General features: G+C 43.3%; 4 protein-coding genes and 1 non-coding gene across 7 annotated transcripts; 1 reads left to right on the top strand and 4 right to left on the bottom strand.

The window, feature by feature from the left end:
* Positions 1 to 11,174: 11,174 nt before the first annotated feature.
* Positions 11,175 to 13,125, bottom strand: GPR135 (G protein-coupled receptor 135). Its single transcript, XM_037139865.2, has one exon. It carries the CDS (start codon positions 12,862 to 12,864, stop codon positions 11,413 to 11,415), a length of 1,452 nt encoding a protein of 483 aa, XP_036995760.2. The 5' UTR covers positions 12,865 to 13,125; the 3' UTR covers positions 11,175 to 11,412.
* Positions 13,126 to 14,627: 1,502 nt separating this feature from the next.
* Positions 14,628 to 28,720, bottom strand: L3HYPDH (trans-L-3-hydroxyproline dehydratase). The gene is made up of 5 exons (XM_037139876.2): positions 28,102 to 28,720; positions 24,306 to 24,475; positions 21,095 to 21,217; positions 20,867 to 21,004; positions 14,628 to 18,423 (listed from the first exon to the last, which is right to left on the bottom strand). The coding sequence occupies exons 1-5, from the start codon at positions 28,616 to 28,618 to the stop codon at positions 18,298 to 18,300; spliced, it is 1,074 nt and encodes a 357-aa protein (XP_036995771.2). The 5' UTR covers positions 28,619 to 28,720; the 3' UTR covers positions 14,628 to 18,297.
* Positions 28,721 to 28,784: 64 nt separating this feature from the next.
* JKAMP (JNK1/MAPK8 associated membrane protein) lies at positions 28,785 to 44,113 on the top strand. 3 transcript variants are annotated; one of them, XM_037139890.2, is made up of 7 exons: positions 28,785 to 28,889; positions 30,864 to 30,955; positions 31,520 to 31,674; positions 35,409 to 35,615; positions 39,421 to 39,602; positions 41,570 to 41,646; positions 43,414 to 44,113. In XM_037139890.2, the coding sequence occupies exons 1-7, from the start codon at positions 28,886 to 28,888 to the stop codon at positions 43,630 to 43,632; spliced, it is 936 nt and encodes a 311-aa protein (XP_036995785.1). In that variant the 5' UTR covers positions 28,785 to 28,885; the 3' UTR covers positions 43,633 to 44,113. The 3 variants fall into 3 exon arrangements, with proteins under 3 accessions (XP_036995785.1, XP_036995790.1, XP_036995795.1); XM_037139895.2 differs by having other exon boundaries at positions 30,882 to 30,955; XM_037139900.2 differs by lacking the exon at positions 41,570 to 41,646 and having other exon boundaries at positions 43,414 to 43,503.
* Positions 44,114 to 45,017: 904 nt separating this feature from the next.
* Positions 45,018 to 99,371, bottom strand: CCDC175 (coiled-coil domain containing 175). Its single transcript, XM_053673357.1, has 20 exons — positions 99,215 to 99,371; positions 98,498 to 98,583; positions 95,968 to 96,079; positions 91,157 to 91,292; positions 88,026 to 88,254; positions 85,110 to 85,232; positions 82,441 to 82,550; positions 78,733 to 78,814; positions 74,826 to 74,962; positions 72,316 to 72,426; positions 69,565 to 69,636; positions 68,383 to 68,518; positions 67,691 to 67,822; positions 63,914 to 64,052; positions 60,415 to 60,494; positions 59,018 to 59,170; positions 55,134 to 55,236; positions 53,918 to 53,961; positions 52,561 to 52,711; positions 45,018 to 45,214 (listed from the first exon to the last, which is right to left on the bottom strand). Exons 1-20 carry the CDS (start codon positions 99,369 to 99,371, stop codon positions 45,135 to 45,137), a joined length of 2,373 nt encoding a protein of 790 aa, XP_053529332.1. The 3' UTR covers positions 45,018 to 45,134.
* LOC119045286 (U6 spliceosomal RNA) lies at positions 78,351 to 78,457 on the bottom strand. Its single transcript, XR_005081764.2, has one exon. It is a non-coding gene; the product is annotated as a U6 spliceosomal RNA (small nuclear RNA).
* Positions 99,372 to 144,179: the final 44,808 nt, after the last annotated feature.

A 144,179-nucleotide genomic window follows, 5' to 3' on the forward strand; every position in this document is an offset into this window, starting at 1 on the left:
GACTGACAGTTCAGTCCTTGGTTGGGGCACATATGAGAGGCATTTAATCAGTGTTTCTCATACATATTGATGTCTCTCTCTTTCTTTCTCTCTATAAAAAGAAAAAATCAATAAATATATCCTCAGGCAAGAATTTAAAAAATATATATATTAAAAATAAAGCTAAGATAAAGAAGCCCAGTGACAAAAAACCACATATTGTATCCATTTCTATGGAATGCCCATAATAGGCCGATCCGTGGAGACGGAAAGTTGACGAGGGCCTGCCAGGGTCCGGGAGGAGAAGGGAGTGGGGAGCGACTGCTGGTGGGCGTGGGGATTCTTTTCAGGGCGACAAAAAGTTCTGAAGTCACGTGTGGCGATGGCTGTACGAGTTGGAACATACAGAAACCCCCCTGAATTGTACAATTACAGGGTGAATCATGTGATATGTAAAAATATGTCAACAAAGCTGTCATAAAAAAGATGCTCAAAATCTTTAACTATTTTGCTTTATCATTTACTATCGCTCAGGCCTCTTTAGCATCAATGTGGTTGGGAAATGAACCTTTCAAGGTGTCTAATGTAGAATCTCCCATTTAGAGAAGTGAAATTTCAACAACATAACTTTTAATGAATTCTGAAACTTGTCATATTAGACAAATCAAACCAAACTATTGAAAGCATGAGGTTGAAAAATAATAAACCTTAGTTTTAAAAATGTGTTTTATAACTACAAAGCTTGGTTAAAATTTTTTTGATAAATTAAAAACAAAGAAAAGTGAAAACATATCATCACTGGTATTTATTTTATTAACTTCGAATATTATGAAAAGACCTGAAACAGTTTATTTGATTTGGCTGAACATGTATTAATTACTTAAACATAAAGCAGAGCCTTAAAATAGCAGGTCTAAAATGCCTGTTCAGTGACTTAGAACTAATTTCCAAATAGCAATCTATTGCTAAATCTTTACATTTGTTTTCCTGAAGTTTGCTAAATTAATTAACATAAACTCAAGCATAGCATATTTCTAGCACATTTTTTATGAAATGTGTCACAAACATACACTTTCCCCACATATGTTTAAAATTGTTAATAGGAGACTCTTCTTTCATGGTATTTTCCAGGAAAGAAATTCAGATACAGGAACTTCACTGTAGAGTGGTCCCAGGAATAAAAATTGTGAGGAGATAGGGAAGCAAGATTGGGCAAAAGAAGGTGAACTGTGACAAAACTGCAAGAAAGACCTCTGCAGATCCCTTAAGAACTTCTGAAGGTCCTTCACAGCTACCCCAAATTAAGGCAAAAGGACTGGATTTTTGTATCTCCGCCTTGACCAGAGATTGGGTATGGGCTGCCCCTGGGCAGTGGGCATAGTCTTGGGGGCGATGCAATTCCTTTCATCTGAGAGTAATTAAATAGTAGTTTAATTTTTAATGCACAAAGGGGGAAATTTCATCCCATGCTACCTACCTACCACTTTCCCCATAATTAGGGTGAATATTTATTCAGCCAAGGTGCATTAAAAAGAGAAAAAAATCATTTAAAGGTGTATAACCGGTGTCTGTATCCATACCCTACTGGTTGATAACTATTTTGTGTATGTCACATGCAGTTTGGTCATTTCAAGGTAAGTTGTAGAGGGGCTGTAAGTACAGTGAGGGAATATAGTCAATAATATTCTAATAACTATGTATGTTGTCAGGTGGGTACAAGATTTATCGGGATGATCACTTAGCAAGTTACATAATGTCTAATCACTGGGGTGTACATCTGAAACCAATATAATATTGCAGGTCAACTATAATTGAAAAATAAAAATTATTTAAATAAAGAAAAACAAAATAAATAAATAGGTAAATAAAATGTCTTTCTATAGGAATATGTGTATGTGAGCTCCAAAGTAAAAATGTGCAAAACTGAATTCTGTAAGTGTTTATATATTTAGAAATAAAGCTTCATGAACCTCTTCAGTGTTAAATTTAATAAAAAGAAGAAGAAAGCAAGTTGTAGATACACAAAGTTGACTAGCCTTTTTTGCACCAAATACAAAGAACCAATCTGGAATCCATTTAGCACTTCTTTGACAAGTTCACCTCTGCTATTGACTAAAATGCTTTGGTACACAAGAGTATTATTATTTTTTTTTATATAGACTGTCTGTTTATCCACTTCTTACTAAATTCAACATTCTGTATTTAATTTCAGATTATTTTTGTCCAGCACCTTTCTTAATTACTTATTTAAAACAAGACCCACCCTTGACTCTGACCTGAAGTTTTTCAGGTAGCCTGAGCATCCCCCAGGGAAACCAGGTTCGTCCAGGTGCTCAGGGGGCGTCGGTGAGTCTCAGTGACATTCTGACCACTTGGCCCAGGCTGCCGGAGACATGGCCACCAGGTCTTCTGTAGTCTGCTTGCAGGGCCGGCTTGGCACAGTCCTGACCTTTAGGGAAAAAGGCTGACTGGATGTTAAGAAACTAGTTGCCTGGCCACCCAGTGATCACTTAAAAAGTTATCATAGGAAGCTAGTTTCACTCTTACATTTCAAACATAATATTGATGCTCATAAATTCAACCAACTAGAATAATCAAGACCCATCTGGCAGCAGGGAGGCTGACGGGGACAAGCAGGCATGCTGAGGAACATAAATCACTCCTTTTGTGAGTGCCCAGATAAGACTGTACCTTCATTTCATTTCCTCCTGCCTCCTCCTTCCTCTCAGACTCCCAAACCACCTGCACCTCACTTCCCCACCCCCCACCCCTGCACTCTGCCCGTCCACTGCTGCCGCTGGTTCCGATCCCAGGACTTCCAATACCAGTGGTCCACAAGATGGTTGTGTGATCTTGAACAAGTTAGTTCTTTGAATCTTAGTCTCTTCATCTACAGAATGCACGTAGTATTATCTAACCCACAGATATAAAGTAAAGAAAATAATATTAGCAAAGCACCTAGTGGAGGTGCTCAGTAAATGCCAGCTATACCAAAAATCCTTCTGTGTAAAGGATAAAGTCTTAGAACACTAACACTCTCAGATTAAAAATCTAATTATATTTTCCACATAAAGAAATTTGCCTTGTTTCTCAGTTGCCCTGCTATATTTTATACTCACATCATAGAGTATAAAATAAATGATTTAAATATAAAGTTAATTGAACACTTATGACACTGTCCATATTTATTCTAAGTGATTTTTTTCAGAGAACTGAGGAGGCAAAAAAAGTTCTAACATCATACAGTGTTACATCATATGTCTAGTTTTAACATCCTATGTTGAAAAGGATCTTAATCATATAAATGAATAATTATGTATTTAGGGTACATTTCTTTTGTAATATTTATTTATTTTTCAAAGTTTACTTATCCATTTTTAGAGAGAGAAGAAGGGAGGGAGAAAGAGAGGGAAAGAAACATCAGTGTGTGGTTGCCCCTCATGCATCCTCTCGCCAGGGACCCAGCTCGCAACCCAGGCAGGTGCCCCAACCGGGAATCAAACAGGCAACCGTCTGATTCACACACCAGCACTCAATCCACTAAGCCACACCAGACAGGGCTCCTTTTTAATATTTAGATAAACTTATAGCTACGTAGAAATGTTAATACCCATATTTTAGATATTATATCATCCAATAAGAAGTATTCACTGCTTTAATTTTAAAGAGTGACATTAAAATAATGGCATGGCCATATATGTTATTGATTAAGAGCTACTTAACAGGTAATAATGTTTTGCCTTATACAAGAGGAAAGAATTTTAGCCAAGGGTTAATTTCTCTTATTTGACTTGAAAAGCTGAAGTTGAATCTATGTGACAACTTTTGGATCAAATGTAATAATTGAAGGATGATAAAATTTCTTCTTATCATAATTATCAACTTTCCATCTTCTCCTCCCCCCCTCAAAGAACCTCTCTCTTGTTCCGTGTACTTAATTTAAAGTATGGATTTAATGCATAACACATTTGCCTTAGCTTTGCAGAGCACTAAGATGATACAATGCTTTTTTATATGATAAGGAGAACCAATCTGTAATCAAGAATGTTAAAGTGTTTAAAGATTATGAAAGTTTAATACACCATGATGTACTGCTTTTAAAATGGTTGATACTTTTCCCTCTGAAAATTGTTATACTTGATAATGGAGCCTCCTTGTGGGGAATTAATAGTATTTCAGGCTTTCAAATCACAGATAAAATGCTATTTGAATTTCTTCCCCCTTCAAGTGTGAGACCAGTTCTTGCTAATCCAGAAAACCTGCACCCCTGACACCCAGAGGTGAGCGGGCACCAGTGACCACGGGGAGCGCTGGGCCCTGCCCGGCTCTCCTTCTCTTGGCACTGAAGGCAAAAAGGGTTAAGGAAATGTTTTCCAATTAAATTGAGCGTTAGTCTCCTTGGAGAGAGAACAAGTTGACTGACCATCGTTTATTTTTAAACTGGCCCAGGCAGAGAACATCTTAAACGAGACAGATACCTGTTTTGCCTTAATGTAGTGGAGATATTTCTCTGGTTTTGAGCAGACAGCATATTCCTTCTGAGAGGCCTTGTTCAGATGCGCCCAGCGCTTTGGGAGAGAGATACTAGCCCCCCAGTCAGCCAGCCCCACTCCAAGAGAGAACGTCTAACGACCGTTAGAATCGGTGGCCTGGGCTTTCTTAACCAGCATTATAGGGAGATGCCACTGACAGAGGAACAGGCAGGACGGAAGGAGCAGTGATGTGACGGGATTATCTTCTCCTCCACTCCCATGTGCAGAGATAAAGCAGGGTATTAATGCATACAATATCTGAATCCTTGGTATATTTTGTTATTCGTAATATAACAATACGATAAAAAGTAGAATATAAGACTGGCTTCCTAACTTTGTACAGGGTTTTTTAGAAACTACGAAGACACACAACTTAGAAGGGTTCCCGTGGTGGTGTCCTCTCAGGGCCCAGGCTGGTCGCTCAGGCCTCAGGCGGAGGCTCCGGGGCCGTTGCCGTAAATACGGAAACGATTTCTCTCCTTCCAAGGCCAAGTGGAGGGACTCTTTCAACATGGACCCCCAAGATGCTCTTTTATGGTTTATCTTTATCGTTCATTTTTAAAAAGTAACAGAGGCTTATTACAAAAATATAGTGGCTATTTCTATTTCTCCCACAAAAAAACTGTACTTGAAAAATAACTAAATTAAAATAAAAATATATAATGGGATAAATTATTCACAACTAAAGAGTACCTACAATTTTATAGTTTGGTAAAAATATTTTTGGTAGTAATAACAATATTTGTAGATATCTTTTCAGATTTATACCAATGCAAGTTTGTTTTCCAAAAAGATCACCCTAACTATAGTATTTTATAATGGACTTTTTACTTTAATAAAATACTACGTGTACATATATAAAACTTCACATCAGTGAGTGAAGATTTCATAATAAAAGCCAGCATGTATTGCCCATTTACTCTGCGCAGGCGTCGTGCTAGGGCCCCGTATGCATACGAACCCCTCATCTTCCTGCCTGGGGCTGTTTTTCAGACTTTGCCATTGGGAGGCTGAGCCCAGGTAAAGCGTGGAGTTCTTGCCAATCTGAGACCATGAAGATTGGCGCTGGAGGCAGCTGAAGGGACTGGATCGTGCAGACCAGAGAAAAGCAAATGACACTGGATTGGATGATGCTGGAGGGATAGTCCAACTGGAACGGAGAGATTTCCCCGAGCACCTCAGGCATTCGTTTGAGACAACATAAAGGCTTTCCCTTGAGAAGGACAATTATGCCCTAAAAAAAAGAACCGCATCCAATGACTAAGAGCAAAACTAAAGTGTGTATTTAGTGTATTCCCAGCATGCTGCACTCAAGGTTAAGCATCTACCCTATGAAGGGGGGCTGAGTGGAAAAAGAGAACCCCCAACCTCTTTGCTGTAATCACCTGGGATTTAGCCTTTGCCACTTGTACCTGGAAAGGTGAGAAGTTCCCATGACATGCTTCTCCCAAAATAGAGAGCAGTCCTGACTGGGAGCTGGGGAAAGAAGGAGCCCCATTCTCTTGGCTGCACTCACCTGAAGTGAAGTTCCTGCCACACTGAGCTGGGAGCGTGGAGAGGGAGAGAGAGAGAGAGTGGGTTTTAGATCAAATCCCACGATTTTAGCTCTTCTTACCAAGTCATAGCAGACTTCCTTGAATAAATATTTCTTCATCTGCTGTACGCTCTTAGGATAATTTCCAAAGACTTCAAATGGTTGCTTCTTAAATAATTTTAGCAGTTACTACATGTTTCACTGGGGAGCAGGTCCACAGAGCTCCTAACTGCCATTCCATAAATGGAACTCCCAATGTGTCCTGTACATATAACTTTGATTTGTTGACCTGACAATATTAAATGTTCCAAATAATCAAAAACATGAAGAAACGATTTTTAAAAACAGCCCGAGACAGCCTGTGTTGTCACAGGCCCGTGGCACTGAGATGGAATAATAATCTTTCTGCGTCCAAAGAAGAGCTCCAAAGCGGTCTGACATTGGAGTGGGTGCTTCTGGACTGCGTGGGGATGAGCACCCAGCAAACTGTGGATGTGACTGGAGACAGACTGATGGACGCCTCAGCGAGGCCCACACGGGTGGGTGAGCACTAAAGACCGATGCTCACCGGTGCCCTGGTGCTAAAGAAGCCCCTAGAACCTGGATGCTGCAAGCTTGAGTTTTGCTACCTGGCGGAAGAGAAAATTGGAGAGAAAAATACTTGCATAAGAATGATTTTCTTGCACCATGAAAATTGTGGACTGGGCTTCAGGTCACCAGTATAGGTGCAGTCAATTCTTCGGGCAAATTTAGCTGAATGGAGGGAGCTGAGGGAGAGAAAGGGGGGGCAATGAAATAGTAGAGACCTTTTTTTTTCTTATAACTGAGAGCTTAGAGCATGCTTAAATGCTCAGTGGAGGGATTTGGATCAGTGGGGAAGGCTAACAACACAAGGAAAGGAAATAATTGATGGTAAGAGATTTGGGGGACCAGCTTATTTATTATTGGAAAGACAGAGCTCAGAACTGGTATAAATCCAGTTTGTTACATTGGGTAGCTAAAATATGAGTGTATATGTATCTGATGCCTTTTATTTTTATTTTTCTTTCACTTTATTTACATTATTTTATTTTATTTTATTTTTTGGTGAAGTAGAAGTAATGGTCATCTTCCGAGAGCAAAGGGTCATTTAAAAGTTTGCATGAAGAAAGTCTGTAGAAACACACAGTGGGTACAAAGATTGCACTGACAGGCAAAGAGGTTCAGAAAGCGGAGCAGGGTGGAGGCCCTGGTAAGGCTGTGGATCATGTACAGAGGGTCTGACTGGTCTGACTTTATCATTTTTCTCCAGCTGTGCTCAGCTGCCCTGGAGCAGAAATAGAGAAGACAGACCATTGAGATCACCCAGGCTTGGGGTTATAAGTATAAGAACTTGTTAAGAATCTCTTTCTTAAAAATGTGTTTTTCTTTTATTGATTTCAGAGAGAGAGGAAGGGAGGGAGAATGAGAGGGAGAGAAACATCAGTGTGAGAGGGAAAAGTTGATTTGTTGCCTCTCACATATGCCCGAACTGGGAAGTGAACCTGCAACCCAGGCATGTGCTCCAACCTGGAATCAAACCTGTGATCTTTTGGTTTGTGGGATGATGCCCAGCTCACTGAGCCACACCAATTAGGGCAAGAAGCTCTCATTTATCTTATATAGCTGCTCTCTAAATTAAATAAATCCTTTAAGCTTTATACTACCTATTTTCCCATCCCTTTGATAATTTTTTTTAACTTATCTGGCTCTTTTCTAGATTTCCCATTTTCTTTTACAAATTCGAGGCAGACAAATCTTACATCTAGCACTTGCTGTGCGAACTTAGGCAAGTCTTGTGACTCCCCTGTGTCTCAATTTTCTCACTTGTAAAATAGGGGGAGTAATCACAGTAGGATTCCCCCCTCAGAAGGTGGTTTTGAGGATTAAATGAGCTAAGGTATATACTGTGCTGAGTATGACTTGTTGTCGTTATTGTAATTCAGATGAAATACTCAAGTTGGGAGCTGAATGAGATATGAAAGATCACATTCCGGCCTTTTTGTGTTATGCTACATTGAACAGATTCTGGTATTTCACACATTTTCTTTTTCCTTTTCCCACAAAGCCTCTAACATTGTATAGTCAGTCAGCATGAGGAAAGGCCCCAGTCTTAAATTCATTGGAAAGTCATTCTTTCTTCATCTTCTATTCAAGGCATTAATTTTTGTCTCTAAGTATCTAGAACTGGACCAGATGGGGAGCTGGCCTTTATCTACATGTCTTTTGCTTCCAAATCTATCACCTTTGACAACCTCTTCTAAAAATGCTGCACCTTTTCTTCCCTACAGGTAAACTGAAGAGTCCTCATAATGGCCAAGTTTTATAAAGTACAAAATCCTTAATTAAGCTGTAAGCCTTCTTAAGGCAGGTACTGCGATTTCTATCTTTTAATAGGCTTTGTACCCAGGAAGTTGCCCGTGTAATGTAGGATATAAAACCGGTAGATGATAATGATGATGATAGCACCACAGCTTCTCATCCTTAGTTTCCCTTACCATTGACCTCTGTGGGGACCACAGCAGGTGGAGACGGAGCGTAGCGCTCTGAGCCCAGAAAGACTGTGCCTCTATCCCTGACAAGTTGTGTCCCTGATGAGTTGTATCACCTCAAATTAAACAAACTCAACACTCTAGATTGTTCAGTAACTTATTAACAGCTTTCTCTTTTCCCCCTCTCATTCTTGTCAGCCATTGACATATGGACTCTTCCCCAGGCCATCCCTTTCCTAAAACATCCGACCCCTGCCTACCAAAAGTTAGGGTGGGAATTTCTTCTCTGTCTTAAAGTCCTTCATGCCACCACCTTCTAATCTGTCAGATGTGCCCTTCCTTCACCAGGCAAATTTATTCCATTTCATCATTTATTACACGTTTGGGAAATACCTTCCTTCAGCTCTTTGGCCCAAGCAATACCCTGCTTTGCAATGTGCTCACCTCCTTCCCCCAAGATCTGTCTATTTTTCTGCCCTTTATTCACAGTTACTGAATTCCTTTCATGTGATACCTTTCACAACTGGAAGATTTTTTCAATTCTCTCTAAATTGTAGAGATGACTTCCATTTTCTCCCAAGGCCAAAAAAATACACAACTTTTTTGCCTTTAACAAGCAGATAGTGTAGCTATCTGTTCAATGTCTGTTTGGCTGCACGAAGTCTGTGTATGGTTTATAACCAGTGCTGAAGGGGAGAGATGATCTCATCTACTTGGTTCTACACTGAGTGTAGCAAGGTAGCTACAGACAGCATAAATTTCTGATTGCGATAATGCCTCGGGAGGAAAATTAACACATCTTTAGTTCTGATGCAAATACATATTTCAGCTTTTGATTACAAAATAATGACATACACCCACCGATCACACAAAAACTTAAATACAATAAACATCTTTAAATACTTTACAAGAAAAAAGGTGGCCATTTCACATTAAAATCTTTACATGGTATCTAGTTGAAGGTACTTATTCTTAAAGGCTATGAAATACTGAAGAAATAAGGGCAGGGTGGAGCACAGGAAAGAATGAAGGAGAAAGTGCAAAATGCCTCATAAAATGCCGAATAAATGAGCGGCTTCTGATAAAATTTTATACATGCAAATCTTGAATTGTGCTTTAGAATTTTTTAAAAGCATCTTTGTTCTATAGCTTTCTGAAGATAGCTCTATATCTTAATTGAAGTCCCTCTCTGACTTGCCTAAGTTATTAAGACCCTTTTACATTATATAATTCCATATACCTAGTCTCCCTTTCTAATAAAGACTGCATTATTTTAGCAAAGTCACACATATAAAGTAAAGCTCCACTTTTTATTTTTTTAAGATTTTATTTATTCATTTTTAGAAAGAGAGGAAGGGAGGGAGAAAAAAGAGGGACAGAAACATTGATGGTCCGAGAGATAGATAGATCATTTGCCTCTCACATGCCCCCAACTGGGGACCTGGCCAGCAACACAGGCACATGCCCTGACTGGGAACTGAACCAGTGACCTTTTGGTTCACAGGCCTATATGCTCAAGCCACTGAGCCACACCAGCCAGTGTGGGGTCCATTTTTTGAAAAAATGTACCCAAACTTCCTAATGTAGGAGAGTATGATTCTCTTTCTTGGAAAGCTCTATGTTTATTCCAAGTGCCATTTCTCAAAATATTTTTAGAATCCCTCTTAGGAAACATCTTCAGTTAACCAAAAAACATGTAACAGTGAAATCTTGTTACTTTATAGAGATTTTATATATGGGGTCTGGCACACATAATACCCCTTTTTTATTACAAAATCTTTTATTACAAAATCATAAGCATGTAATTCTGTAACGTAACAGTACCACACTCAAGCACACCTTATGATGTTTTAGATGAAACGTTCAAATAAAAACTATAAATTATTACACCCATATTATTATCCTGCCACTACACTAAAGCAGGCGTCACTTCTGCTGGGCCCTGTGTGTTCACCCAACCTGTAACTTCAAGTTACATTTCTGGCTGCATCTAAAAATTATTTTACCTCAACAGGCAAAGATTTTCTACTATAAAAGATATTTTTTTAAGTGTGAAAGCATCCCGAGAGGGGCACCTCCCAATTTATTAGAAACAAAGTAGCAGGCCTTTACCTCCCGTACTCCATAAGGGCAAAGCCTCACAGCTGGACCAGGCAGCTGAGTCTGAGGGTAGGGTGAAGAATATTAGTTTTTAAGGATGATCTTAGAATGCTTTTTAAAAACAGCCACACTTCTTTATTTTCATGCTTCAGGTGATTAGATTTTATGACAATAAACCACCTCTTCAAAATCCTACAATGGTTTTATATGAAATAGGAATTTTTAATTTCCCACAAAGATTTTAGCGGGCACCAAAGTGTGTAGAGTTTCCTGCTCCCAATCTAAGCCCCCCAGGCATGTGTCAGAGAAGCATATTCTGGAAATCTGAAGTTTTGTTGAATGGCGGTGATTTAGGGGGGTGGTAAGCAGTTCTGAGCGTCTCTGTTCTTTCCCGAAACTCTACGTGTTGGAACAAATACTGATTGCATTCAACGATCGTGTTTGTTTCACAGTGTGTAACAAAGTCTGTACCTTGAGCTTTTCAGTAATTGTGAATTTTATTTTAGACACTTTTGGCACTTACAGTTCACAATGCTTGGTGTGGTTTAAGATTAATGTGCACTTTACATTCCCTTTGTCCCTTCTGAAGAAGGGGACTTCGCCTTGTATGTTGTTTGGGGGAAGAGGGGTAGGCCTCCTCCTCTGTACCTTCTTTAAGTGTTTGGCTTTATGAGATACACGCTTCCCCCCAGAATCCTGTATCGTTAAACAAAGCTGGTGAAAATTTGCCGTCACAAACTGTGTGTGCCAATCCTTTTTAGAGGCTGGTATCCCCGACTTCAGATTTAGGCTGTTTGGTCAATGCTGTCACAGGTTCTGGTGGCCCTTCCCGGCGGAAAAGTACGACTGGATTTTTGCGAGCCCACAAGGCCTCGTCCCCAGCCACCCTGCTGGTCAGACTGGAAGAAGTCATTCTGCTGCAGGCTCTCAGCCGGTTGTTATAGCCGTGTGGGTTTCGCAGGCGTTTACGCCTTCTGACCTGCAGGCCCGTGCCCTGGTTGGGCAGGGAAGCACCCGCATTCCTAGTCCGGTAACCCTCTCCCCGACTGCGCCCCAGGAACATCGATATGTTGGGGTTGCGAATGGCATAGATGACAGGGTTGATGGCTCCATTGGCCCAGGTCAGCCAGACAGCCACCACGTTGAGGAGCGAGGGGGCCCGCGCGGCCTGGGCCTGCCGGGCGGCAGCCAGCAGCACCAGGAAGCAGTAGGGTCCCCAGCAACATACGACGAAGACGATCATGATGAGTACAGTGGTGGCCGTGCGCACCTCGCTGAAGAAGCGAGGCACGCGTGCGTGGGTGGTCATGGGCCGCACGCGCACATCCGACAGGCGCACAGCCTTGCAAACGTGGTAGTGGCAGAAGCACATGAGCAGGAAAGGCAGCAGGTAGCAGGCGACCACCAGCCCTACGCTGTAAGCCGCGCCCAGCTGCGCTGGGTCCGGAGTCGTCCGGTAGAGGCAACTGTGGAAGCTCTGTGCTGCCAGGGACTCAAGGGGTGTGAGGAGCAGCTCCCAGGGCAAGGAGAAGCCCAGGGCCACCAGCCAGACGCCCGCCAGCAGTTGGAGCGCGCGGCGGCGACCGATCTTCTCCCGGGGCGACCGCACGATGGCGCAGTAGCGGTCCAAGGAGACGAGGGCCACGCTGAGCGTGGATACGATGCCGAAGCACGAGCTGAAGAAGCGGCTGGCGGTGCAGAAGCCGCGCCAGGGCCTTGCGGCGGCGGGGTCAGGCACCAAAACCCCGGGCGGCGTGAAGAGATCCAGGAAGGCGGCGGGCAGGCACAGCAGCGCCGTGAGCAGGTCCGACAGGGAAAGGGACAGGATGAAGGTGTTGGTGACGGTGCGGAGCTGCCGGTGCTTCACGATCGCCCCCATCACCGCGCAGTTGCCCAGGCTAGACAGCAGGAAGATGAGCAGGAGGACCAGCGCCTGGGCCGCCACCACCGCCGGCCTCCCCTCCGCCCCAGCCGGCCCGTGCCAGCCGAGGCCGCGGCCGGTCGAGGCGCCGGTGATGTCGCCCTCGGCCCCGCGGCTCTGGTTCCCCAGCGCCGCGGCCGCTGCGGTAGCGGTGGTGCCGAAGGAGAGCACGGCCGCGGTCTCCGCGGAGGAAGTCTCTCCAGGTGTGCCGGCGGCGGAGAGGGCGCCGGGGCGTGGGCTGCGGGACGAGGCCGCGCACACGGGCTGGCGACCCAGCGGCGGCTCCATGGGGCTCCGCAGCCACCGCAGGGCTGCTCATTCCGCACCAGGGGAGGCGGCAGCAAGCCAGTGGGTGGCTTGGCCTGGGAGACAGGCCGCTGCCGGTAGTCGGGATCTGCCGGAGGGCTGGCTGTCGCCCAGGACCCCGAGGAGCCTCAACGTGGGTTCCAGGCGTTGCTGCGGGAACCGCCTGTTTACGCAGGAGCGTGGGGCGGGACAGCGGCCAAGTACCTTCGGAAAAGCCAGCACACTTCACCTCTTCCCGAGGCTGCTCGGCCCCGAGTGTGGGCTTTAGAGAATGCCAGATCGGCCTCTGCAGGGACCACTGGCCAGATAAAGTGGGAGTGGCTCTCATATAAATGACCAAATTCAACAAGGGTTCATTCTCAGGCTCTCTCCTTGAATACTAATGTCGTTCAGGGTGGCCTTCGTGGGGGACACTTTGCTCCCCGTGGGTCTTTTCGGCATGTTCAGGTAGGGAAGCAAACAAGAAACTGAAGTGAAAAACTTTCCAAATCTGGAGACCCTAAACTGGAGGGGCAGAAAAATTTAAACCAGGCGTTCTCAAACTTGAGCATGTGCCGGAATCACCTAGAGTTCTTGCTGAAACATAAGTGACTGGGCCCGCAGATTATCAGATTCAGTGGGTCGGGGGTCCTGTCCTAGAATTTGTAGCTCTAACAGCTTCCCAGGTGGTTGGTGATGGTGTCCCTGGGCTGATGACCACACTTTGAGAACCACTGCTGTACTGTGCTTATTAAAAGGCAAATTCACTGGCTGACTCCCAGGATCACTGAAGACAGGCCCATGAATCTGAACCCTGCAGGTGACTACGACACAGGTGTTTTGAGGAGCTAGGTTATGGACCTTGGAGGCAGGATGTCACCTTGTTTTAAAGAGCCTGGATCTCAGGACCAAAACTGGCTCACACATGTGGCAGGGGAGAAGGGAGAACGATTGTTCCTTGCCCTGTGGCTTGGCCTCCATCAGTTCCCTGGAATGTGACCTGTTCTAAGGGGCACCAACTGGGCAGTCACAGAAGCAGCTCCAGGTAGGTATCTGGTTGGGAGACATAGGAACAGAGAAGGCCTGACTCCCCAGGGAAGCTTCTGGACATGTCGTATTTCTGGACATGTCTTCTAATGGGGAAAAGTGTGACCAACCCTCAGGTTCTCCAAGGCTGTGGTTTGCAACGCGTGGACCAGCTGCATCAGTATGATGTGGGAACTTGTTGGAAATGCAGATTCTCAGGCCCTACCCAAAATCGGAATCAAAATTCTGGAGTAGGGCCCAGCCACCTGACCTGCAAGTGATTCTGACACACAGTCAAGTTTGAGAAACACTGTGCTGAAGAATGATGAGTACATTTGCAGATCTTAAAGTCAATGGTGTGCTTTGGTTGCTTATTTCAGTGAGGAAAAGTATCTTACTAGAAATTTACAGCATAAATAGGAATTCATAGGTAAACCAAGATTGGGTTTCTCAGCCTCTGCATAGAATTAACCTTTTGAGACAAATAGTTCTTTCTTCTGGGGGCTACCCTAGGCATTACAGATGTTCAGCAGTATCCCTAGCCTCTCTCCTCAAGATGCCTGTAGTGACAACTACAAATGTCTCCAGATGTTGCCAAATGTCCCCAGGGATGAAGGGTGGGGGGAATCAACCCACCTGAGAATCAATGAACTACGACAAAAACATAATAGATTAATTTATTAAGCAAATCTCTGTGGTAAGTTTTCAGAAACAACAAATAAGGATTCCAGCTGAAAGAACTTTAGTCTTAGGTAAGCACAAATATATTACAATGTTGTGTTGTTAAAAAAATACAGAAATTTAATGTATGGAAGCAACTAACTCTTCCTAGGGTAGCTGTTGGAGACTTCACATGAGAAGTGACATTGGACTCTTCGAAAGAAAGGAAAGGAAAAAAAGAAAGAGGAAAGAAAAGGAAGGGAGAGAGAAAAAGAAAGAAAAAAGAAAGAAAGAAAAAGAAGGATGTTTGATCCATGTGCAATGTCTGAGGGTTAGGATCTAAGTACTTTACTCTTGGGTACTGGTGAGAAATTTCTGTATCTTAAGGTACATCAGGGTAGGGAGTGAAGAGGGAAATAAATAATAAAAACAGATTGGGACCCTCTTAGAAAGGCCTGGTGTGTAGTAGACAGGATGAAGTACAGAGATCAAACTTCACTGGGAGAAGACGGGGTTAATGGCACTAGCCACTGAAAGAGTTTCAGCAAGAGATGGCCATGATCAGGTATGGTTCCGAAAGACAAGAGTGACCTCACATTCTCCTGGTTTCCCTCCTTCCTTGTTTGCCTCAGTGTCCTCAGCCAGTTCATCCTCCCCCACCTACCTTTAAATTCTAGAGGCCTTCAAGGCCCAGTCCTGGGCAGCTCTGGACTTCCTCCTTCATCCCAATCACACCCACAGCTTTGAAATCTATATTTTCACAACTCTAAATTACGTCACCAGCTCCACACCATGTATCTTGCTACTTGGCATTGCCCCACAATGTGCAAAGCACCTCAAACACAACATGACCAAAATGGAATTCATGATCTTTCCTAAAAACCTTGGTCCTCAATATTTTGCATCTTCAAACATGGCACCACCTTCCACCTAGTTTACTAGCCAAAAACTTAGGGTTCTTTCTTGATGAATTATTCTCCCTCATTTTCAGCCCATATCCAATCACCAAGACCTGGGAATTTTACTTATTAAGTATCTTTGTATCCACTCATTTCCTCCATCACTTGATCCTCCTCTTGAATCTTAGCTCGAATCTTCTCTCTGGACTGCTACTGTTACTTCCTAACTGGGTCTCCCCATATCTAGCCTCTGCTCTACACTATAGACAGAGTGCTCTTTTGTTTTCAAATTTGTAAATTTTTATTTATTTGTTTGGTTTTTTTGTTTGTTTGTTTGTTTAAGAGAGACAGGAAGGGAGGGAGAGAGAGAGGGAGAGAAACATCGATGTCAGAGAGAAACACTGATTGGCAGCCTTTCGGCCTGACCTGGAACCAAAACCACAACCTAGACATGTGCCCTGACCAGGAATTGAACCAGTGACCATTCACTTTGCAGAACAATGTGCCACACCAGCCAGGGTGGCTCAATGCTCTTTTAAACAAAATTAATCTGACCATCCCACCCATTTATTTAAACACTAATGGCTTTCTCCTTTTGATTTAGGGTAAGAACCCCAATCCTTAATATTTACAAGGCGCTGCATGATTTCACAACTCCTTCCTCTCTAGTCTGATTTTGGGTCACTTTGCTCCTTTTTAGCTCACACTGGCCTTTTGCGAGTTCCCTAGGACACCTGCACCTGCTATCCCTTCTGCCAGGAAAGCTCCAGCACCACCACTTCCCCGGTCCCCGAGGATCTCCGTCTCCGAATGAATGTGAGTCTCTCAGGGGAAGCCTTCCTGGGCTCGGACGACATACCACTGTTTATAATTGTGCTTTTGTGACTATTGCTTGCCTCCTGTGGTAGACTGTAGGCTCTGTGAAGCCTAGAATTTTGTCTATTTGGTTTTTTTTATTAGATTTTTAGCACTTAGCACTCTGGAAAACTGCTAGAAACAGAAAAAAAAAAATTTAAGTGACTGTCAGAGAAGAATCTGGCATCTGGGAGGCCAGTTAAGAAAAGGCATTGTAATGGCCCACAGGAGAAATGAAACAGTCTGAACTCAGGCATTTACAGCAGAGAGAGGAGATTTTAAGGGTAGTGTATGGATGGAGGTATTTGGATATAAGCAACACAAATACGGCACTGTCTCCCTTAAGCAAGAGAGAAATTTGCTGGAAGGACAGGGGAAGTTCAGATTACAAAAGGACAGTCTGACAGCCAGCCCCAAGAACGAGAGCAGTCAGGGCAGCTCTGTGGGTAGACAGAGCAGAAACTAACTGAGGGTGATCTCTCTCGGGCTCTATCAGCATAAGTCTGTGTCTGCCATTGTGTGGACCTTCTGTCATTTCTCTCAAAATCCCAGGACCTGGGGAAGGAGCCTGCTTGGCGCGCCCCGTGTGTGCCTGGTGGTCCCAGCAAGGCTACATTCTGGGGGTAAACCGTTTCCCAGGGAAAGGAAAGTGTTGATAAAAGAAGGAGAAAGCTAGTGATAGTGTCATTTTTTTAGAGAGAAGTGATTTCTTTACCATAGAATGTTATAGCATTACTTTTGTGCAATTAACTTTGGTCAGGGAATTCCATCACAGACCTACTAACTGGGTCTAAACAGACTTGCTGGATGGCACAGCCAGTTAAGATGAATTAGTTACCATATTTTTCGGACCATAACATGCACCTAGGTTTTAGAGGAGGAAAATAGGAAAAGAATTTTGAAGCAAAAAAATGTGATAAAATATTTAATAACATGAATAACATAATATTTCACCAATGTAAATGTAAACAGAATTCAACAGCAGCACTAACAACCATTATTCCTCCCAAATTTGGGGCAGGGGAGTGTGTCTTATAGTCTGAAAAATACAGTCCTTCAATTTCTGTCTACTCAGAAAAAGAGATACTGCTCACCTTCAACAGAGTCTAATGAATACTGAGAACACCACATATTGAATAATTTTTAATACTTCATTTTACAATGACTGATAATGATCAAATTTCTTTTTAACAGGCTCACAGACAATTTACTAGCAAGAATACCAAGTGTTAACCATTCTTTCATGTTTTCGATCTAGCTGGCCTGTAGTCGACAAGTAAAAGGCTTGTCACACTATAGTGGCTCACTGGTTGACTTCTACTGAGGACCCGTATTTCAACAATGCCGTACACAGTCCCTCTCATAAGAGCCTTAAAGATATAGCAAAAGTCCAACTACAGGTTGGTCTTCTCACATCAGTTTATAGACCTCAGTTCCCTAGGTAAAGCAGGCCTTCACCGGACAGAGAGCGCCTGGCCACAGCCGTAACGGGCACCCAGAGAAGCTGGCCCGACCCCCTCCTTCCCAGGCTGTGTACGTCAAGGGTTGAGTACCTTATAATGATAATCCATTTCCCTCACAAACAACTTGGACAGAGGGCATTATTTCACTAAAAAATTGGAAGACTAAAATAAGTCACTGTTTTGAGAGCTACAACTGAAGCCATTATGCCAAGAGCATTTAGAAACAGTATTAGAATAATTACCATAGAGTACTTTTTCAAAACAAGAACTAAGGTTTTGGCTTTACCTGATATGTTAGTGACTAGAAAATTATTTTGACTTTTTGGCATTGTGTTGCTAGACATGAGATTTATACGTAAATAGAGGCAAAGATGAGGTACAATGACTTTGTACTTAGGCACCGTGTCCTAGTTTAGGAAGAGTGGAAGTTGGCTTACATGTACAATTTGGATATAGGTTTCCACATGATTAAGAAAAAAATTACTTAAAGAAAACAACTGCTTGAAAAAGAAAGCCCTTCAAAATCCCAGAAGTCACTTGAGAAGAAATCCATCCCGCAGTGGGTCACCGCCTTCTACTGTGAAACTCGCCACACCTGTGTAATGGGCTTGCCCGGACACTTCCACTATAACAGCATTGTAATCACCGCACTTTGCTTCCTGGGGAAAAAAAAGGATGAAAATAGTACAATATCAAAAGACTGCACTCACACCTGGCTCTAAGTCATACTGTGGATTTTTATCATTTTAAAGAAAACCCAAGGGTTCATCCAACAGGCAATGAATGGAGAGCGACCTGATCAGGTCTGGGTTTTCCCTAAGTTGGGCTGTAGGGTGGGAGACAAACTGGAGAGAAGAGAAAACGTGCAGAACCCTTTAAGAGGTAAGCTTAATTCAGTGATTGAATCTAGAGTCACAGGTAACTTTTAAGTGAAGATGGAGAAAAGCAAAACACGGAGATACTGTGGAGGTGGAACTGACAGGCCTGGGCCCCGATGTACGTGTGATGCGAGGAAGAGGAAATATGTTAAATGTGACTACAGCTTTTAGCTTGAAAGTGACGTCGACTCTACCATTAACCAAGATGGGGAATGAGGCAGGAGAGGCATGTTTAGGGAAGGGGGGAGCACTATTTAACAAGTTGAATGTGCAGTATCTCTGGGATAACTTTGAGACGCATTTACTGCACAGTTGGGAACACAAGTGTTAGACTCAGGGGAGAGGCCCAGGGTAGGCATGGCAGGGAGGAAGGTTTGGAGGTCATCATCAGTGGGCGACTGAGAGTTAAAGCTTCAGAAGTGGGTGAAATTGCCCAGGGGCATTAAATTACAGAGGAGATGAGAAAGGAGCTAAGGATAAAATGCTGGGGCCGGGAAAGGGAAGGAGCAGACATTGTCAGAGAGCCTGAAGGAGCCCAGACAGAGAGGAAAGGTCAGTGGTGCAGGAGGGGATGCTCAGGAAAGTGACGTTAGTAACTATTACACAAATACCTTCAGATCTTAACTGCAGCGTGTCTTTAATTTCTGATTTTTAAAAAGGAGAATAACTGAAGCTTAAAGCAAAATGTCAATGATCAGGTTAGAGTACAGTAATTTTACTATCATGTTATAAAGCTGCCATATAACAGAAAGCCTCACTGAAAACTTGCTTTGTCTAAGAGCAGTATAATGTAATGCTCAGCAGTGTGGGGTCTGCTCAGAAAGACCTCACTCCTAGTCTGGGTCTGTCACCTAAACGCTCAAATTCTCCAATTTATCACCTATTAAAGAATGATAACAGCACTGACTTCCTGGGATTCCTGTGGAGCGATGGTGTGCACACAGCACAAAGTGCGTAGCTTGGAAATGGGCATGTGGTGAAACACCCAGTAAATGATGTGGAGCGGGGGTGTCGAACTCAGTTTTCACTGGGGCCACATCAGCATCATGGTTAACCTTCAAAAGGCCGAATGTAGTTTTAGGACTGTATAAATGTAAGTACTCCTTACCTAGGGGCAAGGAACTCTACATTCGGCCCTTTGAAGGCAACCATGAGGCTGATGGGGACCATGTGGTCCCCAGTGAAAATGAGTTTGACACCCTGATGTAGACTCTTCAATTGCAGACTTGAGACAATGTATTCTAAATTTTTGCACACAACATAAATGGTTTGGTATCTCATAAGTTCATGTACTATATACGAATGCCTAACTTAAATAACTAAAGTTCAATACTCAGAATAATAACCAACCTTTAAAAAGAGCTATCTTGGGATATAAAAGTCTTTGTTAAAATAGATTGCTATGTTAAAGGACTCTTTGTGGCTAGATTCTTTTACTAGATGTAAACAAGTCATCCTATAGATTTCATTTATTAATATGAGTAAATTCATTAATTAGCTCTATTAGCATGTTTAATATCTGACTGCATTACAAAAATTCTACTTCCTGCAACTTTTCAGGACTTTCACATCCTGTTATAAAATGGAACACTCTTATAGAACAAAAACAAACAAACAAGTTCAAACCCTAATTTAATGGTTCTCAAACATTTTGGCCCCAGAATCCCTTCATACGTTCTTAAGGTCTGAAGACCTCAAGAGAGGTTTTGTTCACTTAGGTCATATCTATTAATATTTGTTATTTTGGTAATTAAAGATATTTGTTCATTAATTCATTAAAAAAATAAAGTCATTACAAGTTAACATAAACAAAAAAATTTTGTAATGTTTGCCCAAACAAAAAAATATTTAATGAGAAAAATGGCATTGTTTTACATTGTTGCAAACAGACAGCAGCTAGGTCCCCAACCTGCTTCTGCATTCATTCAGCCGGGCCTCTGGAGAACTCCACTGCGCATGCGTGAGAGAATGAAAGCGAAAAGCAAGGAATGCCTTGGTGTTACTATGAGTGTAGTTTTGAGCTCTGGACCCACGGGAAGGACCGTGGGAACCCCTCAGGGCTCTTCAAACCACACTTTGAGAACCAACATCCAAGCCGAACGGTTGTCACAGGCCTGCTTTACAATCCTCTTCTGAATGCTGAGTGAAGAAACTCATTTCACACCCACTCACACCTCTTCCGTCTCAAAAGTGACACAGTTAAAGGAGCCTCGGTGCCACTCACCCTCACGGCCTTCCCGGTGAAGACTGAGCCGGTGGCGCTGCTTTTGAAGGCTCTGGTCTGGCCCGGCTCCAGAAGCCCTTTGTGGCACTGCAAGGCAATTCGCGCTGTCACTCCTGAGCCGGTAGGACTTCTGTCCACCTGTTTCAGAATAAATGCAGAGAAGCATGTTCAGAGCGCTCCAGTTTCACACTGCATGGCTTCTGTGCCTGGAAATTACAGTTTTAATACCTGTTCATCCGCAAACACACAAATGTTGGTGGTTGGCTCCTCACTATAAGTGTCTTTTCCATCAGTTAATATAGTTCCATACAGAAAGGCAAGGTCTTCACTATCAGGATGAGTAATTTTAAACTGCAAATAACAAAGATTGTCAACCACATGTAAATATGTTGATTCAAATATATTTTTTAAATTTTTTATTGATTGATTTCATTTTTAGAGAGAGAGAGAGGAAGGGAGAGAGAGACACATTGATATGTTGTTCCACTTATTTATGATTTATGCATTCATTGGTTGATTCTTGAATGTGCCCTAACCAGGGATTGAACCCACAACCTTGGCATTTTGAGATGATGCTGTAGCCCACTTAGCTACCCGGCCAGGGCTAAATTTATATTTCAAATAACACATATGGGGTACTGTTAAACATAACTTTTTTATCTTTATCATTTTAAAAATACCTTTTGAGTCAAGGTACCAAATGCTAGAAGCAACATTTTTGTCTAGATAAATAAAGAAAGTTTTATTAAAAGTTATGATTGTTATTCTCAGAGTCCTTCCTAAGGGGTCGCCCTGCACATATCTCTAGAATGGCCCTATTTGGTACACACAGGGCCTAAGCATGCACACTCCGCGGCACGGGTCCGTGGCTGCTCAGACAGGCAGAGCTGAGACAATCACATCCTTACACTGGGGAGCCCGAAGGGATCAGGCAGAAAAAAATCAGGCAATGAGAATCTAGAGCTGAAGTTAATACCATGGATAGAGACAAGACTGTGAGAAGCCACAAGCAAGCAAAAGTTACAAGGATGCAGAAGCTATTAGGTCACAGAAACAACTGGACAAAAAAACAAGATTTATTGTAAAGGATGAAGTCAGTTGGTGTCATAAAACACAGCAGGTACACGCAGAGAGAGGCAGGTGCAAGCAGGATAACTAAGTCACTCACGTCCAGGGCAGAGAATGGTCAGCCCAAAGGTACACTGCTTCCTGTTCCCAGAGGTCTGGTGATTTAATTTTTCCTGGATTTTGGTAACTTCTGCTACTTTGACCAAGATGAATGTAATCTTACTTCCAAGAGTATCTTTACGGATAGTACATTCGACTACCCCTTACCTGTCATTGAAAGTAGTTGAAGAGGTTTGGATTCTTAGAATCCAAATACTCCATTTATAAGCAGGTTACAGAGGCCTGCATATTGGATCTTGGTTCTCTGTTCTCTTAAAGCCCCTATCGGCCCCCCCTGCCCCCCCTCCACTTCAGCACCATCCAACACCACGTGGTTCACTGGTGTGCTTCCCTCCCTAGACCAAGCTCCCTGAGGGTGAGCTTCATTCTTCCTTTGTGCCTCCAGCATCTAGCATAGTATCTGACATACAGTTGGCTCTGGGTAAGTAAGTGCTTGTTAAAAGAATGAATGGATGAAGATGAATTTATATCATACTAATTTCAGCCCAGCTCCCAATGGCCTTTCCCTAAATCTAAATTAGCAAATGAATGGTCAGCAATTCACAAAGTAGTTCGACTGCTTGATTCATCCCTAATAAAAGTTTTGCTCATATTTTTACAGAATCCTTCCTTCAAGTCTGTCTTTCACAACCTTAGTGAGAAGTTCAAGATTTGATGAGAAGTTCAAAAATTACTTCTATTAAGAAAACCATGGCTTTTCCTTTTGATTTCATTAAAAATAAGTTGACATGATTTTAATGCCAAACTGTTAACTTACACTATTAGTTGTCTGCTTAACAGAACAGAGAACTGATGTCAATTCAGAGCTTCAGGAGTTACAATGATAAAACGATTCTACAGATTGGTATTGATGGTTCCAGAAAAAAAATAATTTAAAGCAGGATAAACTATATGTTTTAACTTGTTATTTAAGGTTATAAATTAAGTTAAAGCTTGAGATATGTTTAATTGGCTCATTATTAGCACAAGTATATTAAATACTATCATTCATAAGTTATCTGTTACTTAGAATAATAATTAAATTATCAAATACTAAAACATTCAAACTGTATATGAGTTATTCGTAGGTCCCAATTTCAAGGTAAAATGGCAGACTGGCACTAGAAATGAAAGAATATTTGAAATTTGTTTATTATCTAAATTGATTTTATAAGAATAGTTTTCCCAAGCGAAAACTAGAGTTACTTGAGTAGTTATTTAATAATTTCTTAGCAGTATAGGAAAATTCATTGATTAGGAATTAATGTTCTCTGCAAATAAGAGAAAGACTGATCAGACTTAATGAAATCTAATTTGTAACCTATATTTTATATTCATTATTTTCAAGTTTTGTAGAATGATCATATATGGCAAAACATGCATTTCAAGTTTGTGGAACACTATATTATGATACATATACTATATTTTTAAGTAACCACAAATTTATTAGTATGTATGTATTATTAAAGTTAATAATAGTTATCATTATTGAACACTCATTATGAGCTTGGCACTACACTATTCTAAACCTCTACAAAGCAGGTATTTCATAATTTCCATTTTACAGATTGGAAAACTGAGGCACCTGAGGATACGTAACCTGCTCAAGGTTATAAAAGTTACAAGTGGTTGCTCTGGCTGGTGTGGCTCAGTGGTTGAGTGCTGGCCTGTGAATCAAAGGGTAACTGGTTCAATTCCCAGTCTAGGGCACATGTCTGGACTGTGGGCCAGGTCCCCAGTAAGGACCAAGTAAGAGGCAACCACGCACTGATGTTTCTCTCTCTCTCTTTCTCTCTCCCCTGCCCTCTCTAAAAAATGAATAAATAAAATATTTTTTAAAAGTAATAAAATAAGCCCTGGCTGGTGTAGCTCAGTGGATTGAGCACGGGCCTGTGAACCACACGATCGCCGTTCAATTCCCAGTCAGGGAACATGCCTGGGTTGCAGGCCAGTTCCCAGCAGGGGACACACGAGAGGCAACCATACATTGACATTTCTCTCCCTCTCTCCTTCCCTTCCCCTCTAAAGAAAAATAAATAAAATCTTTAAAAAAAAAAGTAATAAAATAAAATAAAAGTTACAAGTGGCAAAGCTAGAACTCATAAGTAGTCATGCTCTATAGCCTAAGATTCAAACCAGTACCCTATTCTTAATACAACTAATCATTTAAATACAAAATATAGGTATTTAAATTTCTGCGTAAACATGTAACTGATATTTCCTTCGTGACACAGAGAAAGGCGACCGTTCTGATGGCAGCGACGGCACCGACCTGAGCTTTCACTGCTTCTGTCACTGCACTTGCCGCATCCACAAGGTCCCTGGTCTTCGAGGAACAGACATCCAGCCCCAACTTCTCGGCGCTGACAAACGCATAAAACGCACCACCGTATGCAACATCCACCACCACCTGTCCACGCCCAGGAACATCCACCAGCACATCTAAAAGAAATGTGTTTGCAAATGAGTTTGTGCTACAATTGTGACAATAAAAATCAGAGAATATGTCATGCGTGTATGTTGCAGGTATGTGGAGGATCTTTTCTCCCTGAAAAAAAAAAAGGAACGAAGCCAAAGTCCATCTTCAAAATAAGCATCAAGTAAATAATGATAAACCTTCAGCTAAGTGTGACTTCCTGCTTTTAATTTGATGTTTGCATACATTATGCACGTGAATGCCATGTTTTCTTAAGTTACACATGCCTATTTGTTAACTATTCTGAGAATGTTTTTTCTAGGGAACATCATGAAGGCAGAGAGAAGAAAACCCTGGGACACCAATGTGTGAAAATTATGAAGGAAAATGTAAGTTCCCTCTCATACTACTAGGAAGGGTTTTATTTTATTTATTTTTACAAAAGATTTTATTTTTAGAGAGAAGGAAAAGGAGGGAGGAAATGAAAACGAGAAACATCAATCGGTTGCAATCTGGGACCAAACCCACAACCTGGACATGTGCCCTGACCAGGAATTGAACCAGCAACTTTTCGCTTTGTGGGACAATGCTCAATCAGCTGATCCACACAGGTCCAGGCAGGCAGGGTTTTAAATAGTGAGGATTTGGAGTCCTATTTACAAATTGGTTTTTTACAGCTCTAAAGTTAAAACAAAATGAAAAAAAGATATTTTTCCTATTCCTATATGTTATATACACTTATTCACTTATACATTTCATCCCAGGAAAGCATCCTGCAGGCAAATACTGAGAACAAAGCTATTGTAGAATCACTGGCCTTTAGGGTGTTATTTTGCATCAGGGTTTTAATGAGTATTTTAAGTGTCTAACATACCCAAAGTTTCACCTGAAGGTCAGTTGTTTGAAATCCTGAATAGGTATTTCCAAAGGAATGGGGCTGGATGATATTTTGGGATCTTATAACTGTTTTCCCCTCTCTCACATTTCCCTCTCTTCCTCCAGTTCAAGTGGGCTTGGTTATCGCAGCATCTGGGGGAGGCTTATGGCACAGGAGAAAGCAGATTTTGTGGAAAACTAGGGTCTCAGGGGAAAAAGATTTGTTGTCAAAGGAGTGTTCTGAAGGGAGAAATATTCCTCCTGGTCAGTAGAGAAATTGGCTCTGGACTGAGAAAAGAGGCTGGAGGTCCTGAGTACAGAGCACCTGTCTTCCCCACAACACCATGGAGAGGCCATGGGGGCGGCGGGGGCAGGGAGAGGGCAGATTGTCAGAGGCAGCAAAAAGGAGGAAGGCAGGGGCAGCGGCCACATGGAAGGGGGAAGATGATGCTTCCCTGGTAACCTGTGCAAGCTGAGGACCAAAAGGTCCTCCTCTCCAAGGCCTTGGCATATACATATCAGGAAAAGGGGCAGCAAGTGGAGGGATGAAGCTGAGCCGGGTACAGTCTCAAATTCGTGAGTGAAGTTGTGAAAAATAAAATATTTCTTGTATTCCTGAGTTAACACAGTCATGCAAAGGTTCCAGTGTGCTATCAGTTACAGGCTAGCCGACAGAGCCCTCTTTATATGTGATGTGTGAAAATACAGAACATGTATCACCAAAAGAGTAAAACATGTCTGTGGAACTTGACAGCAAAACTGATGAAAAATGTCTTCATCTGGGTGCTGGTACAACATGAGAAGCACATCTGATGAAAGGAGAATAAGGAATTAGATGAAAATAAGGAATTGCAAGAAAGCTAAGTGTGTCTTTGGGGTCCTCATGCATAAAGTGGAATTGCTATTCCCCTCACAAAAAAGGTTTCTTTTGAGAATTCCATGTGATAATGTGTGGGGAGTGCTTGGCACAGATGAGAAATGCAATACATGTTAATATTAAAGCCAAAAGTTTAGTTTCCAATGGGAATAGGACTCTGAAGAGGACAAGATGTTTACATTTGTCAATCAGCATGTCCTCTAAATCTCATTTTAGTTACTCAACAAATGTTGACTCTCTCCTATTCTAGCACTTGAACATAGTGAACAAAACTCGAAAGTTTTCATTTTAGCAGGTGGAGTGGAGGTGCTCAGCAATTCTCCGGGGTGGGCACTGTTGTCATGTTCCCATCACAGACACGGCACTGAGGAGTAGAATCCCTTTCATGATGTCACCAAGATGGGGAAGGGCAGAGCAGTGATCTTGGTTGAACACTGTCAGTCTGCCTTTTTTTGTATAGTTCTAAGTAGAGAATTTAGGATTTCGTTTTAATGACACAAAGCGACCATAATGCTCACTGATTATTGTACAGTTATGCGGCGATGCTCTCAGGAACTACTGTGTTTACAGGGTTGGTTGCCCCTGCCATGACCATCCCAAACTGAAGTGGTGGTCCTGCTGCCTGCTGTCCTTTCCCCCCAAATCTTCAGTGCTTCCCTCTGCTCCTGGCACAGCGTAGTTAGCCAAGTTAGTTAAACTGCTGAGGTTCTGCAGATGCAATCCTAACGCAGATGTGACACCGTTCTCTCCCTAAAGGAGAAAGTGGCATCAATTTGCTCTAAGACAGACAAATACTTGGGCTATTATGGAATCATTCAGAATGAGGCTAATCCTGAATTCAAATCCTAGAGGAAGATCAAGACCAGTTGACAGAATGATTTGCATTACTTAAAGACTCTGAAAGAAAGAGGTGATAACCCTGCTCCTCTCTGGACTAAGTTACCCACCAACTCACTTCCAATCATGACTACTAAAGCATCCTCACCAATACAATTCAGCCCTTTGGAGGGATGTCCCTCTATGTAAGGATGATAGTTATTAGACAGCTGTTTTACAGGACATACAGCTTCAGTACTGGGGAGGCCAGAGGTTCAGCACACCTAGAGAACTAACTAGAAACCTTGCATATTCTGTAGTCTGTCTCTAGGAACACACACATACACATGCACACACACTTAAATTCTAAGTAGTGCTTTATACATGCTCATTTAATCCTCACAAACATTCCATGAGATAACACACAAAAAAGCATAGAGAGGGTTAAGTAATTTGAATAAGGTTGCACTGCTTCAGGGGTTGTCAGACTTTGAACCCAGGCAAAGTCTGTTCCTGTTTTCAAAGAGTAAGAACAGAGACATCCACCCCTATTTAAACGATTTATAAATGGCCTAGTTCATTCTCACTTAATTTCCCCCCAAGAAGCGGGGAAGCATTTTTTACAGATGAGTTTTCCTAACTCACTTTTAGTAACTTGTCAGGGGGTATGGTGTGACCACCGAGGGTATTCTGAGCAAGCCAGGAACCCAGTTAATAAATTGGTTGTTCTTTGCTTTTCCCTTGACCCCTGCAGACATTGCTTTGTCCCACTGTGAAATCTTTAGGAATGCCTGAGAGTGGGGGAACTAGATGCTAAGAGAGAAACGCGGAATTCTGTGCTTCCCAAGGCTGTCAAGACCACAGGCCCATACATCTGGGGGGGCAACTGAATTGCATGCACTGCACAAATCTGGAAGGCTAAGATGCTGACACACACCCACAGAGACTTAGAATTACCATTTTATCAACTGCAAAGGCTCTGGGGGTGGCTTAGTTGCTCCATGTGGGTTCCAGCCCAGAGATATAGTGTAGTTAGTTGTGTCTCGGGTTGCAGCCCAGGGCTAGGAGGGGCCCTCTGGTTACCTGTGGCCAGTGCGAAGGCCGGGACGCTGTGGAAGCGCACCCGGCCGCGGCTGAGGCCGCCCTCGCACTCCACGAAGGCGGCCACCAGCCCGCACGGGCAGTGGATGTTGACGCGGGCCTCGTGGGCGCCGGCTGGAGGTGCTGGCACCAGGCCGAAGTCGAGCGCAAAGCGGCCCAGCGCCAGCACAGCGTGACCACACATGGAGCTGTAGCCTTCGTTGTGCAGAAACAAAACGCCAAAGTGCGCGTCTGGTAGCTCGCTCGGCACTAGCACTGCCCCGTACATGTCCCGGTGTCCCCGGGGCTCGTATAGGAGCCGTCGCCGCACGTAGTCAAGGTGCTGGCGCACGTAGCGCCGCTTGGCCAGCAGCGTGGGGCCCACCACCTCCGGACATCCCCCCAGCACAATGCGCAGGGGCTCGCCGCCCGTGTGCATGTCCACCACGGACAGCGTCGGCGTCCCCGGGTCGTGCGGTGGCAGCCGGGGCCCCGATAGCGTGCAGTCGGTCGTCTGCATCCTGGAACACAGCCATGCGCCAGCAACGCAGCCTTCCACAAGTCCCACTGGCGTACTCTGCGAGAAATGGTTAGGACCCTTGGTCTCCTCAGGGGGCGGGGCCTCCGGGCACAAACAAGGAAGTGAGAGGCGGGAGGCGGGTCTTCGTAGCGGTTGCCCGGGTTACCAGGAGACGGAACCCCGGAGGCGTCCGTGTCCCGGAAGTCTGGGCCGTGCTGCTGGGCCGGCTAATCCTGGGACTTCTCCGGGATAATTTAGAAGCGGCCAATGGGTAAGTGGTGTTTGAGGTCCTGGGAAACGTTTGTCATTGTCCCTGGTGTTTCCCTAGGCCGCTGACTCTGGGCTCAGCCCCCGTGGGCGGCCCCCAGGTAGCGGCTCATTCTAGGTTCTTGCTCCCACCGGACCTGGGGCTGGGCCCTAGACTCTTGCGGGGCTCGAGGGTGGAGTGAGACGGGGTGGGGAAGTGTCGGCTCCAGACCTGCTGTAGAGGAGAAGCCGAGCGCGTGTGGAGAGGGGGATAGGCTAGGCTTTTGCTGCTCTGTTCAGAAGGCCACTTCAGTTTCTGTGTCAGTCCCTCTGTTTAACATTCCTGAGAATTGACTTCAAAATCTACACGCAGGCTTTAGTCTGGGCAGAAAAACAGTAAAGGAAGCAGAAGCGAATGGCCATATCCCTATGGTCTCTTGCTTCAGCATTTAACCTCAGCTAACAGGGCTTAACAAAGATTGGGAGGGGGGGTGTCAAACTTTCAGCTCTCGTTTACCGAAGGAAATGCAAGGGAAAATGAACGGACATTGGGAGTCAGGCTTTTGTTTGGCTGCTGATAAGCTGTTGTTGGTTTTCAGGACTTGGGGCTTGAAAAACTTGACATTACTTACATTTATTAAGCATCTCCTAGATGCACTGCCTGGGTAGAAGAAACTTCCGATTCTTTAACGTCTGTCTTCTCAAAAAATCTGAAACACTTCATTTCCATGTATTACTTTAGAACATTGTGATTACAATTGATTTAAAAATAAGGGCCAAATAAGGTAAAGAAGCCCATGGGGTTTTTTTAATTTCAGAAATTTGATAAATGTGAAAATATTACACTTGAGGCATTTTTGTCAGTGCTAGGTCTTTTCTTTCTTTTCCCCCTTGTAGCACAAGGAGAAAAAAAAAATCAAAAGTCTACTTGAATTTGAAAGGAGAAAGGGTATTGTGGATCAGGCCATTTCTAGGCTGTGAATTCATGAAGAATTTGGGAAATGATTGCTCAAGAATAATTGTAGAAATGTATAGTTTTCGTATTAAATTACATTTGACCTCAGTTTTGGGTTTCTTCCGCACTAGGCTGTAGGTTCCTTGAAGGCAGGGGATCTGTGATGTTCCTCTGCGGATCTTTAGTTGCCCCTAACCAGTGGAATCTGGCACTTAACCCATGGATATTGAATGACTGGATCAGTGAATGAAGGGAAACATGCCACTGATGAGAAATCCTCCCTCAATAACTTCTACCTGTTGGTGAGGTCAGAGACAATCTGTAAATCCTGAGCGGTTTGTTTTGTAAAAGAAGAGCTGCTTTCTATTTTCCCCAAGCCTGGAGAGAGGTAGGGGGTTCCCAAATATTGGTCAGAGGCCCAGTGACAGCTTGCTGAAATTTTCACTTGTCCCCAACAAAAATGACAAGAATCAGGACAATGTAATAAGTTTATTATAAAGGTGAATTATTGACTCTACGGGCCTGCCCTATATTCTGAAATTACGTCCTTTCCGCTTTTCTGGTAGTAAAATGTGTTCTATGATGAAAGAGGGTGATAATCGGTGTTGCGTGCGTGTGCACAAGCCAATGGGTTCACTGACCTGCCTGAGCAAAATGAAAAGCAGTGATTCCCCCCCCAGTCCTCTTATTATGGACAGTGTGAATCCAGTAGTCCAGACTGTCTGATTAAGGGGCGGGGCTGGATGGAGCCATAGGAGGCAGGCCAGGCTAGGCCTTGAGGTCCAGGGATACATCCTGATTTGCTGGTAGAGGACTGAGGACATTAATGATAAGAAACTGTATTAACATCAGAGTTCCAGTATAACTTTCTGCAGCGCCCCAGTGTAAAGGAGAAATTTAATTTTTAAATGCATTAAGACTTTTTGTCATACATATGATTTTTTTAAACTGAAAGTGTGTTGATATTTCTGCCAAGTGCTTCAAGTTGCACTATTTTTTATAATCACAAGAGATGTTATTGTACTGGCATTTGTTTTTAAAAAGCTGTCGATATTCAACCAGCATGCCTTGGACTTTACTGTGGGAAGACCCTGTTATTTAAAAATGGCTCGACAGAAATATATGGAGAATGTGGGGTAAGTCTTCACGTTTGTATGCTCTTTGCTTTTGAAATATTTTCACACATGGAATATCTTTTTTCTTCAGTCTACTCATTAATTTATAAAGATATGTAGGCATAATAAAATATTTGTCTTTGTATTGATTGACTGATGTATACTACATCCTTTTGACAATCACAGTTACTGTGTTTTTTAAAACATTTTATAATTTTGTAGTAATTTTTAATTTTTATTAATGATATAGTACAGTGACTTGGACATCCAAGTAAGTTCACTTTACAGTTCCAGAATACTTGTTTGCAGTTATTTTTATACACTATTAATAACTAGGTTCTTCATTTACTACTACTCAGCTAATTTAGTAACTTAGTGAAAGGACCCCTTTAAGAGCATTATGCAGATATAGGCAAATACACTGTAGATTTCTTTTTATTTTACTTATGCTTTCTCTTTGTTGATTTCTGAAAGATGCACATGGAAACATGTTTAAACATGTTTAAATGGGATATCTTATAGAGAGATTTTGGGGGGTATTAATGTTCTCCAGTATTAGCTGTGCACACTTTTTATACCTTGTAGGTGTGTCCAAGAGGACAGAGAACAAATGCACAGAAGTATTGTCAGCCGTGCACAGAGTCTCCAGAGCTTTACGACTGGCTCTATCTTGGATTCATGGCCATGCTTCCTCTGGTTTTACATTGGTTCTTCATTGAATGGTACTCAGGGAAAAAGAGGTTAGCACTTTCTGTGAATGTATCTGGATGGACTGATGTTGGAATAATTATCACTTAAAAGACCTTATCAAGTAATTACACTACTTCTCATTTTAATTATTTTTTTAAATTTATTTTGTTTTACAGAGAGGGGAAGAGAGGGAGGGAAACATCAATATGTGAAAGATACATAGGTCAATTGCCTGTCTCATGCCCTCAGCTGGGAGCCTGGCCCCCAACCCAGCATATGCCCACTGGGAATCAGACCAGCGACCTTTCACTTCCCAGGCCAGCACGCAACCTACTGAGCCACACCAGACAGGGCTGTGGTTTTAAAAGTGGTAAACCTGCTTTTGCTTTATCTTCTGGTTACTTTTCATTATAGCAAGAAAACTTAATGATAGGGCATTAATTATTCAGTAATTAATAATTATTTACTCCTTCAGTAGTTATTACGGGAAGTATCTGATGTCTATTTTACTTTAAATGAGCTTGAAGAAATTTTTTTAAAAGTATTCGATATTTTTTTAAAGATTTTTTTTTTAAATTATAAATTATGATATTTGCAGCCCTGGCTAAGTAGCTCACTTGGTGGAAGTGTCATCCCATGTACCAAAAGAATGCAGGTTCGATTCTCGGTCAGGGCACTCATTAGGTTGTGTTTCAGTCCCCTGTCGGGGTGCCTGCAGGCGGGGGATGCTCAAGGCTCCTCTTGCACACAGGTGTTTCTTTCTCTCTCTAAAACCAATAACTATACCAGGGTGTGGGGTAAAAAATTAGAATCTTTATTGCCTTTTTACAAAGAATGGCTTTTGTTTTCAAACTTTATTGTTCTAGAACAAATACTTTATAATTTAATTTGCTACTAGTTATCTTCTCAAATGTAGTTAAAATGATATAGCTGTGACCTAATTATGAAAACTTACACTAGCACATTAACTCCATAAGCATTTATGAAGCACTGTGTTCTGTGTTTAGAAGATCAAAGGAGGTGGTACCCAAATAACTGACATGGTTGATAGCCATAATCATGTAGCAGAGACGAATATATATAAATGAAATGTAATATAAATCGGTCTTGAAAGTATATAAACAAAAAGTGTATGGAAGCATTGTAAACAAAACGCTCTGGAATCATAAAGAGTAGAAGAGATAAATTGTGCCCACTAGGATCTGAAAGACAAGACGAGAAAGAACATTTTAGGCAGAGGAAACAGCTTGAACAATGGCACAGAGGTATAAACTGTGTGCCCTGTTACAGGGGGATTGGAAGGAGTCCCTCTGGTCGAAGTGTGGACTGCAAGTGAAAGAGGTAGTGAAAAGGAGAGTGGGAAGGGTAGACCGGGCCAGAATGTGAAGTTTTCTTTTTATCTTTTAATTGTGTCCTTTATTTTTTATTATTATTCTATTACAGTTGTCCCAATTTTTCTCCCTTTGCCCTCCTGCGCTCAGCCCACCCTCGGCTCCCGCAGTCAATCCCTACACCATTGTCCATGTCCATGGGTCATTCATACATGTTTTTTGACTAGTCCCTTCCCCTTCTTTCCACTATTACTCTCCTCCTTCCTTTTCTCTGGTCACTGTCTGTCTGTTCCATGTTTCTATGTCTCTGGTTCTGTTTTGCTTGTTATTTTGTTCATTAGATTGCTCTAATAGGTGAAATCATATTGTATTTGTCTTTCACCAACTGGCTAATATCACTTAGCATAGTGTTCTCCAGTTCCATCCATGCTGTTGCAAAAGGTAGAAAAGTTCCTTCTTTCTTTTGCTGCATGGTATTCCATTGTGTAGATGAACCACAGTGTTTTGATCCACTGTCTACTGATGGACACTTTAGTTGTGAAGGTTCTTGATGAGGATGGGAACTTTATTCGGATGGGAATGAGGAGTCACATTCCGCCCTATTATATTTTAGCCGCACCGGCATTAGTTCCTCTGACTTCTCGGCATCTTTCCTGTTGTGTGTCCTTTCCCTTTCCCCAGGCTCGCTCTTCTGCCTGGAATACTTTCTTGTCCCTTTCACTGCAACTTTTTGCCTCTCTGCCTTTTTTCCTTCAGGTTTCAGTTTAAGTTACACCTATTTGGAGAAGCCTTCCCAAGCCAGTGTAAAGTAGATGTACTCTTTTTTCTTTTTTAATAGCACTCTTCATTTTCTTGTTTGTTTTGTATTTAGCACTCAACACAATTTATAGTTAGTTATGTTTGTTTTCTCAATTAATGTTCTGCCCACCCTTGACTCTAAGCTGCAAGAGGGCAGTGACCATCCCTGTTGTTCTCCACGGAATCTCCGAGACCAGCACAATGGCTGGCATGTTGGAGATGCTTGCTTAGTATTTACCGAGTGAATGGTTTATCAGCAAAGGTTTACTTTTGGAAGACATCTGCGGAGGGTGGATGAGAAATCAGAGGGCTATCGGAGAAACACTGATGGCCAGATTCCAGTCCCGGGAATGGAAATGGAAGGGATGGCCAGTTGAAATAGGATCAGCACTTCTCTGCGTTCTACTTAATAAATCCATGGTGATGTCTATGTTGGAAGAAATGTTTTTTCCCCCAGAAGAATCTATAAATTAATTTTTAAAAAGAAGCTCTCATCCTTTTAATTTTTGTTATGAGTAATGAGAGATTATGATGAGAAAGATGTGAATATGTTAAAGCTAATATAGAATAAATGCTCAGTTAATTGTTGAGACTTCTCAGGTCTAAGTAGAGAAGAGGTGGTGGGGGTAAGAGGGTACCTTCCAAATGCATTACAACCAAAACATCAAGTATGTTTCGAGGGATAATTTGGAGCAGATAGAGCTTTCTTTTCCCCTCCCTCCCCTCCCCTCCCTCCCCTCCCCTCCCCTCCCCTCCCCCCCCCCCCCCCCTCCCTCCCCCTTTCTTTTCTTCCCCCTTTCCTCTTACAGATTCCAGAGAGGGGAAGAGAAGGAGAGAGGCAGAGAAACATTGATTGGTTGCCTCTCGCATACACCCTAAGTGGGGACCAAACCCGCAGCTGAGGCTTGTGCCCTGACCAGAATTGAACCCAAAATGTCTTGGTTTGTAGGATGACACCCAACCAACTGAGCTACGTTGGTCGGGGTGAGGGTAAAGCTTTGTTTCGTAGGTGGAACAGAGGAGTGGTCAGCATTTAGGCAGGACCAGTGGGTTTAAGAGGGAGTGGGTTCACTGTGCTTACCCTACCTAGTAAGTTGGTAACAAGGAACACAAAGGCCTTCTTTTTCATTTTCCTCAGACGTCAGACTTCTAATATAGGAAGTAGGGGCTTGGCTGTCTGAGGCTAACCCCTTTGTCATTGTCACCTCTTTAATTCCATAATTCCACCTACCCCCATGAAATTTATGTTTATCTGTTTATGTAGTAAATGTACATAGGCCATTTATGTGTCAAAAGTGTAAGAGTATTTTATCCTCAGTTTCAGGAGTTAACAGTGAAAATTTCTTTTTAGAAAACATATCTTGAGTCCTGGCTGGTGTGGCTCATTGGATTGAGTGCCAGCCTGTGAACCAAAGGGTCACTGGTTTGATTCTCAGTCAGGGCACATGCCTGGGCTGTGGGCCAGGTCCCCAGTAGGGGGTGTGCAGGAGGCAACCACACATTGATGATTCTCTCCCTCTCCTCCCTCCCTTCCTCTCTCTAAAATAGATAAATAAAATCTTTAAAAAAAAACATGCCTTGAATCATATCCAGGTTTTATAAAAAGCTCTTTGGCACTAATAATTATTTGGTAATTGTGCTTCTTTTTTTGTTAGCTCCAGTGCTCTTTTCCAGCACATCACAGCATTATTTGAATGCAGTGCGGCAGCTATTATCACCTTGCTTGTGAGCGATCCAGTCGGTGTTCTTTATATCCGCTCATGTCGAGTATTGATGCTTTCTGATTGGTACACAATGCTTTACAACCCCAGTCCAGATTACGTGACCACAGTGCACTGTACTCATGAAGCTGTCTACCCGCTGTAAGTATTTATCTAAACTATGGATCTGTTTTTGAAAGATGATAATTACAGATTCCATTTATTTCAACAGGTTGAGCATTGTAAAATGGCATCTAGGCACAGGGGGAAATACACAGAAATGATTTTCTTAAGGGAACATCATCTCATAGGAGAAAATAGAAATACATCTTAGTGTAATAGAAGTGAAAGTATTTTTGTATTGGTGTTGAAGTGTGTGTAGACACTTACAAAATAAGCCATACATGTTTCTTAAAAAGGGATTTGTAAGGAAAATCTTTTTGATATGCAGCAGAGAAGTAATATCTGACACACAGGAAGAAGTATGGGCTTTGGAGCGAAAAACAAGCCTGAGTTTGAATCCTAGGTCTGCCAGTAGTTGTGGCAGCTTGAGCCTGTTCAGAGCCTCTTGTAGCTCAGTCTCCCCGTTCATAGGATGGGAGTGATTATCCCTTACAAGGTGGGGATGAGGGTTAAATAAATCCATACACGTCAGGTGCAGTGCAGCGCCTTACATGTAGGAAGCACTGAGCAGTAGCTGATATAATGTTTGAGTTAATGTTCTTTCTTTTTTGTTTTTCTTTTTTGTTTTCAAATGCAATTTTGAATGTTTTATTGCAAAAGTATCAAATTCATAACATTCTGTATAATACCATCCCAGACTACTTCATTTTTAAAAGTTCTGTAAATTGTTGGTGTTCATTTGATGTGTTTTCGAGAAAGTTCTTAATGGTACGAAGTGCCAAAACACACATATACATATGTAAAAAGGTAGTTTTCAAAAAATGAGATCCAGTTATCGAGATGCAAAAATCTTTTACATCTGCCCAGCTTTAGCCCTGCAAATTATTTATTCCATGTATATACTCTCTCTCTTTCCACATATATGGCTGAAATATATATATACACATATATATAATACTCACATATTTATATATACATACACATATATTTTTTCATATATAAGAAAACATTTCATATATGTATAAAATAATACATACATACATATATATATGACTGATAGAGTCTTTTGTTGATTTTTATAGAGCTGTACCCTCAGCTTCAATCAATGAAGTAATAGCTACATAGTATTCAGCATGAATGTACTATAAAATTTAACCAGTTTTCTGTTGTTGAATATTTATTTTCTTCCTGAGTTTTCTTTATTATTAATCCCAAAAAACCTTATTCATAAAGTTTTTTTGTGTATCCCTTTATATTTCCCTTTGATAAATTTCTATAAGTAAAGTTGCTGAATGGAAGGATACAAACATTTTAGGATTTGGGATGCGCATTTTCAGACTGCCTCCTGGAGAGGAAACAGCATGCACTTCTCACTAAAGTGTGAGAGTCCTCCTGGCCAGCCTAGCGCAAATATGAATATTTGACGGGTAGAATTAATATACTTTCTAAACCTGCTTTTCTCTCTCTTTTTTGTAAATATATTTTATTGATTATGCCATTACAGTTGTTCTATTCCCCCCCTTCATTCCCCTCCACCCTGCACACCCCTCCCTCCTTTAGTTTATGACCATGTGTCTCAAGTTCTTTAGATTCTATATTTCCCCTACTATTCTTACCCTCCCCCCTATTTTCTATCTACTGTCTATGCTACTTATTTTCTGTACCTTCTCCCCCCTTCTCCTCCTCCCACTCCCCTGTTGCTAACCCTCCTTGAGATCTTCATTTCTATGGTTCGCTCCTGATCTAGCTGTCCTCTTAGTTTGCTTTTGTTTTAGGTGTGGTTATTAATAACTGTGAGTTTGCTGTCCTTTCACTGTTCATATATTTTTAAAATAATTTTATTTACTTATCTTTAGAAAGGAAGGGAAGGAGAGAGGGAGAGAAATATCAGTGTATGGTTGCTTCTCATGCATCCCCTGCTGGGAACTGGCCTGCAATCCAGGCATGTGCCCTGGACTGGGAATTGAACTGAGATCTTTTGGTTCGCAGGCCCATGCTCAATCCACTGAGCTACACCAGCCAGGGCTTCACTGTTCATCTTTTTTATCTTCTTTTTCTTAGATAAGTTCCTTTAACATTTCATATAATAATGGTTTGGTGATGATAAACTCCTTTAACTTGACCTTACCTGAGAAGCACTTTATCTGCCCTTCCATTCTAAATGAAAGCTTTGCTGAATAGAGCAATCTTTTTTTTTTTTTTTAAATATTTTATTTATTTATCTTTAGAGGGGAAGGGAAGGAGAGAGGGAGAGAACCATCAATGTACGGTTGCCTTTCGTGCATCCCCTCCTGGGAACTGGCCTGCAACCTAGGTATGTGCCCTGACTGGGTATCGAACCGCGATTGCCTGGTTCACAGGCCCGTGCTCAATCCACTGAGCTACACCAGCCTGGGCTGGATAGAGCAATCTTGCATGTAGGTCTTTGGATTTCATGACTTGGAATACTTCTTTCCAGCCCCTTCTTGCCTGGAAGGTCTCTTTTGAGAAATCAGCTGACAGTCTGATGGGAACTCTTTTGTAGGTGACTGTCCCCTTATGTCTTGCTGCTTCTAGAATTCTCTGCTTCATTTTAATTTTGGCTAATGTAATTATGATGTGCCTTGGTGTGTTCCTCGTTGGGTCCACCTTCTTTGGGACTGTCTGAGCTTCCTGTACTTCCTGAAAGTCTATTTCCTTTGCCAGATTGGGGAAGTTCTTTTTCATTAAGTTTTCCACTTGTTGCTCTTCTTCTCCTTCTGGTACCGTATAATTTGGATGTTGGAATGTTTAAAGATACCCTGGAGGTTCCTAAGCCTCTTCTCATTTTTTTTGAATTCTTGTTTCTTCATTCTTTTCTGGTTGGATGTTTCTTTCTTCCTTCTGGTCCACTCCTTTGATTTGAGTCCCAGTTTCCTTCCCATCATTGTTGGTTCCCTGTGCATTTTCCTTCATTTCACTTAGTATAGCCTTCATTTTTCCATCTAATTTGCAAGCAAATTCAACCAATTCTGTGAGCATCCTGATTACCAGTGTTTTGAACTGTGCATCTGATAGGTTGGCTCTTTGTCACTTAGTTACATTTTTTTTGGAGTTTCAATCTGTTCTTACACTTGGGCCATTTTTATGTCTTGGCACAGCTGTTACATATGAGGGGCAGAACCTTAGGTGTTCACCAGGGTGGGGCAACCCATGTAGCTGCATTGCAAAGCTGAATGTGGGGGAGGGGTCCTAGAGGGAACAATGGCACTTGCTCTACTCTCTGCCAAATTTCAGTCATTTCCCCTGCTTCCCACAAGTAAAGTGGGCCCTTCTGGTGCTGATCTCAGGGTGGGTGGGCTTGTGTACGTTCTAGGACTCTGTGGGTCTCTCCAAGGAACTCTCCTGTGAGGCTGGTATTTTCTTCCACTGCTGCCTCAACCCACACAGGTGTTTTCAGTCAGAGGTTTGAGGTTTTATTCCCCCGCACCGGAGCCCTGGGTTGCTCTGTCTGTCTTGCTCCCCACTGTTCCTCCTGCACGTGAATGTGGGATTGCCAGCTCCACCAGCTGAGCCTCACGGGTTGGCCAGCCACCACCTCGCCTCAAGTCCTCTCTGCCCCGGCTGCCGGTCTCCACCCTTCCCACTGGTCTGGGTGGATGTTTCTTCTTTATCTCCTTGGTTGTCAGACTTCCCTACAGTTCGATTTTTCTCTCAGTTCTGGTGGTTTTTAAATTATTGTTGTCCTTCTTTTGGTTGTGCGAGGAGGCAGTGTGTCTACCTATGCGTCCGTCTCAGCCAGAAGTCTACTTTTTTAACCTTTTATAGGATCAATAATAAACTATTTTAGAACATATTTTTGATAATATAATTTCTTATTTTACAGCTATACCATTGTATTTATCTATTATGCCTTCTGCTTGGTACTGATGATGCTGCTCCGACCTCTTCTGGTAAAGAAGATTGCCTGTGGGTTAGGGAAGTCCGATCGATTTAAAAGTATTTACGCAGCACTGTACTTCTTCCCAATTTTAACTGTGCTTCAGGCAGTCGGCGGAGGCCTGTTATGTAAGTTTCTTGGGAAAATGGCTCATGTAGTTATTATTATATGTGACAAACTATTTTCACTGAGTATAATTTGTGCACTTTTTCTTTAAAATGGAATTTTTTTTATTCTGGAAGATAAACCATAGTATGCATTTTTGCAGAAATATAATAAGCCTTATTTTTTTAAATGATGGGTTTTTTGGAATGAAATAAAAATGCTCAAGAAATCAGTGGCAGCTAATCAAAACTGATTTCTATTTAGACAGTGCTTTGTATTCGAAGCTTATAACCTAAACAGGAAGATTTTTAAAACCCAAAAATGTCCTCAGGTGAAGATAACCTAGAGCAACACTAGGTTGAACTAGATTTGGCCTTAGATTTGGCCCTCAGTTCATTTTTAAAACCTAAAAATGTCCTCAGGTGTTGTCTTTGGTCACTCTCGCTGTGTACATGTCGGCTTCTGAACTAGGGGTAGGAAAAGTTTTTTCCTCTGTTAGAGGTTTTTTCATGGATTTCACAATTGAACAGGAGAGTAATAAGAGTAAGTATAAATTAGAAAACAAAAACTGGTTTTTGCAAATAATATGGAAGTTACTCTTGGTAATGTATCCTATTTATCATTGTTAGGTCTTAGATTTCTAAGTTTCTTTATGGAAGCCTTTTCAATACAGCGAAAGAAGCTTCAGTATAGTTTTTTTATATTTTATTATTATTTTTTATCTTCACCTGAGGACATGCTTATTGATGTTCCAGAGAGTGGGAGGGAGGGAGAGAGCAAGGCAGAGAAACATCAGTTAGTTACCTCTTGCAGGCACCCACCCCCCCCAGGGACATACCCACAGCCGAGGCACATGCTCTGACCAGGGCTGGAACCCGAGATCCTTTGGTTTATTAGACAGTGCTCCATCCAACTGAGCCAAACCAGCCAGGGCAATTCTTTATTTTAATATAACCATTCATGCATTTATCCAGCACACAGTTAGACTAAACTGTCATGCAAAAGAAGAAAAAGAAAAAGGTGGCGTTAAAGGGCTCACATACTGAGAAAGCTGCAGCAGCTGAGAGGACGCGGTACGACATTGAACATTGTTGCAGGGATGTTAGGTACCATCTTTGATGTGGGGCCTACCAGGGTACAGAGGGCAAGTCATGTAGCTTAGTGATGAATTTGGTTCAAGATTAGGGTGGTGCTCTGAGGGTAAGGCCAAGGGAAATTGCAGACTAGTCAGGGCTGTGTTGCCTCATACTCTGGTTTACAGACATATCGTTTTCAGCTGGACTGCATGATATTTGAAAATCTGTGGTTCCTTCTAGCTCCTGCCGTTCTCTGTCTCCTTAGATTTGGCCCACAGGTCAGCTACTAACCTGGCTGGCTGGCCTCTGCAGGCTTCTGAGGTTGCTATTCTTGCTCTAGGGATAGAGACCTACTCTGAAAAGGATTTTAGGCAGAAGAGAGACATGTCTAGGTTTGCATTCTACAGAGAGAACTTGGGGGCAGCGTGGAAGATGGATGGCAGGGGAACAGAACCTGGGGGATCAGTTAAGAGGTTATGACCCAAGTCTGTCTGACCTAAAGCAGAAAGACAGTAGGAGTGAAAATCTCCTTTGAAGACAGAGTTGACTGAACTAGGTGGCATTGCATTCGGGGGTTGAGGGAATGGGAGGAGAACACGATAAAGTAGCTTTTGGACTTGGTAGCTGGTTAATGGAAAATGGAAAGCTAGAAGCAAATAGGTTGGTGAGACGTGACATCAGTTTTGGCTGTGCACGGACTGGGCAACAGAGTACATGTTATTCACACCTGTCTGGTGTCAGGGCTGGAACGGTTTAGAAATTGTCAGCTTCCAGATCCCTGTGTCCTGGGCATGGGTCTCTCACAGGACTGGCTGAAAAATTTTCCAGTTATGGGGACAATTGTACTGTTTGAATTTTTGTTTATCCAGAAAATTTACTTAATTTTTAACAGAATGCCAATGTTTGTTTTCCAGACTACGCCTTCCCGTACATTATACTAGTGTTGTCTTTGGTCACTCTCGCTGTGTACATGTCGGCTTCTGAAATAGAGGTAGGAAAAGTTTTTTCCTCTGTTAGAGGTTTTTTCATGGATTTCACAATTGAACAGGAGAGTAATACATATGATATGACAGCGCAGTGGATTGTCTCAGTGACCCCTGGCTACTTGAGACACTAAATAGCTTTGAGCTCACTGGTTATGTTTATGAAAGGTCGTCTGTATGCCTGGGCATTAGTGAAGTAGTCAGGCTCAGCTGTCTAGCCTGTTGGGGGAAAAATCGTTTCAATTATTTGCCCATAGAACATACTTAATAACGAAATGTTGAAGCTTCCTAACATCATTCTGAGGGAAACATGAAAGTGCTTTACTGTACATAGCACTAATTTTATACTATTTATGATGGCAGCACTGTCATCAGCAATTATATTATTCATTCTTCACCCTTCTATGTTGTGTCCCCAATTTTATTTTTTTGATTTTGGATGTTTATTTTTGTCCTCTAATATCTATAATATTTTAGTGATTTGCAAATAACATTAATAGTAACATTAATTCTGATACTGTTTCTGGTCTGAGGTACCCGTGTTGTGTCTATAACTTTTTATTATTTCAGTGGAAGGTGTTAGTAAGGCCCTTTATTTTAAGGCTAAATTCTAAAGGAACAAAAGTGTCAAATGCCTTAGTACTTTAACTGCCCACTGCACTGGGTAAGAGAACGTGCTTTCTCATAATTCTTAACTTAGAAAGGCTCTAACTTAAGAAAGTAAGTTGTAAAATATTTTGGAATGATTGCTGTTGATGCTTCTCTTTCTGTTACATCAGTGAGAAAGTGAGCGGAGTGACTTTTAGACAGCGTAATACCGTAGAGGAGCTAGACGGAGTATCTTGATGGTGATTATTCACATGCTCCCATTTGTATACTGTCCTCATTTCTCCTGTGATCTTTGATCAGTAATGCAGTATGTATAAGTAAGAAAGATAAGCGAGTTAGTTTTGGCACTTTTTTCAACTCTGGAGAAATATTTGATGGGGAGATGATTATTTGAATAAAATGAAGTTTTTGCATTTTTGTTTGTTATCCATAGCTACTGTGGGTAGTAGTTATGTCAGCCTGACACCTGTTTGTCTCTCTGCTCCTGGGAATCTCTCTTGTGTAAAATGTCTATGTACTTCAGTGAGCACTCTACCCATGAATCAGAAGTAGAGACCTGCACCAGGAAAAGAAAGTCTAGCTGTATAGCTGAGTTGATGAGCCCTTTAGTAAGAGAAAGTCATGTAATATTGCAAATTACACTTCAGAATGTTTATTAGCACATGTAGCTATTACTTTTGTGATAATTTGGTCCTTCCAATTTAGGCATATTATAGAGCTGTATTCGAGATTGAAAGGAAGTCAGAGTAGTCACATGTCATTTCTGCCGCCTTCTAATTGTGTGGGAACGCTGGAATTGGTGTGTGCACCTCCTATCTCACCTATAGACTCGCTGCAGTGGCTCAGGGCAGGAAGAAGGCACATCATGGGGAGTTCCCCCTCTGGTTCACTCTTTCCAAAGAAGCCGTAGAGTTCCCAGCGCCCGGTGGTGCTGTACACTAGAGCTTAGAGACATTCCTGGTGCTGCCTCTGCCTGCCCGTGGGACCACCACTCCTCCCCTGTGAAGTGCGGTGGCTAGTGTGCGTGCTCTCTCAGGGCCCTTTTAGCTCCGGTGGTCGGTGATTGAGGTTTGATTTTTAAATACATTTAATTAAAATATAATGAGTGATCTAGCTGATTCAGTCCAATAACGTTTCTCTCTTCTTTCTTTTATAAAATTATATAGAACTGCTATGATCTCCTGGTCAGGAAGAAAAGACTCATCGTTCTCTTCAGCCACTGGTTACTTCATGCTTATGGAATAATCTCCATTTCCAGAGTGGACAGACTCGAACAGGACTTACCCCTTTTGGCTTTGGTGCCCACACCAGCCCTTTTTTACTTGTTCACTGCAAAATTTACTGAACCTTCACGGATACTCTCAGAAGGAGCCAATGGACACTGAATATAAAATGCCAAAAAAAACCTAACAAGTATTCTTAATAAAAAAGTACAGAAATAAAAAATACGTATTAGTATTCTTCTGCCATACATGGGAATAAGACTGTCAGTATATCTTAATGTTTTTGGTGGTTTTGTTTGGTTATGGTTGGACTCGGACACGACAGAACGTGCTGTTACTCAGTGAAGCACACCGGACACTCACTACACACTGTTCTGTGACAGGAGGAGCCTTTCGGAAGCACTGGCCTCGCACCGATTTAGTTACTGTTCAGAGTAAAGTCATGTTCCGCGTGCCTACCGGTGTGCTGTTTCTGGTTTTAAGGAAAACTTGAATGAGTGTAATCTGAAACCCTTAGTTTCGCCCCGATTGTGCTTGCCTGTTGTGTTTCAGCTGGTTTCCCAAACGTAGCGAATTATAAAGACACACACACCCCTGTGGGGTCTGGTAGTAACATGGAAATAAAGTGTGTTGTTCTTACCTATTTATTTTGACCAACATAGTATTTTGATGTATTACAAAAATAGACCACAATTTCTATAACAGGTTTTCTGTTTACAGGTAGTTTGCTTGAAGTTATCTTCGGGTTATTCCTGTTTGTGTAAAGAAAAACACTCATGAAAAAACTACAAAAAGCCTCAAATATTTTGACATTTGTATTTGTCACAATAATCGTGGAAATTCAGAATACTAGGTAGTGAGATGAATGTCTTTTTCCCAAATGAATAAACACATGTACTCACATTCTCCTTTCCTCTTACAACTCATTTTTTTTTTTGCAGAACATCATTACTTAAAAAAAATTACTATTCAATTACAGTCGTCCCCACTTTTCACCCATTACTCTCACCTACCCACCCCCTCCCATATTTAATCCTCCCTCCACCCCGCCCCCATTGTCTTTGTCCAGAAGTCCTTGATACAGGTTCTTTGACTTGACCCTTCCCCCTTTTTCCTCCATTATACCCCTCAACCCTTCCCCCTCCCTTCTGGTCACTGTTCTTTATTTCCATGTCTCTGGTTCTATTTTGCTTGCTTGTTTTGTTGATTAGGTCCCACCTATAGATGAGACAGCTCATTTTTTAAGGATGCATATGCATGCCATATTTTTGGATTCTGAAGCACTGTGTTTTCCCTACACTGTAGATATCTCTGAATCTTAACAACTGATGGCTTCTTAGATTTAACAAAATACAGAAAATATACAGGGTATAAACTTTTCCTGTGGTGGTTGTTGATAGGTATGCTGCTCATCAGTTTTTATGGTTATAACCGTGGAAGCAAAAATAAGATTTTTAGTGCTTAACCTGATAGTCTGACCATGTTTATTCTTTTGTATTATTTGGGAGGTTATTTACTTATTCTACTATTGGTTGGGGTTACACAAGTTTGTTCAGTTTCAAACTTTAAGACTTCTGTTGACAGGTGCAAATTGTGAAAAAAAAGTACACTCACTTTTTCTGTAGTTTATGCCTTTTGAATTCACAGCAGTTGTATCCTTGAAGTTATTTTGTTAATGTGTTTTTTTGCAGTATTTCGGCAAACGGGAAACAGGCTTTTTTGATACGTCTTTCTTTGTTCTTTACTGTAGGAATAAAAATAAAATATAAAACTTCCATATGTATCTCAGGCAGGTTTGGGTGGTTATTAGTGTCCATTAAAATTCTAAGTCCCACAAAGGATCCCTGAATTGGTGTTGGGCAGTTGGAAAGGGGAGGCCTGGTGGGTTATGTGTCCGATTCTCAGGACTACTTCTGCCCCACAATATTTGGGGCCCCTTTAAGTCATGTCCTATTCTAGGAGAAAAACGTGTATGCAAAAGGAGAAATCATACAAGTAATTATGATTACAAGTTCTCACATGCAAAGAATTTCAGGAATACTTAATATATATGTTATTAATTTGCATTTTTAAGAACAAGATGAACAATTCACAGCAACTGTGGTTGCTAATGTTATTTAATAACTTGTTAAAATACAGTTATTAAAAATAAAAATTACCCTTGCCCCAGCTCAACTTTGTTTTGGCGTAGTTCCTTGGATATTACAATCCTCACGGCTACAATAATTACTTCCAAAAGTTACTCCGCTAACCAGTGCTGGATAGGTCATTTAAAAGTCAAAATATTTTCCTGATTAATTTGGGCCAGTTGACCAATTTCAGTTACATTGTTACATTTTTGTGTAAAACCACTAGTTTGCAAGACTTGACAGTGCATTGGCGCCAGCTGGAGAGATTTCTAAAAACCAGCCTGGGTCCCTCCCCCAGCAATTCCTGTGGAGCTGTGCGGGCGCAGCAAGGGGTTTCTAAAGCCTCTCGGTGATTCTAATATCCAACGCTCTTCCTAGTTACGATCTTAATTTCCCCAAGAGACCTTTTCACAATTTCTGGGAAAGTCACTTTTTAAATTATTTCTTACTGAAATTTTGATTCTGCTGGATTATAACTTCTTTTCCAGAATTAAATGATCAAAATACAGGTAATTGTGTAGCCTTTTTCCATTACAATAATAAACACATTTATATGAATTGATACTTCTTTTGAAATATCTCTTGGCCTGAAAAGTCTTTAGAGCAGATAGCAAGATATTTGGTTAATGCACAAATTGTTTATCTTCAACCTTAATTATAGTACATGTATATATTGTATAATATAATTCAAGGGCTTTTGGAGTTTTAAAAGAAATTTCTTTCGTATTACTTCTGGCCAAGATGGAGGCATAGGTAGATACACTGTGCCTCCTCACACAACCAAAATAAGGACAAAAACAATTTAAGAACAAAAAACAACCAGTACTGACAGAAAATCGAACTGTATGGAAGTCCAACAACCAAGGAGTTAAAGTAGACACATTGGTCCAGACCAGTAGGAGGGGCAGTGTGGGGCAGGCAGAGAGGGGTTGAAGCAAAGTGGCTGCGGAACCCAGGGAGGCGGGGGGTTGTGGAGAGGCTCAGTGTGCAAGGCAGCTGGTGGACCGGCAGATCCCGCATTTGTGCGCAGATAAACCAGGAGAAATGGGAGCAAGACAGACTGTGCAACCCAGGGTCCCAGTACAGGGAAATAAAGCCTCAAAACACCAACTGAAAACACCTGTGGGGGTTGAGGTGCCGGGAGAGACTCCCAGTCTCACAGGAGAGTTTGTTGGAGAGACCCACAGGGTCCTAGAATGCATACAAGCCCACCCACCTGGGAATCAGCACCAGGAGGGCCCAATTTGCTTGTGGGAAGCAAGGGAAGTGACTGAAATCTGGCAGAAAGCAGAGCAAGCACCATTGTTCCCTCTTGGACCCCTCCCCCATATTCAGCTTTACCATACAGCTACATGGGTTGCCCCACCCTGGTGAACACCTAAGGCTTGCCCCTCACTACGTAACAGATGCTGTCAAGATTTTTTTTTAAAAAAAGGCCCAAATGAAAGAGCAGATTGAAGCACCAGAAAAAATGCAACTAAGTGACAGACAGCCAACCTATCACATGCACAGTTCAAAATGTTACAGAACAGACGTCCAAGGGTGGGGGGGCAATATTTGGCCCACCCAGGGATGCCAAAAACTGTTACAGAATAACAGAGGCCCCTCCCAAGGACAGTATACTAATACCATCCGGACCACCTACTGGGCTCGTCTGTCTGCCGCCAATTGGAAAGACATCGCTCAATGCCAGAGATTTGTGGAAAGGAAAGGAAAGGTTTATTCAAAGCTGTAGAGACTTAAAGCAGTGACCTGATGTCCCCATAAAAATATCAAAGTCCTTTTGGATACCCACAGATGCCCACAGAGCTTCCTTCTCCCCCTGCCCTAGTTCAGGGTACCGTATCTCAGGAAAAGGAGCACACGTCTGTGCTTCAGGTTGCTGGCACCATCAGCTGTGTCACCATCTAGGTAGGATCTCTAATTAATCCAAAGCCATGTGGCACCTTCTCACAACCTACTGGCAAAGAGTTCTTTCACCCTTCTTCCAGGCAAAATCTCTCCTGCTTCCAGGGCCACGTGGGCAAAGAGAGCATCCCAAAGCTGTGTGGGCCTCTTCTACCAAAGCTGCAGGGGTCGCAATCAGGCCAAAACCACATGGTACTCTTCTCCACCAGAGCTGCAGAGAGGCTGGGGTCGCCACTCTGCCAAAGCCGAGTGGCAGTTCTCTGCTAAAGCCACATGGCGATCCTCTCTCACATGGCTGTGGGAGTCCCCATTCTGGCCGAAAGTGCACGATTCTTTCCCAATGGCCCGTGTCTGCGCTTAAATCCCCGTGCCAGTCCTCCTTTGCAGCCCCATTTCTGATTCCTCCCACAATCGGCTACACCTGCCAGCACTCCTATTTATTCCAAGTTTACTGGGCTGCCATTGTAAGTCTTGGCAGGTGTGGCCCCATGTTGTGAACCCAATCAACTCCAAGCTCTCACACAGGTGGTGTAACTCAGGGGCCCTACCCCCCGTTACATCTTGGGTGAAGGTCACTTCTATTCCCCTAGCTCAGAGCATGGCCACAGATATTTAACATATCTATGCAGCCAGTTAAAGATTATAGATATGTTAAATGACCATGCCAGAGGTTAGCTGTGAAACCGTTGCTATGCAAAACAGCTCTCAATGGCCCTGCTTCATTTGTCCCTTCCCCCAACTGACACCTGTGGGGAGGTGGGTAAGGGGTGAGGACATCTTATTTGCCTCTCTAATATTTCTTGGACACCCTGAGTTCTGGATCCCATTCAAATCCCTTTTTGGGGCCCCCCTCTTGGCTGTGCCCTGTTACAAAAACACTGGTAATCAGGATGCTCACAGAATTGGTTGAATTTGGTCACAAATTAGATGAAAAAAATGAAGGCTATATAAGTGAAATAAAGGAAAATGTATAGGAAACCAATAGTGACAGGAAGGAAACTGGGACTCAAATCAACAGTATGGACCAGAAGGAAGAAAGAAACATGCAACCAGAAAAGAATGAAGAAACAAGAATTCAAAAAAATGAGGAGAGGCTTAGGAACCTCCAGGACATCTTTAAATGTTCCAACACCCAAATTATAGGGGTGATTCAGAGAAGGAGAAGAGGAAAAGCAGCAAATTGAAAACTTATTTGAACAAATAATAAAGGAGAACTTCCCCAATCTGGCAAAAAAAAAAATAAAAAAAGGCTTCCAGGAAGTCCAGGAAGCTCAGAGAGTCCCAAAGAAGTTGGACCCAAGAAGGAACACACCAAGGCACATCATCATTACATTAGCCAAGATTAAAATGAAGAAGAGAATCCTAGAAGCAGCAAGAGAAAAGGAGGCAGTTACCTACAAAGGAGTTCCCATCAGACTGTCCATTGATTTCTCAAAAGAGACCTTCCAGGCAAAAAGGGGCTGGAAAGAAGTATTCCAAGTCATGAAATCCAAAGACCTACAACCAAGATTGATCTACCCAGCAAAGCTTTCATTTAGAGTGGAAGGGCAGATAAAGTGCTTCTCAGATAAGATCAAGTTCAAGAAGTTCATCACCACCAAACCCTTATTATATGAAATGTTAAAGGGACTTATCTAAGAAAAAGAAGATAAAAAAGATGAACAGTGAAAGGACAGCAAACTCAGAGTTATTAACAACCACAGCTAAAACAAAAACAAAAGCAAACTAAGCAAACAACTAGAACAGGAACAGAATCACAGAAATAGAGATCACATGGAGGGTTAGCAACAGGGGAGTGGGAGGAGGAGAGAGGGGGAAAAGGTACAGAGAATAAGTCGCATAGATGGTAGGTAGAGAATAGATAGGGGGAGGGTAAGAATAGTATAGGAAATGTAGAAGTCAAAGAATTTATGAGTATGACCCATGAACTAAAGGGGAGGAACGTGGGTGGGAGGGGGTGTGCAGGGTGGAGGGGAGTGAAGGGGGGAACAGAACAACCGTAATGGCATAATCAATAAAATATATTCTTAAAAAAAAGAAACTTCTTTAATATTTTCAAAAACTGAGTAGCTGTACTCAGCTACTGTTTGGTTTAGGTAAACACTAAGAACTAACTTGTTTACCTTTTGTTTATAAGGAAGAATATTAAGGCAAAAAGGGAGGATCTTAGTTTCAGGATGAAGTGTATCACACTTCACCTCTGACAAGCTAGTCCCTGACGCCGCCGGCCACGTGGCGCCCCCAGCCGACTCACATCCAGCCAGGCTGCTGCGGTTCTTGGCGGGGTTCTGCTGGCTGCTCCTTTGGGAAGACACCCCTGCGTCCTCCCAACACCCAAAAGACTTAGATGTCCCTCTTTACCCTCCTCCCCGACAGCCACTCATTAAGTCCACTGGATTCTAATCACCTTTTGTCTCATTCTCACAGCATGTGTACTCTGAAGTTCAGAGACTGGGTGTCATTTAACTTTAAGGGCAGCATTTGCTCTAGTGTCAGACTCAAAGGTGCTCAATATGTTAATGAAACGAATGTAGTGTTTCTGAAGAGGAGGGTTAGGACCTGCAGGGCTGCAGTAACATCGTGTGTCCAGAAGAGGGCAGGGCAGAGCTGAAAAATCAAGGGCTTCTCTAAATGTCCTGTGAGAAGCCTTTCAACAAGGACCTTCAAAGCTAGATTACAGGTGGCTCAGAGATGGCCAAGTAATTCGAGGAGTCAAGGTTGACCTTTATTACCTCAGGAGGGTGATGGATTCCAGGGATCCGATGGGTGCCTAATAAAGGCTTGATGTTGTATTACTGCTGTTATCATTTATAGTTTCCAACCAGGGAAACAGAGTGGAGGTTGAATAATAACACGTGAGCAGCAAAGCTGAGATTGGAGCCCACCTGGGGCCACTGCCCCAGGAGCAGAAATCAGTAGCGTTAGGGGAGCAGAAATCTTCCTGCAGCTCCCAGGGCCCACCTCCAGTTCTTCAGAGACCTCTCCGGATTCCTCAGCTAGGCCAAGGCTCCCTGGTAGGGTCTCCAGTTCTTAGGCCCCGCCTTCAGCACGCCTGTGACGCTGACACTTTGCACACATTTGTGTAACACCTGATTCTCCCACGTTGCCAGGGTGGGCCAACGACGACGCCCGAGGGGCAACTCTGCTATCAGGGCAGGGTGCAGTGGTTGCTATGGAGACCGCTAGGGGCTACTAGAGCAGGAGAGACCTGCTGGCGCTCTGAAGTTTGCCAGCCTCTGACCCCCGCTGTGACTTCCATTTGAGCAGGGACGAGGTCAGTCTCCATTCTTTACTGCAACCCCACCACCTAATATAATATTTGTCACAGAAAAGACACTCAATAAACAGTTGTCGAATGCAGTTTGGAGTTAATAGGGAAACATGGATGGAACCTAAAAATGGGGCCAGTGAGAGAAAGGTAGATATGCCCGCTAATGGGCCAGATGGCACCGGATTTTCTGCTCCCAGTCAGCCCGCCGCCAGCTCCCGCAGGCGGACAGCCCCATCCGTGCACCGGAAGCCTTCCCTTCCGGTTTCCTGACCAAGCTGTCCCCCTCCTCTGCCTGCCTTTGCACCTCTGCCCAGGGCAGGTGGTGGTGACCCTGACCGCCTTGCCACCCCAAGCCCAGTGCCTCTGCTCGCTCTCACTGGGTGGCCATCCTCGTTCCACACTGCAGTTCTCCATTTTCCACAGGTTATCAAGAAGACAGTCCTCAAAATATGTGAAAAAGGGAATATGATAGCAGTTGTTCAGTGGCTTCTTCAGACTGTCTGCTTCGACCGTCTGTCCCGACTCTTCAATAGAGTCTAAGTTTGCTCCGACGCATCGATGCCATCAGACTTCAGACGAAAATGGAAGGTTTGCTCATGTGATAATAGTGCAATTGACAGGTAGAGATGATTTAGCTCCTAAAATTCTGCCTCATCTGCAGTCGCTGGGGATGGCCTTGCCTTGCAAAGGAAATACGAACGGAAGCAAGGCCCACCGGGGCCGCGACGCACCCGCAGGCAGTGAGTGCCACCAGGCACTGGCAGAAACAGCCGAACAGCGCTTTGGCCGACGAGAAGGAGAGTGCCCACAAAGGTCTTCATCGGCTCCGAAGTATTATTTCTTCTGTCAGCAATACCCTCAGATCATTGCTGGTTTTAGCCAAATATTGATGTGTTTCTAATTCTATTGCTTTTTCTCACTTTACTTTTATTATATTCCATTTTACTTTCTCCAACCCATCTAATGGGACACTCTTCAATATTAAACCTCAACAACCTCTAATAAACCCATACACTAGCTGAATGTCATTTTTTCGTTTCACAACTCCCCTCCCCCGCACTCTGTGTTCCTGCCTCCCCCCCCGCCCCCCCAGCCGTCTCTGCCTCCACCATCTCCTGCGATGGAGGGGCTCCGCCCCGGGTCCTCCAGGCTGTGCCTGTGCAAGGGCTCCCCTCCGTGTCTCCCTGCAGCCCTACTCTGGACAGAGCTCTACCGGGACGTGAGAGTAGGAGTGAAGGATGACGTTGCTATTGCTCTAGAGAGACCTGGCTGGGGCGCAGGAGGCGCCCAATCCTGTTGTATGGGGTGGATGAACATCTCAGAAGCCCCGGGGTGGGGTGGAGCAACACCGGATTTTTAGAGAAGGCAATAGTTGCAGTTTTCAACGCTTAACCCAGAAAGAAAAGGTAAAATGATGCTCAGTATGAAGATGAGGGAATGTGTAAAAGAGTTTCAAAAGATTGCTTAGGAAAATATTTTTTAAAAGGGTTTTAAAAAACGAGAAACAAGTGGAGATTCAGTCACTTAGTGAACGCTCTTGGGCGGAGGGGAGACACATCAGGCCCTGTCGCGGAGGCGCGGTCGAGCCCACGCGCGGGCGCCAGGGAGCACTTGCGTGTCTGTGGCAGGACTAAGGGCGGATTACCGGGGATGACCAAGTTCCTCAGTAGGCACTCTTATTTGCCGGGTTGTTGGTGGTGGTGGGGGCGGGGGTGATGTCACCAGCTACAGGAAAAGAACAGGGAGTTCTTTCTTACCCGAAGCTCTTCAGATGCTACTTACCAGGAATCTCCGCCGTGGCTAGATGACGCAACTCCTCCAGGTTCCCTTGTAACCAAACACTGATGCGCTCAATCTTTTCGTCTCTTTCGTGCAGTTTGTCTATCAGACATTTTATTTCTTGCAAGGTCTCGACGCCATCGCGTACAAATCCCTTTAAAGAAAAAATTTGGGGGTGTGTAAAATATACATTGAAGTAAAATAAAAAACATTCTGTGTAGTGAATGTGTATACACAGTAAATTCGTGAATTTTTATAACAGAGCTCAGAAAAATGGATTAGTAAATGAGATTTAATAAATGGCTCACTGAACTCAAAATTATTTCTCAATGATTAATTTTTTACTGAGCTATATTGACATGTCGTATTACATGGATTTCAAGTGTACAACATAATAATTTGATATTTGTGTATGCTGTGAAATGACAACAGTGATAAATCTAGTTAACATCACCACCACGTAGTTACAGAGTTTTTTCCTGTGATGGGGACGTTTGAGATCTGCTGTCAATAACTTACAAACATGTGCACTGCGTTATTATGAACTAAAGGCCTCATGCTGTACCTCATGTCCCCATGATTTACAAAGTTCGTATCCTTTGACCCGCCACCCTTTTCTCTCTTGCATCTCCACCCCGCGCCCATCACCCCAAGTCGCCGTTTGCATCTGTGAGTGAAGGCAAATCTTTAACTGCTCCCCTCACGGCAGCACGGCCCTGAAGAGGGATTTAGCATGACCTGAAGTCTAAGAGAAAGGACTTTGGAGATCAGGCTGGAGATATCTGAGTTTTAAATCCTGTAAGTTCACCAACTGGTTGGTTGGTCTTGGGCGAGTTACTCCAACTCTCTGAGTCTCAGTAGCTTCATCTGGAAAGGCATCACTAACATTTCCCTTATCCTGAGTTTTGAGGGTTAAATAAGCATCATATTAAATGTTCGATGATCAGGAAATGGCAGAGCCGGGACTGAAACGGCAGCCGCCCGCCTCTGAAGGGGGCGGCTCAGGCGAGGGCATGTTGCTTGGCTGGTGAAACTCAGGATGGATGGAGAACAGAACTGGTGACTTTGTCCTAAAACAACACGTTCACATTGAGCTACCAAAACAAAACAGAATGAAACAAAGGCACGCCCACTTTCATTGAAGTGGTTTAGTGGGAAGACAGTTCCCCAAAGGATGGAGATTTCATAGTGACATTCGGCATAAGCGACACATTTTAGGATCAGACAGTACGCTAGCTCTGTGACTCCCGAGTCACCCTGACCTCCGACTTTAGGGATGCCCGTGCACACACATGCACACACTTGTTAGGTAGGTAAATACTCTTAGAAATATGATACGGAGATAACCCAGAAAACTCACCTTGACAGTAATCTGGAATTCAGCCCACAAATCCAAATATCGTGCTAAAATAAGGATTTTCAAAATGGTAAGGTTATTGAAACAATTTGAACATTTTAATAAAAGCAATGCTGGTTGTTTTTCAAACATTGTTTTTATGTAAAACTTTCTAGTTCCAAAATGACAGAAGAACTGGATTGGACTTGCCCTCCCACTGCAAACAAGCAGAATATGGGGCAGCACCAGACACGTGGGTGAGGGGTCTCCCTGAGATCTCAGGCCCCAGCTGAGGCCACGTGGAGCAGAGCCCGGACGTCTCCACCCAGCCCTGACCAAACTGGCAATTTGTGAGCAAAGCCAATGATTTGTAGTGTTTTTTATGCCACAATAGATCACTGGTTCAAGACATTTCAGGGAAGATGAAAGATAAGTGGCGAAAAGCTCATGAAAAGATGCTTGATAGCCTCGGTCATCGGGAAAATGCAAATTACAATCACAACGAAATATCATAGCATACCTATTAAAAATGGCTAAAATGTTAACTGTTTTAAGTGTTAAGTGTGGGTGAGGATGTGGAGTATCCCGTAGCTGGTGGGATGAGAAATTTGTAGAACCACTTTGGCAAACTGTTTGGCAGTTCCTTATGAAGTTAAACATACATTAACCATATAATCCAGCAATTCCACTTTTTGGTATCTACCCAAAAGAAATAAAAACAAATATTTGCAAAAGCACTTGTAATCACACAGTGACCCCAGACTGGAAATAATCCAAATGCCCTTCAGCTGGCGAGTAGACGAACTCGGTAGGGCACATCCGTGCAGCAGGGACAGCTGCAGGAAGGAGCAAAGGAGGACACGGGCAACAACACCGGTGGCTGCGTTGGAGTTGGCCGAGTGAAAGAAGCCGGGCCCAAAGTGCGCGCACTCCATCGTCCCATTCACAGGGACAACCCGTCCTCAGGGACAGAGAGCAGCGCGGTGGTTTCCCAGGACTGGAGGAAGAGTGGGACATCACCCCAAAGAGACACAAGGGGCATTTTCCAGGGACGAAAGTGTTCCCTGCCTTGTTTGTGGTGGTGGTGGTTATGGTGGAATGCACATTTATCAAACTTATTGCACTTAAGATGGGTGCATTTTCTTGTAGGCGAATCAGTAAAATTTGATTTAAAATTGACTTAAACACAAGAAAAACTTTACTTTTTAAGTGTAAAGATCACCCATGACACCTTACTTACTGTGATGAGCTATCAGGTGCCAAGACATGTCACTTGAGACGTGCAAGAGGGCTTCTTCTCCCTGAGCGTACTGCTGTATCTTATTCTTCAGGCGTGCAATGTGCTGGAAATCAAAGGCATGGCGTTGCTTTAAGCAGTTTAGTTACTGCAGATTAGTTGTCCATGCAGCCAACCAGCAAACCACTACTGATTCCTCCTCCGAGCCACCAACGGCTCCAGGTGCAAGGGTGACAGTGCTGCACAGAGCCCTCGTCAAGCCAGCATTCTAGTGAGGGAGACAGACGGTTCTACTTCCTAGAAGCATTTCAGTGCCCAAATGAACACAGCATCTGAATGTAATTTTACATAAGAAAAAAATTGAAAGGTAGTCTGTGTAACTGCATCACATGCACGCACACACACAATGTCCCTGATACAAAGCGTGTGTGCAGTGAGTGTCACAGGGCAGCAACGCCTCCTGACTGGAGGACCTTCACAAAAGACCTCAGACGCTGGGTTTTTACTTCCGGCCAAGATGGAGGCATAGGTAGATACACTTTGGCTCCTCACACAACCAAAAGAAGGGCAATGACAAATTAAAAAACAAAAAATATGCAGAACTTCCAGAAAATTGAACTGTATGAAAGTCTGACAACCAAGGAGTTATATTCGTCCAGACTGGTAGGAAAGGCAGACACTGGGGCCAGGCAGGGAAGACTCACAGCAAGGTGGCAGCTGGCAGACTGGCCAGTTTCACATTCATGTGCAGATAAACCAGGAGGAACAACAGGGGAGCAACACAGACCATGCAACCCAAGGCTGCGGTGTAGGGACATAAAGCCTCAAATCTCTGATTGAAAATACCTGTGGGGGTTGAGGCAGCAGTGGAAGAGACTCCCAGCCTCACAGGAGAGTTTGTTGGAGAGACCCTCAGGGTCCTAACACGTGCATAAACCCACTCACCAGGAATCAGCACCAGAAGGGCCCAATTTGCTTGTAGGTAGAGGGGAAAGTGACTGAAAGCCGGCAGAGAGCGGAGCAAGTGCCATTGTTCCCTCTCAGACCCCTTCCCCACGTAGAGGATCACAACCTAATGACGTGGGTTGCCCCACCCTGGTGAACACCTAAGGCCCTGCCCTTTAGTACATCACAGGTGCACCAAGACAAAAAAAATATATAGTCCAAGTGAAAAAACAGATCAAAGCTCCAGAGAAAATACAACTCAGTGATGAAGAGACAGCCAACCTATCAGATACACAATTCAAACACTGGTAATCAGGATGCTCACAGAAATGGCTGAGTACGTTACAAAATAGAGGAAGAAGTGAAGGCTATGCAAATTGAAATAAAGGAAAATGTATAATGATCCAACAGTAAAGGGAAGGAAATTGGGACTCAAATCAGTGGTCTGGACCAGAAGGAAGATATAAACATTCAACCAAAAGAGAATTAAGAAAGAAGAATTCAAATAAATGAGGAGAGGCTTAGGAACCTCCGGGACAACATGAATCAACATCTGAATCATAGGGGTGTCAGAAGAAGAAGAGGAAGAGCAAGAAATTGAGAACTTACTTGAAAAAAACAATGAAGGAGCACTTCCCTAATACAGCAAAGGAAACAGACTTCTAGAAGTCCAGGAAGCTCAGAGAGTCCCAAAGAAGCTGGACCCAAGGAAGCACACACCAAGGCACATCATAATTACGTTAGCCTAGATTAAAATGAAGGAGAGAATCTTAAAAGCAGCAAGAGAAAAGGAGACAGTCACCTACAAAGGAGTTCCCTTTGTAGGCTGCATGGACAACTAATCTGCAGTAACTAAACTGCTTAAAGCAATGCCATGCCTTTGATTTCCAGCACATTGCACAGCTGAAGAATAAGATGCAGCAGTACGCTCAGGGAGAAGAAGCCCTCTTGCACATCTCAAGTGACATGTCTTGGCACCTGATAGCTCATCACAGTAAGTAAGGTGTCATGGGTGATCTTTATATTTAAAAAATAAAGTTTTTCTTCTGTTTAAGTCAATTTTAAATCAAATTTTACTGATTCGCATACAAGAAAATCAGACTATCAGCTGATTTCTCAAAAGAGACCTTACAGGCAAGAAGGGGCTGGAAAGAAGTATTCCAAGTCATGAAAGGCAAGGACCTACATCCAAGATTGTTCTATCCAGCAAAGCTTTCATTTAGAATGGAAGGGCAGATAAAGTGCTTCCCAGATAAGGTCAAGTTAAAGGAGTTCATCATCACCAAGCCCTTATTATATGAAATGTTAAAGGGACTTATCTAAGAAAAAGAAGATAAAAAAAAACAGGTATACTAAAATGACAGCAAACTCACAATTACTAACAACCACACCTAAAATAAAAATGAACTAAGGATCAGCCAAACAGAGTGGTGAAGGAATAACATAAAGGCACAAGGTCATCCAGAGGATTAGTGGATTGGGCATTGAATCCAAAAGCAGAACTTTGAGAACATCCGACACATAGTTGTTCATTTGCTCACTCATTACCAAAATAGCAACAAAATTTCGATTATTTTAATAAGTAATACACATCATCTTGATCGAAAGACAATGTAGTAGGATATTCTCGTGAGTACATGGCACCCCTTGGCTTTGTTACCAGATCCAGAAGAACCAAGATGCACTGCGTGTGGGGGGGTTGTCGGGGATGGTCCCTGGGCTCCGTGGAGCATGTCTCCCTTTCCAAAGCACAGCAGTAGTTTTCATGCCATTTTAATTCTACCAAAAACACATGCTATTGGTTGGAAAACTGTTGCCATTGAAACGATTACCCAGGGAGGTAAACGAATTTCCCCCTTAATTAGAGTCTTATTGCTGAGGACTGCTTTTATTTTTCCAAGTAAAAAAATGTAGAGCCTCAGTTTCCTCATCTATAAAAGGGGCAGAATACTTTATTCACCTAATAAGGTTACCGTGATCAGCAAATGGGACCGAATCCCTCTTACATGTGAGGAATTGCGCAAAACACTTGGGATGCACTGATACAGTTCTGGGCCTAGGGGTCATTCTGGTTTACTGGGGGAAAAAAGATGCAATCGATACCAGCCAGACAGACAACCTAATCTTTAACACAGGCAAAAGAACAAGCACTTCACAAAGAGGGTGTACAGGTGACTCCATTAATCATCAGGGAAATGCAAATAAAAACCACAATGGGACAGCGTCACACACCCTCCATGATGTTAAGTTGATAAAGACCAAGTTTCGGTAGAATGCGGAACAGCTGGTGTCCTCGTGCACTACTGCCGGAGTGGCACAGTGCACAGAACTGGACGACAGGCATCCCCCAGCCCTGTGGCTCGGCGGGAGTGTACACCCAACAGAAACCTGTACATGCATCCACCACAGAGCAGTACTAGAATGTTCACAGCAACCTGTTTGTGATGGCCCACCTCAGAAATTCTCTAAACCCCCACCAACAGCGGAGTACATTAATAAAGAGCAGTGGAGTCGTGCGATGGAATACTACACGGAATGAAGAATGAAGAAGCTTAACTGCACCGCGCAGTAAGGAAGGGAGGAAGCTCGCAAACATGGTGCTGAGCAAAGAGAGTGCGCACTGCGTCATTCCATACGTACAGTGCTTGAAATCAGACAAACCAGTCCAGGGTGTTCAAAGTCAGTACGGGGCTGCTCTTGTGGGGAGGTCGTGATGGGAAGGGGCGGAGAGGATAGCTGGGTGCCAGTTACCCCGGTGTGTTCATTAAACTGTATGCACTTTTCTGTATGTAACTTAAGGTTCATTTGAAAAGACCTGGGCACTTTTCTGTATGTAACTTAAGGTTCATTTGAAAACTTTTAAGAGCTATTCTCCTGTAACTACTACAGGTCTAAGCAATCAACCAAAACCATTGTGCAAACTGAAGTGCTCTTGAACTTACTTCTTTTAATTTTTTATTTTCCAGGAGCAAAGCATCTGTTTTTAGGTCATGTGCATAGATTTCATTTTCTAGGTTCTTCAGAACTTCAAAGTGAGTTTTGATTTTTTGGTTTTCTTGATCTCGTAATTGTTCTAATTCCTCCTTCACTTTATCCTGCTCAAGCATAAACTCACAGTTACATCACAGAAGTCAGGGAGCAGGGCACCGAGGTACTGGATTGCCTGGGCCACACTCAGAGCGGGGCCCCAGTTCACTCCTGGACCCCGGCAGAGGCCGCAGATTCCGTCCCTGGGAAACACTGTACATTAACTTCAACAGCTGGTTCCTGGACATTAGCTCGTGGACTCTGGGAAGTGGGTCCGCAGACCCCACGTTAAGTCGTCGAGACAACTTCACAAAATAAAATACATGTTGCTATAGGAACAACTGTCTAGCAAAAAGGGGAAGTTGGAGAGGAGTGAAATTTGTTGAAGATTTTTAGAGAGGATTTACTATTTCTCGAAGGAGAGGAATGTTACTTTATGGATTTCTCTGAATTTTCTACATTTTTCTCAATTGAATCTCTATAGTTATCATCCTGTTACAAATCACTTAACCTTTATTCATTGTATAATCACCACTAGCAGATCTTACTAAGAAAATAGAATTGAACATATAGCATATTACTTACAATTTCCCCGTCCTATTTCTCTACACCTATAACATATTGCAAGTTACTTTTGATACCAGTGTATATCAAAGAATAGGATGTTTCTATTTTTTAATTAAGCAACTCCACAAACATGTTTATCATTAACTATTGATTTTAACTTTTAAAAAGTGAGTAAACATCTCCTGACTGGCTCTCCTTTCATCCACTCCCTCCTTCCCTAACCTGCAGCCTCTGGCCACTTAACTTATCCTGGTCTCACCTGAGCTGACCAGAGAAGCGGATCTGAAAAGACTTCAGGAATCGGGACCCAGGCGCTACCTTATGGGTAAGGAAGCCGCAGCTGCCAAGGGGTTTGCCCAGGGCCGCCTGCTGGCTGCTGCCAGAGTCTCTCCCTCTCTTGCGGCTGCCTTCTCCCCATCCGGCACCTACGAATCAGCCACTTCAAACTCATTTTAGCTTTTTTCCTTCCCATTGCCTTTAAAAATGCTTGCATGGCTCTGTCTTGATTTGTCATCTTTGACATTTTCTATTTGTCATTTTAAGACATATACACACATGTATGTGTGTATCTATATGCATGTTTATATTTGTGTATGTTGCAAAATTTCAAAACGGTGGTATTAAAAGGGTAAGTGTAATCAATGTGGATTTCCTAAAAACTCCAGTAGTGCCAGGTAAGTACTGCTGTTCCTACATAGTGGCAACTCTAACGAAAGAAAGAAGAATGAGCACGTGGACTCTTTACCATGTTGTTAACGTATCTTGAAAAATCTCTTGTCAGTTGAGAAATGCGTTGTTCCAGCAAATCCTGTTCCTCCTTTTGTGCTATAAAAAGAGAGAGAGGGAGAAAATAACTATTCATAATGTTCTTTGGTTAAAAAAGAACGTTAATCAAAATAAGACACGCTCCTGGTTTTAAAAGTCAAATACGCTGTCTCAGCAAAAACCAGCAGTCCGGGCTCCCCCGCATTGCCTCCTCCCCTGTCTGACTCCTGAGAATCAACTACTTCAAACTCATTTTAGCTTTTTCTTCTTCCACTTTCTTTAAAAATGCTTACATGGCTCTCTCTCGATTTGTCATTTTAAGACGTTCCAGCTACTTCCTAACCCAGCAGAGGAGGACCCAGCATGGTCGCCCCGCCCCCGGTCGCCACGTCTTCCTCCTCTACCCTCCCCATAAAGTCAGGGTTTTTGTTTCACTGAACAAAGTTCCAATCACTGTGCGAATGTGACTGTTATTCACTCATGAGACAAATGGCCTCGTGTGATTATATGTACTTTCTTGTATAATTTTTTTGTTTTCTGGAGTTAATATAGCCTCGCTTTATTTTTACTTGATTTTCCAGGTGTATGTCCAGGTGTATACACCTTGGTTTTCCAGGTGTATGTCATAGTTCACATCAAAATCTACAGCACAATTATTACGTCTCTCCGCACACGAGCCACCACTTCGGGGGACTTGTCAGACCCACTCCTCCTCCCGACCCCACCGATTTCCGTGCCCCGTTTTCTCTGGGTCTTATGCACAGCCGGCCTCGCGGGACTTCCCTCCGCGTCTCCCTCATGTGGGACCTTCTCTTTCCCGAATCTCATATCCTCCTCTCTTCATTTATTCCCTCTATTCGTCAAGACAATTTTTTACTAGCTTTCCAAGACAGAGTAAATGAGATCTTATTTACTCTGAGATCTTATATATCTAAATATGTCTCTATTCTGTATTTATACTTGGATGGGTAGTTAAAGCTGGAAATGAATTTCTCTCCGAATTTTGAAGGCCATGCCCTCTGACCTCTAGTGTAATCACTGCAGTGAAGAAGGCTGAAGCAGTCTGATTCCTAATCTTTCGTGAGATCTCCTCTCTCTCTAGAAGCTTTGAGGATCTTCGCTTTTTTTTTCTCCTGAAATCCCACCGTGATGTAGCTCAGTGTGTTATCTTGCATACATTTTACTGGGGATTTGATGGTCCCATTCAAATATAAAATGCACATTCTCCAGTCTTGAGATACATTATTATACTGTCTTTGATAGTTTTATCCTTTTCACTCATTTCTGTTCTTTTTTTCTGGCCTTTCTGTTACATACTTGACGTCTCAGAGTAGCTTAATTTTTTTACCCTTTTATCCTGTTCTGAATCTCCTTATTATATGTTTGTTTTATATTTGGAAAGATTTCTCTGACTTTTCTTATAACCCTCCTATTGAATTTTAAAATTTTAGTTACTATGTTTTTCATTTCTAAGAGCTCTTTCTTGTTCTCTGTTCTTTCTTTTAAGCTCCTTATTCTTTTTCATAAATGCAATAGCTTCTCTTATTTCTCTAAGAATATACCGGTAAAATATAATCTCTATAATACACAGAGAATAAGTTCTCTAAGAATATGTGGTAATGTTCTTCGTGCTGTCTGTTTCCAGTGAGCTCTGCTCCATTTTTCTTTCTGCATTAGTTTTTCTTTCACATGGGAATTTTTCCTGAGCTATTTGGTGACCTTTCCTGTCTAACCCAATTTAAGAGTAAGGCCCTAGCCCGGGCCAGGTGGCTCAGCTGGTTGGAATATCATCCTGTACACCAAAAGGCTGCAGGTTCGATCCCTGGTCGGGGCACCTACGGGAGGCAATCGATTGATGTTTCTCTCTCACACCGATGTTTCTGTCTCCCCCTTTCTCTCTCATCAATATACATACCCACATATCCTTGGGTGAGTGAGAATGTAAATAAAAAGCGAGGCACTAAAAGGTATGGTTCCTGGGTGGGCTTCCCTATGCAGCAATGAAGAAGGGACCAGCCATTTTTGTCGGGGGACCCTCAGCTATTAGAGTCTATGGGGCTTTTCTCTGAAACTTCAGTCTCCTTAGAGAAAAATCCAGCCGTCTCAGTTCAGCACCTGTCTCCTGCACTCCGTCACAGCGATATGCTGCCATAACCTGCCGTTTAGAAACTTCTGGTCCGGTTTCTCTGCCAGCGTTGAGGAGGGATAGTCACTCAGCTGCACAGAAGATGGCATTTGACCTGGCGATCTCACTGCTCGTGAGAAAGACTTTCAACCAGTCCTCAGCCCCAGGACTCATCTCAGTCTTCACAGTATCAGGGTCGCCCAAGGCCCAGGACTTCCCAGGGCCTCTGGAGAGGACATCTCGCCTTCACGGTGGGCTTCTCTGCAGGCTCTTGTTGTTCTCACCTCTTTCTGCTCATCCTTCTATCCAATTACTCCTTCCAAAACTTTGTTGGTATTTACTATCAGCTGATGTCTTCTCTGCCAGTCTCTTTGTACTTGTGGATTTATTTATTTTTTAAATAAAATTCTTTACTCATATTTTCGTGAAGTTCCTTTAGAGAGCAAAGATAGATGCATGTGTTTTATCCATCACATTCAACCAAAAGTCACCGCGGGGGTCCACGTGTCCTCAGCCCGCTGTTCTGTCCTCTGTAAGCCCCACCCCTGGCAGGGGAAGTACATTTGCTACCCTCTGAAGCACAGATGCTCTATGGCCCCTTTCCCCCTTCTTTACCGACTTTCTTCTGTATTTTTTCTCTTTAACCGTAAGAGAATCAGTACTTGCAATATACTGCTTGTTTTCATACTTACAGTGTATGACAAGCCTCACACCTTCAGGGATAATTCTGAGTCTGTCAACTTTTGGGTGCAGGGTTAGATGACCATGTCTAATTATTGTGGAGAAAATAATGATTTTTATATTAAACACAGTTATGCCAAGTCTTAGAATGCAAAGTGTGCATACTTTCAGACACATTTCACATTCTCTACAAAGCTCCCAGATCTGAGACAAGCTCTTGTCTATCTCTGCCTCAGCGGTAGGTTAGTGAAAAAAAAATCTGAGGGGTACCCACTTCCTAAGTGGTTTAAGTCATAACTGGAAACCATACAACTTGCAACTTTATGTTAAAGAACAGGAAAGAACCTCCACATGGCAGTGAGATACAGAAGTTGATTCTACCTTTACCAAGTACAGAGAGAAACCACAGAATATAGTTGCTACTAATTCTTAATTTTAAACAGCCTTCAAAAGAGAAGAGGAAAAATTGGACAACAGCAACAGTAAGATTTTGTGATGTTGAGAAGAGGAAATTCATAGATAAGAAAAAAAACCCTAGAGAATAAGAGTGATGGGAAAAGTTGGAAGAATTTCACCCTTGCTTTGATGGGTGACCCACCTGGCTTCCTGTTAGAAGACAACAGTGAAATCCTTACCTGGCGTTGAGGTCAATGACTAAGTGCTTCCCACGTACCTGTGATAATGCTATTGAGCTCGTCACACTTTTTGTTTTTGATCTTATATTCTTCTTCTGCCACTTGAAGATAGGGAAGGCACTCGACTAGTTCATCTTCCTTTATTTTGGTGCTTGCTGTTCCCTGAACATATTTTTCCTTTAGAGAAAGTAAAGCTGATTGTGAGATATGATTTTGGAGCATCGACATAACACTCTGGAGTAGAACACAAATTCTTCTGGGGGAAGAGTCTCTCCTGGTCTGCTTTTATCCTGAGGTGCATAGCAAGGTATCTGGCACACACTAGATGTTTGAAAAATATCTGCTGGCTGACTCGCCGACTCTGGCCATCTATAAGCTAGGGAGATAATATTAAATGGCTTTCCAAAGATCCCCTCAGTTCTATAGCTCTATGGCTATAATTCTACTGAGGCTACCATGTATGTACCTCAAAATCATTTGAAGAATTTCTCTTGGTTGCTCATATATTATTTAAAAAAACAGACAGCTGGAGAGAATATACACAAGTTCTAAGAAATATATATGTAAGTAAGAAATGGAAAGGGTGTATCAATAATTGGATAAAAGTCTACAACAAATGGGTAAAAGTGCCGAAGCAAAATGTGAATTTGCCTGCTTAATTATTCAAACTCAGGTTTTGCTTAGTTTCAAATGGAGTAACAGGCCCTTTTTAGAAGGGTAGGGTGGGTTGCAGATGGTGACGAAGGCAGAGGCAGCCCGGTGACGTTTACTATCCGTCCTTCTGTCCTCGGATGTCAGGATTCCTGAGTTTCAGCAGAACATGCGGCTGCCAGCCCAGTGATTTCTCTGTTCCCGTGCAGGTGGGGCTGACCAACAAGTTTGTGAGTCGAAGTGGTTTGTGCCACTTCTGGGCCTTGTCTCCGCAACGAGAAGGGGAACGTGCTCCCTTGGCCCTTTCCTCCCTCCACTGGCGGGGACCCTGCGCACAGAAGCTGCCAGTTGGCCCCTCAGGGGTCGGCCTCCTGCTGAGCACGGCAGAGCTGCCCTTGGCCCTGGCCCGCGTTTCCTTTGGCTGAGAACCAAGACAAAAATAAACGTCTCTCTTGCTGTAACGACCACACCAGTGGGTTTTCTCAACTAGACATGAAGACTCTGAAGATGTGAATAGACTATACCAGTTTACTCTTAAAAACTTTAATTTTCGTTTTTACCCTATTGTAACTGCATATAATTGGAAGGAAACCCTGAGTGCCAAGCACGATTCCCCCCCCCCGGCAGGAGGGGCCCTAAAACACAGCCGACCACAGGTCAGTGTCCTTTGACCTCACCGAAGTGACAACGCAGATGCAGGAGGGAGACCCACACAGGTGGCTGTGCCGGCCCCGGGTTCAAATAGGACCCAACACTTCTTGGGCATAACTCCTAGGTCCCCACAAGGGACATGCCCACTTAAAAGAGGCACCAAGCCCTGGCTGGTGTTGCTCAGTGGATTGAGCGCCAGCCGCAAACCAAAGGGTGGCCAGTTCGATTCCCAGTCAGGGCACATGCCTGGGTTGCAGGCCAGGTCCCCGGTATGGGGCTCTTGAGAGGCAACCACACACTGATGTTTCTCTCCCTCTCTTTTTCTTTTCCCCTCTCTCTAAAATGAATAAATAAAATCTTAAAAAAAAAAAGAGGCACCAGACCCAGAAAAGCCCAATGTCATAGTTTCCCACCTGTTGTTCTCCCAGTCAGGATGCAGCCTCCCTGCCAGGGCCATTCTACATGACCGATGCCACCTGACCGTACCACTGACGGTCCACCTTCATCAGGCTACCAGGGCAAGAAGCCAACAAGTTAAGACAAGGTCAACTTGCCAGTAAAGGAAAGAGTCTTGCTAACCCTTTAGACACATCTTGCCTGTGTCCACTGTATTCGACATTCCTTTGATGAAACAGCTTGCTCATACCCTATGAATTAATACAGTGATGATATGCTGGCCTGCTATGCAGCCTTCCGAATTGCCATTATAATCCTTATAAGTAAAATATAGAAAGAAAAACACACATAAGACACCATAGTGTGAAAATATCACAGTGCAGTGTCAGAGACTGCATTGTTAAAAAAACCCAGTCACATGTTATTTACATATGTTTTGTACAAAACAATGGCCTGGTGGGGATAGGGAGGTATGCGAGTGCAGTAATTCATTCCCATTGTCTGCCCTCTCCCCCCATCTCTGCTCCAGACACGCCGCCCCCTTGTCATTCCTCAAATAGCTCAGTCCTGCCTCAGAACCTCCAGGCCCAACGTGCGGTCTGCGGGAACCACCGGGTGCAGATTTCTCCACGGCCTGCGCCTTCCTGCCCTGCGGGGCTGTAGCCTTCGCTGACCACTCCGATCCAAACGGCACACACACCACATCACGCAAACGTCCCTGCTTTCTTCTTCTCTGTAGCAGCTGTCCCCAACCTTTCCGCGCCGGGGACCAGTTTTCCCGGGACCGGTGCCAGGTGAGGGAGTGGGAGGTCGTGCTGCGCGTTCGGACAGGGCGTTGGGGCGGGGGCGGGGGCAGGGGCGGGCGGAGACCGGAGGCGGAGCTCGGGCGACCCTCCGCCGGGATCTGGACCCGTCTGCGGCCCGGGCTGTGGGGAGCGGCGCGCCCCTCCCTCCGCAGCGAGCACCACCGTCAAACGTACTACACGTTCTAGTTGTTCATCTTGTTGGTTTTCAGTCTCCCCCACGGGGATGTAAGCTCCACAAAGGCCAAGTTCTACTTCTGTTTTTGTTTTGTTTTGTTTTGTTTTGTTTTGTTTTGTTTTGTTTTGTTTTGTTTTGTTTTGTTTTGTTTTAAGCATCTAGAAGAACACATGGCACCCAGATATTCTACAAGCAAGAGAAATGCTCGTCACCCCAACCGCTCTGCAGTCCGTTTCCTCTAATTTTGCCCAGTTCGCGCCTTGCTTTCCCCTTTATCTGTTCCCTGAGCTGTGCCTGTTCCGCTTCCCCGCTTCCTAACCAGGGCCTCCGACTTCTGCCGGTGCTCCCGTGTCGCTGATTTTCCGCGGCGCCTTCATGAAATGATGTTTTTTGTTTTTTTTTTTAATTTACAAAAGAAGGTTTGAGCACAGTTTTTATCTGTTCCGGCATCGTTTTTCTGGGTGTTCTGCATTTGCTGGACGGTTTTGCTCCGCCTTTCACTCGTTTTTCTCATTGCATTTTTGTGTGGAAGACGCATCTGCTTCCTTCTTACTCATATTAGAAAGAAGTGGGTTTTCTGGGATCATCCTCTGCAAAGGGCAGTGCGGCGCGGCGGGAGGAGATGTGGGCGTGGCCCAGGGCGAGATCTAAACTGAAATTTGAGGACTCCCTACTCCGTGGTCACAACCAATAAAGACCCTGGTTGGTGTAGCTCAGCTGCTTTTCCTGCTATGAACGGAATGAAGTCGGGAAGGCTTCTCCCACCGGCTCTTCTGTCCTCGGCTTCTCTACCACTGGTGCCCTCCAGGAAATACACCCTTGCCGTTCAAGGCCACACCACCACCTCGAAAAGGTGTGTTTTCTGTTGTTGCCAGACACCCCCCACCCCCGATGTAGCACCCAGGGCCTCCCTATTCCACCCCGGGCAGCGCTCCGCCGGTCCCAAGTCAGTACAAAACGATGTCTCCTTGCTCCATTCCCTTTTTGGGAAAGAAGAAAGATTCAGAATGAAATTGGGACCTTGGTCATACAAAAAGATTTATTGGACACTTAATTAATTAGAAGAGCATGAAATATACCGCTCTCCCTTGCAAAGAGCCATCTAAAATTATTCTCAGATGTAAAATAAAATTTACCTCATACTTGGTCAACTCTTGAATTAACTTTTTTTCTTTGACGATGAATTCCTCCTCCTCTTGCTTTAATTCTAACGTAATTTTTTCAATCTGTACCAAATAGTCAGCGATCTCTTTTTCTCTAGAACTGGTCTAATTAGGGGAAAAAATAGAGGATTTGTCATTTGTCTGGTAACAGTCATCCTTACATTTTCAAACAGCCAAATAAGTGAGTCTCTCTTTGCATTAAACTGCGCTCTGATTTCAGGTCCCTATTCTGCAGTAACCACTGAGAAGTTCTATTTATTTATGTATTTGTTTATTCCCTTGGAGGTTGGTGACCTCACCAAACAGCATGGACAAATGTAGCGAGGAAGTGGAGAATGGGAGCAGTGGAGCAGGGAGGGTGGGCAGAAGGTAAATATGGAAACTAAAATTACGTTCAGTCTCTATTTTTAGAGATAAATTTCTACAAAACTATCAAGTTTCTCATTATGGCCTTCAAAAACATATTCTGGAGAGAACTGCTACTTTATTTGCTAAATTCCTACAGTTGATACACAGCAAATGGATACATCTGAAAAAGTTAAATAATTCACCTTAAACGTGAAGGTGGCAGGAAGAAAAATACCTTTTGGTTAAATTAAATATTGAAGGAGAATCACTGATACACAGTACAGGGGACTAATACTAAGTCTGTTGAGTTCCCTTACCTCTTCTAATAAAGCACTGCGTCTCGCTTCTGCGGCCTTAATTTTATCTATAAGGAGTTGCAATTCAATTTGCATTTTGAAAAGCCAACGTCTATGTGTTCTTTTCAGGCAAGCTATTTTCCATTGAGTTATAATACTAGAGGGTAGAACAAATAGAATCATTATCAAATTGCCATAAGAGTCTACAGAAAAGATGAAGGAATGCAAAAGAAAACAAGATTACACGAAATTGTGCAATCGGGGATGCAGACTGCACCTTCACTGAAACAATAAGACCAAAACATCGGCTGCCTCGAGGCTGGATGTACAGGTGGCTTCCAAGTGAGAAGCCACCCAGGCGCAAACCACAGGACAGCGGGCAAACCACACATGGCAGCCTGCGTCCTGTAGGGAAAGGAGAGGCGTGGGAAAGGCTCAGGGGCAGGTGGAAAAAGAACAGACCCAGGCAGCATTCGTCATGGAATTCCCTAAATTACCCAGAGTGCTAATAAGAGATTACAAAGTTCTAGGCTCTCAAATTTTTCTCTCCACCACAACATAAAAAAAGTTACATATAATTGGAGCTGAAAATGTCCAATTTGACTCTTACAAATCATATGAATAGAAATGACAACACCAACAATAATAAAATAGAGGTAAGCTTTCCTAAGCGCTTCCTAGTGCTGGGAGTTGCTCAAAATACATCACGTGGATCATCTCATTTACCACTCATGGCAACCTGATCAGGTGGGTGCTATGGTCATTCCCCACTTTATAGGGATGGGAGCAGAAATTATTAATTAACTGACCGAGGTCCCAGAGCTAGTGAGAGGCAGAGCAACCACAGCCCATTGCAGAGGCCGTGCTCCTACCCACTGTCCTCTGTCCCTGTACATCACCTCCCATACTGTCCACACGGAAGCCAGCGTGAGCAAGAGGCATTCCACAAATCTTGGCTCATGAAAGCTTCTACTCTTTCATGACTTCGCTCTGTTCAAATGGAAAACTTTGGTTCTGTTCAATGCCAAAAATCAAGCTAACACACACATCTAGATCTGAGAGAACTCAAACAAGTTAACTTAGGAAAATCGGTTCCCTGGACTCTAGCAACCAACAAGTAGTCTGGTATCCTTCCTGTGTCCGAGCGCTGTTCATTCAGATGGCATACGCTATTTATAACACAAAGGAACTTGTTTTCTTTACCATCTCTGACGTTCTCTTTCCAGGTTATCATTGAGGACTCTTATCTGTTTCCGGTAGACTTCCTTTGTTGCCCTGAAAACAAGAAAAATCACATTGGATTCGGCACCTGTGGGAGCTGTTAGAATACATAAAACCTTCTGTATAATTCTTATGTACAGTAAGGTTACTGCCTAATTGGGAGACAAAACGAACCTTGTGAGACAACTAAAGGCTTTAGTGCCAGACTACTAGGAAGACAGTTACAATTCAATGCAAGCACAAAGTGATTCTATAAGTTTTGAGGTGTATTTCCGAGGACAGAGCACAGATTTTTTGGAGGCAGTAGAGGAAAGCTTATTGGAGGTTAATGTTTAAAAGAAGGGGAAACATGGAGCTCCAGAATGGTGGTGCAGTCTTACCAAAGAAAGGACGTCGTCATCTGCAGAGACACAGGGGAAGGGAGCAGCAAGTCGGGACTCCTGTGACCAAGGCAGGCTCGCTGCATACAGAGGACGTGAGTGGAAGTTACACTCTGACATAGGATGACTTAGAGTCAACAAATCGGCGAGGAGCTCTGTCCTCCAGAATGAGCTAGATACAATGTCTATTCCTGAAAGTCAGTAGAAATTCTTGAACTAGGGGTAAACGGTAATTAAGGATGGAAGATTTTCTGATGAATCTAAAATGGATGAAAACGTGAAGACTCTGATAGAGGTATTAGAAGCCTTTAATATTCTTATTCCCTCTTTTTCTTATTAAATGCTTTCATGCATAGAGGAATGTAAGGCCACAGAAATAAGATGTGACTTTGTGTCTTTATAAAAGATACTTGTAAGTGAAACTTAGAATATGAAATACTCTTAAATAAACTAGAAACACACTATGCTTTTTTTTCTATTTGAAATCATTACATGGGCTCTCATTTTCTTACCTAAATAAACCTAACACCCCCCCCCCCGAACGGTAGGGCTCTTCATAATTTGCCCCAATGTTATTGATTTTATTTATATATTTGATTTAATCCACAAAGGAGCTCACTAATTTAAAATAAAGCAACAGTAATGTAAAAAATCCTAAGTGGATACCAATAGTGGGCCACAAATTTGGCTCTCAGCTTTCTGGTGTCCAGAGTAATGATGACACAATCATTGATTAGAAATTTGCATTTTTCAGGAGGAAAATAAAGCCCCAATTCTATCTTCTTGCTCTACATAGATAAAAGCTTATAGTTTTCTTTCTGAGGTTCACATGATTAGAAAGAGATGTTTAAATATATTATTTAGCAATACATGGACCAGGAACCAAAAAGCTACACTTCCTGCCTTATTCTACATTTCTGTTGGTATGTGTCAAATTTTCATCCCCACCTATCTTAGATTTCTGTAAGTTGGTCTCTTTGGTGTCCTATATTTAAATTATTTATATCTCTATGTGTGGTGATATTATTCTACCATTTAATAAGCAAACAGAAAAATCTAACTTGCTTTTAAAGGTATGAACTTTTAAATCTTTATATGACAAAGAAGAACTTCTTGACTTTCATCCGTTTTTTAGAAATAATTCACACTGTTCTTTAGTCATACACAATTCATTACTTTGCATGTGTTTTTAGTCTTCATCATCTGCCCAGCTAAAGGATAAGTGGCTTTATGCCCAGCCTTAATGAGAGTATAAAGTGGTAGAATATTTACATAGGGCATTTTGATAATAATTATAAAAATTAAAAATACACAACTCTCTTTGATCCAATAATTCAATGCTTAGGACTTTACTATAAAGAAATAGTCACATGGTTGGACAGAGATAAGTTAATGTTAACTTTGAAAATGGTTTGTCATACAGGAAACAAAAAATGCCTATCAATAGAGCACAGGTTAAATAAAATACAGTATAATCTATGAAAGTAACACTATGCAGTTAGAAAAAAGAATGAGGAAAAAAAGCCTGTGTATATAATTTTTTTCCTTTATTTGAAATAGCTTTGAACTCAATAGGTAAATGTAAAAATTAGTACAAAGAATTCTGATATACCTTCCACCAGCTTCTCCAAATATTGCCATTTTACCATGTTTTATCATTTTCTTAGAAATAATTTTTGCAGTTTATGTAACTGACATATAACATCATGTATGTCACCCAGATATAAATTTAAGTGGAAAAGTCCAATTACAAAAGAGTACAATCCAAGTTTTGGGTAAATGAATATGTACATACATATATATACACACACATATATCCAGCACACACACACACACACACATATATAGTATATATACACATACATATCGTATATACACACATATATACAGTATACACATACATAAATATGAGTATATATATTAGAAAGCTTGTATAGAGTACTGTTAACAGTAATTTTCTCTGTGGAGAGAGTAGGTAACCTTCACTCTCTAAGTTACATATTTTAGTATTTGAATTAAAATCAGATATCGTCATTACTTGTGAAATCAAAGTGACTTAGATGGTAGAAATGGACGTGACGGGGGTCGGTGTTGTCGCGATGTCTGGGCACATTCCTGCCACTGGTCCCCTCGCCCGCCAGCCTCATGCCCAGCACCTTGTGAAGAACTCAGACCTGCCCATCCTTTTGATGAGAGACTCTCTGATAGTGACTTTTCAGGACCGTAGAACAAATAGAACTTATTATAAACCTTCTTTTCTTAGTAGATTAGAATTTGACACAGATTTGTTGCTACTATTTATTTAAAATAAATGAAGAGAAGACAGATTAAAAATTTCAAACAACAAACATACCGGAGAAGCTCAGCAAGCGTGTGGAGTCCTTCTTCCATATTTTTGATGTCTACTTTCCTTTGCGACAGGAAGTTCTCTTTCTGAGTGATAAACGCCAGCTGTTTGTGATTCCTGCCATGACAGGAGACAGAGCTGTCACATGCCAAAGGTTTAAATGATCGTTTTTAACTCCTCAGCGTGAGAAAACAAACCATCACCAGTAAAAATCTCAAAAGTAGTTTGGAAGATTTAGTTCGTGAACTATTTACCCAATGAATCAGGAAAAATGGAAACAAAGTCTTTCTGCGTGTTGGGGCTGAACCTATGCAAACCCCCACGTCAATCACAACAGCACCCACAAAGCCATGAGGAATGCCCTGTGGGACCTGATCCCGCTGAGTGGGTGTCTCTCTCCTGCTGCACGGATCAACTTTGTCACGTTCTTTTGTGAAAGGCAAAGGAGTCAATCAGACCCATTTTGAATGCTGGCTCTACCTCTTCCCAGGAGTGTGACTTTGAAAAGAAACTTTACTTATTAATGAGCCTCTGTTTCCCCATCCATAAAATGGGGGTTATAATCTCCCTGGAAATACAGTTAAATGAGATGAAAGCATTTTATAAATGTGGTTATCTCGTTTGGTCTCTAAGCTGAGGAAAGAATGATAGGAAGCTTATGGTTTTGTTCACACTTCCAGACATTGAGAGGAACATGCCCATAACAGAAAGTACTTTATCTAAGTGTCTTATCTTCAAAACCACCGTGGACAGATCTGTGTCCTCCACAGATGCACATGGTGAAGCCCCAATGACCAATGTGATGGTATGTGAAGAGGGGGCCTTTAGGGGGGTTAGGGTTAGATAAGGTCATGAGGGTGGGCCCCTCATGAAGAGATGAGTGTCCCCATAAGAAGAGTCCAATTACAAAAGAGTACAATCCAAGTTTTGGGTAAATAAATACATACATACATATATACACACACATACATATACAGTGTACACACACACACATATATATATAGTATATACACACATATACAGTATATACTTACATAAATATGAGTATATATATTAGAAAGCTTGTATAGCATACTGTTAAGAGTAATTTTCTCTGTGGAGAGAGTAGGTAACTTTTACTCTCTAAGTTACATATTTTAGTATTTGAATTAAAGAAGAAACAACAGTGTGCTTGCTGTCTCTCTGCGTGCGAGGACACAATGAGCAAGTGGCTGATCTGCGAGTCAGGTTGAGAGCCAGGGCCAGAATCTGCCTATGCTGGCATCCCGACCTGGGCTATCCAGTCTCCAGAGCAGTGAGAAATCAGTTTCTGCTGTCTAAACCACCCACTTGATACCACCTTGTCATGGCAGGCCAAGGTGAAAGGGACAAAACCCAATAAAGGTGGCAGATGTCTCAGTGTTACAATGATTTGTCATCAGTTCATTTTATATTTCAAACTTAGGATTCATCTGAGTACTAACTTAGTATTCATCTGAGGAAAGTTTTTGCCTGAAGAATATTAAGTTTTAGTCTCAGTAAGCTGTTCTATTGCATGAGATAAAAAGATTGCCACAACTCTCTCTAGCTTCAGGGCAACAGCAACACTTATAAACTCAGCTTTCCAATAAGTGGGCCTAGACACAGTAGTTACACTTCTGTGAGATTTAACTTCAAGTGCAGAGATGGGTTATTACTTACATAGTTGATGCTTGCCAGGTGTCATTCTGTAGAATTCATTAAGATGATAATTGTGAATGCCCACAACCTGCTGAGCAGTGCACAAGGTCTTGGGGATATTGTGCTGAGAGAGACAGAGCCACTGCCCTGATCTGTTCAAAGTTCAGTAGGACAAAGGGATTTGGACCCAGTTGATTACAATGTGGGAACTCAAGAAAAGGCATGGCTTTAGAGGGATGTTTCACTCTGGTGAAAGGGAGAAAGACCAGATGGAGAAAGTGGGAAGAACTTTTCAGGGGGAAGCCAAACCAAAGAGGCTGAAAGAGGTGAAAAAATGAAGTTGGAGAGGAGGATAGGGCATATTTGAGAAATTTGGGGGAGGTGGAATTGACAGGCCATGGTGCTTAAATGGAGTCCAATGAGTAGTAAAAGACAGGGGTTTCCTCAAAGAATTCCCCAGGCTCTACATCAGAGGACTACGTCAAGGACCGAACCCTTCTCTGACACAGGGAACACAGGGGCAGAGCCAGTTTCTGATGCGTGTAGACCTCACAGCTTCTCCAGATTGCCTTGTAGGGTGAAAGAATGATTATTCTTTCAGGAACATGGTTTATAAGTTCAAAACATGCACTTGATGTTTACGAATTCAATTTGATCCATATGAGGGAAGTATTACTCAATATTATAGAGAAAGATTAGGAGTGTGTATTTATTATTAGGTAACAAATGTTATATCATTGTCAATAGCTTTTAAAATGAGGATAAGCTTATTTGGAGAGTGACCACTTTGACAGCAAGGAAAGCTCCCCGTAACTATGGCACGTTGGTTCATGTGTGGATCATGAATAGAAACATACTCATCGTGGATTTTCTTTTTCTGCAGAAAAACTTTATCCTCCTCCTGTATGACTATCTTACACTGTCTGGAAAGAGTAGCCAATTTCTCTTGTAGATCTTTGTTTTCTAATTGACTTCCGTGTATTTTTTCAGCCATCTAGGGAAAAAAAACCAAAGTAGTTAAGGTAGAGGACCTGCTTCACAGTCCCTTCGAGGGGAGTCGGGGTCAGATGGGCAACTCTCTAGAGCGCAGGAACTTCGTTTAGCACAGAATGACTATGCCACAGAGGGTGAGCGAGAGATTTCTACATCAAATATGCAATCATACATTTTGGGACCTCTTCCATAAATTACAACAAAAGTGTAGAAAAGTAGTTAATACTGATGCAAAACCAGAGAGTAATAATTAACATGTAAATAAAAATCGGGATTAATAAACTGAGATCACTCAGTTTATGATATATAGGTAATATATATATATATATATCCTATATATATCTATATATATAGGATATATATATTTTTTTCTAGAAGGTAAGTTGCACTGGGGAAGTAAAGTATAACATCAACAGAAGCTCTTACTCATAACCTCTTTGACTGGATGGATATTATACTTACTTCTTGTTAAATATTTCTATTCAAGGACCAAAATAGAGTACTCATTAGTGCTCTGAAGAAGGCGAAGTAAAGCCTTCATGTTTGGATGCTTCTACTGAATTGATCAAATGTAGTGAAAAAGGTAAATTGAGTGTCAATGGTGTGCTCAATAATTCAAAATAACCTTCTGGCTGAGGACCACTAAAATGGCTGGAGGAAAACTTTTTTAAGTGTTGAAGAACTAACAAGATACTGAGGAATTATTAGACCCATTTCTACAAGAAAGCAAGACTCCACTGTGATAAATCTATTTTTAATCCATTTTTCACTGAAAAAATCCTTTTACCTTAGGACATTTAAAGACATGGAAGAAACCACTTGAAAAGTGAGTTTGGGTTCTCTTACATGACAAGGGGGATGGAGGTCAACACTTGGAGCTCGCCCAGGTGTTGAGTCTGGTAAGTCTCCCATCGTGTTAGTCTGGGATCCCAAAGAGCTTCACCCCTTGGTGAAGGGTGGATCGGAAGCTAAGAAGCCATGGTCCATGACCACAAAAGAACCAATAGGTGGATTAAGGTAGTTTGGGACTGGTATGCATGTATATTTGAGTATCTATAAAAATAAATTGGGTCATATTATATGTTCTATTTTATATTTGTCATTCAATAATATATTTTAAACTATGAAATTTAATCAAGGCACTTCTGTTAAACTTTGCTTGTATTTTCCCTCTGTTCAACTATCAAAATAAATGCTTCATTGATATTTTGTGGAGAAATCTTAGTGTACATCCATGGTTAATTACTTAAAATATCATATTTCTTTTAACCTAAGTTTCAAATGTCCAGTGAATTCCCCTGGGGCCTAAATCTGACTCAAATGTTTTACTAATATTATTAAGAGCAATACAGTTGCTACACTTCATGGGTACCACACAGCAGTAAGAAGCTCCTAATTTTTCTAATTAATTCACCTGAAAACTGTCCATTAGTCATGGATAGTCTTTAAAAATTTTATTTGTTATTATTGTTCAATTATAGTTGTCCCCATTTCTTTCCTATTACTCTCTCCTGCCCTACCCACTGCCTACCTACCACATTCAATTTTCCCTCCCACCCCCATTGTCTTTGTCCTTGGGTCTTTTTATACATGTTTTTTGACTAGACCCTTCCACTTTTTTCCCCTATTATCCCCATTCCCCCTGCCCCTCTGGTCACTCTCAGTTTGTTTTTTACTTCCATGTCCCTGGTTCTATGTTGCTTGCTTGTTTGTTTTGTTGATTAGATCCCTCTTATAGGTGAGATCATGTGGTATTTGTCTTTCACCCCCTGGCTTATTTCACTTATCATAATGCTCTCCAGTTCCATCCATGTTGTTGTGAAGGGTAGGAGTTCCTTCTTTCTTTCTTTTGTGCAGTATTCCATTGTGTAAATGTACCACATTTTGTTTATTTTTTCAAGATTTTATTTATTTTTTTTTAAAGAGAGAGGAAAGGAGGGAGAAAGACAGGGAGAGAAACATCAATGTGTGGTTCCCCAGTTTTTGGATCCATTCACTTATTGATGGACTTGGGCTGTTTCTAGCACTTGGCTGTTGGGAACCACCCTGCCTGGTTTCAGAAGCTGTAACCCCCCCCCCCCCCCCAAGGCTAAGGCTGAGTGAGCGACCTTCGGACTATAAGCCACTAAGGAGACAAAGCTTATCTCCCTGGCAAGAGCACTGCTCCTTTTCCCATATCTGGCCCCAAATGCTTGATCAGTTGGCCAATTATGGGTAAGATTCCCCAACGGGGGAACAACCTAAGACAGGCACAATCATGGGGAGGGCCCAGGAAAGGGTTTGCAGGGCTACAGCAAAAGAGAGTAATGGACCCTCACCCCTCAGCTTTGACATAACCTGAGTCCTCATTCTGTCTGCAAGAAGTCTCCTAATTTCTTGGCTGCCTTACTTCCCCTGCCTGACTTAAGCCTGAAACAATGACAGAGGGTGGTGCAGCCCTGTGCTGGAAAGGGCAGGTTCCCCAGGCAATCAGGCTTGAGAAAGAATATATAAAATCCTGTGAAACCTGCTTTGCTAAGAATTCTCTCAATTAAATGACGAGGGTCCTAGCAGGAAATGAGTTTGTTTCCCAAAGTTTTGCAGCCCTTTAGCTAACAGACCCTGACTCAGAATAGGCCCTCAGAGTTCTTTCTATGTTATCTATTGTTTGATCCTTACTGCCCAACAATGATTAATGAGCTTTACCTGTATTCTTGTGCAAAATAAACCTAATAAAAGCCCATTGAGCAAAAGGCTCTAGGCCCTTCTCCTTTAAGAGACTGACCACCTTTCTTCCCCAAGCATATCATGTCTTGGTAGACTTATTCTCATCCATGGTGGCCCCTGGGGGGAGCCCCCCCCACTTGGCTATTGTAAATAATGCTGTTATGAACATGGGGTGCATGGGTTTTTTGGAACTGGCATTTCAGGATTCTTAGGGGATAGTCCCAGCAGTGGAATCATTGGGTCAAAAGGCAGTTCTATTAGTTTTCTGAAGAAATTCCGTACTGTTTTCCACAGTGGCTGTACCAGTCTGCATTCCCACCAGCAGTGCACTAGGGATTCCTTTTCTCCACAGCCTGGCCAGCACTTGTTATTTGGTGATTTGTTAATGATGGCCACGCTGACCATTGTGAAGTGGTATCTCATTGTGATTTTAATTTACATCTCTCTGATGGTTAGTGATGCTGAGCATGCTTTCATGGGTCTCTTGGGCCCTCTGTATGTCTTCCTTGGAGAAGTGTCTGTTCAGGTCCTTTGCCTATTTTTTAATTGGATTGTTTGTCTTCCTGGTTTGGAGTCATGTAAGTTCTTATATATTTTGGAAATCAAACCCTTGTCTGAAGTATCATTGGCGAATACACTTTCCCATATGGTTCCCTTTTCATTTTGCTGTTTTCTTTAGCTGTTAAAATATGGAACTCTTCACGAATTTGCATGTCATCCTCGTGCAGGGGACATGCTAATCTTCTCTGTATCGTTCCAATTTTAGTACATGTGTTATTGAAGCAAACACAGTCGTGGACAGTCTTAACATAAAATAACCATACCCATGTGAAAAGCTACTGAGAAAATGGTTCATCTTTACATAACTATCTTTGCTCATTTATACAATTAAAGTTTTTGGGGATGGAATAAAATCTTTCAATCAGTAACTGTTAATTATCATGATTCTTATTGGTTCATGAAAATGTACTTTTGGAAAATTTCACATTCCTCATGTTTATTTAAAATATTGACTAAAAATAAAATCTAATTATAATCTAAAAATCATCATTTCTGTTTTCCTACCTCCTTTATCCTCTGCAATAATTCATTTTTTTCAGTATTAGATGCATCATTCAGTTTTTCCTTGCTCTTCTTAAAAAAAGTCCTTGAACAAAGAAAGTCAACAAATTCCTATTAAAACATGTTTTTTAGCAAAGCCACATCACCCTACATAACATATTTACTTACATAGCCATTATACTAGACAAAAGAAGTTAGTTTTTGAACTGATGGATTAATTATTTATTATTGTATTCAATCATTTAAGAAGTGATTATCAAACACCTGCACTTTGCCTGTGTTATAGGTACATGAGCTGCCGCATAAGCAAAGTACTTACTTTCATAAGAACTGCACTCTACTGGAATGAATAGTCAGAACATAAGCAAATTTTCACAAAATAAACAAATAACATATTTCAGACAGTGTTAAGTGCTGAAAGAACACAAAGTCGGGTAAAGGACATTTGAGAAAGCCTGAGAGCAGGGTTGCTACTTTAGACAGGAAAAAAACTCTCAGAATGACTCGTGAAAGACCTGAACAATGAGAAGGAGCCAGATATGTAAAGATCCAAATGAACAGCTTTTCATGTAGAAGAAGCAGCAGCTGATAGCCTCCTGAAGCAGAAACAAGCTTGGTGTATTTTACAGAATGGGACATGAGAAGGCAGGGTGAGGTAAACAGAGACTAGATCATACAAGGTCTTGGGGACAAGGCAGAAGTTCCGATTTTATTCCAGAGGAAACCAGGGAAGGATTTTTCCAGCAGAGGAGTGACATGAACAGATTTACATCTTGTAAAGATGACTCTGGCTTCTCTGTGGAGTAAGACAACAGTATAGGAAGACAAAGGATGTGGACGGCTATGGAAGTAATCCAGAAGAGATTCTCATAATGGTGGAGGTGGTGAGAAATTGTTAGATTCAGGATATATTTTGAGATGAAGGCAACAGGACGTGCCTTTGGATTTGGCTAGTGTAAGGGTTAGGTAGTGGAGAAAACAGGAAAGGTAGACAATGTCTGTGTTTTGGGTTGTATTGATTGGTGAAATGGTGGCATGGAAGACTGAAGGAAGAGCTGTTTCAAGGAGGTGGGGAATTAAGAATTCTGTTTAGGATGTGATATAGCTGAGATATCTCATAGATAGCCTCCAAATGAAGAGGTATAATAAGCTATAGAGTATATGCATTTAGAGGTCAGGGCTGGGTATATCAGTTTGGGAGTTACTGGGATATGGAAGGAATTTAAAGCCATACAACTTAATAAAATCATGTACGGAGAATAGTGAAAAGAGCTGGGAACTCCAAAATTTTAGAGTCAGAATGAGTTGGATGGAGTAAAGTGTCCTGAGAAGGATCAGTGCAGTGAGTAAAGTAACAGAATGTGAGGTTTGGCAAACCAAGGGAAGAAAGGATTTCCAGAAGGTAAAAGTGATTATCTACGTCACATTCTGTTAAGAATTCAGAAATTTTAAGGACTAGACTGGACCACTGAAGTTTGGCAAGACAGAAGTCACTGGTAACCTTGAAAGTTTTGAAGCCATTTCAGCCCTTTTAAAAAGCATCTATAATTTTCATAGTCTCCTGCACAGTGATGGCATTATTTACTCTGACTCACATATTGGATGTCATTCATATACAACATTTAGCTTCCAACTCCTTACTTCTTGTACATTAAAAACCAGCAAATGGCAAAGAAAGATCATAGCAATTTAGAAAGGTAGGCACTGATCCACCTTTATTCTGCAAACACATCATGATTAATAACAAGAACAAAACAACAAGGATTAAACTATCAATACCTCCCCTCGGCTTGTGGGGCACTGAGATACTCTTAACTGTTTACATATGTGGGGGTGTCAAACTCATTTTCACCGGGGGCCACATCAGCCTCATGGTTGCTTTCAAAGGGTCAGATGTAATTTTAGGACTGTATAAATGTGACTACTTTTTAACTAGGGGCGGGGAGCTCAGCATTGCCACCAGGGAAGACTAGGTGGCGCCAGGCTGGATAAAACAAGGTGGAGGGCCGGATTCAGCCCATGGGCCTTGTGTTTGCCACCTGTGATATAGAATTTAAACTCATGGTTGTGTGATGTTTGTTTTTCCACAATATTTTGACCTCCAAATAGGTATCAAACTTGTAAATTAAAGATTTCATGGGGTGAACATTAAGGCTTCTAGATGATAGGAGTTGTGCAAATTATTCTAGTTTCTTGTGTAATTTATTTATTCTTAAAGAATCTTATAAAACAAACTGGCTTTTCAAATCCACCAAGCAAGAACTAGGCTACCTCTCCTCACCTTCACTGATAGAGAAAATGAACTCAGTGCCAAAATAAAAATGATGAAGAGAATTTTAAGAAATCTGCCAAGTAAAAAAAGAGGAAAAAGTAAAGTTTTATTAGTCAAAAGGGGTTAACCTATACCTTCAATCACCAAATTAATCAAAAACACTTTTCTTCAGTGAGATTCCAATTGAATGAAAACTCTTGAAAAGTTAGGGTTGTCCAAAAAGATGAGCCACTATTTGTGGAACATCTAAGGAGCCTCATTTTCTTCTTGAACATGTACTTAAAACAGTTAGCTAACATGAAGAATGCTTATAAATAAAACTTCCTCAGTGTAGCAAGATTTTTCATCATAACTCCTAGAAATAATGTGAGCTAACTTATATATTTTACTATGATTTTTTGCCTAGTTTTTCTTTAAAACACGGATGAACTAAAAACTATTGACTCACTTTCAAAGGAAAAGATTTCTTATTCTGAGTTGGAATCAGAGTAATGCTTGAGTTTCCTTATTATCAATCTGGCACTGAGTGCAAAGGTTACAGCCCATTTTGTGAACCAATGCTGATGATTACTGTACTGTGCAAATGCTGTTTTAGAAGACATAATTTTAATCACAGTGCATTCAAACCTATATATGTAGAAATGAACCATATCATAACAGGATTCCATGTGTGAAGTTACGTGTCTTCTGTGGAATCTACTCAGTTCACAATTTGTCTTTTAAACTGCCAGAGAAGCCTGAGTTAGGCCCAGGAGCCATGTTGTATCACAAAACCCCACCTTTCTGCCCAGAGTTGAGCCACACAGGTTTTGATGAGAAATGTGGGAATTCTCCCAGAAGAGTCTGTTGGCCAATCTCTAAAGATAGATGGGTCTAGAATGTCCATGCTCAACCATGGGCTCACCAGGAAGAGAACACAGCACGTAAATAAAGAGATAAGGATGAAACACTTTGCAGAAGGAAGAGAGACTGTGGGCCTTGGGGCAGAATGGAAAATTTTCTGAAGTTTCTGGTTCAGGCCCCATGGGTAACAGGTTTTGCCCTGAGGCTTCCCCGTATTAAATCAGTATGTTCTGCAAGTCTCCCTCGTCTAAGAAAAACCACTGTCATGGTAGGGGTAGGTGACTTTGTAGCCTTGTGGCAGGCCTCCCCAATGCCTTCCAGGGGTGTATTTGCTCACAGGGAGTCAGGAACTGAAGTGGAGATGACACAGTCTACAGAGTCCCTTCCTTTCCTAAGGTGACAGCATCATCCCCAATATTTTCTCTTGATCATCTGCACATACGATTAATTTCAAAATAAAGAGGTGCTTCTGTAAAGCTGACATTACACAAATTTTAGTAAACTAAAATATTCTAATTTTCATCTAATTAAACATTTTTAAGGAAAGGAACATAATACCTAGAAATGCTTCAGTAAAAATAAAGTATCATACTTACATTTTATCCTCCAGGACACCACAGGCTTTCTTCATTTCTTCAATCTTTTGTTCCCAATGTCTTATTGCTTCTTGTACTTGTTCTATCTCTACATTGTGATCACTAAGAACCTATTGAAATTAAAAAAAATTTAATGGCATTTAATCATTGTCAAATGATTCATGACAGCATTTCAATTGTCTAAATATTCAGGTATCACTCATTCAACTTCTACTTTGGGGGGTCCTTTAGTTAAAATAAAAGCAACCAATTCGTATACTTGTTTCTTCAAAGTATAAACTTGGACAGAAATAACTCTGAAATCATCAGAAAAAACAACAAAATTTGGGAGGGGGAGCAACCAAATATAGCAGTGAAGATGTGAAAACTATAAAAACAACTTTCAAGACATGAATTCATTTTGATTATCTTTTATAAAGATAAACAAGTCTATATTTTCATATATGTCTTCAAAGTGTTCTTCCAGGATAGTAGAACGAGTATTACAAATAAGTGAAAAAAATGGAGTCTTCACATTAATTGATAGCTATGTTCATGCTGAAAAAAAGTTTCTTTATTAATATTTAATCAAAAGTTTGAAAATGAAACAATTGGATACTGTGAAAAAATGTTAGCATGATGTTAAAAAGGAAATATGGATGAAATATTCATAGTGAAATATATATTTTTACAATGCAGTTTCCAAACAAAGAAAAGGGAGGCAAACATATCAGCCTTGGGTCTTGGCTTGTGAGGGAGCGCGTAGCTGACCCAGTCCCTTGGCTTTCCGGCACAGAGTCCCCTGGACAGATATGCACTCTAACCCTGCATATCAGTGTGGGTCACAGAAACACCTGCGGGCAGTATAAAGGGGCTCTCCATCATGCCAAGTGGCACAGGTGAGTGACAGCTCCCCCAAACTGTTTTTTTTTCTCTAAAGCACCCAGGTGACTGAAATTCTGGGCCATAACTCGTTCCAGAGTAACAGGGGTCTGAAGTCCTAGAACTGCCACCAAAGGTCAGCAGAATGTCTGAAGGACTCTGACCAATCATCAGGATGAGTGAGTAAATGCTGAAGGCCACCAGGCCTGACATCAGTGACCTTTAACCCCCAGTCCTTCCTGCTGTGGACACGTAGGCCACCTGGAAAGTCCCACACTGTCACTATTTTCTGCTATCACGACGTCAGCTTGACCCGTCTGCAGAGTTTTCTAAACTAAAGGTACTGAAAGAAGGTTAATCTGACATTCCCTATTGTCTCAGTCCCCAGCCAAAACGTTCTTTTCTAATCTTGGGCAGGAACGGGAACAAACTTTACCAAATACACAGCACTCAGCTAAAGCCATACGGGCATGACCTCACTGATCTCCACAAGAGCCATTCGCAATAGGCAATGGTATTACTGCATTTTAGAGGTGAGAAAACTCTAGGCTGGTTGAGCCCATGTTTGTGACTGTCAGGTGAAGTACCATTCTCCACCAGGAAGCTGGGGCAGGGCGTGGACAGGCTACACTGGGGGAGAGGAAAAATGAGAAGTTTAAGCCTTGTCTAATCTGGCCTCAGAGATCTTTGGGATTCAGATGAAGGCATGTGTACTTCATTTTCACAAGCTGGAATTGGGAGGGCACATGGCTTGTAATTTATGGGGCCCAAACTGGAGATACAAATGTGGGCATGCAGATAAAATCTGTTCTGTCCCGGCCCTATGCTCGTTCTCCCTAGAGCCTGACTCGAGATTCCTTACCACATTGATATTCAAAAAACGGATGATGATATTTTTAAATGCACATATTTTAAGGAAAATTTGTATTTTACTAGTGTTTTATAATCGGCTATCATAACCAGCATGTTATAACTACAATGATCAGAACCACCCTATACAAAGTGTAATGGGATTAACTGAACATTTTGATAAGATGTGTGAAGTCACTATGACTATTGCCCCATGCATAGAGTTACACATATTCATTAATACAGAGAGAAGAAAGAAGGACTCATTAATTCAACTAACGGTGATAGAAGACTAACAGGCATTTCTGTTTTAATAACATGAAGGTGGTATTAATATTAATCTTTTCAACTATAGTCACTTCCATAAGCTTCAATCTTCCTATCTTTAAAATGAGGACGATCCTCACAAAATATTCAACATAGTACGGGCTTTCACTCAATGTTACTAATATTTTAAAAAGTAGAACTACAGAGTTCCGGAGTATTTTCTAACTTAAACAAATGGTCCCCTTTCCATATGCATGTTCCCACTGCCAATATAAATTGAGAGACTACATTCTTTGTTATCATCACACATTCAGAACTAATGAATCCATCCACGGTTATTTATTTTGTTATGTAAAATAAAACAATATCACAGAGATGTTATATATGGTTCAGTATGCATTTGGATGGTTCTGTGCGCATTTTTGAAAAATAATTTTTACAGTATTTTGGCCCATCAAATGTAGTTTGTTCTTAAAGCATGCCGAACTTCATTCTTCCCACCATATTCCTGAAGAAAACATAATTGCACTATAACACTTTATCAGAAAATGACAAAAATATTCTTCCCGAATGACATAGAGGTAAACTAAAATCAATTCCTTTTTTAAAACACCTTTACCAGTTACATTAAGGGTAGTGTATACTGAGGTGCCTGGGGTTGGGCTTGAAAAACAAGGTTTATTCTTTCTTACCACTGTGGTGGTATTCACTTTTTGTTTCATATTTGCCTCTTTAAGCCTTAATTTATCCAGTTCTTTCTTCTTTTGATAAGCATTCTGTCTCTTGAGTTCACAGATGTTTTCTTGTTCAAAAACCTGCAGTGATAAACATAAGCCCATCAAAAAGCTTATGAGGGCAACAAAGTTTAGAAAATCTTTTTTTTTTTTATTTTGTCAACCTAATTCATATTCAACCTAAGCATACCACAGTCAATCTCAGTATACCAACAATAAAAAAAGGGTTTGCCTGTTTTATAGCATCATAGGAAAGAGAGTGAACCACAAGGACCAAACTGCCATTATAAAATATTGAAATGGTAAATTTGTAAGAGCACTAAAACAACGACTCTTAACAGCAAACTACAAAAGCAATTGCCATGGTAGCAATTTACAAGTAACACAGCATAGCAATCATTGCCAGATTTGCAGTATGCTAGGAGCTCAGGAGAGTCAGAGGAAAGAGGGTAGAACGGTGTCTGGAGACCCAGCTTCACAGTATTTAATGGGAAACAAAACAGACTAAAGACAGAGAAAACAGACTCACTGAAGACAGGGCAGCTTACAGTCCCAGACAACTTCGTACCATCTTTCAAACATATTGTGATCCCTTGTCAAAATATTAAGTATGTCACCCTCTTATCATAATCAGACACATCAACGAATTTGTCTGGCGAAATGAAAAGGTAACTAAGAGGTTAGTAAGGCCTGAGGAAATGTACTCAACTCTGCAGTAAAAAGTCATGAAAACATATGGTTGGGTGACTTTCCATCAATGCCACCAGCCAAGTCACTGGAAGTAGCTACTCTGAATAAATGGGATCATTATCAATTGTATCCACACTGGGGCACAGTTGAAGGAAACTTGGTGATTAATAAGTTTTGCCGAAAGCCCTGGCTGGTGTGCTCAGTGGATTGAGCACCGGCCTGTGAACCAAAAAGTCCCCAGTTTTTTGTTCACAGTTAGACACTTGCTTATTCAGCGAAGTAATATTAGAGAGCGCCCACCGTGAGCCAGGCCGGTAACTATTTTATTCACTCAGCTTTTATTGAATGCAGGGTCACTCAAAGTAGAACATCAACAAACATCAATATCCTACTTATACTCTAACAGTCTAAGAGAAATAAAACACATACACATACATAGCAATCGGTGGGAAATAATGAACCCGAGTCCCAGAGTCTCAGTCTGCAGGTCCGGGAGACATCACGGTGGGCCAGGGAGTCATCAGTGTCCTGCCAGGAAGGATCACCACAGCCAGGTGGGAAGCAGAGTGGAACAAGTCCTCAGTCCAGCAGGGCAGAGCGTCCAGCGGCCGATGCCAAGGGAGGTGAGTGAGGCATGGAGCAGCACTCTGAAGTGTGGAGCTTGGCTGTCTCAGCAGTGGTCTAGCGCCTGCGTCAGTTATACCTTGAGCGTGGTGTATCCCACCCTTCTGGGTCTCTTGATAAGTACTTTGGCACGCCTGCTGCCAAGTGGGGAATTTGCCTAGGAGCCTATCTATGGGTGGTCCCACTCTACAGAAGTAGCTGGTCTGATCACACCTGGGCAGATATCTTGGGTGTGTCCTTGCCAGATGCATCAGGCATGACTTATGTAATCTCTCTCTTGAAACAAAGCATCATGCCTGACTGGCAGCCATCTTGGTTGACATGAGTGACTCCGTTTTGTTTCATATACTTTATGCCATCTTGATTGGACCAGTGCCATTTTATAGGTGCTGCTCTCCACAGGACTTCTGCTGATTCCTGCACTGCAGTCCAGGCGAACAGCCAGCTGCAACTCCACTAAGGTCCAGGGAGCTGGGCAATTACAAATTCAATTTAGTGCCTGCAGTTGGCCTGAGGGATGCCTTGCTAATACCTTCACAAAGAGCCCGTTCCAGAGATGATGAAGGCTGAGCTATCTACATACAAGATATACTGCATTTAAAACTCTAAACTCATCAAACTAATTAGGATTAGTTTTACACTAATAGGTGCTTTAAAGGACAAAGAAGCTTAGACCTGACTGGAATCAAAGTAAGAACCAAATGTTGGTCATGGCTAGTTATAGTCCTCTAAATTTTTAGTAAAGACTCAACAAAAGCAACTTAACTTTTTTCTTTCTATTCTTTTTTATTAAATATAGCAGCACTGTGAGCTTGAATACAATTTCCTGCCTTTATGACTGCAGGTTAGGGCAACTCCAGTCATGGAGAGGGCAGCACCAGGAGCTCGCCAGTAATTCTCACCATAAACTGGCCCCTACGCCACGGGGAGAAGGAGACCGATCCCGGGGCTGCCCGGTGGAGAGAGTCCCGCCTCTCCTGGTGCAGTCGAAGCAGAGCAAAGGACCACCAACAGTTAACCATTCTAATGGTGAATTTTAGTTAACATGGCCTAGCAGATAGAAGAAGCTGAAATTATACCTCACATACCCCCTCACAAAATTCCTGTTTCAAAATTCTCTTTTCTCTTAGGGCCTTTGGCTCTGCCCAGCCCCGCCCCCCTCCCCGCAGGCCCCTCCTCTCAGATTCATTCAGCAGGAGCCGCAGGCTGGGGCCGGGCTGAACTCCCTGGTCCTGTCCATAGCGACTGGGCCTCAGAACTGCTGCAGGCACCAGACAACATGGAGGTAAATCCCTGGTCCCTATCGGGTTGCATATGAGCTGGAGGCCACGCCAGTGATGCAAATCCTGTCACTCACTCTTTCTCATCAGCTGAGATGCTGCTGCTGTACAAGTCAATGTCTTCCCCAAGGGGCCCCAGTGTCCTGTCTCTGCTCCCATCCCAGTCTTCACAGAAGATACCACGGGAGTGCTGGCTGGCCTCGAGGACAAAGAAATCATTTTCCATTTTGTGCTCAAGATTCTGTATAATTATATATTACAAAAAAATCATGCCACTTACTTTTTCATTCAACTTTGATTTTCTTTTTAAATACTCTGCTCTTTCTTTTTCAGTTTGCTCCTCTATCTCTTGAATGTATTTTCTTTGCAATTTTATTTCTTCTTTCTCCATGTTTATTTTGGTATAAGTCTCATTGATGTAAATAATAGCAGCGGCTTTTTTCCCCATCATGTTGTTCAGTGACAGGACAAACTTTTCGTGCTGCTTTGCCAGCTCCTCCTGCTTTTTACTAGGAGAAAAAAAAAATCAATCATGACCTGAAAAGTATGGCTTTTAGGAAAGGGATTTAAAGTCTGTTTAGTGAGATTAACCACCATAAAGAGGGAAATGGTAAGGGATGCTGATTTGACAGTGTATTTGCACTTGTCTAACTTTGGCTGAGACAGATGGAAACACAGTGTCAACCTTGTAATTGTTTACCATGTGGTCCTGCCCACCCACCCATCCCCACACAGCAGGTAGGACCTATGGGCTATTTTGGTTTAAAGCACACAAGGGTTCAACAACAGCTTTGAACAAGTAAATGAAATCTTGCCAAATGGTTAGCTGTGTAGCATTGCCATATCTATCTTACCATCCGGAGAGAAGTGAAAGAGAGGTAGATGTCCCACCATCCCTCCAGCCACCTTCTGATGCCACGGCCCTGCAGGGAGGCCCAGGAGGAAGCTAGCCTTCCTCTGATAGACAGGAGTCAGGCGAGGAGAGGGTTCATCTTCACTGTTAAGAGGACGCTTGGAACCTAATTTGAACTCTATCTTCTCCCAACGGCAGCCAAATCTGAGTTCAAAAGGAGACACTAACTTCACATACCAGTTGGTCACATTCACTAGAGGAAGACCTTAAAGCTGCTAGAAACATCTGTCCCAGGGCTAACAATAACAAACTGGAAGAGGGACAATTTGCGCCATTTATTTGTTTTCCTTTTTTTTGTAAAAGCTCCTGAAATTTAAAGACCTTTTTCCTTTTTCTAGTCTGCAGGGTTAAAACATTTTACAGTTCAGATGGCCGTGTGTAAAGGTTTGGGCCAAAGGAAACAGAGTATCAGTAAGTTCAATCTCCAGACGTCAACTCCACAACAGAAATGCAATACACAGTCTACAGCCATACCACCCTGAACACGCCCCATCTCGTCTGATCTCGGAAGCTAAGCAGGGCCGGGCCTGGTTAGTTCTTGGAGGGGAGAAATGCAATACACAGAAGCCTAGGCTGGAGGGAGTCAGGTCAGGGGTGCTTGGTGCTCCAGCAGAGGAAGCCTTCTCACAGTGCGTACACCTCAGGAAGGCAGAGCGAAACAAGTCAGATCAAAAACCCTGACCCGGCGTAGAGGGAAGCACAGCAAAGAGCTTGCAGGGATTCAGTTTTGTTTCTGTTTTCAGGCTTCCAGGTCACATTTTTTAAATTTTTATTTTTTTAAATTTCTGTTTAAACCAGTTCACATTTTTTAATAGCAACATAATGCATGTTTTTAAAAAATATTTCTGTATGTATTTAGAATATTTTTTAACCGGGATCCAAATAAAATACATACATTGCTAAAAATCAGTATTCCTCAAGTCTCTCTTTTTAAAATACCTCATTTTTTAAAAAAATTGTTGTTGTTCAGTGACAGTTGTCCCGCTTTTCCCCATGGCTCTCCCCAAGGACTGTCCAGGGGAGGACCGCCTGGCAGAGAGTGAGGGTACCTTGAGTGACACCTTTCTTCTAAAAATGGGCACAAAAAGCGATTGTAGCCTGATGATGCTGGCTCGCCAAGCACCCCCCCCCCCACCATGTTTGCCGTTTGCTTTTCCACAAAGATTTCTCTAGAGCAGCGATTCTCAAAATGTGGCCAGGACCTCCTAGCAGCAGCAGTACCTGGGAACTTGTTAGACATCCAAGTTCTCACCCTCACCTCCAAGACCTCCTGAATCAGAAATTCAGGGAGTGGGTGTCCCCAATAATTTGTTTTCACAAGCCCTCCGGGTGATTCTGATACACAATGAGGTGGGAGACTCGCTGGTCTTTAGGGGTGTGTGGGTGCTGGCCAGCTGCTCTGAGGATCCCAGCTTGGAAATGGACAGTTCAGCTTATTCAGCCGCCTCTGGCAATCATGGCTAGTATGCACCACACAGGCATCCGCATTGGGAATCACCAACAGGGGTTAGAGAATGAGTGTTTCTCAAGCTTAGGTGATGATGAACTTTCTTCTTCATGGAACATCTCCCAGAACAGGTGATCTGAGGGCCAACTTCAGGAAAGGCGTCCCTGGGCCTTGAGGTGTCCACCTCACTCCTCATGGTTTGAAATCTCGTGGGCCAAGCAATCCTCTGAGTATTTCAGCTTCCTGAGATTTTCCCCCTATGATGAGGGTTCCTTGAACATTTCTCACTTTGACAAACTGACATTCTGATATTTGCACATTAGCTTTGCAAATGTGCTCACCGTACTGAGTTTTCTTCAGTTTATTTTTGCTTTTTCTTTCGAAATATATCTCTTCCTTCATGAGCTGGATAAATCAAGACTTGCATTCCCCATTTAACAGATGCAGAAAACGAGGTCCCCGGGGTGAAGTGCTGGCAAGGCAGCTAGGAATAACAGGAAGAAACTACCAGGTGTCAGATCCTGAGCTGTGGGCAGTTACACTCATTGTCTCACTTAATTACAGGGAAAATCCAGATCCCTCTCCTGGGAACCAGTCCCACCCTCAGCCCTCCAGCAGATTATGACTGAACACCTTTGAGGAACTAAACTACCTATACTATATCTGGCTTGATGCTGCATTTGCACCCAGCAAGATTTCTTCCTTTGGTGGGTGAGGTTCGTAAATTCAATTTTACTAAAATGCATGCTAAAGCCACTGTGTCCCCCTGCGTGGGGAGGTGGTGTGCATGGCAGTGTATGATTTGCACACCATCGTCACTGCTGTGAGGATGGATAGCCTCTGAAATTGTACAAGTCTCCTGACTGCAGTGGTTGAAGATTTTCTGCTTTGCCCCTCAGCAGCCTGGGTCCCCTTCTCCATGTGACTCCCACCTCTTCTCTTGCCCGGCACCAGTTTGGGTCAGAAGACAAACCCTTCAGCAGAATTTTCCCACTCCTGCCCCAGGCCCCAACTCCCTCAGGTGCTGAGTAAAAAAGTAGTAAGTACTTGCCCCAGAGCTTTATTCATGTCTTTCAGATCAAGTGTTCTCTCCTTCAGGAACTCTATTTCGTTATTCATCCTTGTAATTTTCTTTTGTAATTGATCCATCTCAAGAAGGTTTAATCTGCGAGCATCTCTGACACACTCTTAGAAGGGGAAGAGATGTTAGTGTTATTTGAGAAACAGCACAATTATAGATAACGACTTGTGAAATCATGAACAAATTGTCTGTCTTTGGAGCTTTCTCTGCATCATGTTTCTGGTTCACACGCCTCTTCCTCGCCCTTTCGCGCCCCTCTGCCTCATCTACCAACCATTTCCTTTATTTCGGCCGCTGCCCTGGTGACCAGCCTTCCTTGGGCTCTGAGCCACTTCAGACTGGATCAGTCGGACAGCACCTGATTGTTGCTTTTTCTATCCACTTCTCACTTCCTGCCCAACACTTCCCTGTCGCCTCCACCATGGGACTTCCTTAGACACCCAAACAGCCAAGTGGAAACCAAGGTGCAGGAGGTGGGGCCAACCCTGGACCAGTGACGGACGGGAGCCAGTGCCCGGATGGTCCTGAGAAGAGGTGACTGTGACTCAGGGGTTTGTACGCACACTCCATTGGTTACACTGGCAGCAGTCAGCACCGTCTTGTACCCCACATGAACTCTCCTTTCTCCCCACTCTGGTCTCCTTATCCTGCTGTCCCCCGTGCACTGTACTCCTTAATAAACTCACAGTGCAAGAGCAATTGCCTTTGGTTCTGCTGTGAGGGAACCCAGTGTTTAAAAACAGCAACAACTACAACTAATTATTCATCAATAAATAACAAATCAGTGGAATTACATAAGACTTCAGGTTACCTCAGGGCATGGTAGACAGTAACAATGAATATTTGAACACTGCTGTTTGAGGAAAGTCCTGAATGAGCCATTTCTTTCAGAGACCTTATTTTTTCTAGACTATTAGTTAAATTGTAGCAGGGCTTCTCAAACTCCGCGTCTCAAATATGCAGATGCAACACCTGGGGATCTTGTGGAAATGTAGATTCTGATACAGCAGGTACAGGGTGAGCCTGGAGGGTCTGCATTTTGTGACAAGCTCTCAGGGGATGTTGATGCTGCTGATCTGAGAACCGTATTGCGAGTAGCAAAGCTTTATTCATAATAAGGCCAATTAAATGTACTTGGTTAAGTATTCTGCATGTATCAAGGATCATGAAAGGTCCTATGGTATTGTTTTTCTTTCTAAAATATGTTTTCCTGGTTATAAGATAACCTAACCCAGAACATAAAAAGCTACCAAAAGTAGCTTTGAAACAAAAACACTCCTAATTCTGCTCTTGACACAGCTTCCTTCTAGGTGCTATTTTTATCTGCATGTATAGTTGGTTGTATTTTCCTTGCCAAACTAGACTAACACCATACATATTGTTTTATAACTGACTATATCACTCAGGATCTAAGTAGGGCATAGATATCTTACACTACATTGTAGGGAAATTTTAAAAAAGATTTAATGACTAAATTTTAGAGAGAAGGGAAAGGATAGAGAAAGAGAGGGAGAGAATCACCACTGTGTGAGGGAAATATTGATCAGTTGCCTCTCACCCAAACCAGGGACCCGGCCTACAGCCCAGGCATGTTCCCTGACTGAGAATCTAACAGGCAACCTTTCGGTTCCTAGGCAGGCCCTCAATCCACTGAGCCATATGAGCCAAGGCTGATAGGGAAGTTTATTATAAAGAATTATTGGCCATAAAGTGGATTTGAGTAACGAGGAAAATAATATTAAGAAAGTAAAGAGAACCCTAAAGAATTCAGGAGTAACAGTTATAAGAAACAGCCACTAGACCTGTGGCTGAGAGGAAGTGTCCTGGAAGAAGCAGCACCTCCAGACCCCAGATCTAGACCTCATTGCAGGTGGCTGCAGCCCATTGGATGACTCAAAGAAATTCAGAGTCCTTGGCTGGCAATCTGGCTTCTGGGGGACGGGGGAAACCTGTCCAAGGGAGGTGCCACACTTTAAAACTCACTGCAGAACCACCCAAGGGTGCTGGGGAAGCTGCTCATGGGAAGCTGGCTCAGTGGTAGCAGTCTGCTGTGATGCTGCCCGAGGGGTACTGGAGGAAGCCGCTGGGCACTCTGGACTGCCACACTGCGAGAGTCTTCCAAGCTGAGCACCCTGAAACCAGGAAGAGAAGCCCTTCTTCCCCTGGTATCCCTGGAATGGCAAAGCTTCGTATCGTGCCAGCTGGTAAAGGGGAAATGTCCAGGGTCCGGCTGCCTTATGACAGAGCAGACAATGAAGGTGGATTTGGATCTGCAAGGCAGCAAGTGAATAACTGAAACAGCCACTGAAAGTGTTTTTCCCCAACTGGTGTGGCTCAGTGGGTGGGGTGTTGTCCCACAAACTGAAAGGTCATGGGTTCACTTCCCAGTCAGGGCACAGGCCTGGGTTGCAGGGCTGGGGCTTGGTTGGGGGTGTGCCAGAGGCAACTGATTGATTAGACCATTGTTTTAGGTTGGTCTCCCTGGGAAACAGATTGTAAAATCTGTGTGTCAACGATGCACTGGGAAGTGCTCTCAGGAACATCTCAGAGGAAATAAGGGGCATGGGGCTGGGCAGAAGGGGAGATGAAATGATCATGAGCTTTAGAGCTGTGAGGACACTTGGCCGTTGTTCTGCCTTGAGTCAAGGAAGGCAAGCTTTTACCCCTCCAGTGACCACTCAGCAGCACCAGGGGAGGGTAAGGACCCCAGAGTGAAGCCTTTCTCTTTGCCAAGGACAATTCCTGTGAAGGAACTGAGCTGTGAGCCTCAGCCAAGCCTTCTGGCAGATGGGGAAATGAAATTGGACCTTACCTTACACCAAGCACGACATTTAACATCACAAACCTTAATGGAAGAGCTAAAACTATACAACTCTTATATGCAAACATATGGGAGAGCTTCATGACACTGGATTTGGCTATCATTTCTTCAATATGAACCCTAAAGCACAGGCAACAGCAACAAAAAATAAATGGGACTACATCAAAATTCAGAATTTCTGTGCACAAAACTCACTATCAGCAGAGTGACAAGGCAACTGGGGGAATAGGACCGAATATTTTCAAATTTATACATCATAAGGGGTTATCATGCAGAATAGACAGAGCATCCCTACAACCCAATAACAACAAAACAAACAACCTGATGCAAAGGTGGCAAAGGACCTGAATAAACATTTCTCCAAAGAAGATCTACCAATAGCCAATAAGCACATGAAAAGATGCTGAACACCACTAATCCTTAAGGAAATGCAAATCAAAACCACAATGAGATACCACTTGACACCCATTAAGATGGCAACTATTTACAAAACAAAAACAGGAAAATGGTGACATGAGTGTGGAGAAATTGGAACTATCGTGCACTGTGGGTGGGAATGGAAGAAGGAGCAAGCACTATGAAAAACACTATGACAGTTTCTTAAAAAGTTAAACATGAAATTACCATGTTACTGTACCACCCAGGAATTCCCTTCTGCACACACACCCAAAGAATTTGAAGCAGCAACACAAATTGACATTTATACACCCATGTTTAAACAGCATCATTCACAATAGCCAAAAGGAAACAACTGGAGTGTCCATTGGTGAATGAATGGATAAATAGAACATGGTATATACAAGGTCTGTCTGGGAAAATTCCAGCCACTGTTAGTATAAAAAGAATGGTTTCTGTGCCATCGAGGTAACCTGGTGCCATGGAAAGTGGAGTGAAACACTCATGTGTGAACAATGACGACTTCGCTGTACTAGTCAGTGGGAGCGACTGGTAGATGCCCTTGAGGGAGCATGTGTACTGTGTGGCCATTGCATTCAAAATGACTGAGCAAGTAGAGCCATGAATCTGCACCAGATTTTGTGTTAAGCTTCATCATTCCTCCACAGAACCAATCATTCAGATGATCCAGAAGGCAGCAGCTATGGGCAGCTGGTAACTGGCAGCTTCATCACAACAACACACCCACTCATGCATCACCTCTAGCGCAGAGTTTTTTGGCAATACATCAAATCACCCAGGTGACTCAGCCCAGGTACAGCCCAGATTTGGGACCTTGCGACTTCTGACTTTTTCTAAAACTAAAATCACCTTTGAAAGGGAAGAGATTTTCAGACCATCGATAAGATTCAGGAACATATGACAGAGATGGTGAACTGTGTGAGGTCAAGGCACCTACTTTGAAGGCGATGAGGCACCATTTTTCTATGTACAATGTTTCTTGAATCTTGTATATTCTTCAATAAAAGTCTTTTTTCATATTACTTGGCTGGATACCTTCTGGACAGCCCTCATACATACAATGAAATATTTTTTAAAAGGAGGGAAATTCTACAACAAAGATGAACCCTTAAGACATGATGCCAAGTGAAATAAATTAGTGACAAAAGGACCAATATTGTACAATTCCACTTATGTGAGGTGTCTACAGTAGCCAACTCACAAAGACAGACAGTAGGAAGAATGGCAACTTTGGCCAGTGAAGTCACCTAACTTAATTGGATGAATACCAACTTGGAATGGGCTGATTCTATATATCTTTAGTCTATTCAGACACAAAATTATATTATTTTAAGTTATATATATATTATTTCCACTTAAAATGTCACAGAAATTATTTTGGATCTCACTGTGTGAGTGTCAAGTACTCTTTCTAACTATATTTGACATGAAATAACTACACAAGGTTTGTATAATCATAAATTAAACTCCTCTTTTCACAAGAACTTGGCTCCATTTTTTAATAAGATAAACTAAATTTCTACAGTGATTAACCTCAAAATACCTTCATATTCTGTGTTAACATTAGTGGGAAGAGTTTCCAATTGATGATATAGTCTGCTGAGTTCCATGCTTTCAATTTCCAGAAGATCAATTGTGGTTTTTCTCATTTCTTCCTAAAAATTTAAATTATATATTAAAAAAAATAAAATTATTTCCTAAATAATGCCCTATAATATGTTTTGAAAGGTCAAACTTTGATTTTCCTTAAACACCTTCTGCTGCTATTATTATTTGGAACAGAAAGTAAGGGAAGTAACTACAATCAGTTTTTAAGGTACCATTGTTAGTTTATATTTTAACTTCTGTTTATTTCTTTGACTCAGAAATCACTTTTCCCTATTTGTTTCCTGCTTTGTTTCAATCATTTTAAAGACTTCAAAAGAAAAAACAGGGGTAACACTGAGAAAAAAAAGCTACTTAATATAAAAAAGAGGGAACACCTATAAAAATATGCCTAGGCATAAAGAGAACAATGTTTCTCTTGTACATACTGACAAATCCAAACAAAAGGTCAGGTGGGCCTACTGTTTTTCTTCTTATTATTAATTTATAATATTGAGGGTATAATTTGGGGGGTGTATAAATTATTATTAATTTATAATTTTGGGGTGTATTTTGAAAACAATTCAAAATACATTACTAGAAAAACAGATAAATCATCTTTTAAATAAATGGTCACACTGGCTATATGACCTGATAAATTACCATCCAGTTTCATGAATAATGAAAAGCAGGTTATATAACTTTATTGAGTTGGCCAAAGTGTCTGTTTAGTTTTTTTCCATAAAATAAAAGACACATTATTCAATGGTACCAATAACTTTATTGATTGGGATATTTTGAGTGTATCAGCTGTCTCCTGCTAAAGGCTTCTAGTGGGCAGAGGCCAAGGGTGCTGCTAAACACCTTCCAATGCATGAGACAGCCCCACAGCGAAGGACTGTTTGGCCAAAATGTCAATGGTACCAAGGAACTTTGTGAAGTTCCACTTTTGACACATTTGATCAGTCTCAGCACCTTCTCCATATACTGAACAATCTTTACCTGTGTTTCAGTTGTGTTTTTACCTTTCTTGAAATAAGAAAGCATGACATGCTGAAAATGTTGCATATTTTCTTCCATCTTTAATACAATGGTTGCACAAAAATTTACCGATTTTGATAAGTTTTGGTAAATGCATGTTGATGTGACCGCTGTCACAATACAATCTGACAAAGATTTTGAATGAAGTTAGAGACAACTAAGCACTACTAGAGCCATCGTAACTTCTAGGCCAACCCAGTATCCATAGAGCATGACCACTTTTCTATAAACTTCAATACAAGCATCATCTGTACCCTGAAAGCAGGAAGAACATTCACCAAAGAGGTAACACGATGACTTGAGAGTGCTGGGATCATCGCGATTTTCACTTCCTTCCCTTTGCTTGTCTATTTTTTTCTAAGTTGTCCAGAGTAACCATGTAGTGCTTTATCACAGTGGAAACTTGTTACTTTGAAAAATGGAGGGATTTATCTCTATGCAAGAGATTTCACAGTTCAGATATTAAGTGGGCACATACTAGATAATTTAATATGCTACCATTAATATCATGATCCCCTCAATTCCTGAGAAAAGCATAACTAAAACAAAGCCAGAGAAAAGATTTACACAGACCACAGTGCAGTACAGCATGCACGGATGCTAAATGGTTTATATTCCACATGCATGTATTCTGTATGTATTCAGTTAAGGGACATTATAAAGTATAGTTCTGTAGTATATGTACACAACTCTATAATTACATAAAATATCATTGTAAAGAGATTAACTGTTATCAGCAGTCTGTAGACCCAAACTCATTTACTTTACAATACCTCTATGTTTTGAGATATTGGATATGTGGTAGATTCTTACTCAATATTTTAAAATCAAAGGAAGAGACTTCACCATTCTGACCCTGCTGGGGAAGCATCATAAACATCATCCAGGGCCAGAGAAAGGATTGTGACACCTCAAAAGGAAATTCTTTAAATTCTTCTTTGGTTAATATAACCAAAAGAATATCCGTTCGGTTCTTTTCACTGAACAACATGGTCTACTTCAGTGAAATGGGTGCCAAGAATACCTTTCACCAGGTACATTAGGAACTGCCTGTGGAGAACCGACTTCACTGGCACCACACACCCAGTTTATTTCAGAGGCTATGTGACGCTTACACGTTGGGGTCGCCAGCGTTTCCCATTTGGCTCACCCCTTAACAGAGCTGTGTGCTCACCAGCATTGCTTCTCCTTAGTGGACCTGCCCTCATCCACAACACAGGCCTTGGTTCAGTGTTCTGCATGGAACATGGGGCAACAGTCCACACTTGAGCGACACCGGGTAAATGCTTTGTTAAGTGAGAGGGAAAACAATTTTTTATTTGGTCAGGGTAGATATTTTCCCAGTTTTTCTATTAAAATGCTTTGAACAGATTTGGTGCTAAATTAAAGTTTGATGGGGAAATAAGTGGAACATTTCTTTAAAAGGCTCTTATTAGCTAATACAATACCAATTTCTTGACAGCTACAGCAATGTCCTTAAGAAAGATCCTAGCTTCTTCATTGCATTTAAAAGAGTCCCCTTGCAGTGATTGTTCTAGAAAAAATTTCAAAATTAAGATATCTTATTTATCTGTCCAAATCCTATTTAACCCTTAAGATTTAGCTGAAATGCTAATGCAGCTGCAAGTTACATCTCTCTGTGAATTTCTATAGTACTTGATATAAATCTTTTGTATTTGTCATTTTCTATTTCATAGTATTCTAATTTAGGTGTATATTTTAGGTTCCTTCATCAGAAACTCCCCTTAAGAGTCTCTGTTTGACCTTGGCCAGTGTGGCTCAGTTGGCTGGAGCTTCGCCCAACTGATAGGTTGTGGGTTCCATTCCCAGTCAGGAACCCTTCCTAGGTTACAGGTTTGATCCCAGGTGGGGCATGGATGAGGAGCAACCACTGATGTCTCTCTCTCTCTCTCTCTCTCTCTCTCTCCCCTTCCTCTCTCTCTAATACCAATAAACATATTAGGGGGAAAAAATCTTTGCATCTCTCATGCTAGAAGGAGGGCCCCTCCAGGGCCTGTGAGGAACCCAGGGGGAGTCCAACCAACCTCCCTGAGCTCTGCCTCCTGCCTCCCTGCCCGCGCCCCCCCTCTCCGCCCTCCCCGCCCTCCCCGACCCCTGCGTCTTGTGGGGGAAGTCGCCCCCTCCAGCGCCTGCGGCCTTCTCACCCACAACCAAGAGCTGCCCCAGCGCTGCGGCTGCCACAGAGGAGCCCAGGCTGGAGGGGAAGGTGCACAGCTCCAGGGAGGGGCCGGTGCAGACCGCCGCGGGTCGCAGCACCTTCTCCCCACACCCCAGCTCCGGGGACCAGGACTGCAGCGCCATCTTGCGGCTGCAGTGCAGCGCCCAGCCGCCGGGGCCGCAACTGCCGTTGCCACGGGCAACCGGACGCTGACCGTTGACAGTTGACCGCTGACCGTTGACAGAGGTGCACACATCTTGCATTTTACATGGAGTGCGGGTCACCACCTGAAACTCCCCGGAGTTCCCCGAGGAACAGAGGATGCGTGGCGCACTCTCCTTGCTCTGGTCCTGCTGCTCTGCAGCCGCCTTTGGGTTCTCAGAAATGGCCTCCTCGGGAAGCCTTGCGAGCAGCAGTCCCCCGGGTTAGGGACTTCTCCGTGAGGTTGGAAGCCGCCGCACTTCCCTCAGGAGGCCCTAAGTGGCCGCCAGCCAGAAACTTGGCTCCGGAGTTTACTGTCGGGGCCTTATTTCCCGCTCAGCAGTTTGGGTTTTCCGGCCCCAGACCAAGCTGCTCTGACTAGGAAGGTGAAGAACAGGTTAAGCTGCTCCCTGCTGGCAGCTGCTTGCTAATTCAATGTATTTCTGCCTAAAGGAGCATATTCTGATAGCCAACAGGAAGAATATCCTTGATCAATTACAGGCACTTGGAGTTTTTCAGGGAAACCTCTGCAGAGTAATCAGAAATTAAGTTGGGCCTGAAACAACCAACCCATATTTAGCATGAATGTCTTATTTCATTATTATGTAGGAAGTCGCTGATGTTTGGGGTGGCATCCTCATTTAGAAAGGTAGCAATGATGTCCCTGCTCACTTAGTATTTTTATAGACTTTTCAAACACTCATGACCTTAAAAGAGCAGTGTTCTCATTTTCCTTATTTTAATTAACTTAATTACTATTTTTACAAACCATTTTAGCTCTGATGATTGACCTGACGATGATTCGGTAAAGCTCACTGGAGTATTAAGCTCTCTATTGGATTCCAAAATCTTTGTCTTCTCTCTTTCCTTCTCTCTCTGGATGTGTGTGTGGGAAGGGGTACTGACCATTTCCTTATATAGTGATGCAGTTGAGAATTTCCAGAGTTCGTTTGGAAAATGAAAATATAAACAAGTCACTGCTGCCCTGAATCCCCTTCCTTCTGACCCCCTCAAGGATCTTCCTCAATCAGCTCCTCCCTCACCTGTGTCTTCCATGTGTGCCTCAGAACTCGTGCCGTTTCTCTTACTACAGCCAGGCCTTTCCCAAACCTTTCTGCCACCCTAGCTCTTGCTTCCCTGCATTGCCAGACTTTTTCAAAATATGGTCTCCATCTTGGCTATAATGCATTTCTTCACCCTGAATTTTATTTTATTATTATTTATTTTGTTCAATTCCATTGTCCACATTGGCTCCACTACTCTTCGCTGCCCTACCGACCCCTACCTCCCACAGTCTGTCCTCTCTCGCCTCCCCCACCCCTTGTCTCTGTCCATGGGACCACCCTGCCCCTTCTTTCCCTTTATTCCCTTCCCCCTCCCCTCCGGTTACTGTCGATTTGTTCTTTTTTTTTTTTATGTCTCTGGTTCTATTTTGCCTGCTTATTTGTTTTGCTGATTAGTTTCCATTTACAGGTGAGATCATATGGTATTTGTCTTATCACCACCTGGCTTATTTCATTTAGCATAAAGTTCTCCAGTTCCATCATGCTCTTGCAAAGGGTAGGAGCACCTTCTTTATTTCTGCTGCATAGAACTCTGTTGTATTAATATACCATAGTTTTTTGATCTACTCATTTACTGATGAGCACCTCATTTTATTTATAGCACTTGGCTAATGCAAATTGTGCTGCTATGAACATTGGGGTATATAGGTTCTTTTGAATTGGCGTTTCAGGGTTCTTAGGTTATAATCCCAGCAGTGGAATTGCTGGGCCAAAAGGCAGTTCCATTGTTAGTTTTCTGAGGAAATTCCATACTGTTTTCCACAGAGGCTGCACCAGTCTGCATTCCCACCAGCACTGCACTAGGGGTTCCTTTTCTCCACAGCCTGGCCAGCACTTGTTATTTGGTGATTTGTTAATGATGGCCACTCTGACCATTGTGAAGTGGTATCTCGTTATGATTTTAATTTGCATCTGTCTGATGGTTAGTGATGCTGAGCATCCTTTTAATATGTCTATGGGCCCTCTGTATGTCCTTCTTGGAGAAGAGTCTGTTCAGGTCCGCTGCCTATTTTTTAATTGGATTGTTTGTCTTTGTCTTCCTGGTATGGAGTTGTATGAGTTCTTTACATGTTTTGGAGATCAAATCTTTGTCTGAGGTATCTTTGGCAAATATATTTTTCTATACAGTTGTTTCCTTTTTCATTTTGCTGATGTTTTCTTTAGCTGCACAGAAGCTTTTTAATTTCACTAAGTTCCATTTGTTTATTCTGTTCTTTATGTCCCTTGCTCTGGGGGATGTATCGGTGAAAATATTGCTATGTGGTCAGATACTCCACATTTTCCTGCCTCTGTTCTCCTCCAGGATTTTTATGGTGTTGCCACATATTTACATATTTTATCCATCTTGAGTTTTTTTTTTAATAGGGAATCATTCCATGTGGCGTGGGAATGTAGCCCAGCTCCCATGTGGAAAGGCCAGAGAGAAGTGAGGTTCCTGCACACAGGAGACATGCCCATGGACAGGTTCTCCTATGGGGAATCAGGCCTGCGTTGTACCTAGGCTGCTATGAGAACTGCTTTTGCTAAAATTCCCTAACCCTGAATTGAGGCAACAAGTGCTTACTGTAAATTCCTACAAGCTAAGCTAAACCTCCCAAGCATGGAGTGTGACTGGATCAACCACTTTTCCTTTTACATTTCCAAATATCCTTTTCTGATGTAATTAGCAACATCCTCTCCTTTGTTATCTGTAAAAGGTAATCTCCTACAGTGAAACTGTGCATAGTAAATGAGGGCCATTCTGGATGTAATGTACCCAGGAAAACAATAAAAGCCTTTCCAGGCAGGGGTTGGGGCCCTCTCTCTCACTTAGAGAGTGGCCATGCAGTCCCTTTTCTCCACGGGACTTCTGTTGTCCATGTGAATTTGTTCACAGCAGCCACAACACACGGGTCCTGCAGGCCAGGATCTGCATCCATTTTTGTGTATGATGTAAGTTGGTGATCAAGTTTCATTCACGTGTAGCTATCCATATCTCACAACACCATTTGTTGAAGAGATGATTTTTATACCATTTTATTATTCTGTCCCCTTTGTCAAATAGTAATTGGCCACAGATACATGGGTTTATTTCTGCGCTGTCTATGCTGTTCCCTTGATCTATGTGTCTGTTCTCATGCCAGTACCAGACAATTTTGATTACAGTGGGCTTGTAATATAGTTTGATATCAGGTATGATGAACCCTCCTATTTTGTTGTTCTGTCTCAAAATTGCTGCAGCTATTTGGGTCGTTTATGGTTCCATATAAATGTTTGAAATGTTTGTTTATATCTGGGAAATATGTCATTGGTACTTGAATAGGGATTGCCTTGAATCTATAAATTGCTTTGGGTAGTATGGACCTTTTGAGGATGTTAATTATTCCAAAGCTATGAACATGGTATTTGCTTCCATTTATTTCTGTCTTCCCTAACTTCTTTCTTCAGTGTTCTATAGTTTTCAGAGTACAAGTCTTTTACCTCCTTAGTTAGCTTTAGTCTTAGGTACTTTATTTTCTTGCTGCTATAGCAAATGGGATGTTTTTCCTGAATTCTGTTTCTGATATTTCATTGTTTGTGTAGAAAAATGCCTTCAATTTCTGAACATTGACTTTGTATCCTGCTACTTTGCCAAATTCACTTATTAGGTTGAGTAGTGTTTTTGATGGAGTCTATAGGGTTTTCTATGTAAACATAAGCAATTCTTAGTAAAAAAAAAACCCCAAAAGATCATAATTTATTGATTTTAATCCTCATCCAAAGATATAGTTATTGATTTCAGAGAGAGAAACATTAATGAGAGGAACATTAATCAGTCACCTCCCACAGACAGGCCTGGGGATAGAACCTGCCATCTAGGTAAGTGCCCTGACCGGGAATCAAATCTGCATTCTCTTGGTGCATGGGATGACATTCTGACCAAGTGAGTCACTCAGCCAAGGTATAAAGATTATAATTTTAAAGTTTTTAAACTTTCTTTTAAAAAAGTCAAATATTAAAAGACAGTGTCCTCAAGTTCATTTAAAGTAATACAGACAAGAGATACTTCCCTTAAGAATTACTGAGGCATGCTCTATCACTGAGTTTTCTTACCACAATAAACAATAATCAGAATAGAGAGCAAAAGCAGGTTTACCACTTTTAAAACAACAGAAGTAGTATAATTACTTGATAAGGTCTTTTGATAATTATTCCCATTAAGTGGGAATAAGTGATAAGTGATCATTATTTCCACATCAGTCCATCCAGATACATTCACAGAAAGTGCTAACCTCTTTATTCCTGACTACCATTCAAAGAAGAACCAATGTAAAACCAGAGGAAGCATGGCCATGAATCCAAGATAGAGCCAATCGTAAAGCTCTGGGGACTCTGTGCACGGCTGACAATACTTCTGTGCATTTGTCCTCTGTCCTCTTGGACACACCTACAAGGTATAAAAAGTGTGCACAGCTAATACTGGAGAACATAACACCCCCCAAAATCTCTCTATAAGATATCCCATTTAAACATGTTTAAACATGTTTCCATGTGCATCTTTTAAAAATCAACTAAGAGAAAGCATAAGTAAAATAAAAAGAAATCTACAGTGTATTGCCTATATCTGCATAATGCTCTTAAAGGGGTCCTTTCACTAAGTTACTAAATTAGCTGAGTAGTAGTAAATGAAGAACCTAGTTATTAATAGTGTATAAAAATAACTGCAAACAAGTATTCTGGAACTGTAAAGTGAACTTACTTGGATGTCCAAGTCACTGTACTATATCATTAATACAAATGAAAAATTACTACAACATTACAAAATGTTTTAAAAAATACAATAACTGTGATTGTCAAAAAGGATGTAGTATCCATCAATCAATCAATACTAAGACAAATATTTTATTAATGCCTATATATTCTTTTATAAAAGAATGAGTAGAGTGAAGAAAAAAGATATTCCACATGTGAAGAGTTTACAAATGAAGTAGCGTACAAACGTGAAGACTCGTCCCACATTCACACACCTGGGCATCTTCTTCCTGCACAAGGAAGGCTACAGCTCATGTGCGGTCACGCTGTGCTGGCGCTGGGCCGCTCTGCGCTCAGCTTCGGCCTGGTGCCAGCACCTCTGGCCGGCGCCCAGGAGCCCCACGTCAACATCCACTGCCCGTGCGAGCTGGTGGCCGCCTGCGTGGAGTGCGAGGGCGGCCTGAGCCGCGGCCAGGTGCGCTTCCACAGCGTCCAGGCCTTCACACTGGCCACAGGTAACCAGAGGGCCCCTCCCAGCCCTGGGCTGCAACCCAAGACACAACTAACTACAATATATCTCTGGGCTGGAACCCACATGGAGCAACTAAGCCTCCCCCAGAGCCTTTGCAGTTAATAAAATGGTAATTCTAAGTCTCTGTGGGTGTGTGTCAGCATCTTAGCCTTCCAGATTTGTGCAGTGCATGCAATTCAGTTGCCCCCCAGATGTATGGGCCTGTGGTCTTGACAGCCTTGGGAAGCACAGAATCCTGCATTTCTGTTAAGTTGCATTGCTGTTAAGTCCTACAGACATGTTTTACTCTTTTGGTAATAAATGTTCTATGTTTTCACACATCACATGTAAACAGGCTCTCTTGGCTAGCCTGTAACTGATAGCACACTGGAACCTTTGCATGACTGTGTTAACTCAGGAATACAAGAAATATTTTATTTTTCACAACTTCATTCACGAATTTGAGACTGTACCCGGCTCAGCTTCATGCCTCCACTTGCTGCCCCTTTTCCTGATATGTATAAGCTCAGGCCTTGGAGAGGAGGACCTTTTGGTCCTCAGCTTGCACAGGTTACCAGGGAAGCATCACCTGCCCCCTTCCATGTGGCCGCTGCCCCTGCCCCTGACTTCCTTCAAAATATCAAAGTCAGGGCAACACTTTGTGAAGTATGTGATTATCTAACCACTGTACTGTACATCCAAAACTAATATAAATTATAGTGAGTGCCAACGATAACTGGTAAAACAAAAAAAAGTGTTTTTATGGACACTCATATATACAAAATTACATTTTTGAAGTATTAAGCTATTTGATCACTTAAGCTAATTAGCGACATAATGACATAAAATAATTTCATTAATAACACTCGTGACTTGCTACTTTTTCATGCTGTCTTTTTAGGATTCAGGCTAAAATTCTGGGCGCTAAAAGGCACACTGAGTGAGCTGATATCACACTGGGACGGGACACAGACAGGAATGTCCTGAGCGGTGCCAGTCCTGTTCTTACCTGTTCGGGCACACCCATTGTTTCTCCCCCCAGGACCATAATCTTACAGACCAACGTGAAAACAGCTGTTTTCAGGCTGTTTCTGTAGTCGTAGAATATTTGAGTCACTTGTGTCAAGCACTAAAGTACAGAGAAGAGTTTATTAGATGTGGTTTTTCATTGGTGTTGCTAAACAGCAAAGTGCATGATGGTGAGAGCCCCAGGTACCTTCCCTCCTCTGTGCCCCTCTTCTCCTCTCTGCCATGCTTCTGTAGCTTCTACGTTCCCTGTGGCCAGGCCTTTCCTGCCCAGCGCACTGATGCCGGTAGTGGAAATCGCTTTTATGTCCTTCAGTTGCAGGTTGGATTATCTTTAATGACAATATATAGAATTGTAGACTGAAGTTTTAGTGTTTTTCCAACACACATAGCTTAAAACTAAAAACTGTCACCTGTACTTAGGGTAATCAGTATTGTATAACTTAAAAGAATTGAATAAATAAATTAAAAAGAAACATTCAGTACTTTTGTTGTATGGGACTGATGGGCTGATTTACATGTATGGTAACAAAAAACTACCAGCATGTTAATTTTCTTACAATTTGTATTACTTTCTCTGTAGTTCCTAATGGACTCAATTATGGACTCTGGATATTTGCACTTATATACTTGATACTGAATGAGTAAATAGATGTTACTAAATGTCAGAACTTCTCCCTCTCTCCTTGCGGTCCTACCAGAAAATGCAAAGGTTGTAAGGGATGAGCTCTCCTGAGGATGTGCTGGGAAGGCTGAGACCAAGGGCTCACCTGACTCCTGTCTCCTGGACCACATGGTCCAACCCCAGCCTGGTACCTGGCTGCCTTAGGCTATTAATAGAAATCACCCAAGAGCACTAAAACTGCAAAATACTCTTCATACTAGATGATGGGGTTGATGCAGATATTTTAAATAGTTGTTGTTTTTTTTTACTTAAAAGTGATATATACCCTTCCAAAACTTCTTATAACATTTAACACAGCACTGGCATGAAACTACTGTAATTGCTATGAACTCTTGGTGATTTTTCGCTGAGCCCCTGCTGTGTGCCAAACTCTGAGAACAGGGCTAGGAATGAGGGAGACTGCAGTTCCTGCCATCACTGAGGTAGGTCTTCTAACACCTCCTCAGTTTTTGGTCAAAAGTCCAGTTGCATTCTTTGTTTCATTGTTAGAGTCAAAAGTCAAGGGCTATAAGGAGAAATTGTAGCTAGTCAAGGGCTATGGATGAAATTGTAGCAGTGAGAGGAATGAACATAGGAAGAGGAAAGAAGGAAAGTTACAGAGACTGCTTTGGACCAGTTTTGTGCATAGGTTTGTAAGCAGTTACTCAGACCACAGGGCAACTGAACACTGGACCAACAGGCAAGATGGGGCAGATGGGAGGTGGCGATGTGGACATGCTAACAAAATAAAAGGCAGCATAAACTAGCATGAACAGAGAAGGTGAACTTTCGAAATATGTCCCAATCGGGATTCCCCAGATGGAACAGGTTCATTTAAGTGTAAAGAACACATGAAGCAAGGCAGTAAGACATGGAAGTGCATGGCCTTAGTCTGAGTAATAAGCTGAATTGGGTTGTCAGGTGCTTGGGGTGGGAATGCTTGTGCCAGGTGAGGGAATGCTTGTGCCAGGTGAGGCGGAAAGGCTGAGTCCAGATCACATGAGCAAGAAATGCCAAGGTGCTTGGTCTTTCTCTCCAGATCTCAGAGACTCCCACAAACACAACTGTACCCCAACCAACAGCAAACAGCTGTCCACTGACTAGGACTCTACCAGAGTAGCTACAGTGACAGTAGAAAGGAGCTACTTCCCTGATCCTGTATGTCAGCCTCTGGTGCCAAGCACCTCCAGTGCACACAGGAATGGCTAGGAGGGTTTCCATGGAGGGAGATGGGACTAGAGCTGGTGATAGATTTAAATATGGAGTTTCAAGACCAAGGCCAACCTTGACAGTTACCGCCTCCTTGAATTTGCATCTCAGGCAGCTCATACACCTCACCTTCCCCCAGCTCTGTCTATAACTAGCTGCTCAGGAGGATGCAGTACCATTTTGAGATGAGAAAGCTCAGAAGACCTGGTTTGGGGAAGAGAATAAGGTTAGTTTGGTGCCTCTTCTTTTCTATGGTTACCTGATAGAAAGGAGGATTTTTAAAGTTTCTTTTTATTATATTTTATTGTTTATGCTATTACAGTTGTCCCACTTCTTTCCCCATTGCCCACCTCTGCCCAGCAACACCCGTTCCTCAGGCCATCCCCATATTGCAGTCTGTGTCCATGGGTCAGGCACGTATGTTCTGTGGTTTGGTGGTAATGAAGCCCTTTCGCTGCTTTCATTTTGCATTTTACCCCCCAGAATTTTAATTCATTTCTCCAGAAAAGTAGCACGTGCATATACTTTCACAATTTGAGAGACAAGGATCTCAAAGAGATGTGCGCTCCCCAGATTGACAGCAGCCGTCTTCACAGTGACAGTCAGCTGGAAGCGCAGGCACCCACAGCGTGAGAAAGGACAAATGAGACATGGCCCACAGAGCACACTATTATTCGGTGCCCCAACAGGGTACTTGATGAATGAACCTCGTGGACACTGTACCCTGAGAAAGACATCAAAGACAAAAAGGCACACACTGCATGATTCTACTTGTATAAGGTACCAGACGGACCAAATTCAGGACTGGGAAGTGGAGAGATGGTGGCCAGGGCCTGAGGGAGCAGTAATGGGTAGAGTTCCATTTGTGCAACATGAAACACAGTCTGGACAGGGGTGCTGGAGTCGGTTGCACAGGAGAGTGAATGTACATAATGCCACAGAAGTATGGAACCCCAAAGACTTGCTGGAAGGGGTCAGAGGATAATGATCCTGCAGAGACAGGAGGGCAAGGACATTGTAAACACCTTGAACCTGATGAGCCAGGGCCCACAGCACCAGAATAAGCTGTTATTTCACTTAAAAACCTGCACTTCTTGAGGTGATGTGTTTTCCAGTTCTCAGGGACTGACTGTATCAGGGAATGAGGAGGAGAAGCCCCTCTTCATCTAACTGGGGACAAGACTCCAGAGTTGGGAAGGGGTTTGAGCTGCGCCTGTGTGCCTGCAGACATTCATTGCCTGCTTGCCTACTAGGGCAGCAGGAGGAGGGGCAAGTCAGACACAGGCTCTCAGGGGTTGGGAAGTTGCACACTCCCACAGGCTTTGGGTGTACATGGGATTCTGGGCCAGATGTTTGGAAACTGAGTCAGTTTGGATGCAAAATGTGGTTGTGTCTTTCCCCTCCCCTGGTGCGGAGTGTCAAGGGTCACCAGCTAGAGTGCCAATGGTGACCTGTGCAGTCAAGTGAGCAGAGTCCTGGGGCACTGACTGCAAGACATGCCTGAGGGTGGACAGTGAGTGGAGAGTGGCTAAGTCACCTACATTTATGTGACTTCTGGGTGGGAGAAGAGGTTCCTGGTGCAACCTGAACTGAGCTGGCAGAGGGTGACAGGGTGGTTTGGGGGCTGTCTTAGAGGGAAGAGGCTTTGAGGCAGAAACTTGCCATTACTAACAAGGCCCTTGGTCGTGATTATCTGCACTGGGAACAAATTTATGTTCTTGAGATGTTTTCAGTTCTTGAGCCTAGTGGTTATATGACAAATATTTAAGTAGTTCTTTGAGGTCACACTCTTTTTCCTTCCCCTGACAGGTCACCCAATACTTAGGCACAAACTTGCCACTGCATAAAAGATTTCTTTCTTTGACACTTAACCCTGACTTTGGAGATCTGCCAGGTAGGCAGCAACAGTAGCACCCCTGCACCCCTTCTGCAGGGTTCGGCAACATTCACTCAATTCTGACCACACTCCCTCTGAAGAATTACTGGTACCCCAGGGTTTCCACCTTCAGCCCTGCTTTGCTTCCCCATAGCCATAGTCATTTGTATATAAATACTCATCTATTCACATTTTTAATTTTTTACCTCGTGGCTAGACTTGGTCATGAATTTAGGACACGGATTAATGGGAAGAACACAATGTATTTGATCAGCACTGCTGACACACGTTTCCAGCTACAGTGGCAGGGCCCCTGAGGATGGGGTTCCCAGGGTGGGGGTGTCAGGCATCACTTTCTTCAGCTTCCTCCTCAGCAGCTGAGTCTGATGTAGCAGCCTTGGCTGTTGACATGGAGCCTTCACCCTTCTCCATTTTCTCCAAAAGCTCACCCTGGTCAGACACATTCTGTTCCACATTTCCCTTGTGCGTGGCATTGAGAGGCCAATACATATCCCACAGCCACAGGGGCCACCTTCTCTGGAAACCGCCCTCCCCCATCTCACGTTCTGCTGAGTGTTCTTTATGTCCAAACATGGAGAGGAAGCCCCGTCCTTCTTTGCCTTCCTCCGCTGTTCTTCTCTGACAAATGGCCATGAGACAGAAAATGACCATAAAAATTGTTGCCACTGCAATCACAGGGGCTGCCAAGATGAGTTTCTTCTTATACCCATGGCCTGGCACTTGTGCCCTGAGCTCACGTGTCTCCTGCTCTTCCTCTTCACCCGAAGCCTCAGTCCCCTCGTTTCCCCAGTGATCCATGCCCCAGTCTGCCTTGGAAACCTTAACCTCCTCCTGTTCAGTGAGGAGCTTCATCAGGAGCTTCATGAAGGCTGTTAAGCCGCCTCCCTTTTCTTCACCTGGGGATGCCCTCTCGGGCTCAATGGTCAGCTCAGGGCTGTTGCGCTTCTCCCGGCCTTGTAAGACTTTCAGGAGAGTGCCTTCAGTGTTTCCTAAGTACAGTTCTTCGTCACACTGCGGGTGTGTTGGACAGTCACTGTCACAGTGCAGTTTGACTGTCTTGCTCACAGCCTCCATGCTACTTCTGAATTGGCAGAGGCAGCAGGCCAGACGGCTAGGTAGGATCAGTTTTCGCAGTTGAAGGGCCATCAGGAGGATGCTCTCAACTGTTGTGAGGGACACTTGCGTTCTTCCCATGTCTAAATGTCGTAGAGCTGGCAACTTAAAAAGATACGAATCCTCAACAGTGGTCAGTGGATTGTGACTGAGAATTAACTTGTGTAAAAACTGCATTCCATGCCAGGCCTGAAATGTTCCCAATCTCACCTTAGTGATTAAATTGTTGTGAAGATTTATGTGTTGCAAAAAAGGCATGGATTCAAATGTATTCCTTTCTATAAGTTGTATTTTATTGGAGGATAAGTCTAAATACTGGAGGGATAGCAGGCCTTCAAAGGAATCCTTATGCAATTCTCTCAAGTTATTTTCACTGAGGATTAGTTTCCCGACCCACTGGTATGACTCCCACGCATCTCTGTCGATGTAAGAAATGGCGTTTCCTCTGAAATTTAAGGTGGTGAAGGAGCCATTGTGGGTTTGGGGGTACAGCACAGGCACTCTGTGGAGCCTCTGCTTCGGGCTGAGTCCAGTACAGGACAGCGTCTCGTTCTTGCAGGTGCAGAGCTGGCAGATGTTCATGAGGATGTTCTGTCCAATCACTGGGGGGCCGGACTCAGATGTCTCTGGGTGTTGAGTTCTGACAAGCTCCAGCTCTGCAGGGTGACCTGTGACTTCAGTTGAGGTGGCTTGCTGATCCTGAGTGAGGAACGTCCCCAGAGGCTGCTTTGGAGGAGCTATGGTCTGGTGCAGGGCTCTAGCGTGTTCAGCCCCCACAGTAGGTTCTAGAGTGACAGTGGGCACCAGGCTCAAAGGTAGAACCCTGCCAGCAGCGAAGGTGGTTTGCTGAGTGTGAACAGGCTCTGGATGTGGCAATGTCACCTGTGCCTGCTTTAGAGGAGCTGTTGTCCTCTTTGGGGTTGGATGATGTTCAGCCTTCTCAGCAGCTTCTTGTCTTATAGTGAGCTCCAGGACCACTGGTGGAACTCGGACATCAGAGAATAGTTGCCGAGCCTGAACAGGCTCTGGTTGTGGCAATGTCACTTGAGGATGCCTTGGTGAAGCCGCAGTTCGCCATCGGGGTGTAGGATGTTCAGCCTGAACAGTAGGTTCGTGTGTTATGGTGAGCTTGAGGACCAAAGGTGGCACTGTGATGTCAGAGAAGGTTGGTTGCTGAGCCTGACCAGGCTCTGGATGTGGCAATGTCACCTCTGGTCTCTTCGGAGGAGCTGTAGTCTTCTTCAGGGTTGAGGTTCGCCATCCCTAAACTCTGGATGTGGCAATGTCACCTCTGGTCTCTTCGGAGGAGCTGTAGTCTTCTTCAGGGTTGGATGTTGTTCAGCCTGGACAGTAGGTCCTGGTGTTATGGTGAGCTCCAGGTCCAAGGGAGGCACTGGGACACTGGTCAGGCTTTGCTGCTGAGCCTGAACAGGCTCTGGATGTGGCAATGTCACTTCTGGTCTCTTCAGAGGAGCTGTAGTCTTCTTCAGGGTTGGATGTTGTTCAGCCTGGACAGTAGGTCCTGGTATTATGGTGAGTTCCAGGTCCAAAGGTGGAACCGTGATGTCCGTGAAGGTTGGTTGCTCATCCTGAATTGGTAATGTATGTAGGTAATTCTCCTCCGCATGCTGTGGAGGAGCTACAGTCTGCTGCAGTTGTATAGCCTCACCCTCAGAAGCAGGCTGAGCTCGGGTCTTCTGCTGGAAGGAAGACAATTCTGTCTCCTCAGGTGCCTTTGAAGGGACACCCAGCTGGATGGGAAGTTTGACCATTTTGGTCGATCTTGCACCTGAGGCCTCCTTCTCAGTTTCAGGTGGTTTGGTCTTCATAGGGTGCTTTGGTGTTATCCAAACCCCAACATCCACGTGTTTAATGTTCAGGTGAGGCAACACTGGATGCTGAGCTTCACCTGCATCTAGAGAGGAGACTGTCACCTCATGGTTAGTGGATGTCTTTGGAGGTAGAGCTGGACCCTGTGGCAGGACTGAAGGACGGTGTGCACCTGCAATAGGCAGTTCTGGCAGAGCTGAACTCTTCTCCTGGGCTGAAAAGCCAGCATTTTCAGAGGAGGTTGGATGCTGATGGAACAGTCCATCAGAAACCTGCAGAGATTGATCCAAGTCAGGGGACAGTGCAGACTGAGCTGAGGTGTCCTCCTGGGTTGAAGAGTGTTCTCCAGCCTCAGTGTCTTGTGGTTGATGAGCTGGGGACTCCTGGGTAGTTAGTAAAGCTTCTGTTTCCTCAGGGACCTCTGCAGGAAGAGCTGAGGGTTCTGAATTTAGTAATAAAGACTCGAAGTCTTCGGCCAGGAATGAATTCATGGGAGGTGTTTGCTGATCCGAAGGCCAGGGCTCAGTGGGCCCTGGGGCAACAGAGGTCAGCAGGACAGGGTCCAGGGCTCCAGGCTGAGCTGGAGCTGCCTGGACCAGCAGCCACAACAGCTGCCACGTGAAAAGGAGCCGTGAGGCCCACAGGGGAAGCCCGGACATGACAGGGACAGGTCCGAGACACAGTAAGCCACAAAGGCTGGTGGGGCACAGCAGGCAACCCAGATAAGGGGGATGCCAGTGCCGGGTCACAGTTGGCAGTCATGTCATACATGTGTCCCTTAACAACAGGACACCCCTCCCCCCTCCTCAGTCTCTCAACTCTCTTTAGTGAACCGTTATTAGACTTGGGTTGACAGTGACTTAGAGAGTTAGCCTTTTTCTCAAAGTCACCAGGGACCAAGTGGCCATTTTCCCCTGCAGAGGAGACAACTAGTTTTTGCTGAGCCCCCTTCCCCTTCACATGAGGCAGGATTTGTCTGCATACCTGGGTGGCTCCAGACAGTGCCCACACAGAGACAGTGGGATGGGGGTGGGTGTTAAAGAAGATGGGCAGTTGGTGGTGCTGCAGAGCTTCCCAAGGAAGCCTGGGGACCTGGCAACCTAGGAAATTCAGAAGTGCTAGTTCAGTTTTGGGAATCTGAACTCCTCCTTTAAGGCTGATACATGAGAGTCATTCTTCCTCCCCTTGGTCATACTGCTTCCGAGAAACGTAGCTGACCTTTCTTCCCATCCAAGTACTAACAAGGCCTGACCCTGCTTAGCTCCAAGATAAGACGAGATTGGGTGCATTCAGGGTGGTATGGCCTTAGACCATAGCTGACCTTCCTTAAGTGTCTTCTTCACTTTTACGTAGTTCCCTTCTTTGACATGCATATGAAGCTGAGCTTCACAGCAGTCACCTTGTAACAGGAATAAAACCTTTATAGTACTCTGACATACCATGAAAGGATGAAAATAAGTTGCACTAAGAAACTCATAGAAGGTTCACGTATTAGAAATTTCCTTACTGGTATGTCATTGACATCAGCAGTTGTAGCTCCTGCTTAACCAAGGAATGAACCTGAGCACAAGAAACTGGGCAGGCACCAGTGACTCATATTGCTAGGGGGACGCCCACTCCTGGTAATGAGGGAAGGGGTGAGCTGAGGAAACCAGGGCAACACCTGCTGGGGGAAGTCATTTAAATAGGAGTGTGTAGAGATGCTGTTTCCCTTTTTCATTCCCCCATCCTTTCCAGCCATTGGGTGCTTGAGGTCCTGAGCCCAGGACATTACTGACAGTGAGAGAGCAGGGGAGCAGGCTGGGCCCGACAGAGGTAGCCCTGTGCCCCTGTCCCTTGTGGAACTTTCAGCAGCTGCTGCCCCGCCCCCCTTCTTCCACCCGGACCTATGAGACTAAAACACTAGTGTCAGTGGTTTCACTGAGGGAGAAAAAGCCTAAATGGGACTAAAGTTTATGTCGTCTTCAATAGGATCGATGTAGTTCTTTTGTGACTTTCACTTCTTGTATCTATGTAATAGTTGTAATGACCAATATTTAAATAGGTATTTCTGCCTGTTAGGATTGTTCAATAAAAGATTCCTTTGTTTTCCACCAAACTCTGTCTGTGGAATTTTGCCTGGTATGCAGTGAGTGGTGGGACCCTCCCCCACCACTGGTCGGGATTGGTAACAGAAAATGCTGACTCTGCTGGGACCCTAGACAGTCGTGGTAGACGTGAGCCCTATGGAGAGGAACTGGGTTCTTTTCCCCTTCAGGGAAACTCCTCTGTACAACCACTAGAGGGTCAGACACTTAAATGTCTGGCAGGTGGCAGGAAAACAAGTCGGGATAGGGCACAGACTCTGGGAGGATAGAAGCAGCAGCTGACTCTGGGGGCTGTGAACTGGGGTGGGTGATGAGTGTGTGAGGTTTGCAGAGGCCATTGCTTGGGGAACAATGTCTATTAGGTCAGTTGGTATAATGCTTGCTTGTGAGCACTCATCAGAACCATGGAGTTCATGGGCTCAAGTTCTCCTTACATGTTCCAGTTTGCTTGCATTCTTTTGGGCATAGCTTGAGACCACATCCAGGCCAGTAAGAGCTGCTCTGTGTTGGCTCCTGGTGGGAGCCCACCGGGTAGGATTTTGGCCAACTGGAGCATGTAATGCTATTACCCCGTGTCCTAGGAAGTATTGGTTTATTACCGTAATACTTTGGGGCCTATGCATGTTTTACATTGAGGGGAAAAGTGGCCTCGCCCTGTGCATGGTTCCTGAAGTTGCTGTAGCACCATGCAATGGAAACAGTGTTGCCAGAGGTTAGGCACATGGGAGACATCCATTATGTCAGTGTATTTATGTCACTGTATAAGAGGGTTTTGGCCGGGACAGCGAGTTGCTCGATGATGCAGAGAAGAAAAATGGCTTCAAAACACACCCCCAACAGGAAGACACAGGAAGAAAAGGGAAGGAGAAAATAAGTCTTGTCAATGTCCTGACTCCAGGAGACACAGGTTTAGTAGCAGGAAGACCTTTTCTATCACCACCCTCACCACTAACTACTCCTGGAGTGGAGCTCACAGAGCCAATGACTGTACCCCTGTATGACAAAGGGCAGGTCTCCCCTCAGAGACCTGACAGGGCACCCAATTTGGCCAGGGAGCCCCATTTCTGCAGCAAGGCAGTTCCCTGTGAGGCAGTATCCTACTGGGGTAGTAACTCAAAAGGTCAGTGCAGTGGCTACTCTTGGGTCCATCCTCTGTTCTCTGCTTCAGACTCACTGAATTGGAAGAACTCCAACCCCTCATACACCGAGGGTCCTCAGAAAAGGGCAGAGATTATCACCTCCTCCTCTGCCCTCATCATCTGATCTGGGCAGAGGTACAGGCTCTCCTTGCATCTTGTTAACCACAGACGAGAGAGGGCTGGTTATAAATGAGGCTAATGAGGAGGCCCAACATCCCCACCAAGAGAAATCCAGTGGGACCCCCAACCCCGCTGGGGCAATTCCGTTGACAGATCCTGACTGGAACCCAAATGGTGGGTCCTACCTTCCTGGAACATTACAGAAAGTGCACACTGAATGGGCTTCAGAAAGGGGTGCCTGAATGAAAGATCCTGAATGTGATACAGGTCCTTCAACAAAAAAAGAAATGAGGCCCTGCTGAATTTTAAGAAAGAATCTACAAGGCCTGTGGAGAGCACACTCTAGCTGACTCACATCCACCAGAAAATGTGTGCATGGTGAACATGACCTTTATTGTGCAAAGTGCCCCCGATATTAGAAGGATACCCCACCAGTGAGATGGAGCATTCGGAATGAATCCATCTTGGCTTACACACACCTTTGAAGTCTGCAATGCCTGGGAAACAAGGAAAATGAAAGAGGCCACAGTGTAGAAACAGGGGGCACGACCCGTAGAAGGGGCAGAACCCTTAAGGGAAAAAGAGAGGCCCACTAGGCAACAATCACTGTGCATTTATGGGGAGAAGGGCCATTGAGAATGGAGTTCCCCAAACTCATAAAGGAAAGCAAAGATGAAAAACCCTCACTAAGAAATGCTAAGAAGGGAAGGGGAGTCTGATGACTTATCAGGAGACCCAAGGGCTCCTCTGGACATCCCCCAACTTAATAGTACTTCCCAGAGGAGTCAGTTACAGTTGATGGTGGGAAACAAGTCAATTGGTTTCCTTGTAGTTACAGAAGCTACAATGCAAGTAGTTGCTTACAGTGTAAGTAACATAGTATGGCAGGGATGGTTCCATGGACATCACTAGGCCACATTTGAAGGGTCCTCATTCACCAAGGACTGTTCAGAGTATCACACATCCCGTCAGCTATGTGCCAAAAACGATCCTAAGACAGAACGTGTCCCAGTAAAAAAGAGAGCACAATCTAGAGGGTTATGCCCATTTGAGAACTGACAAGTAGATTGTACACAAATGCCTAAAACCACAGGGAATTTAAAATTTGTATTAGTTTTTGTGGACACTGGTTCTGGATGGCTAGCAGACTACCCTACTAGAACTGAGAAGGCAACTAAGGTAGCAAAATGTTTATTTGATGAAATAATTCCTAGGTTTGGTCTTCCTCGCAACATTCAGAGTGACGCCGAACCATCATTCACTTCAGGGATCGCCCAGAAGGTTGGACAGGCACTACAAATAAAATGGAAATGACACGCATTTGGAGGCCTCAATCTACACAAGAGACTGAGAAAATGGATTGCCTAATAACGACTGCCCTGATAAAAATAGGTCAGGAAATGCACTTGACATAGGACCAGGTACACTGCGTTGCTTTGTTCTATATTAGGGTAGTACCCAGAAGTGGGCTTAAGTGAAGCCCTTTTGAAATAGGTTATGGGACACCTTTCCAAATCTTTGCTTCAAAACCACCCCCTTTAGATTTGGAGCATGAGCCAAAATTAAATAATATATGCAACACTTAGGGCAAATACTGACCATTTTACACAAGTTTACTCATTTCAGGTCTGCCTTTCCCTTATATGAGCACGTATAGCCACCCCAGCTCAGGAAGCAAGTCTTATTAAAAATCTGGAAGACTCTAGGACCTGAAGAGCAGCTAGCCAAGCAATGAACGGGTCTCTATGATCTCCTACTGACAATGCACTCTTCTCTAAGGCTCCTGAGAATTAGGCCTTGGATCTACCACACGGGGAGAAATGGGTACCATTTGAGGAGGATTCAAACCACCCTGCTGTGGTGGATGCTAAAAAGACAGCTGGACCTGCACTCTGAAAGCAGATTTAAAATCTGTCTTCTGGAAGAAGACAACAGGCCCCCATGCAAGGTGACACTGTTCCTTTCACTTTATTTATGTATTTGCAAATCCAGGGGCTTTTGGCTGCTTGATACTGAGTTAGGGTCCTTTCTAGAGCTAAAAAGGACAAGTATTGAAAAGAAGTTATGGTTACTTCTGAATGGGTACAGAAAGTTTGAGAGTTTTAACTTGAAGTGAAAGAACCCTCCTTTCTTGGTTACAATCATTCTTTGCTTGCTTTCCAATCTTATGGAGACCAGGGGCAACTTAGCTGTTGTCTTCACACTGGGAATCCTCTGTCTCTGCCGTGTGCGCTGCGTGCCCATGGATCTCGTCAGGGTTCTGTGCAGTACAGGTTGGGGTGAGAAGATGTCTCTGCCAGTTGGACCTTGTCAGGGTCATTTGAGGTACCACTTGGGGCTAGATAACATCTCTAACACTTGGACTTCACGTCATTGGACCTTGCAAAGGTCATTTGTGGTGCCAGTTGGCTGAGATAGCATCTCTTCCACTTCTGTTTTGTGCACATTTGACCTCAGAGAGGTAGTCCGTGTGACTGGTTACTGGGACCAGTTGGAGTGACAAGATTCTAAGGCTAGTTGCAGTTCTTCCCCGCTTTTTCTGAAACTCTTGTCATTGCTTTGGGTTTCAGTTTTTAACAGAAAAATGGAGGCTTCTAAAGGTTAAAACTTCATGTTAGGTAGGAAAGTAAAAAAGATGAAAGGCATAGAGATCACTGTGAGTACTGGACATCAGTGCAGCAAACTGTGCTCACAGTTCATTTTCACTTAGAAGTTGAATGAGTTGACATGAAGCATTTCTCCAACTGTCACTGCTTGATTTCATTCCAGCGAAGGCTGCACAGCTGAACTTCTTCTCAAAGGACAGTCTTTTGGACTCAGAGATGGTGTGGGCCCCACCCAAGGAGCCCACATGCATCGCCATCTCCTAAGACCCAACAGTTTACCTCCATTACATGGGGCTGACTTGGTGGGATAAGGGGCAGCCTATCAGCTTTGGGTCTAAACCAGTTTAAAACTGGTTTGCTCTGTCTGCCTGAATGATTTGGACAGAAAAAGGCCAGAATGTCAAAAGGGGGGAACTGTAACACTCCGTACTTTCAGTTATATAGTTCTTGTGGGTCTGATTGTGCCTTCCAACCCTCTTGCCAAATTTGTCACTTTGCCATCCCCTACATCACACACACAACTTTCAGGAAGAATGAACTGACCTGGACCTTGCAAGATCTTTCTCCCTCATACGAAGACTTCTCTCCACTCCAGACCCCCTTTTGTTAGGGAACTCTGTACCACAGGATAGGTAGGACAACACCTTGGTCAGCAGAAAGTAGTTTCAGAAGTCGGAGACTATCATCCCTTTGCCATTGTAAGACTACCAGTGTCCAGAGGGGTCAAAGGGGGCTGTTGTAATGGGAGCCTCAATCCCGGGAATGGGGAGTGGCTGAGCTGACCAAGTGTGCATGGCCCTGGCAACCAAGAAATTCGTGCTGGGTTGTGCAAGGGATTCTGGGGCAGATCACTTACGAATGAGCTTGTGGAAATGGCACTGCCTTTTTTCATTCTCTCCTCTTTCCTGGCTGCCCGGGACTGGGGGTCCTGGACCCTGGACTTCACAGACAGTAGGAGGGAAAGAGAAGAGGCTCAGGCAGACAGCACCAGGCCTTGTGCTCCACCCACATGTGGGCTCATTGGTGGTCACCACCCTCCCCCTCCTAATACACGCCTGTCTGACCAAAATATTAGTCTCAGGGCATTAGTAGAGGGAGAGAAGAAATCAAATGGGACCAATGTTTATGTGCTTTCTTCATTAGTACACATTTTTGTTCCTATTTGATTTTCTGTTCTTGAATTTATACTTGTAATAGTTGTAATGACAAATATTTAAGTAGCTATTTTTGCAAACTGTATGACTGTTAAATAAAAGATTCCTTTCTTTCCCACCAAACACTGTCTTGGGAGTTTTTTCTGGGAGGCAGTGAGTGGTAGGAAATCTTCACCCCCACTGTTTGGGTTCACTAACAATATCAGAACCAGCAAAAATGCTGCCTGCCCATCCTGTTCCCAATATCAGCAGTAAAAGTGCAGGTGGAACAATGAAACTGCATGATGATGCACACAGAAGATACTATGGAAACCACCCAAGAGTAGAGTGGGAAACTGCACATTCCCAGAAATTCCTTACGTACTCTCTTCCCACAGTTCCCCTACAGAAAAGTGACCAGGACACTCAAGATGCTGACATGGGCTTTCAGACCAGAGTCCCCGACCTTCCTGGTTTCAGGCACCTGAATAAAACCAATTTCCTTTGCATCAACACCTGCCTCTGAAGTATTGGCTTTCAAAGTGGAAGAAAGCCTGCCCTGCATTAAGGTGCAATCCCCTTGAATCCAGCTGAATAGGACAGGGGATTGGAGGATGACCAGCCCAGGACATCTTTCCCAGCTACTTCTTAAGCCAGGCAGGCCATGAGAACTCACAGTCCCAGAATCCATCTTGCCCTGAATTGGACTTGCAGAAAGTTATCTAGGATTTTATTCATGTGCTGTGCTGCCTCCAACCTTTAAGAAGAAAAAGTAAATCAATGGCTCTATTTTGTAGAATGAACCTTCCTCAATGTCTGCATTTATAGCATGTCCTCACTGTTATGTGCCCAGGATTCTTTTCCTAAGCAGCTGCTCAGTAGGAAGATCTAATGAGAAATTGAGTTGCTCACAGGGAAAAGAACGTTTCCTCAGCAAACTGCAGTCTTAGAAAATGATAGGCCCGGATATAGCATTTTACTAAATGAACATGGGGCATATAAGACTCTGCTGCTATGGGAAGCACCAGTCAAGGTGATACCCCAGATGACAGATATCACGTGGAGCCCCAGTGAACAGTGGAAGAGGACCAAGAACAGAGCCCCCAGGACCCAGAGTGAGTGAGGTTATTCTGAAAGCTGTCAACAGAAAATCCTTACAATTTAGAATGGGTGAAGTAAGGAAGAGGTTGGTAGATGAAAAAGCTGTGGTATGTTCCGTGGATCATTTCACAATAAAGGAAGTGGGACGGGACAGTTAGTCCATGGCCTGCCCTTTCTCCACCTGTGCTAGTTTCCTGGGGCTGCCCTAACAAAGTGCCAAAGCCTGGGTGACTAAAACAAATGAAATTATTCTCTCACACTCTGGAGGGGACAATCTGAAAGTGTGGTATTGGCAGGAGCAAGCTCTTTCCTTGCTCCTGGGCACAACCCCTCCCTGCCTCCTTTAGGTGCTGGTGGTCGCCAGCAGTCCTTGGTGCACCACTCCAGGACTGTCCTCCTTCTCCCCGTGTGTCTTCACATCATCTTCCCCCTTTGTCCAGAGTTTTCCATTTTATAAAGACACCGGTCATATGAAATATGGGCCTGCCCTGATGACCTCACTTTCACTGGATTGCCTTTCTAGAAGACTCTTTCCAGATGAGGCCATGTTCTCAGATACTGGGTTTTTGGGCTTCAACCCCTTTCTGTAGGGGACAGAGTTGAACGTCTAGCACCATCCCAGGCCTCTGCTGGGCCTCACACCACAGTGAAGACAGTTTCTTCTCTGCACAGCCCAGACCTCTTTCTCCACTTACATTCCACTGTGAGCAATTACTGCTGAGAAGAGGTGGGGCAGCTCTTCCCTTCCTTGAATGCCCCTGAGAGTGGCTCACTGCTGGGCTTTGCTTTACTGCCTGCTGTAGAGTTCTAGCGATCGCCTCATTGTTCCTGAATAGGGCATCTCTGAGCGCCCAAGCTGTAGCACTCTCTTCAGAGTGTTGAGAGGCATGTTGGGGGTTAAAATAAAAACACCACTAGTATCTTGGTGTTGGCTAATGGGAGGTGGTTTATTTTATTCATTTTTTTAAATATTGTATTTATTTATTTTTTAGGGAGGCAGGAAGAAATGGAGAAAGAGCAGAAGGGAAACATCAATGTGTGGTTCTCATGTATCTTCTACTGAGGGCCTGGCCTGCAACCCAGGCATGTGCCCTGACTGAGAATCGAACCAGCAGCCCTTTGTTTCACAGGCCCATGCTCAATCCACTGACCTACACCAGCCAGGGCTGGACATTTAATAGAGGGAATGAACAAACTGGGCTGAGTTGGTCAAAAGGGTCTCTTGCCTTCAGACTCCAATCTGCTTTTCCAGTTAATGCTCCATGTGTGTATTATCTGCAAGTTCTCTGTGTTATTTTTTATTGTTAATTTTTCTTCAGTTCAATACATTCAATATTACAGAATTAATTTGGCTGCTCATATTTTCTTCAATGAGTAAATTGACTTATTTTTATCCTATGTCACAGTTTTGATAAATAGTTCTGCTCAAATTACCTCTCTCTGCTAATGATAAAAACAGTATTTCTGGTAGAAAGGAAAAGGCCACTATAGCAATGTGAGACTATAAAAGTTTGAATCTTGTCAGTAACATAGACTTGAAGTTAAAAATTTTCTTTAGGAACAAAGAAAGTCATTACACAATGATGAAAGGGTCAATTCAACATGATGATATGCTTGGGTATACATATATGTATACATGTGTGTATGTATATATATGTGTGTGTGTGCATATGTGTGTGTGTGTGTGTGTATGTATATATATATATATATATATATATACACATATGCAACACCAGAGCACTTAAATGTATGAAACAAATATAGACAGATTGAATGGATGGACAGCAATATGATAACAGGGGGATAGTTCAACATTCTATGTTCAATAATGTATAGAGCACCCAGGCAGAAAGATCAATAAAGAATGAACAAACTTGAAGAAATGAATGAACTATAGACCAGAGGCACAGTAAAGACATACAGAGAACTTTTCACCCAACAGAAGGGTACATATTCTTCTCAAGTACACATGGAACAGCTTCCATGAGAGGTCACACATTAGATCTCAAGACAAGCCCTAACAAATTTAAGAAGATAGGAATTATACCATATATCTTTTCTGACCACAATGCAATAAAACGAAAAATGAGTAAAAGTAAGAAAATGGGAAAATTCACAAATATGTGGAAACAAATCATACACCCTTGAACAATCACTGAGTTACAGAGAAAATCAAAAGGGAATTTAAAATGTACCTCGAGACAAATGAAAACAAAAATACAAATTTCCATTTTTACAGGATGTGGCAAAAGCAGCACTAAGGGCAGTTTATTGCAATAATTGCCTACATTAAAAAAGGAAAAAACTTCTGGCAGAGATCACAGTGAGAAAGGGAGCGCCAGCTTCCCCTGTAGCTCCTCCTGGCCTTGAGGAGGGAGAACAGAAGGTTCCCTGCCAGTCTGGTCAAGTTTGGAAGACACCTTCACATCGTAACCATTGTTTTAATGTGTGCACTGTATTCCTCACTTCCGTATGATAGTTTACAATGCCGAAAATATTCCACACAAATACAAGCCCAGAACCAGATGGCTTTACGGGTGATTCTACCAAACATCTAAAGAATAATGAATACCACTCCTTCCTAATCTCTTCCAAAAAATAGAGGTAGAGAAAATATTTCCAAACTCATTTTATGAGGCCAGCATTGCTCTGATAGGACAGCCACATAAAGACACCACAAGAAAACTACCAGTATCTCTGATGAACACAGATGCAAAAATCCTCTATAAAATACCCACAAGGTGGCCCAGGCTGGGGGGCTTAGTTGTTTGGGGTGTCATCCCCTTCACCAGAAGGTTGTGGTTTCATCCCCGGTTAGGGCACTGACCTCAGGTGTAGATTGGAACCGGGGTGGGGCATGTATGGGAGGTGTCCAAGCAAATTCCTCTCTCCCTCTTGCCTCCATCTCTCTGTTCCTCCGTCTGTAAAATCAATAAACATATCCTCCAGGTAAATGTTTTCTAGAAGTTAAAAAAATAAAATATTACAAATAATTCAACAATATCATTAAAAAGATTATACACTATAAGTGGGATTGATCCCTGGGACACAAGTTTGTATTAACATATAAAAATCATTCAGTGTGATATACCACATCAACAGATGAAAGATATAAAACACACGACCCTCTCTGATGCAGTAAAAGCGCTTGACAAAGATCAACATTCATTCAATTAGACAGGCATAAAGGGAAATTTCCTCAACATAGGCCACTGACAGAAGGCCCACAGCTGACATCAGAGTCAATAGTACAAGGCAATAATGCCCACTCTTGCCACTTCTATTCAACATAATACTGGAGGTATTAGCGAGAGTAACCAGGCAAGAAAAGAAATAAAAGGCATCCAAGTCAGAAAGGGAGAGGTAAAATTATCTCTGTTTGCAGATGGCATGATCCTGTATGTAGTAAACCCTGAAGACTACACACACACACACACACACACACACACACGTTAGAACTAATAAACAAATACAGTCAAGTTGCAAGATACAACATCAACACACAAAAATCAGTTGCATTTCTTTACACCAACACTGACCTACTATTCAAAAAAGAAATCAAGAAAGCAATCCTATTTACAATAGCTTCCAAGAGAACAACATAACCAAAGAGGTGAGCAAAATCTGTACAATGAAAACTATAAGAAAATGATGAAAGAAATTAAAGAAGGCACAGATAAATGAAAAGATACTACATGTTCATGAATTGGGAGGATTAACATTGTTAAAATGTCCATACTGCTCAAAGTGACATGTGTATTTAATGCAATCGCTATCAAAATCACAATGGCAGTTTTCACAGAAAGTAGAAAAAGCAATTCTAAAATTTGTATGGAACCACAAAAGATCCCAAAAAACCAAAGCAAACTGGAGAAGAAACAAATGCTGAGTCGGAGGCATCACACTTTCTGATTTCAAATTATATTACAAAGGTATGGTAATTAAAATGGTATGGTACTACTATAAAGAGACACCTAGACCAATGGAACACAATAGAGAGCCCAGAAAGAAACCACAGCATGTTTAATCAACTCATTTTTGACCAGGGCACCAAGAATACACAATGGGGAAAGGATAGTGTCAATCAGCAGTGCTGGGAAAACTAAACACCCACATGCAAAAGAATGAAATTGGATCCTATCTTCACCACTCACAAAAGGCAACTCAAAATGAATTGAAGACTTAGGCATAAGACCTGAAACTGTGAAACCCCAGGGGAAAAACACAGGAAAAATCTCTTTAACATTGCTATGGACAATGGAAACAAAAGCAAAAATAAATAAGCGGGATTCCATCAAACTGAAAAGCTTCTGCCCAGCACAGGAAACCATCAACCCAATGCAAAGGCAACCCGTGGATTAGGACAATATATTTGGATGGTGACGCTCACCTTACCCCTGCACTGGGCAGATCTTATGACAGAAGAAAAAAAAGCAGGGGTGAGTCTTGGGACAGGCCAGGTCCACAGGGAGAGGGGGGCGAAGGCCAGGCCTTCTCAGTTGCCTCTCCAGTATCACTGGGACCAGCGAAAGTGGTGTTTCTGTGGAGAGTGCCTTCTGAAGGAGCTGAGGCCTTTGGAGGGAGGAGGAGCAGCCCTCCAAGATGGTCCGGGGAAGAGGCCAGGTCATAAAGTATCTCCTTGGTGTTCTTTCAACTATCCCAGAAAAATGATTTGCGGCTCTATATTCAAAAGGTTACTTGGAAAATTAAAAAATAGATGTTCCTGCCCTGACCTTTGTGGCTCAGTTGGTTGAGCATTTATTGTCCTGAAATTTAAAAAAATATTTTATTTATTTATTTTTAGAGAGAGGAGAAGGGAAGGAGAAAGATTGGGAGAGAAACATCAGTGTGTGGTTGCCTCTAATGTGTCCCCCACTGGGGAGCTGGCCTGCAACCCAGGCATGTGCCCTGACTGGGAATCGAACCAGCGACCCCCTGCTTTCTAGGCCCGTGCTCAATCCACTGAGCCACACCAGGCCATTGTCCTGCAATTTGAAAGGTCATCAGTGTGATCCTTGGTCAAGGAACACACCTGGGTTTGGGATTCATTCCCAGGTCAGGGCACATGTGAGAGACACCAACTGATGTTTCCCTCACAGTGATGTTTCTCTCCCTCTCTTTCTCCCCCCTTCCTCCATGTCTAAAAATAAATTAATAAAATCTTTTTTTTTCAATTAAATGTTCCCATTAAGTTTAGTGAGATCTTCCCCAAGCCCCCAACCACAGTATATGGTAGTTATAAACTTGTAGTTTATCTGTATTTTCTTTCTGATTCTTACTAATGGTTTGATACGAAATAGAACCTCAATATGTAGATTCTTATATGGACAAATTGCCCAATAAATATAATGCACCTTGTCAAAAATAACTATGAATAAAAAAAGATGATACTGTTATTTTTCACATATCAGTCATCAAAATACCCAGAAATTCTACAGAACCAGCTCTGTTCAATAATTGTGTTTAAAGTGCTCTAACATGAGAGAGGAGTTGACCACAATACAATCTGTTACTGGCTCATCGACACAGCCTTCCTGTTTGCTCGATAGAATATAGCTCATGTCTTTTCTTTGATTCCCCTAAGTGGGAGAGAACACCCAGGTGCTTGCTACCACAAGATATATTCCCAACAGGATAAATGGAGCTTTCCTCAGGGACTCTGTTATGTTCTTTTAGCTTATCTGCAAGAACCCATTTGGGTGCCCTGTTTATGGTACAATCTTTCATCTCCATTTGGGACGAACGGAGTGCTAAACCATGAGTATTTTCTCCTGATGTTAAGGAGTTTCTTACTAGGTAAAGTGTGTGTTTTTGTCCTTTTCACCAAAATTTACCTTGTTTTCAATTTTGTCCTTTAATTCCCCAATTGATTTTTATATTAAATATTTTTTAGCCAAGTGACTAATCTTTGTGTAATTTAGCTCCTTAATTTATTATTTCATAAATTATATTAAGCCAATTATTTTAAGACTATTAAAATGAAACCTCTGGGCAATAATATAGCATCACTGAGCCAGGTACTATGCTCAGCTCTTTATATTAATTTTCTAATGCTCAGAATTTCAGTATCCTACATGATTCACATTTTAATTTATTTTTTATTTTTATTTTTTAAAGATTTTACTTATTTATCTTTAAAGGAGAAGGGAAGGTGAGAAGGAGAGAAATATCAATGTATGGTTGCCTCTCATGAGTCCCCTGCTGAGAACTGGCCTGCAACCCAGGCACGTGCCCTGACTGGGAATCGAACCACGATCGTGTGGTTGGCAGGCCTGTGCTCAATCCACTGAGCTACACCAGCCAGGGCCCACATTTTTATTTTGATCATCCAAATAAGGAGACTGAAACTAAATGTGTTTAAATAACTGGCACAAGTTTACAAACTGTTAAGTGATGAAGCAAGGACTTGGATTGCTGTTTGTCTGGGTTCAAGGCCCGGGCTCTTTCTATGAGCAACAGGGCCTTTCCTGTGTTTCTGCGCCCCTCCCCCTACAGTCTGTAGCTCAGGAGCAACACTGCCTGGGCAGGACTATTGACTGCGGGAAAGCAAAGCCACTAAAGTATATTAACCATAAATGGTTATTTATTGGAAGAACCTAGGGAGTCAGTCAGTCTAAAGACTTAACTGCAGAGGACTGAGTGTTTTTCCAAACCAGTTTTGCTGCTGTGACCTTTGTGGTTAAAAATTCAGGCATTACCTAACAACCCTGTCATGACCAGAGGCAGAAAAGACAGCACATGGTTCTTACAGGGCTGTGAATTGCAGACGCCCGACCTGACATGGGTGCACACCTCCGCAGGGCCACAGGAAAGGACCAGCGGGAGCCCAGGTGACAGTTCTCACCTCTGGAAGCTCATTCTTCTGGCGGAGCTGAGGATTCAGACTTCCCATTAATTTTGACATCATGGTTCAATAACACTTCCCCTTGTAAAAGTAATAATTAACTCATAATTCTGACAAAATAAAACTCACTTAGAACAAACTTTACCTATATTGCAATTTAATCTGGTGATTCAGAATGTCCTCAGGGTCTTGCGATAGCAATGATTGGTAAGACCATTGTGAACGTCAGTTTTGGCCATACTCGCCTATGTCTAAAAGTGGTGTGAGGTCCTGAGGAAGTTGTCTTTTTCCTCCAGTATTTTTCTTTGTCTAATAGAGCTGAACTGTGGATGATTTCAAGCTCTACATTTTTAAAAATTCTGAAGACATGAATCTTTCCTATTACCATGTCCTCAATTTGCAGTGCCAGGTGCTACAGGAGACACAGAGGTGAACCAAACCAAGTCCCCACTTTTACAGAGCTCATAGTGGTATAGAGAGAATAACCAAATCTGTGGAGTACCTCATTTTACTCCAGGCATTGTTTTAACACTGTTATTAACCTACTTAATTCTCATGACTACCCTCCAGTGAAAGCCCCATTCGACAGATGAGAAATCCAGGTATAATGATTGCAAATCTATTCAGAAGAGTGTAAGTCAGTTCAGCCTAAGATAATTACCATCCACGAGAAACTTGAATAAAGTGCAGTGGAGGCTCTGAGGTTATTGGGATTGAGAAAACCTAATGGATGAGACAGCTTTTGAGACAGGCTGAAAACACAAGTGTGATTTCAGTAGGCAGAGAAACCACCTGCAGCACAGACTGATTTTGAACGGGCTGGATCTGAAATGCTCCAGCAGAGCCAAATGAGAAGGTTTAGGCTAGTTTGCAAGATGAGCGGTCAGAAGAGGGAAAGGGAGGAGATACAACCTGAGAGTTATTTGTGTAGATGCAACTCTGTTCGAGGGAAGAGGTTAAAGAGGATAAAGGAAGAACAAGGTTGGAGCCCAGGCAGATTGCCCCTTTGGGAAATAGGAGGAAAACAACAAGGGAGCCAGTGAAGGAAGTGAAGAAGGAATAGCCAGAGCAATTGAAGGTAAGTTTGTAAAGGAGGGTTGAGGAAACAGGGTAATGGTGTCAAATTCTGCAGCAAAGGAGATGGGTGGGAATGGAACGTGAAAAACGCCATTTGAAAATGAGGAAGAAGCAATTTAAAATTTGGGGTGAAGAGATGCATTATAGCCAAGATGGAGACCATATTTTGAAAAAGTCTGGCAATGCAGGGAAGCAAGAGCTAGGGTGGCAGAAGGGTTTGGGAAAGGCCTGGCTGTAATAAGAGAAACGGCACGAGTTCTGAGGAACACGTGGAAGACACAGGTGAGGGAGGAGCTGATTGAGGAAGGTCCTTGAGGGGGTCAGAAGGAAGGGGATTCAGGGCTGCAGTGACTTATTTGTATTTTCATTTTTCAAACGAACTCTGGAAATTCTCAACTGCATCACTATATAAGGAAATGGTCAGTACCCCTTCCCACACACACATCCAGAGAGAGAAGGAAAGAGAGAAGACAAAGATTTTGGAATCCAATAGAGAGCTTAATACTCCAGTGAGCTTTACTGAATCATCTTCAGGTCAATCATCAGAGCTAAAACGGTTTGTAAAAATAGTAATTAAGTTAATTAAAATAAGAAAAATAAGAACACTGGTCATTTAAGGTCATGAGTGTTTGAAAAGTCTATAAAAATACTACGTGAGCAGGGATATCATTGCTACCTTTCTAAATGAGGATGCCACCCCAAACATCAGCGACTTCCTACATAATAAGAAAATAAGACATTCATGCTAAATATGGGTTGGTTGTTTCAGGCCCAACTTAATTTCTGATTACTCTGCAGAGGTTTCCCTGAAAAACTCCAAGTGCCTGTAATTGATCAGGATATTCTTCCTGTTGGCTATCAGAATATGCTCCTTTAGGCAGAAATACATTGAATTAGCAAGCAGCTGCCAGCAGGGAGCAGCTTAACCTGTTCTTCACCTTCCTAGTCAGAGCAGCTTGGTCTGGGGCAGGAAAACCCAAACTGCTGAGGGGGAAGTAAGGCCCCGACAGTAAAATCCGGAGCCAAGTTTCTGGCTGGCGGCCACTTAGGCCCTCCTGAGGGAAGTGCGGCGGCTTCCAACCTCACAGAGAAGTCCCTAACCCGGGGGACTGCTGCTCGCAAGGCTTCCCGAGGAGGCCATTTCTGAGAACCCAAAGGCGGCTGCAGAGCAGCAGGACCAGAGCGAGGAGAGTGCGCCACGCATCCTCTGTCCCTCGGGGAACTCCGGGGAGTTTCAGGTGGTGACCCACACTCCATGTTAGGATTGCCCGGTAAAAATGCAAGATGTGCGCACCTCCGTCAACGGTCAGCGGTCAACTGTCAACGGTCAGCGTCCGGTTGCCCGTGGCAACGGCAGTTGCGGCCCCGGCGGCTGGGCGCTGCACTGCAGCCGCAAGATGGCGCTGCAGTCCTGGTCCCCGGAGCTGGGGTGTGGGGAGAAGGTGCTGCGACCTGCGGAGGTCTGCACCGGGCCCTCCTTGGAGCTGTGCACCTTCCCCTCCAGCCTGGGCTCCTCTGTGGCAGCCGCAGCGCTGGGGCAGCTCTTGGTTGTGGGTGAGGAGGCCGCAGGGGCTGGAAGGGGTGACTTCCCGCCCAAGACGCAGGGGTCGGGGAGGGCGGGGAGGGGGGGCACGGGCAGAAAGACAGGAGGTAGAGCTCAGGGAGGTTGGCCTGCCTCTGTGTTCCTCACAGGCCCTGGAGGGGCCTTCCTTCTACCATGAGAGATGCAAAGATTTTTTTGGATCCGAGCAAACCAATGCAGTGTACCTGGTCCTGTGTCAAATGCATTTCCTGACCTATTTTTGCCAGGGCAGTCGTTATTAGGCAATTCATTTTCTCAGTCTCTTGTGTAGATTGAGGCCTCCAAATGCGTGTCATTTCCATTGTATTTGTAGTGCCTGTCCAACCTTCTGGGCAATCCCTGAAGTGAATGATGGTTCGGCGTCACTCTGACTGCTGCGAGGAAGACCAAACCTAGGAATTATTTCATCAAATAAACATTTTGCTACCTTAGCTGCCTTCTCAGTTCTAGTAGGGTAGTCTGCTAGCCATCCAGAACCAGTGTCCACAAAAACTAATACAAATTTTAAATTCCCTGTGGTTTTAGGCATTTGTGTACAATCTACTTGTCAGTTCTCAAATGGGCATAACTATCTATGCTGCGGTCCAGCCGCAGCGGGTCAGGGGGTCCCACAGGTGAGGGCAAGGCGTCGGCGCTGGGTAACAGACGACAACACGCCTCAAAGGACAGTGAAGCTCTGTTCCGTTTATTGCAAGTACAAGCAGGTTTTTATATTTTCATTTCAGGTAGTGATTAACATTTGCAGTATAACATGATCATTTAAGCAGAAAAAATCAATACAAAGGTAATCAGTAAAAGTACAAAAGTTCCCATAGATTTAGTTAAAGATTATTTTAACTAGGAGAGCCATTAATCAGACAATTAGAAATATCTTATTGTATATTAAAGTTTCTCAGAATTTGGTATAGGGCATAAGGATACGCTAGACAGAGTAGAGAAAATAGGAGATTTATTACAAGGCCCTTGTGATGTCTAACTTAGCTATCTACCCTTTTTTTGCTTAAAATGTTTTTTCTGTGTACCATAAATTCTGACTCCCTAGTGACTGTTTAGTTTGTAATAACTAACTAGTTTTTGTTATTTCTTTGCCTGTCTAGTTGATATATATTCTTATTCAAGGTAAAGGAGGGGCTATTCCTATGTTGCAGGGGGCTTTTAAGGGTACTTCTTTTAAATTTCTCTAGGAGTTCTTTTATAGACATGTTTTGTACTTTGATTCCCTCTAAGAAAGTAGTGAGATCATCTCCTGATTTCCTAGAGTATTCTATTTTATCTTGGGTGTTTTTCTAATGATCTGTTACTGATTAAGCTTGAATTCTCAGATTGTTCTGCTTGTTTCCTTGTGCCTATATTCCCTGACGTTCTAGTATGATATTATTATTCTGTTCATTGAGCCGGGAAAGGTCTAGGCACACTATCTGAACCACTGCCAGGGTATTCATAATGATTAAAGCAGAATAGGGTCATGATCCCCAAAGCAAGCACAATCACAATAGGTATTGCAGGGCCTTCCATGCCATGTCCACCAGGTTGGAAACTGCTTCCTTGAAGTCTTACACCCCCTCTCAGGACCTTGTCACGGAGAGAGGAATCCAACAGTGGACGCAGCAGTGGACGTGGCATATCTAGATTGTGCTCTTTTTTACTGGGACACGATGTGTCTTAGGATCGTTTTTGACACATATCTGACGGGATGTGTGATACTCAGAACAGTCCTTGGTGAATGAGGACCCTTCAAATGTGGCCTAGTCATGTCCATGGAACCATCCCTGCCATAATATGTTACTTACACTGTAAGCAACTACTTGCATTGTAGCTTCTGCAACTACAAGAAAACCAATTGGCGTGTTTGCCACCATCAACTATAACTGCAACTCCTCTGGGAAATACTATTAAGTTGGGGGATGTCCAGAGGAGCCCTTGGGTCTCCTGATAAGCCATCAGACTCCCCTTCCCTTCTTAGCATTTCTTGGTGAGGGTATTTCATCTTTGCTTTCCTTTATGAGTTTGGGGCACTCCTTTCTCAATGGCCCCTCTCCTTGTATAGACACAGTGATTGTCACCCAGTGGGCCTCTCTTTCTCCCTTAAGGGTCCTTCCTCTTCCTTTGGTCCTGACCCCTTTTTCTGAGATCAATGTGGCCTCTTTCATCTTTCTTGTTTCCCAGGCATTCCAGACTTTAAAGGTGTGTGTAAGCCAAGATGGATTCATTCCCAAGGCTCCATCTCACTGATGGAGTTTCCTTCTAACATATGGGGCACTTTGTCCAATAAGGTCACGTGCACCATACACACATTTTCTGGTGGCTGTGGGTCAGCTAGAGTGTGCTCTCCACAGGCCTTGTAGATTCTTTCTTAAAATTTAAGGACCTCATCTGTTTTCTGTTGAAGGACCTGTATCACATTCAGCATCTTTCGTTTGGGTACCCCTTTCTGAAGCCCTTTCAGTGTGCACTTTCTCTAATGTTCCAGGAAGCCTAGGACCCACCATTTGGGTTCCAGTCAGGCTCTGCCAACACAATTGCTCCAGTTGGGTTGGGGTTCCATTGGATTTCTCTTGGTGGGGATGTTGGGCCTCCTCATTAGTCTTATTTATAACCAGCCATCTCTCATCTGTGGTTAACAAGATGCAAGAAAGCCTGTACCTCTGCCCAGATCAGATGATGAGGGCAGAGGAGAAGGTGATAATCTCTGCCCCTTTCTAAGGATCCTCGCTGTATGAGGGGTTGGAGTTCTTCCAATTCAGTGAGTCTGAGGCAGAGAACAGAGGATGGACCCAAGAGTAGCCTCTGCACTGACCTTCTGAGTTACTACCCCAGTAGGATATTGCCTCACAGGGAACTGCCTTGCTCCAGAAAGGGGGTGCCCTGGCCAAAATGGGTGCCCTGTCAGGTCTCTGAGGGGAGACCTGCCCCTTGTCATACAGGGGTACAGTCATTGGCTCGGTGAGCTTCACTCCAGGAGTACTTAGTGGTGAGGGTGGTGATGGGGAAGATCTTCCTGCTACTAAACCTGTGTCTCCTGGAGTCAGGACATTAACAAGACTTATTTTCTCCTTCCCTTTTCTTCCTGTGTCTTACTGTCGGGGATGTGTTCTGAAGCCATTTTTCTTCTCTGCATCATCGAGCAACTCTGTCCCTGCCAAAACCCTCTTATGCAGTGACATAAATACACTGACATAATGGATGTCTCCCATGTGCCTAACCTCTGGCAACACTGTTTCCATTGCATGGTGCTACAGCAACTTCAGGAACCATGCACGGGGTAAGGCCACTTTCCCCCACAATGTAAAACATGAATAGGCCCCAAAGTATTACAGTAATAAACCAATACTTCCTAGGACACAGGGTAATAGCATTACATGCTCCAGTTGGCCAAATTTCTACCTAGTGGGCTCCCACCAGGAGCCAACACAGAGTAGCTCTTATTGGCCTGGATGTGTAAGTCTAAAGCTATGCCTGAAAGAATGCAAGCAAACTGGAACATGTAAGGAGAACTTGAGCCCATGAACTCCATGGTTCTCATGAGTGCTCACAAGCAAGCATTATACCAACTGACCTAATAGACATTGTTACCCCAGCAATGGCCTCTGCAAACCTCACACACTCATCACCCACCCCAGTTCACAGCCCCCAGAATCAGCTGCTGCTTCTTCCCTCCCAGAGTCTGTTCCCTATCCCGACTTGTTTTCCTGCCACCTGCCAGACATTTAAGTGTCTGACCCTCTAGTGGTTGTACAGAGGAGTTTCCCTGAAGGGGAAAAGAACCCAGTTCCTCTCCATAGGGCTCACGTCTACCACGACCGTCTAGGGTCCCAGCAGAGTCAGCATTTTCTGTTACCAATCCCGACCACAGGTGGGGGAGGGTCCCACCACTCGCTGCATACCAGGCAAAATTCCACAGACAGAGTTTGGTGGAAAACAAAGGAATCTTTTATTGAACAATCCTAACAGACAGAAATACCTATTTAAATATTGGTCATTACAACTATTCCATAGTTACATGAAGTGAAAGTCACAAAAGAACTAAATCTGTCCTATTGAAGACGACATAAACTTTAGTCCCATTTAGGTTTCTTCTGCCTCAGTGAAACCACTGAAACTAGTGTCTTAGTCTCACAGGTCCAGGTGGAAGAACCGGGGGAGGGGGGGCAGCAGCTGCTGAAAGGCCCACACGGGACAGGGGCTGGGGCCTGGCCTCTGTCGGGCCCAGCCTGCTCCCCTGCTCTCTCACTGTCAGTAATGTCCTGGGCTCAGGACCTCAAGCACCCAATGGCCGGGAAGGATGGGGGCATTAAAAAGGGAAACAGCATCTCTACACACTCCTATTTAAATGACTTCCCCCAGCAGGTGTTGCCCTGGTTTCCTCAGCTCACCCCTTCCCTCATTACCAGGAGTGGGTGTCCCCCTAGCAATATGAGTCACTGGTGCCTGCCCAGTTTCTTGTGCTCAGGGTCATTCCTTGGTTAAGCAGGAGCTACAACTGCTGATGTCAATGACATACCAGTAAAGAAATACCTAATGCATGAATCTTCTAAGAGTTTCTTAGTGCAACTTATTTTAATCCTTTCATGGCACGTCAGAGTAATATGAAAGTTTTATTCCTGCCACAAGGTGACTGCTGGGAAGCTCAGTTTCATATGCATGTCAAACAAGGGAACTATGTAAAAGAGAAGAAGACACTTAAGGAAGGTCAGCTATGGTCTACGGCCATACCTCCCTGAATGCACCCGATCTCGTCTGATCTTGGAGCTAAGCAGGGTCGGGCCTTGTTAGTACTTGCATGGGAAGAAAGGTCAGCTACGTTTCTCGGAAGCAGTATGACCAAGGGGAGGAAGAATGACTCTCATGTATCAGCCTTAAAGGAGGAATTCAGATTCCCAAAACTGAACTAGCACTTCTGAATTTCCCAGGTTGCCAGGTCCCCAGGCTTCCTTGGGAAGCTCTGCAGCACCACCAACTGCCCATCTTCTTCAACACCCACCCCCTTCCCATTGTTTCCGTGTGGCTACAGTCTGGGGTCACCCAGGTGTGCAGACCAAATCCTGCCTAATGAGAAGGGGAAGGGGGCTCAGCAAAAACCAGTTGTCTCCTCCATAGGGGAAAATGACCACTTGGTCCCTGGTGACTTTGAGAAAAAGGCTAACTAAGTCACTGACAACCCAAGTCTAATAAAGATTCACTAACAAGAGTTGAGAGACTGAGGTGGGGGAGGGGTGTCCTGTTGTTAAGGGACACATGTATGACATGACTGCCAACTGTGACCCGGCACTGGCATCCCTCTTATCTGGGTTGCTTGCTGTGCCCCACCAGCCTTTGTGGCTTACTGTGTCTCGGACCTGTCCCTGTCATGTCCTGGCTTCCCCTGTGGGCCTCACGGCTCCTTTTCACATGGCAGCTGTTGTGGCTGCTGGTCCAGGCAGCTCCAGCTCAGCCTGGAGCCCTGGACCCTGTCCTGCTGACCTCTGTTGCCCCAGGGCCCACTGAGCCCTGGCCTTCAGATCAGCAAACACCTCCCATGAATACAGTCCTGGCCGAAGACTTCGAGTCTTTATTATTAAATTCAGAACCCTCAGCTCTTCCTGCAGAGGTCCCTGAGGAAACAGAAGCTTTACTAACTACCCAGGAGTCCCCAGCTCATCAACCAGAAGACACTGAGGCTGGAGAACACTCTTCATCCCAGGAGGACACCTCAGCTCAGTCTGCACTGTCCCCTGACTTGGATCAATCTCTGCAGGTTTCTGATGGACTGTTCCATCAGCGTCCAACCTCCTCTGAAAATGCTGGCTTTTCAGTCCAGGAGAAGAGCTCAGCTCTGCCACAACTGCCTATTGCAGGTACATACCCTCCTTCAGTCCTGCCACAGGGTCCAGCTCTACCTCCAAAGACATCCACTAACCATGAGGTGACAGTCTCCCCTCTAGATGCAGGTGAAGCTCAGCATCCAGTGTTGCCTCACCTGAACATTAAACACGTGGGTGTTGGGGTTTGGATAACATCAAAGCACCCTATGAAGACCAAACCACCTGAAACTGAGAAGGAGGCTTCAGGTGCAAGATCGACCAAAATGGTCAAACTTCCCATCCAGCTGGGTGTCCCTCCAAAGGCACCTGAGGAGACAGAATTGTCTTCCTTCCAGCAGAAGACCCGAGCTCAGCCTGCTTCTGAGGGTGAGGCTATACAACTGCAGCAGACTGTAGCTCCTCCACAGCACCCCGAGGAGAATTACCTACATACATCACCAATTCAGGATGAGCAACCAACCTTCACTGACATCACGGTTCCACCTTTGGACCTGGAACTCACCATAACACCAGGACTTACTGTCCAGGCTGAACAACATCGAACCCTGAAGAAGACTACAGCTCCTCCAAAGAGACCAGAAGTGACATTGCCACATCCAGAGCCTGTTCAGGCTCAGCAGCCAAGCCTGACCAGTGTCCCAGTGCCGCCCTTGGATCTGGAGCTCACCATAACACCAGGACCTACTGTCCAGGCTGAGCAACATCCAACCCTGAAGAAGACGACAGCTCCTCCGAAGAGGCCAGAAGTGACATTGCCACATCCAGAGCCTGTTCAGGCTCAGCAGAGAAGCCTGACCAGTGTCCCAGTGCCACCTTTGGACCTGGAACTCACCAAAACAGCAGAAACTACTGTCCAGGCTGAACAACATCCAACCCTGAAGAAGACTACGGCTCCTCCAAAGAGGCCAGAGGTGACATTGCCACATCCAGAGCCTGGTCAGGCTCAGCAACCAAGCCCGACCAGTGTCACAGTGCCACCTTTGGACCTGGAACTCACCAAAACAGCAGAAACTACTGTACAGGCTGAGGAACATCCAACCCTGAAGAAGAGTACGGCTCCTCCAAAGAGGCCAGAGGTGACATTGCCACATCCAGAGCCTGGTCAGGCTCAGCAACCAACCTTCTCTGACATCACAGTGCCACCTTTGGTCCTCGAGCTCACCATAACACCAGAACCTACCGTTCAGGCTGAACATCCTACACCCCGATGGCCATCTAGGGCTCCCCCAAGGCATCCTCAAGTGACACTGCCACAACCAGAGCCTGTTCAGGCTCGGCAACAACTATTCTCTGATGTCCAAGTTCCACCAGTGGTCCTGGAGCTCACCATAAGACAAGAAGGTGCTGAGAAGGCTGAACATCATCCAACCCCAAAGAGGACAACAGCTCCTCTAAAGCAGGCACAGGTGACATTGCCACATCCAGAACCTGTTCACACTCAGCAAACCACCTTCCCTAATGTCAGGGTTCTACCTTTGAGCCTGGAGCCCACTGTCACTCCAGAACCTACTGTGGGGGCTGAACATGCTAGAGCCCTGCACCAGACCATAGCTCCTCCAAAGCAGCCTCTGGGGACATTCCTCACTCAGAATCAGCAAGCCACCTCAACTGAAGTCACAGGTCACACTGCAGAGCTGGAGCTTGTCAGAACTCAACACCCAGAGACATCTGAGTCCGGCCCCCCAGTGATTGGACAGAACATCCTCATGAACATCTGCCAGCTCTGCACCTGCAAGAACGAGACGCTGTCCTGTACTGGGCTCAGCCCAAAGCAGAGGCTCCACAGAGTTCCTGTGCTGTACCCCCAAACCCACAATGGCTCCTTCTCCATCTTAAATTTCAGAGGAAACGCCATTTCTTACATCGACAGAGATGCGTGGGAGTCATACCGGTGGGTCGAGAAACTAATCCTCAGTGAAAATAACTTGAGAGAATTGCATAAGGATTCCTTTGAAGGCCTGCTATCCCTCCAGTATTTAGACTTATCCTCCAATAAAATACAACTTATAGAAAGGAATACATTTGAATCCATGCCTTTTTTGCAACACATAAATCTTCACAACAATTTAATCACTAAGGTGAGATTGGGAACATTTCAGGCCTGGCATGGAATGCAGTTTTTACACAAGTTAATTCTCAGTCACAATCCACTGACCACTGTTGAGGATTCGTATCTTTTTAAGTTGCCAGCTCTACGACATTTAGACATGGGAAGAACGCAAGTGTCCCTCACAACAGTTGAGAGCATCCTCCTGATGGCCCTTCAACTGCGAAAACTGATCCTACCTAGCCATCTGGCCTGCTGCCTCTGCCAATTCAGAAGTAGCATGGAGGCTGTGAGCAAGACAGTCAAACTGCACTGTGACAGTGACTGTCCAACACACCCGCAGTGTGACGAAGAACTGTACTTAGGAAACACTGAAGGCTCTCTCCTGAAAGTCTTACAAGGCCGGGAGAAGCGCAACAGCCCTGAGCTGACCATTGAGCCCGAGAGGGCATCCCCAGGTGAAGAAAAGGGAGGCGGCTTAACAGCCTTCATGAAGCTCCTGATGAAGCTCCTCACTGAACAGGAGGAGGTTAAGGTTTCCAAGGCAGACTGGGGCATGGATCACTGGGGAAACGAGGGGACTGAGGCTTCGGGTGAAGAGGAAGAGCAGGAGACACGTGAGCTCAGGGCACAAGTGCCAGGCCACGGGTATAAGAACAAACTCATCTTGGCAGCCCCTGTGATTGCAGTGGCAACAATTTTTATGGTCATTTTCTGTCTCATGGCCATCTGTCAGAGAAGAACAGCGGAGGAAGGCACAGAAGGACAGGGCTTCCTCTCCATGTTTGGACATAAAGAACACTCAGCAGAACATGAGATGGAGGAGGGCGGTTTCCAGAGAAGGTGGCCCCTGTGGCCATGGGATACGTATTGGCCTCTCAAGGGCAATGTGGAACAGAATGTGTCTGACCAGGGTGAGCTTTTGGAGAAAATGGAGAAGGGTGAAGGCTCCATGTCAACAGCCAAGGCTGCTACATCAGACTCAGCTGCTGAGGAGGAAGCTGAAGAAAGTGATGCCTGACACCCCCACCCTGGGAACCCCATCCTCAGGGGCCCTGCCACTGTAGCTGGAAACGTGTGTCAGCAGTGCTGATCAAATACATTGTGTTCTTCCCATTAATCCGTGTCCTAAATTCATGACCAAGTCTAGCCACGAGGTAAAAAATTAAAAATGTGAATAGATGAGTATTTATATACAAATGACTATGGCTATGGGGAAGCAAAGCAGGGCTGAAGGTGGAATCCCTGGGGTACCAGTAATTCTTCAGAGGGAGTGTGGTCAGAATTGAGTGAATGTTGCCGAACCCTGCAGAAGGGGTGCAGGGGTGCTACTGTTGCTGCCTACCTGGCAGATCTCCAAAGTCAGGGTTAAGTGTCAAAGAATCTTTTATGCAGTGGCAAGATTGTGCCTAAGTATTGGGTGACCTATAAGGGGAAGGAAAAAGAGTGTGACCTCAAAGAGCTACTTAAATATTTGTCATACAACCACTAGGCTCAAGAGCTGAAAACATCCCAAGAACATAAATTTGTTCCCAGTGCAGATAATCACGACCAAGGGCTTTGTTAGTAATGGCCAGTTTCTGCTCAAAGCCCCTTCCCTCTAAGACAGCCCCCAAACCACCCTGTCACCCTCTGCCAGCTCAGTTCAGGTTGCACCAGGAACCTCTTCTCCCACCCAGAAGTCACATAAATGTAGGTGACTTAGCCACTCTCCACTCACTGTCCAGCCTCAGGCATGTTTTGCATTCATTGCCCCAGGACTCTGCCCACTTGACTGCACAGGTCACCATTGGCACTCTAGCTGGTGACCATTGACAAGACCCACTAGGGGAGGGAAGAAAAACGACCACATTTTGCTTCCAAACTGACTCAGTTTCCAAATATCTGGCCCAGAATCCCATGTACACCCAAAGCTTGTGGGAGTTGCAGCTTCCCAACCCCTGAGAGCCGTGTCTGACTTGCCCCTCCTCCTGCTGCCCTAGTAGGCAAGCAGGGAATGAATGTCTGCAGTCACACAGGCGCAGCTCAAACCCCTTCCCAACTCTGGAGGCTTGTCCCCCCTTTAAATGAAGAGGGGCTCCTCCTCCTCATTCCCTGATGCAGTCAGTCCCTGAGAATTGGAAAACATATCACATCCAGGGGTGTAGGTTTTTAAGTGAAATAACAGCTTATTCTGGTGCTGTGGGCCCTGGCTCACCAGGTATGAGCTCTTTTCAATGTCCTTGCCCTCCTGTCTCTGCAGGATCATTGTCTCTGACCCCTCCCAGCAAGTCTTTGGGGTTCTATACTTTATTTACATTCACTCTGCTGTGCAACCGACTCCAGCACCCCTGTCCAGAATGTGTTTCATGTTGCACAAATGGAACTCTACTCTTCCTGCTCCCTCAGGCCCTGGCCACCATCTCTCCACTTCCCAGTCCTGTGAATTTGGTCCGTCTGGTACCTTATACAGGTGGAATCATGCAGTGTGTGCCTTTTTGTCTTTGACATCTTTCTCAGGGCACAGTGTCCTCCAGGTTCATTCATCATGCAGCTTGTGGAGGCACCAAATAATAGTGTGCTCTGTGGGCCACGTCTCGTTTATTCTTCCTCCTGCCGTGGGTGCCTGCGCTTCGAGCTGACTGTCATTGTGAAGACGGCTGCTGTCAATCTGGGGCGCACACATCTCTTTGAGATCCTTGTCTCTCAAATTGTGAAAGTATATGTAAGTGCTGCTTGTCTGAAAAAATGAATTAAAATTCCGAGGGGTAAAATGCAAAATAAAAGCAGCTAAAGGGCTTCATTACCACCAAACCATAGAACATACGTGGCTGACCCATGGACACAGACTGCAATATGGGGATGGCCTGAGGAAGGGGTGTTGCTGGGCAGTGGTGGGCAATGGGGAAAGAAGTGGGACAACTGTAATAGCAGAAACAATAAAATATAATAAAAAGAAACTTTAAAAATCCTCCTTTCTATCAGGTAACCATAGAAAAGAAGAGGCACCAAACTAACCTTATTCTCTTTTCCAAACCAGGTCTTCTGAGCTTTCTCATCTCAAAATGGTACTGCATCCTCCTGAGCAGCTAGTTATAGACAGAGCTGGGGGAAGGTGAGATGTATGAGCTGCCTGAGGTGCAAATTCAAGGAGACGGTAACTGTCAGGGTTGGCCTTGGTCTTGAAACTCCATATTTAAATCTATCACCAGCTCTAGTCCCATCTCCCTCCATGGAAACCCTCCTAGCCATTCCTGTGTGCACTGGAGGTGCTTGGCACCAGAGGCTGACATACAGGATCAGGGAAGTAGCTCCTTTCTACTGTCACTGTAGCTACTCTGGTAGAGTCCTAGTCAGTGGACAGCTGTTTGCTGTTGGTTGGGGTACAGTTGTGTTTTTGGGAGTCTCTGAGATCTGGAGAGAAAGACCAAGCACCTTGGCATTTCTTTCCCATGTGATCTGGACTCAGCCTTTCCGCCTCACTGGCACAAGCATTCCCTCACCTGGCACAAGCATTCCCACCCCAAGCACCTGACAATCCAATCAGTTGATTACTCAGACTAAGGCCATGCACTTCCATGTCTTACTGCCTTGCTTCATGTGTTCTTTACACTGGAATGAACCTTGCCCATCTGGGAAATCCAGATCGGGACCCATTCCCAAAATCCGTCTTCTCTGCTGATGCTACTTCATGCTGCCTATTCTTTTGTTAGCATTTCCACATCGCCAATTCCCATCTGTCCCATCTCGGCTGTTGGTACAGTGTCCAGTTGCCCTGTGGTCTCCATAAGTGCTTACAAACCTATGCACAAAACTGGTCCAAAGCAGCCTTTGTAACTTTCCTTCTTTTCCTATGTTCATTCCTCCCAGTGGTACAATTTCATCCACTTCCTCCTTATTGCCCTTGACTTTTGATTCTGACCATGAAACTATGTAACTGGACTTTTGACCAAAAACTGAGCAGGTGTTAGAAGACTTATCTCAGTGATGGCAGGAACTGCAGTCTCCCTCATTCCCAGCCCTGTTTCAGAGTTTGGGACACAGCAGGGGCTCAATGAGTAGCCACCAAAAGAGTTCATAGCAATCACAACAGTTTCATGCATAGTATTATAGGAAGTTTTGGAAGGGTATATATCACTTTCAAGTAAAAAAGAACTATTTAAAATATCTGCATCAACTCCATCATCTAGTATGAAGAGTATTTTGCAGTTTTACTGCTCTTGGGTGATTTATATTAATAGCCCAAGGCATCCAGGCATCCAGGCACCAGGATGGGTTGGACCATGTGGTCCAGGAGACAGCAGTCGGGTGAGCCCCTGGTCTCAGCCTTCCCAGCACATCCTCAGGAGAGCTCATCCCTTACAACCTTTGCATTTTCTGGTAGGACCACAAGGAGAGAGGGAGAAGTTCTGACATTTAGTAACATCTATTTACTCATACTCATTCAGTATCAAGTATATAAGTGCAAATATCCAGAGTCCATAATTGAGTCCATTACGAACTACAGAGAAAGTAAAACAAATTGTAATGAAGTTAACCCACTGAACCATGTTACAACACGGATGAACCCTGAAGACATTATGCCAATGAAATAAGTCAGTGACAAAAGGACAATATTGTCTGATTCTACTTATGTGAGGTGTCTACAGTAGCCAAACTCACAGAGATAGACAGTAGAGTTGAATGATGACTTAGGCCAGTCAAGCTGCCTAACTTAACTGGATAAACATCAACTGGTAATGGGCTGAGTCTATATATCTTTAGTCTCTTCAGACATGAAATGATGTAAATTTATGTCACATATATTTATTATTTATATATATTATTATTTCCACTTAATATGTCATGAAAATTATTTTGGATCTCACTATGTGAGTGCCAAGTACTCTTTCTAACTATATTTGGCATGAAATAACTACACCAGGCTAATAAAATCATCAATAAACTCATCTTTTCACAAGAACTTGGCTTAATATTTTGATACAATAAACTACATTTCTACAGTGATTAACCTCAAAATACCTTCGAATTCTGCGCAAACATTACTGGGAAGAGTTTCCAACCGAAAATTTAGTCTGCTGAGTTCCCCGCTTTCAATTTCCAGAAGATCAACTGTGTCTTTTCTTATTTCTTTCTAAAAATATAAATTATATATTAAAAATAAGAATTACTTCCTAAACGATGCCCTATAAACCTTTTGAAAGGTCAAAATGTGATTTTCTTTAAATACCTGGTGCTGTGATTTTTATTTGGGACAGAAAGAAGGGAAAGTAACTACAATTGGCTTTTAAGGTATCATTGTTATTTATCTTTTAATTTCTGCTTATTTCTTCAACTCATAAATCACCTTTCCCTATGTGTTTCCTGTTTTGTTTCAAAATTTTAAACTTAAAGACTTCAACAGAAAGGGTAACACTGAGAAAGAAAGCTTCTTAATTTAAAAGAGCAAGTATCTACCTATAAAAATATGCTTAGGCATAAAGAGAACAGTGTTTCTCTTATACATACAGACAAATCCAAACAAAAAGTCAGGTGGGCCTCTTGTTGTTATTATTATTATTAATTTATAATTTGGGGGGGTGGGGCTTTTGGAAAAATTCAAAATACATTAGTGGAAAAACAGATAAATCATCTTTTAAATAAATGGTCACACTGGTTATAGTTACTATATGACCTGATAAATTACCATCCAATTTCATGAATAATGAAAAGCAGGTTACATAATTGTATTGAGTTGGCCAAAGTGTCTGTTTAGTTTTTTCCATAAAATAAAAGACACATTTTTCAATCGTACCAATAACTTTATTGATTGGGATATTTTGAGTGTATCAGCTGTCTCCTGCTAAAGGCTTCTAGTGGGCAGAGGCCAAGGGTGCTGCTAAACACCTTCCAATGCATGAGACAGCCCCACAGCAAAGGACTGTTTGGCCAAAATGTCAATGGTACCAAGGAACTTCACAAACCACTTTTGACACATTTGATCAGTCTCAGCACCATCTCCACATACTGAACAATCTTTACCTGTGTTTCAGTTGTGTTTTTACCTTTCTTGAAATAAGAAAGCATAACATGCTGAAAATGTTGCATATTTTCTTCCATCTTTAATACAATGGTTGCACAAAAATTTACCAATTTTGATAAGTTTTGGTAAATGCATGTTGATGTGACCGCTGTCACAATACAATCTGACAAAGATTTTGAATGAAGTT

This window comes from Artibeus jamaicensis, unplaced genomic scaffold (genome assembly GCF_021234435.1).
Source record: "Artibeus jamaicensis isolate MK-2021 breed Jamaican fruit bat unplaced genomic scaffold, CSHL_Jam_final contig_851, whole genome shotgun sequence".
NCBI classification, from domain to species: Eukaryota; Metazoa; Chordata; class Mammalia; order Chiroptera; family Phyllostomidae; genus Artibeus; species Artibeus jamaicensis.

Excerpts from the sequence above, each read along its gene's own strand:
- GPR135 (XM_037139865.2), bottom strand. The coding sequence starts at position 12,864 with ATGGAGCCGCCGCTGGGTCGCCAGCCCGTGTGCGCGGCCTCGTCCCGC.
- L3HYPDH (XM_037139876.2), bottom strand. The coding sequence starts at position 28,618 with ATGCAGACGACCGACTGCACGCTATCGGGGCCCCGGCTGCCACCGCAC. Across the intron at positions 24,476-28,101 it reads GGCCTTCGCACTGGCCACAG|ATGTGCTGGTGGATGTTCCT; the intron begins GTAACCAGAGGG and ends CATTTCTTTTAG. Across the intron at positions 18,424-20,866 it reads TCACCGGGAAGGCCGTGAGG|GAAGCAAAGTGCGGTGATTA; the intron begins GTGAGTGGCACC and ends TTTTTTCCCCAG.
- JKAMP (XM_037139890.2), top strand. Across the intron at positions 35,616-39,420 it reads CATGAAGCTGTCTACCCGCT|CTATACCATTGTATTTATCT; the intron begins GTAAGTATTTAT and ends CTTATTTTACAG. Across the intron at positions 39,603-41,569 it reads AGTCGGCGGAGGCCTGTTAT|ACTACGCCTTCCCGTACATT; the intron begins GTAAGTTTCTTG and ends TTTGTTTTCCAG.
- CCDC175 (XM_053673357.1), bottom strand. The coding sequence starts at position 99,371 with ATGGCGCTGCAGTCCTGGTCCCCGGAGCTGGGGTGTGGGGAGAAGGTG. Across the intron at positions 69,637-72,315 it reads ACGCTTGCTGAGCTTCTCCG|GGCAACAAAGGAAGTCTACC; the intron begins GTATGTTTGTTG and ends TCTTGTTTTCAG. Across the intron at positions 45,215-52,560 it reads AGCCACGGCGGAGATTCCTG|TAAAGAACAAAGAAAGACGT; the intron begins GTAAGTAGCATC and ends TTATTCCTACAG.